Below are 121,896 nucleotides of genomic sequence, written 5' to 3' on the forward strand. Positions count from 1 at the left end.
CTGAAAAAATTCAAGAGTAATAGTTATACTAATATGTTATTACCACAGTAATATAAAAGTAGTGTTCTTACATTTTCAATAACAAATCGCATTTCTTCAGATTGTTTGTTCGGTTTTTCATTTTTTACAACTAGGATTTGCAATGAAAAAATCTGAAAAAATTCCCTAATATGCGCTACCGTGTTTGTAGTGTATCAGAATTTTCGGATGTTATTAAATAGAAGAAATGGGGCACGATCTGGCGTTTCTTTTGCCCCCCCCCCCCCCCCCCCCCCCCCACTGTCCCCCTGGTTAAGATAAAGAGTTGAAAATTAGTGTAAAGTATTTTCTTTTCATATGCTATCGAATGACGCATTCTGAATTTAATTTGGTTCAAGGGCCATTTTGCCTACCTTATCCGGCTATACCCTTTATCAGTGACAGTCAGAATATCAAGTTCGAAGAGAATTTACTCAATTACCATTGTAATTAATAATATTACGTGTTAATTAACTGGAACATGTTCGAACGAAACTTCAAAGGTACGTCGAGGAAAATTAGAAATTAAGTGGATATGTAATTTCTAGATAAACTTCATTTGCTGAAACTTAGTTTAATGGATGGTCCAGCAGACATAAATTAAGTTTTGATAACAGCACAATTTACGCACCTAAGCATCTGCCACATATTGGTAGTAAGTTAGTATTCATAGGACATGGCTGTACTGTGGTGCTGTATTATTCCGAACATAGGGGAATTTTCAGCGTTGCTTCGTCAAATTAATAGCTTTCTTTATCCTGAATAATTTTCTATTTGAGAATCCAGCTATTCTCTCTAGCACAAAGTCTATTACAAATTTTCAGCAATTTCTGGTCAGGAATTTGCAATCGAACAATTATGTAAAGATAAACAGCAGGCCGTATTCAGATTATCCAAAGTGGTCAACCATCAAATCTTCAAGTAAAATATTTGCAAAAGGTTCCACAACAAAGTGTCGCCGGTAAAAATATCGCGAACAAAAAATCGTCGCCAGAACATCGCCGGCGTAAAAAAAATTTAGTCGCGACATCAAGATAAAATGCCTACAAACAAGTATCTTTCTTCGTTTGACCTGGTACTTTTTCCATTATTTTGTCCTTTTAAACACAGTTCGTGAAAAGTAATTATAAATTCCGTGACAAACTGCAACGATTGACATTTAATTTAAGTTGTCGTGTAACATCAAGAAATAAATAACGTTTACTAATTAGAATTGCATATGGCAGACGACTGGCGAACGAATAAAATGAAACTGTCGGGATCGTTTAGGAAATTCTGGCCGCGTGAATTATAAAATGCAGAATATATCTTTATATACGTATCTATACAGGGTGTCCCAGAACTCGCGTAGCATCCGGAAATGGGGGGTTGTTGGGGTGATTCTCAACAACTTTTTCCTTTACCAAAATGTTGGTTGAAGCTTCGTTTTTGAATTATTAACGAAAAACACTGGCCAATGAGAGCACGCGTAGAGCGCGCGCTCAACCACGTGAGCGTTGGCTTCAACCCCGCTCGATCATGGTCGTGAACAAATGCATTGGCACAGCGTGGATATCGAAGGAAGCGTGTGACAAATATTACATCGTCTTACATTAAGATCAATGTGGAATTAGTCGCACGATTCCCTCGAGACCCACGCTGTATCAATGCGTTTGTTCACGACCAGGGCCAAGCGCGATTGAGAGCCAACGCTCTAGTGGTTGAGCGCGCGTTTTATACGCACTCTCATTGGCCAGTGTTTTTCGTTAATAATTCAAAGGCGAAGTTCCTACCAAAATTTTGGTAAAGGAAAAAATTCTTCAGAATCACGCCAGCAACCCCCCATTTCCGGGTGTTACAGGGGTTATGAGACACTCTGTATTTAAACTTTTTGTGTTATAATGATTGTGTTGCATCAAGACTCGGTACATATGTAAGTGAAGCGGTCAAACGCGTAGCGCAGCCCTCGCTAGTCCCCTAGGTGGGGAAAGACAGTGAGGAGGGAAAGAGCGAATTTTTACACGCTCTTAGTTTCCGACCTGATTGCGAAGAAAATTCTTCAGTAATCTTTCTTTATTCCGTCAAAATCTTTAGAAAATTTCTTTTCTGTTCTGTAATCGGGTTCTGTGATCGCCCTATATGTTATTCTATAGACACGGTAATGATTAATAGACTTTCTTCTGTTTAATCGTGAAATCAACGCAATGTGGCTGCCAGAAAGGCAGTATTGTGACGACTCTTATAACTAAATACCTATTAAATATTTATTCTAAAGTCAAAACGTCTCTTTTTTGCCCGAATCTTACACATATATGTAGATTCTAACTAATATTTCTTTCTTTAACTCTATTAATTTTTGCCAAAAATTCCACTTGACGACAAACGGCAGTTCAAAGAGTTGTGATTTTGCAATCTGTCTTTATTCCACTGATTCGACATTTAATTAAAGGTTAAAATGTGGGATAAATAGGACGAACCATATATGTATTTCAATTACTACGCCAATAAAACGAGACAGCAAGAGAACGAAAACTGATGGAATCAAACATGAAAGATCAACAGCGATCGAATCGTTTTCTCAATTTCCAAATAAAATAAACTTTTCAAATATTGATTGTTTGACTTCATATTTCAATTTCCGTTCTCCCAATAAATGCTAAAGCAATAACAACAAAATATTTGTTCAATTGTGCTAACTCAGATAAAGCTAGACCATCTAAACTTTCAACACGACTAAGAGCGACGTAAATTTGGCCTTTTACAAAATTCTTTTTGCCAAGATCAATTGCAGCATTTTTATTAACTATCTAAATTCGACCAATATATTTTCTTTGGATTATGGTTATTATCTAACCAATAGAAACGCAAAACCACCTTATGGTATCCTACAAATACAGCTCGATCCGCTAAAAAGTGTGAAATAAAATAATTTTTAACAAAAAATACAACTGACTTCAAGATACGCGAAAAATTATGAAATAGTTTCTATTTCATTTATACCAATACTCCACAGCTGTTAATAAAACCTATTCAATCGTGAAATAGTATACTATTATATTTAAATACATTTCAATCTTTTCGGAGGCGGCACAAAATTAAAAATACCCGAATAAACGATGCTGCAAATAACGCATTTGATTGCGGTATGGCGAACTGGGTAATTAATGAGTCGTAAGAAAAAATACGGAACGTTATAGATACGGTTGAAAACATTTACATAATTGTAACGGTTATACCAGAAATTGGCAGCACTTCTGATGTACATGTAGTTAATCCGCAATGGGTACGTTGACGATATGTTGAAAAAGTTTTTAATTTTACGCCGCCTCCGAAAAGGTTTAACCCTTTCGCTACGGACTGTGACTATAGTCACCCAACGCCTGACACTCGCCATGTACGGACAGTTACTATGTATAGTCATCCTTGAATTTGCACATTCAAAGAGTATGTATTTGTATTTCTATGGTTACCAAGCGCAAGCGTTTTGCATTTGTTTTACGCTACGAGATTTCAGATTGGCAATATGAACAGCAGTATTAATAAAGCGTTAATAATTTACCTCACGTCACTAGACGTTAAAAGATACGTTCTCTCGGCAGTCAAATTTAATAAGCGCAGAACGCGTTTCGTTTTTTGTCTAATTAAATTATCTTCTTCAGATGAGGAGAATGTTTGGTAATTATTGAGATTAGGTTACACCTCACCGATTTTGAGGAAATTTAAATATGTTGTAAAATTAGACATTTTGATCAACTTTTTCCTATACATATAACCGCCGCTGGGCCTTAGTTTTCGAGATGTTTTCGAAAAACTGTTGAAACTAACACATTGAATTCTGGCCATCCTTGTGTGTCCGTGACATCGTACGCATTAATTTGGGATCACCGCTTTTCTACTGTTTTTGCAGGCAGCAGCACGGCGACCGACATCAATGTACATATATTACGGGTGGGCTTAAAAATTAAATTTAACTAATTTTCATGATTTTGAATCTCAGCCTAATGGCGACCAGAATATCACTTTACCCTAACCTAACTTAATTCACTGATTAGGTAGAGTAGATTGGGTTAGGTTAGGCTATATTAAATTCCTAGCTGCCATCATAGCTGTGATACATTGAAATTATGAATGCAGAAGTACACAAGGTATATATTGGTCATTGGTCGCCGTGCTGTTGCCTGCAGAAACAGTAGAAAAGCGGCGATGTCACGGCTAATGCGTACGTTGTCACGGACGTTCACGGATGGCCAGAATTCAATGTGTTAGTTTCGACAGTTTTTCGAAAATATCTCGAAAACTAAGGCCGAGCGGCGGTTATATGTATAGGAAAAAGTTGTTCAAAATGTTGAGTTTTACAATATATTTAAATTTCATAAAAATCGGTGAGGTGTAACCTAATCTCAATAATTACGAATGTTTTATCAAGGAACTCTATTTCTTCCTCTTCAGTAGTACTTAGCAAACGTTTCCTTCTCTTCTGATCAAACACTTTCTGACCAAATAACGAATGGATAAAATAAAAAATTGATCACAAAATGAAATAAATGGACACTTACATATGCAATAAAGAAACAGCACGAATCAATGGACGATGCAATTAGACAAGAGCGTACGTACGGGAGCAATGGCAATAATATGAAGACAATTGACAGAACAATATTGAAACAATATTGATATTCGGTTACTATGTTACATAAAACGATAAGTTCCCTATTCAATCAATTGGTGAAACAATAAAGATGTCGTAGAAAGAAAAATGCGAAGGGCGTCTATAGACACCTTTCGTATATTTTGATAGACTCGTAAGGACGTCTATACACGCCTTTCGTAGTCAAAGGGTTAAGTGCGTCTTTGTTGGGATTGCCCCGTACCGAGGCAGCGCTTCTACAAGCCGATCAGCCGCGCCGCAGCGAAAGGGTTAAATGTATTTAGTATACTATTTGGCTGAACTTCCGAAAAGCTTCCACACCCGATTTTCTTGATCTTGATATGTTCTATGAGTAAAAATAAGAAATAAATGTTATATAAACGTAAGTCCGTAGATGCTTCATAAAATAGTTATAATAAAAAATCGTGTATCGTTCAGACGTTAATTTGCGGCATGAACTAATAGAAAGGATTAATAGTGCATTCTCTGAATTAAAGCAAATAAAGATGAAATTCGGGGAGTGATAAATTCAATTTTCCTAAGATGTCAAGCTTGCGTTCATAACGGTGAACAGCACTTTGAAATGGAAACATGAATTTCTCTTCAATCTAATAAAGTATCATAACAAAGCGTTTGCAGGCCTATGTTTATATAACATTTTTTTCTTATTTTTACTCATCGAACATGCTGGTGCAGTTCGATCGTTTAATCCTGGGACACCCTGTATATTATCAAGGACACCCTCCTAAGTAACATTCAATAGGTTTAAGTCGCCGATTGTTGTTTATTCAAAAGTTATTAACAAAGGAAGCTCGATATATGGGAAGGCATGCCGGGGAAGGCATGGTCTTTTGGTAAGAGTACTGTGACGAACCCCACGGCATTTACCCCTAGCACCGTCAGTGCGAACAGCTTAATTAAAAATTTCTAACATACGTCAGCGGCTGTGTGTGCGTCGACAAGCGCCCTTCGCTTATTTACTGTTTCTGTCAACAGCACCACATGGCCCGACTACAGTCCATATAACGGGTCAGCTTAAAATCAAAATTAACTACTATGTTTTGGCATGAGCAACAATTTTAGTTTATTTTGAAAGTAAACTATCATAGCATGCTCAGCGTCACTGGCTGACTTGACTGCCAGTATTGACTGCTCAATAATTCATTTAACTGTTTATTAACAATGTGTTGAACTTATACATATAATAATTGTATCTAATCGACCTAGCATGTCTATCTCGCTAGGTTTTAGAGCAGAGAGTGTCTTGTGCGGTGCGCCTGACGAGAGGTTATATTGAAACGGTAGCCTGTTGAGGGTGATTTTTACGCGAGCGCTAATTGGTGGTTTGTTTTTAGGTGACGACTGAGATTGACATGTACGTTTCGAGTCCACGCGGATGATCGGACGCACGTACCCGCCAGATCCTATTTCAATTTAAAAAAAAAAACTGTTATTCTATAATACATGTTTTTCTGACTTTTGACCCTTACGCCGTAACATACTAATTCCAATAATTTTGACATTGGACATGCGTGACCGGCTGTCTAAAGGCGGCCGGAATATTAATATAACCTAATCTAGCCATATAAGTAACGAAAAATATTATATTCGGATAAAGTCGTTAATGCAGCGGGGATTCCAACCTGACTATCTATAGGGTGTCCTATTCAAAACTTTGGAGCCGGAAATTTATTTAGTCTAACCTAACCTAACCTAACGATTTTTGTTATGTTGGTTGGTCGATTAGCTTAGTCATCATACAATAAAGAAAGGAAAAAGTTACAAAAATTAAAAAAAAAAAATGGATTTTACAGGGGACACTCTATAGAAATGGAAGCCGATATCGTGACACCATAGGCAGGCTTGTGCAGCTAACATGTAATAAACGGAGCCGGAGCGCTCCGGAGCTTGGCGGTGAGCTCAAAGCGAAGCGCGAACCGAATCGAGCGTCGGATAGTGTATCCCCCCCCACTCCGCCATTATCTCGAGGTTACGCAGTCAAAGCATGTATGTGTGACGTTCTTTGTCGAGCGCCACACATTCGTATTTCTATCGCCTCGACCACCGCAGCACGATTTCCCCTACAGCGGCTCCCTGCTACCTCGAAAGAGCTAACAATAAGAAGTAAAGTGAAGCGTGCTCCCAAACAGGGTCGACGTCAGACGCACTCTTTGAGCTGATTTTGTGCCCATGCCTGCCATAGGATGTCAACACTTGACGACGACGGTTGCTACAGCGAAGATAGCTGTGTTAGTTACGTCGTATAGGCAAAAGTCTATGTATTGTACCAAAAGCTTTTAATTAATATCTCGGAAACTAATAGGAAGCTGAAGATACCACTTTATATTTGGGGTGGTCTATCTGCTCCCAACCAGCCCTCCAAATTTCATGCCGATCCGCGACCGGGGACATTCGAAACTACAGCCGAAAAGTTTCCAATATATGATTTTTTCAATAAAATATCTACAATCTTGATTCTTTTTAAATAGCACTATATACTTCTGACTCCATATTTTTATAACTTGTAGCTGATTAAAAACTGACCAATTATCGTTTAAAATACTTTTTTATTAGATCTTCGGAAGTGCTTAAAAAATGGTGGTAAGTATTACATGGGACACCCTGCATAATGTATAGTTCCTTCTTCAGTTAAACTGTCCTATATCTACCATTTTTTTTCATTTTTCAGAATATTTGGAAATATTGGGATTTCAAAATGATTTGTACCATGTAAGCAAAATTGAAACGTCCTATGGGTATCAATCACCGACGGGAGACTACTAAAAACTGCTATCCTTATGGGAATTTGTGTCTTCGGAAAAATTCACCGTTTTCTTACGTCCACTAGAATATTTTGCAGCCGCAGGATAAAACAGAACCCGAATCAGTAAGTTTGCCGGTAAGATATTATCGGGGCCACTGCCGAGTGTCAATGCTGTACCGTATCGAATGATTATCATATGATATGAGATAATATATTATCTGGTCGGTGTTATTATTATCTCTTCGGTGATTTGAGTTAAGCTGGTTTTACAGACGTTTCGGAGATATTTCTTAAGACGTAAAATATTTGAAAAAAAAAAAAAAATAATATTAAGGGCAAATTATGCTGGAAATGTTTTTTATAAAATGGTTGATACAAATGTAAGCCTAATCCGTTCTGGGGTGAATGATTAACCTTTAACTGCTTGTGTGGTTTATAAACCACATACTAAAATTATAGCCAGAGGCGTGTGTAGATATAAAGAACATGTTAATTTTTGCTAATATCAAATAGTGGCTGTAGCTTATATACCACTAAAATGAAAATGAAATAAATATAATAAAAAAGTCTTTTAAAATAGAATATCACTTATGTAATATAATTTAAAATTCGAGCGATCCGCTGTGCCAAAAGTACCCGCAGTTAAAGAGTTAAAATGTCAAGTTAATACTCTTTATACGTAGGCAATCGTGCGCGACGACAGTCAGAATAAGAATACAGTACAGTAAAAGCTGGATATATGCAACAAAAGTTTGGCTGGATATATGCAACATCGCTATCCCCTCCACTTGGGGGGACCCCCTAAGCCGAACCGAGCCGCTCGGCGAGGAAACTGTGTAATATGATCTGACCGTAATATCGGTGTGACTAATACTAATTGAACGATAAAACTTTTTTATTTTTAACTATTTCTTAATGAAACTTTTACTAACGCATTTGTGAGATTTTTCTGATTAAAATGGTACCAAACACGATATGATTTGAATTATATTTATTTATTAAAATAATAATAAAACTGTACATATATATAAGGCAGGCCGTACACCAAAGATACATCAAACACGCAACATGCAACATGCAACACGTCGCATGTTGTGTACGAACGTAGAATAGGTATCGCGGCACGGTACAAACAATTTGTACGAACGTAGAATAGGTAACGCGGCACGGTACAAGCGATTTGTACGGACACAGAATCGATACCAAGACTGGATATATGCAACGTTTAAATGCCCAGAATCGACACCTCGGCCGGATATATGCAACGTTTAAATGCCCGGAATCGACACCTCGGCTGGATATATGCAACGTTTGAAACCCGAGCCGACACTGCAACCGGTTTTCATTTCCAATCCTCCTTTGCTTTTCGCCAACTTTTAACATCTATTTTAGCAAGTAATTATAATTGAAACTATATCGTGTTTGGTACCACTTTAATCACAAAAATCTCACCAATGCGCTGGTACAAGTTTCATTAAAAAAAAGTCAAAAATAAAAAAGTTTTTTGATTCAATTAGTATTAGTCACACTGATACGGTTCGGCTCTTTCCTTTGATCATTGGACCTTTCTCTTTCTGCCACTGTCTGTCCTTTTCTACGTTCACGCTTGGCTTCTCGTCGCGTGTAACCCGACATTCGACACCTCGACTGGATATATGCAACGCCTGGGTCCCAATGTTTGTTGCATATATCCAGCTTTTACTGTATAGACTCGTTATAAGCTAAAAAGATCTGTACGATATTTGCAAAGAAACCATCCCCACCACTGGGGGGTATACCCCTCGAGACGACACGAAGCTCGCTCGCCGAGTAGCGTAACATGATCTTGGATCAGATATCGGTGAGGCAACACTAATGCAACAACCTAACTTTGCTATTTTTCATTTTTTTTTTATAAAACTTTTTCCATGATAATTCTGACATTTTTCTAATTAAAATGATACCAAACACGATATAATTCGGACCATATTTACCGTGTATACTTGTTCGGTCCGATGCAAAACAATGTGCGAGGATTTCGAAAGACAGTTCCGTGCGTTTGGTTGTAACTAGTTTACACGGTAAATATGGTGTGAATTATATCGTGTTTGGTATCATTTTAATTACAAAAATGTCAGAAATATCATGGAAAAAGTTATATAGAAAAAAAATGATAAATAACAAATTTACGTTGTTGCATTAGTGTTGCCTCCCTGACATAGAACGGTTTGTTTTCGCTCCGTCCTCTTTTTCACTCGCTGTCCTTTTCTACGTTCGAAGCAGTCGGCAAATATCAAACAATGGTGGAACTACACGTTATAAGCAAAAGTCCGGTCCCGAGCGTTTTGCTTATAACGAGTCGTCTTCGACAGTATGCCCTTTTGTTTACGACACCCCCAAGTTAGGAGTCTTTCCCTTTAGAAGGGAAAACGCACTGACAAAAAACACATGGCCTGCCTCTACTTTTTGCCTACTTCGATTTTTTTGGAAAAGTTATCAGTAGAGACCGATTTTTATATTTGCTAAAGATCTTACATTTTAACACAAATAATATGACAGCAGATAGTAACAAATTATCTATGTAAAATACGTGAAATTTGCTATATCCCAGGAAATAATCACATTGATGAATTAAAGTAAGACATCGCGTATATGATATACAATAATTTTTGACAAAAAAAAACCGACATGGAAATGCGCTAAAAAGTATAAAATAATTTCTATTTCATTTATACCAGTATTCCACAGCTATTAATAAAATCTACTTAATCGTTAAATAGGATACTAAATACATTTCAACCTTTTCGGAGGAGGAGCAAAATTAAAAATATCCGAATATACGATTCTGCCAATAACGATTTGATTGCGGTATGACAAACTTGACAAATAATATGTCGTAAGAAACGGAACGTTATAGGTACGGTTGAAAACATTTATAACTGTAACGATTGTATTAGAAATTGACAGCACTTTTGATGTACACATAGTTAATTCGCATTGTTAACTTGAAATTATCAAATGGGTCATTCGGTAACCGGCGTGTCATCGGTTGTCAATCCCTGAACTGGGATCTTCCGAGTAGAAGAAAAGTTATTAATTTTGCGCCTCCTCCGAAAAGGTTGAAATGTATTTAGTATCTTATTTAACGATTAAGTAGATTTTATTAATAGCTGTGGAATACTGGTATTGTTAGAGTCGCATCTATATGTGTCCATATATACTTTAGGTATTATTATTATTTAACTTAATTGGTTGCAGAGTGCGCCGTAGTCGATCGTTCCTTTTTATTTCGTGGTACCCCTGGTTCTTTTAGTCTAGCCAGAGTCCATGCGTCACACGATAGAACGTTTATTTCTTTCTTAATTATTATATCACATTATATTATGTATTCTTCTATATTACTAATGTTAATCTAGTGTAGTGTTTGTGTACAATAATAAACTGTTAGGTATAAATGAAATAGAAATTATTTTATATTTTTTAGTACATTTCGAAGTCGGTTTTTTTTTGTTAAAAATTATTTTATGATGTACATATAGTTAATTCGCACTGCTAACTTCAAATTATCAAAAGGGTCATTTGGTAACCGGCGTGTCATTGATTGCCAATCCCTGAACTGGGATCTTCCGAGTAGAAGAAAAATTTTTTATTTTGCGCCTCCTCCGAACAGGTTGAAATGTAAGTATTTAGTATCCTATTTAACGATTAAGTAGATTTTATTAATAGCTATGGAATACTGGTATAAATGAAATAGAAATTATTTGACACTTTTTAGTGCATTTCGAAGTCGGATTTTTTTCTTGTTAAAAATTATTTTATTTCACACTTTTTAGTAGAACGAGCAGTATTCGTAGGATGCCGTAAGGTGGTTTACCGTTCTTATTGGATAATTACAACAACAATAGTTATTAACAATAATGAATTCCATAAATTTTTGCAAGTGGGATCATCGCAAAAATATCTCTTATTAGATATGAAAGGTGTTACGGGCAATGTGTTTAACCTGGGCATTTTGTAAAATGACCGGCCATTGTGTAGATTGTCCATTTTTTGGGACAATGTATATAATGGGCAGGTATTTCACAAATGGCTTGGACATTTTATATAATACCCACGGTTCGTTGGTATTAAACTTATTATTATTATTGTTATTAAAACCATACATAGATATGATAGGTTAGGATAGGCCACATAATTAAATTCGGCCGCCGTAAGGCGGCCGGCATCGCTTTCGTTATTATTTAAACAACACTATTGTCTCAGGAAAGTTTAAATACAATCCGATTTACGTCGTGTTTGGACTCATTTCAATCAGAAGGATCTCAATAATCCAATGATATAATTTTCATAAAAATAAGTTGAAAATTACTGATAGTGAAATTCTCGTTATTGCATGTTTTCTTTTTCCAGTCGCGGCATTCCTTTGAAGCGCCGTGCTTCGACCGTCGCTGCTAGACGTAGTATGTCTATCTCGCTTCCTCCTATCGTATTTATTCCACAAAAATTAATGAAATCCCAACAAAAACACCCTGTAAATAGGAGCCAAGTTCTTATGGCTGTAAAAACTTGTGAGATCAAACTAAATAAGGCCAAGTTCGTTAGCTTAGAAATAACGCTTGCAATACTGAAAAAAGCTTTTGTGAAAATTAGGTTAAAAGAACGCTATTTAATTTTTGAAGAGTTACATGGAGGGCTAAATTATTCAAACTTGGCCGTTATTTTTTAAACCAATGGCCATAAAAGGTGTTAGATAACGGCCAAGTTTGAATAATTTAGCCCTCCATGTAACTCTTCAAAAATTAAATAGCGTTCTTTTAACCTAATTTTCACAAAAGCTTTTTTCAGTATTGCAAGCGTTATTTCTAAGCGTTTTTACGGCCATAAGAACTTGGCTCCTATTTACAGGATGTTTTTGTTGGGATAACCTAACCTAACTTAATCTGGACATGTAAGTAACAGTATTTTATTTTTATTTTACTTATACTTGTAGGTATACCTAATTGAACATGTAAGTAACAGTATTCTATGTTTCTGTTACTTATACATGTAGGTTAGGTCAGGTTAGATCATATTAATATTCTGGCCGCCTTTGGGCAGCTAGCCACGCGGGTCGAATGTTATAATTTGATTTTTTAGCTCACCCGTTGTACGATTAGGAGCCGCACCACACGCTGTTGCTTACAAAAACGGTAGGCAAGAGAGCCGGCGCACAGTGGGACAAAACGGCTTTCGGCGATCAAAATTCGATTTTCGTGAATTCGAAAATTGAAAAACTAATTACATACATCGATAGAGAATAAACTGTAGCTTAACGTAGTGTAATCCGTTTTTTCATATTTGCTTCCGTTTTGCCGTGGTTCGCACTCAAAGTCAGTAGAAATTCGTCAAAACGAAACGCTGATAATATTACCCATAACTTCAATGTACGATTCTAATGAATTTTACTCAGAAAGATACAATTCAAATGAATGATAAAATTTACTAGGATAGTATAGATTCTATTCAGTGCATAAAATAAGTTAAAATGTTAACAACTTTTTAAATAATAGGATCTGTTTGAAACGAAGTACATTTAACTAAAATCTCAACTTTGAGCTTGATTTTTAAAAAATGCCACAACTTGCCACATGTTTAATTATTACTACTGGAAAGACCTTCCTCTATCAGAATCTGAAAACATCGGTTGCACTTTTTTGCAATTTTTCAAGAAAATGGCGATTGAACATTTGTGCAGGGTGTGAATACTACTGTAGTAAAGAGTGAACCTTCCTCTATCAGAATCAGAAAAAAACGGCTGCCCCAACCTGCCACTGCTCAAAAAAATGGCGATTGAAATAAATTACACCCACCTTGGCCGCGGCGCGCGAAGATGGAAAAACAGTACCAGATGCGATTATTAACCAGTTAACTGCATTCCACGTGTATATTCGTCATCCGAAAACTTTATTTCGTCCTCTCAATATGCCATAATAAATTTTCATAATTGTCGAAACTGTTTTCACGAATGATTTGGTATCGATCATAATAAATATAAATAAATATAAATAAATATATTATAATAACACATGTCTTGTCATTTTTTAATTATTAAATCCGTTGCTCTTATAGTTATTAATAGTTTTGAGGCAATTTTTTGTTAAATGACATAAAATATGTCTAACAAGTGAAGGATATTGAACGCGCTACAGTTTATACGTGAATATCTTGACACCCTGTAGATCAATATGATTTATATTAACACAACTTAAGTATCATAATGTAGGCAAAAACTTCCCAAAATTTCATTAAAATATTTTCAATAGAACCGAAGTTACAGAATGTTGATCGCCAAAAGCAGTTTTGTCCCACTATGCGGCGCACACATGGCCACGGGTGCATACATATAGGCAAAATTCGCTGTATTAGTAATAATATTCTTTCCCGAATATCTCGCAAACTAATCGAGTCCGACATATAGCTTAAAAAGTTGCTTAAAATGACAAATTTTAGAACATATTTAAAAATCATCAAAATCAGAGGGGGAGTAGCTCATCTACAAGTTCACCCGATCTTTTTTTGTTAATAACTTTTGAATAAACAATAATCGGCGACTTAAACCTATTGAATGTTACTCAGGATAGTGTCCTTGATAAGATATATCAAGGTCAAGAAAATCGGGTGTGGGAGCTTTTCGGAAGTTCAGCCAAATATGTAGTATACTGAATACATTTAACTCTTTCGTTACGGCGGATCGGCTCGTAGAAGCACTGCCTCGTTACGGGGCAATCCCAACGAACACACACTTTTTGACTGCCGAGAGAACGTATCTTTTAACGTTCAGTGATGTGAAGTAAATTATTAACGCTTTATTTATATTGCTGTTCATATTGCCAATCTGAAATCTTGTAGCGTAAAACACATGCAAAACGCTTGCGCTTGGTAATCATAGAAATAACAAATATACTCTGTGAATGTGAAAATTCACGGATGACTATAGTCACCGTCCGTATATGGCGAGCGTCAGGCGTTGGGTGACTACAGTCACTATCCGTAGCGAAAGGGTTAAACCTTTTCGGAGGCGGCGCAAAATTAAAAACTTTTTCAACATACCTGTCAACATACCCATTGCGGATTAACTACATGTACATCAGAAGTACTGCCAATTTCTGATATAACCGTTACAATTATGTAAATGTTTTCAGCCGTATCTATAACGTTTCATATTTTTTCTTACGACTTATTAACTACCAAGTTCGCCATACTGCAATCAAATCGTTATTGGCAGCATCGTTTATTCGGGTATTTGTAATTTTGTGCCGCCTCCGAAAAGGTTGAAACGTATTTAGTATACTATTTAAGTATAAATCAGTGGTAGGTTTTTATTGCACTATTTTGCGATCATTTTTTAGTTAAACACTAAAACTATGCCAAACTAGGAACGTTTCCTCGCCCACTGTGTTTCATTCGACGCAAAAATTTTCTTTTCCTAAAGCTCTTTTCAGTTGGAACTTTAATGCAGCTTATCATTTTTTCTTTGCAAACGAAGTGTTTCACGACAAAACATCGCCGGTAAAAACATAACAGACAAAACATCACCAGAACATCGCCATCGAAGTAATCAAACGTATTACACAATTGCCCTTTAATCACAATATAGTAGTAAAGGTGGCACTAGAGTTTCGTAACATTGTGAAAAAGCTAAACCTTCAGGTCCAAGTTATGCGCGATGCCTCGCAAAAACTCGTCTATTTGGCGGTTGTAATAACCGAACTTAACCTAACCTAACAATTTTATCGGAATTATTTTGATGTCGCGACTAAGTTTGTTTTTCGCCAGCGATGTTCTGGCGACGATATTTTGTTCGCGATGTTTTTACTGGTAATACTTTGTTGTGGAACCTTTTGCAAATATTTTACTTGAAGATTTGATGGTTGACCACTTTGGATAATCTGAATAGGGTCTGCTGTTTATCTTTACATAATTGTTCGAGTGTAAATTCCTGACCAGAAATTGCTGAAAATTCGTAAAAGACTTTGTGCTAGAGAGAATAGCTGGATTATCAAATAGAAAATTATTCAGGATAAAGAAAGCTATTAATTTGACGAAGCAACACTGAGAATTCGTCTATGTTCGGAATAATACGGGACCACAGTCAGCCATGTCCTATGAATACTAACTTACTGCCAATATGTGGCAGTTACTTAGGTGCGTAAATTGTGCTGTTATCAAAACTCAATTTATGCCTGCTGGACCATCCATTAAACTAAGTTTCAGCAAATGAAGTTTATCTAGAAATTACATATCCACTTAATTTCCAATTTTCCTCGACGTGCCTTTGAAGTTTCGTTCGAGCATGTTCCGGTTAATTAACACGTAATGTTATTAATTACGATGGTAAGTGAGTAAATTCTCTTCGAACTGGATATTTTGCCTGCCACTGATTTTATCGAAAGTCTCGGACGACAATCTTCACGATATTCACTTTTTTTTTCTTATATGTACATGTATACTTAGAAACTTGATGACAAACTCTTGCGGAAGTTCGTGTATCATTCAGAGACATGTTACCAATTAAACTTGGTTTTATTTCTAATCTGGCGATCATGGTTAATTTAGCCTCACATGTCCTAAAGTAGTTCAGCTTTTTTATCTCATTATGCTAAAAATGTAAGTGGTAATGTAAATATGTTCAGTCTTTTTTATAAACTAAAAACACCGTCAATGTGACGACTAATTTTAAAAGAGACTCAAACTTACTAATCGGTGTTTCTTTTTGTTCCACAGAATTATATTAGAACGATCAAGAATCAGAAAAGTAATTATGTTAGAATTAGTAGGTAGCCAGACTCGGATCGTTTACCAAATGAGACTTCCTTCTCGTAAGTCACGCTTGTGAGGATATTTTACCCTCTAATATCTCGTTAACTTATTTTCAAGCTGAATACCATTTAACACTTTGCAAACCTCAGTTATTAAGTTATCAGTTAACCTTCGGTCGGCGGACCATGGAGAGAGTCCTAATTTTATTTTCTAAAGACACTATTCCTTTTAAAAGCTAGTTCTATTATATGAAACTCTTTCGTTCAGAAAATTATACATTTACCTTTAAGTTTGCGTTCATATTACCTACAATAATTTGATTTCTTAATTAAAATACCTAAGAAGGAATCTACTTAATTAACCCATTTGCGTCACAGTTCTGAATACGCACTAGCGTAGATATTAATTTTAATAAAAGAATAAAAGGATTATATTTAATAAATATAATCCTAACGTTCTTTTGTTTTCTATGCGTATTATTCCGATTATGGATGTAAATGGGTGAAAGGACGCAAGGTATTAAAATTGATTCAATACCGACTGTTCTTGTTTTTTCCTTCTTTCTGAAGTATTCGTGCTTGAAATTCTTTAGACGTATCCTTATGAGGTCTCATTGTCAGAGTCTAAATTCCTTCTGCTCACTCGCAGAGTTGGCGAACGGAATTGATCCGACCTCGAGTTTCCAGTTACGTGGACACAGAAAATCAATAAAGCTTTATTTCGGGATAAGGGAATCCTCTATTAATGAATCACAACTTCAATATATCATATTTCGACGCTGGGGATGAATTATTCAATAATGATCACTTGATACTAAACATATGCTTCATTAAGCTTGAATGACTTTTATATTGAACTAATGCTTCAATAACAAGGGGAGTGCCAAGGTGTGGAAATTGCTTTTGCAACACCATGTGGAGGTTGTAGTGCGTAGCCAGTGTTAAAAAAGCCTTGTGGGTTTATTCAAAATGGACTTTCATTTTCGAGATATCGTGATTTAAAGTTTCGTACGTCCAAATATTTCATTTATGAAAACCCAATTAATCGTAAGACAGAGGATCGATGGATGAATTGATAAGGTACCGTAACCGTATATGTTACACAAATATGTATATACATTCGGCTCAATAGGGGCATGCCCCTTAAGCGACGACGATTCCCACTCGCCCAGGATGCGTGTACATCGACCCCCACGTGCGATCGATCCCTACCTAGGATCGTTTGAAGGAGGTCGATAGGAGATCGATGATCTAGCACTCTACGTTCGATAGCGCTAGCGTTAAGACGCGAAATATGAGGGTCCGTTGGGCGAGAAACGATACGCGAAGACGAGTCAAACCGACTTAGTACAATCGTCAAACTGCCGATCTACTTTCTTCGCGTATGCGCCTCAAACCGAGGAGTCGCGTGCACAAGCTGAGCCGCGGCACTGCTTCAATGTGATACCCGTTCGCGAATAACCAAGGTTTCGTCGTAGTAGTCAATTTAAAGAATTAATTACATCCAAATTCTCAGTTACATTTATTTATAGTCACGTCAACACCAGTGAAGTAGTTATTCCGTGAAGCAGTGCCGCGACTCAGTTTGTGACCCCTGGGTTTGTGACGCATATGATTCGTGCTTTGCGTTTTGTAATTTCAAAATAGTTTCTTTTCAAATATTCTAGTAACAATCCATTATTAAGGTAACGGTTATTATCCATTAGTGACGGAGATAACGTCACGATCACAATACAGTGCTTTGCCGAACCCAGGAGGGTTCGACCAGGAGGGAATGACTAGGAAGTCATTCTAAGGGATAGTGCTCAGTTAATCCGTAACATTTCTCGCCTAACGAAACAAGTCATCTAGTTGATTCTTTCAATTCCTGTTTTAAAATCTAGTTCAGGATTTGGGTGTGTGGGAGACGAACACGCCCCACACGAATTACTGATTCCGGAAACTTCTAAGAGACCACTAACGTGCCTCTGGACGTTTCCTGGACCTCACCGCTCAGACGAGCACCAGACGGTGCTTAGTGTGTATCAACGATATGGGACTCTATCCCGCAAGGGCAAGACCTCCTATCGTTTTGACAACGACTCTAGCAGACACGATAAATAACATCTAATAGGAGCTGGAAGGATCAAAAAGAACAACGAGCCAGGAGTGGCGTACCGCGTTTTGTAAATCTAAAATCATCGCGTTTGCAAGAAGTAGATAGCGAGCCAGGAGTGGCGTACCGCGTTTTGTAAATCTAAAATCATCGCGTTTGCAAGAAGTAGATAGCGAGCCAGGAGTGGCGTACCGCGTTTTGTAAAGCTAAAAATCATCGCGTTTATAAGAAGTAGATAGCGAGCCAGGAGTGGCGTACCGCGTTTTGTAAATTAAAAGATTATCGCGTTTATAATAAGTAAATCCATGAGCCAGCATATCGCGTTTATAACATCTTACGTACTACCCGAGTTGTATCATTAATAATCAGAATATACAAGTAGATTTTACCAGCCAACCATCTCCGTTTCTTGTCAGACAACCTCCAAATTCTCCGTAACCCAGTAACCAACCCGCGAAGTAGAATAAGCAAAAAGAAAACGTTGCAGTACTTGATTGCAAGGTGGTAGGTCCCGTGTTCGAATCCCCGACAAAAGGTGGTTCTTTTCGTTTAAAAAAGATTTTTATAATGCAAATAATTTTTGTTTTATCTCACATTAATTTTAAAACGAAGAAAAAATATTTGTACGCATCAAGAAATGTTTATAATATATTCTATTTGTTGCATATTGAGCTTAAAATATCGACGCCTGCAAGTGTCGGACTGATTTGGAAAAGCAATTAGAATAACGGTCATGTCTAACGGTATGGGTGGTCATGTACTACCAAATAAATAGAAAAACAGTAAAAATACATAAACTTAAGACGCAACAAATAGAATATATTATAAATATTTTTTGATGCGTTCAAATATTTTTTCTTCGTTTTAAAATTAATGTAAGATAAAACAAAAAAAAAATACATTATAAAAATCTTTATCAAACGAAAAAAAAATAATAATAATGAAAAAAACTACCTATATACCGGGATTCAAAACCGGGACCTCCCTGTAAGATCAGATTAAGGGGGTAGACACGGGTAATGCAGCGAGGTGACATTACCAGCAAAAATAGGCCTATTAAGGGCTTTACGGGAATCGGTTATTCGTCCGGGTGAAGGCTCATTCAAAAGAGGAAGGTCTAATGCAGGGGGCTCAACTGATGGTTTAACGAGATTGTGTTGATATCTAATAATATGAGTGTCCAAAGTAGAGGAAAATTCGAAGAAATACGCCCGCTGAATCTAAGTACATTTTAGGTCACTATAAGAGTTTTGTGACTGAAACGATTTCTTGAGCCCCCTGCATTGAATCTTCCTCTTTCGAATGAGCCCTCATTCAGCTCAAAATCTTCTCATATAAGGACGAATAACCGATTCCAGTGAAAGCATTCCCAAAGACGAATTCCGCCATTATCTGGATAAGACAGAGCAAGTCACGTGACAAATTTAGTTCAGCTAATAGTTATAAGGTGGCATCTAAGTAGAAAGACTACCGATTTGGAATCATAGCCAGAATCAAGCGTTAACTTGATTACGTCACTCGACTGTGCTGCGAAGGCAAGGGAAAAAGGCAACAACACCCGAACACTGAGTGAGACACACTACAGTCATGCTGTCCTTCTCTCATTCTGAATGTTGAGATTGCCCCTTTTCGCTGTTTTGACTGCCGCCCGCCTGGATTTTTCACAGCGCCCCATAACAAACCTCGCCCCATTCAAACTATATCGTGTTTGGTATCATTTTTTAACCGACTTCGAAAAGGAGGAGGTTACTCAATTCGATCAGTATGTATTTTTTTTTTTTTTTTTTTTCTCAAGAATCTCAAGATTGCCATACCGCAATCAAATCGTTATTGGCAGAAGTGTATATTCGGGTATTTTTAATTTTGCGCCGCCTCCGAAAAGGTTGAAATTTATTTAGTATCCTATTTAACGATTAAGTAGATTTAATACTGGTATAAATGAAATAGAAATTATTTTACACTTTTTAATGCATTTCGAAGTCGGATTTTTTTTTTGTTAAAAATTATTTTATATATATTAGTGTAAGACGCAAATCTGACACCGCGCTCGTCTAGCACCACCGCACAGTGGGACATAACGGCTTTCTGCGATCAAAAGTCGATTTTCGTGAATTCGAGAATTGAAAAACTATTTGCATACATCGATAGAAGATAAACTGTAGTTTATCGTAGTGTAATCCGTTTTTTCATATTTGCTTCCGTTTTGCCGTGGTCCGCACTCAAAGTCAGTAGAAATTCGTCACAACGAAACGCTGATGATATTACCCGTAACTTCAATGTACGATTCTAATGAATTTTACTAGGAAAGATAAAATTCAAATGAATTATAAAGTTGACTAGATTAGTATAGATTCTATACAGTGCATAAAGTGGGTTAAAATCGTAACAACTTTTTAAATAATAGGATCTGATTGAAACGAAGTACATTTAACTAGAATCTTGAATTTGTGTTTGATTTTTAAAAAATGCCGGCATTTGCCGAATGTTTAATTATTACTACAGGAAAGAGTGAACCTTCCTCTATCAGAATCTGAAAAATTTAGGTGCAAGTTTTTCCACTTTTTCAAGAAAATGACGACTGAAAAACAGTATCAGATACGATTATTAACCTTTAGACTGTCGGAAAATCTAAATATAGACGTTCTGGAGCAGCCCATTCAAACATTCATAAACATTCATAGAAAAAAATAAATAAAAAAAATAAGAAAAATAGAGCCACACCATCTCTCAACGTCCCCGCCGTTAGCGTTGGGTAATGCTGAAGGAGAGTCATATAGGCATGAGAATGGACTGTACTCAAAAACTAACTTCACCATCGTTTTCCGCAACCCCAAAACCCTATAAAAACAGACTTTTAGGCAAAATAGAGAATTTTTCATTTTTCCTACCCGTTAGCTACCGGAAAGTCTAAATATAAATATAGTCTCTACCTGTAATCGGAACTTCATACATGTTATATATAAGATACAAACACAAAATTTTAAAACTTACTAAGGCGAATAAAGCTCTTAAAATCCCGGCAGTCTAAAGGTTAACCAGTTAACTGCATTCCACGTGTACTCGGATATTCGTCATACAAAACTTTCGTCCTTGCAATATGTCATAATATATTTTCATAATTGTCGAAACTATTTTCACGAATGATTTGGTATAGATCATAATAAATATAAATAAATATATTATAATAACACATGTCTTGTCATTTTTTAATTATTAAATCCGTTTCTCTTATAGTTATTAACAGTTTTGAGTCAAATTTTTGTTAAATGACATAAAATATGTCTAACAAGTGAAGGATATTGAATGCGTTACACTTTATACGTAAATATTTTGACACCCTGTAGTTCAATATGATTTATATTGGTACAACTTAAGTACCATAATATAGGCAAAAACTTCCCAAAATTTCATTAAAATATTTCCAATAGAACCGAAGTTACAGATTTTTGATTGCCAAAAGCAGTTTTGTCCCACTGTGCGCCGGTGACCGTGAGCCGTCGGATAAATAAATACAGGACAGGTCGGCGACGAACGATTTCCGGGAACGAGTGATAAGGGCGAGATCGAGGAACAGCCGAAGATCAATTGCGGGCTGAAGGCATTCCTCGTCCAGTCGCTGTGTCGTAAAGTCGCAGGAACAATATATATATCACGGGTTTTCTTTATAATAAAGTACACTTTTATAGACGTTCCATCTGCTATCCTTATTTCATATTATTATATTAAAGTACCTTGTAATACACTCTACAGTAGGGATTTCACTTTTATATATTAGTAGAGATTATATTTATATATTACATAGTACGGAGTAGGGATTAATGCAATGTGTTAATTTTGATCTCTCTGGCTTTTTACGAACTTTTAACATGAATTTTAGCAAGTGATTATAATTCAAACTATATCGTGTTTGGTATCATTTTAATCAGAAAAATTTCACCAATGCGCTAATGAAAGTTTCGTTAAAAAAAAGTCAAAAATAAAAGAGTTTTATAATTGAATTAGTATTAGTCACACCGATATGTTTCGGCTCTTTCCTTTGATCATTGGATCTCTCTCGCTCCTCCACTGTCTGTCTCTTTCTACGTTCATGCATCGCTGACGGGACGGTTCAACAATTACAAGCCGTTTTGACGCGTCACGTGTAACCCGAAATTCGACATCTCGGCTGGATATATACAACGTTTGGGTCCCAATCTCTGTTGCATATATCCAGCTTTTATTGTTTCACCAAACCAATTCTTTAATGCATCTTTGTTAGTCAAAAACATAACGAATCGCCATATGACATAGCCTATGTCCATCTTGAAAGAATAAGCTGTCCAATGGTGCAAATTTCATTAAAATCTCTTTAGCCGTTTAAACGTGAAAGAGGAACAAACGATTAGCATTTTCACTTTTATATATTAGTAGGGAAGCAGGGAAGTAAGGAAGTAGGGAAGTAGGGAAATAGCGAAGTAGCGAAGTAGGGAAGTAGCGAAGTAGGGAAGTAGGGAAGTAGGGAAGTAGGGATAGGGACAGGTATTACAAAGCTGAACTCGTGTTTCAGCAGCCAATCAGTTGTTAGCTCTGTAGGGTAGTGGGAGTGAGCGATAGGTGGGTCTTGAAATTCAACCTGGATACGCTTGCGTAATGCTGATACAATCAGTCTCAAGTGAGAATTTATGGGTGATCGTACGAGAAAGAAGTATATGGTAAGGCAAGTACAATTGTACTAGTTTGAAAATTTCCGTTTCTTAATATTGAATGTCGCTTGTACTTGCTATAAACGAAAATATTCTTTTTTTAAAACATTTCTATGAGCAGAAAAGAACAATAACAAATATTAATAGTAGATTATAGAAACATTTGCAATAAATGTTCGATAAGAAGTCAAAAAGTGATCTTTGATTTTGTGGCAGTGAGTGTAATTCGATAGTAATTCAACTCTACTTTTTGTTTTACCCGTGCTTTGTTTACGGTGACGACAAGTGGCGCACAGGTCATTAGACCCTAGGTCAACTATGCTTCGACAGTGGTACTAGGCATAACGAGAAGATCGGTAGACGTTTTTTTGGTAGCTGCGAGTGTGTAGTGCTAACTCGTCTGTATACCACCGCGACAACGTCAAAGCACAACCGACGGGTGACATCACAGTCTATGTCGGCAATGCTCCGACGCGACTATGGCAGCAAACGTGGTCGATTTATGTTATCCGTTCAAACCCGTAGCTTCTTGTTTTAATCACAGTGTTTCTCAATGTTCACACAAAAGTTTACGGAAAAGTTCACACAAGTTTTTTTTTTGGTGAACTTGTAGAAGAGCTACTCCCTCTCCGATTTTGATGATTTTTAAATATGTTGTAGAATTCGATATTTTAAGCAATTTTTTTCCTCTAAACTATATGTCAGATTCGATTAGTTTGCGAGATATTCGCGAAAAACTATGAGTACTATACATTGAATTTCGCCTGCACGTACACGTCCGCGGCTGTGTGTGCACCAGCAAGCGACCCTCGCTTCTCTAGTGTTTCTGTCAACAGCATCACATGGCCCGGCTATGTACTGTTGGATGCCAAGGAAGAACACGTTTTGAGTAGAAAGAACGTTTATTCGTAGACACGACTAGGGAACAGACCGAGGTCAAAAAGCCCGTATACGGGGTTTTAGCCCTTATTTAAATCGTAATGGTTCAAGGGGAAGGAGTGCCGAGTGACGTCTCCGTGAATCCTGCGACGATGAGTAAGGCCGTGACTTAAGATTTGGAATCTAAAGTCAACTGACTTTTGCACAGCCTTACTATCGCTATGACTCGTATTAGAGTTTTTCATTTCGAAAATAGTATGATTCACGAAAACGCGTGTCATCCGACAGTACCATTCATATAACGGGTGAGCTTAAAATTAAATTTAACTAATTTCAATAATTAACCGACTTTGAAAAAGGAGGAGGTTAATCAATTCGATCAATATATGTATATTTTTTGGATGGATGGACGGACCAATCGGAACGAAACCTTTGCATCTTGTACAGTATGTCTTCCGATTGGCCCCGTTAAAAAAACATTTTGCATTTTTTCATTCCTAACGACTTTTTTTCCTTAATACAAATTCGTCGATTACTCCGAGATGGATGGACCAATCGGAACGAAACTTTTTGCATCTTGTAGGCTATGTGAACCTGGCACCCGACTTTTAAAAAATGGACTTTTTTTCGGAAAATGGTAGTATATCGTTTGTAGTTGATTGTAGTAACAGTGGTTTCGTTTGTAGTTGGATCAATTAATAAATAAACAAAATTGAAAAATTGACCCGCACCCGACATTGAGATATTTCAAATCGGTTTTTCCATTTGATAGAGAATCGTTTGTAGTTGATTGTAGTAAAAAAAGTTTCATTTGTAGTTGAATAGTTTAAAAGTTATGAGCAATTGTTTATCCGCGTAAGAGATAACTTCGTCAATTTTCAAGATTTTTGAAATCGGTCTTTCCCATGTGATTCAGAGTCGTTTGTAATTGATTGTAGTAAAAAAGTTTCGTTTGTAGTTGAATAGTTTAAAAGTTACAGCCGATTGTTTATACTCCGAAGAGGTAACTTTATCAATTTTCAATATTTTTAAAATCCGTCTTTTCCATGTGATAGGGAATCGGTTTTAGTTGTTTGTAGTAAAAAAAGTTTCGTTTGTAGTTGAATAGTTTAAAAGTTATATGTGATTGTTTATACCCATCAGTCAACTTCGTCAATTTTTAATATTTTTAAAATCCGTTTTTTCCATGGGATGGGGAATCGTTTGTAGTTGTTTGTAGTAAAAAAAGTTTCGTTTGTAGTTGAATAATTTAAAAGTTATAGGTTTATACCCATCAGTCAACTTCGTCAGTTTTTACTATTTTTAAAATCCGTTTTTTCCTTGTGATAGGGAATCGTTTGTAGTTGTTTGTAGTGATTTTCCTTTCGTTTGTAGTTGAATAGTTTAAAAGTTATATGTGATTGTTTATACCCATCAGTCAACTTCGTCAGTTTTTAATATTTTTAAAATCCGTTTTTTCCATGGGAAGAAGAAGCGTACACCACATAGGTGTGGGTACTGGAATAATAAATAAACTGAAATCAAATAATTTGTAGCAAAAATACAACCGAGTTCTAAATGCACTAAATAACATGAAATACTTCTATTTCCTAATGTAATAATTTCTATTTCATTTATACCAACATTCCAGAACTGTTAATAATAAAACCTATTTAATCGTTAAATAGTATACTACATATATTTCAATCTTTTCGGAGGCGGTGCAAAATTAAAAATAGTCGAATAAATGATGCTGCCAATAACGATTTGATCGCGGTATGGCGAACTTGGTAATTAATAATTATTTTATATTTTATACTTTTTAGTGCATTTTGTTAGTGTAGAAAGAGGTTTTATTAATAATTGTCACGTAATTGTGGAAACGAAATAGAAATTATTTTATACTTTTTAGTGCATCTAGAAGTTGGTTGTATTTTGTTGATAGAAATTATTTTATTTCACACTTTTTAGAGGGATGAGCGGAATTGGTAGGATATCGTAAGGTGGTTTATTGTTATTATTGGTTAATTGATAAAAGAGATCAATGTGAATAATATTTTTATTTTTTGTTTAAGTTTGATAACATGCAGGGTTAAAATAAAATTTGGATTATCTATGTACTGTACACGTCTGCTAAGTTGAGACTCCTAAGGAATTGGGTCTGATTGGTCGGAGCTAGATGGGCCAGACTTAGACAGTTGACCCACACGCATTTTCGCTATTCGCTCTCTAGGTTACAACTACTAGTAGAAACTACTACTACTACTACTAGACGAGGGTTCGAGGTGTGGATTAGGCGGAGCGTTTCACACCTCGAGTCTCAACTTAGTAGACGCTTACGATACAGTGGACTGCAAAAGTATTCGTCCACCTTTTAAAACAGAATACCTCGCTTAAAAGTGGAGCAAATGACTTCAAGTTTCTCGAGAAGCTATAAAAATTAATTCACTAAGATATGTGTTTTTGTCGTTTTAAAAAATTAAAATGTGCCGAAATCGGGAAAGAAATAGTAAAAGGCAACTTTTGAACTTTTTTATCTGAACCTGTAACGAAAATTTAAAATATGACATTTGTAAATTTAAATATGTTATGTGTATCCTGAAAATTCATTAAGTTCGGTCAACGCATTTAAAAGTTATAAGTAGATACATAATTGAAATCTGCGAAAATCGCGACTTTTCATCTAAGAACGGAACTAGTCACAATCTTAGCTGAAAAGTCGCGATTTTCGGAGATTTCAATTACTTATAACTTTTAAATACGTTGACCGATCTCGATGAATTTTTCAGGATACACATAACATATTTAAATTTACAAATGTCATATTTTAAATTTTCGTTACAGGTTGAAATAAAAAAATAAAAAAATTGCCTTTTACTATTTCTTTCCCCATTGCAGCAAATTTTAATTTTTTAAAACGACAAAGGCATATATCTTAGTGAATTAATTTTTATAGCTTCTCGAGAAACCTGAAGTCATTTGGTCCAGTTTTAAGCGATGTATTCTGTTTTAAAAGGTGGACGAATAGTTTTGCGGTTGTTACGTTCCGAACAGAAATTTTTACACGTTCTCCTCGTGTTCCCCCCCCCATCATTGAATTGTCCCCGTGTTAACGGGTGGATCAATTAACATTACCATCATCGAATTATCCCCAGTGCATGCGGGATACGGGCATCTATCCGCCCCCTCGATAATGTTCCCTCTCTTTTTGAGATTGCTGCTTTGAGGCAGCAATTGTCTAGGCGAAAGCCATGTTGCCCCCCCCCCCCCCCCCCCCCCCCCCATCATAGAAATATCCCCAGTGCATGCGGGATACGGCTGTCTATCCGCTCCCTTGCAAATGGTCTCCGTCATTTTGGGGTTGCTGCTTTGAGGCAGCAATTGTACGCGAAAGCCATGTTGTTCTCCCCCCCCCCCTCTTTCTCTGTCATCTTCCTGATGGGCCAGCTCCTATCGTCTTGATCCGTCGTACCCTCGACCTTGGTTGGAGATGCGAACGGAAACCATGAACATCGATAGCTTGTCTTGCATGCCGGACCTCCCCGGATTGAACGCATAAACGATCCTTGAAATTTCGAGATAGTCTATCTCCTCCAGACATAATTCCGATTGTTAGCGTAACAGATTCCTTCCTCGAAATCAGCGTGATCCCACGGTTCAAAATCACGTGTCGTTCTTGGTACTGAATATCGCCGGATGTAAACCCGAAACATCATTCGTGTGGTCCGATAATCTTGACCACTCTAGAACGTTCCTTATCGGTTCCGCGAGGATGATCAAAATTCCCTATACGTACATTATAATAATCCGAATTTTCTGCTAAATTCGCTAAGCACTATAATATTGTAATTCCGACACGCCGGTTAGTCCAAGTTGCGAATTTAAATTTCCATTTAACATTCGTTCAAATTCAGTAACCTGTAATAATTTTGAAAAGCATGTTTTCTTCCTATAACGCTAAGATTAAAGCAATTTTGTAAAATTTATTATATTTTAATGAATAACGAGGTCTTTGATATAACAGGAAGAGTAAAGGAATATACGTGAATTAGAAAGAGAAAGATTAAAACAGAGAGAGGAACGCACATATCCCTGCTGCACCACCGATAAGCAAATCCCGCCTCCTTACGCATCGACACCGCCGCCTAATTCGTTAGGCGCACAACAACGCAATGTAAACAATTTCGGACGAGGCCCACTCTGGTCTTCTCCGAGAGGTGCAGATTGCGACACTCTTCGACGTACAATCGCGAGCAGCGTGTCGGCTGGTCCGCGAAGTGGTTTAGAGACGAGTTTTGTTCTCAATTGTTCGGAAGTAGCAAATAGGGCAAAAGACTCAATCTTCGTGTATCGATTTTACTTTCGTTTGTTTTGATTATTTTATTCATTACTTTAACCTTGCAGTTCAATTTTATTTCTTTATAAGTACATATATTTCCGTAGTGTTAGTTAATAGACTGCGTAATAGTTCGCGCATTCAAAATTGTGTATCGGTGCAGCAGTTCAAGGTGTGTGTGTTCCACTCTCCTTCCTCCAGAAAACAGTCAACAGGAAAATAGCAGCAGCAGAATTTGGATCACTATACGGAATTTTACCACATAATCCGGTGAGTTGTTTCCATTACTCTTCCGGTCGTTACATGCATATATTGATAAGGAATTTCCAGTAGTCAAAATTGACGTAGTCAATTTTGATTGTAAGAGTCTTCTTCAACTGGAGATTCCTAATTCCAAATTGTACTTTATCACACGTATTCGTCTACATATTTCCGGCCAATAATTGTGTGTCTCAGGTTTAAATTGTACGCGAGCTAAACCTGCGTTTTCTTATATTTAATCACATTGTTATATTTCATAATATTTTATATTTTATTTTACACCTATCATTATTATATTTCGATACTTTATATCATTCATAATATTTCGACATTTTATATATATTTTATTATATTTCAATATTTTATATATTTTTCATATTATTTCATTATTTTATATATCTTTCATATTTCAATATTTTATATATATTTTATACCTTTCACTATTATATGTATCTCATTATATTTTAACACTTTTATTTTATAATATACCATTTGATTCTTTTTAATCAAATCTAATTTTCTTTGATAATACCTTTATTAGTCTCCTTCATAAATCCCATAATATTAGCGATCTAATGAAAGGGCCCGTATGGGACTAGCGTATCTCCGAACCCACAAATATTTAATAATTTTCTGGCTTTACGGCGTCACCCGCGCGTTACGTTATCGATAGTTGCATTGCTCGACCAGTACACTACCACATTTTTATACTCTTGCAATTATACATCAGCTGACACTTGACACAGTCGCGTCACAAGCACATGCGCGCGCGCCGCACGTAACACGGTCCACTGTATATATGAAAAGGTAACTTACATAACTAAATAAAATTAAAATACATACTAACTAAAATAGCAAGGCAGATTATCCATACTAACAATGATTGTTTTGAAAAGAATGATTTATTCATGCAAATGAGATATAATATTTGTTATGTTCGCCCCTGCCGCCTCTTCTTCCCCCCTTGGAAATATCCCACGGTACGGGTTCCGCCTGGTACCTGCAGCCGTTCCTCTTTCTGTAATGTAAAATTTCAACAGTTACATAGGTCATATAGTTTAGAATTAATTTTTTATTTATGACGCAAAGGGGTTAATTACACTGTCCAACAAATTTAAACCTTTTTTTGTGTTCCGATTCCCAGTAGGTGATTGTTGTAGTGTTTTGTACACTGATTATGAATGTGCAAACCATTTTGCTCCTGTACGTACAGTTTTTCAGAAATTTGATTTTGAAAAAAAAAACATATTTTTCAGATTGAAACAAATTTTCTGATGTAATTGTAAAAGATATTGAAATTCTATTTACACTAAAAGATTTTGTAGACTTTCCTGAGTACAATGATACCTATCTTTAATACATTCTAAGTATTAAAAATTTAATACAATTTTTCAAAACATGAAATTCTTTATTTTTCACCGCATCGGTCTAAAAGTGGTACTAATGGATTGCTGGTGTTCTCCCGATTAAAATGTTACCTCATATCACGTAAACCGGACTACTTTTAACGAAACTGGCTTTTAATTATGCATTTAGATTTTTCACGTAACTTGGTTAATTATTGTCCAACTTATGTCGCGTTTGGTATGATTTTGATCGCAAAAACATAAGGAATCGATTGACGTCGCTTCCGCAAAGATCTGATAAAAAATGCGGAAGTTGGTATTTGTACAAGAGAAAACCATTTCCTTTTTCGGACGGCATACGTGGTACAGGCACGGCCAGAAACACAGAAATTCGGACCCTCAGTTGCACGAAAAGTTGTACAAGTTTATTGCATAGTCTGAACGCGGCCTAACGGTAGTCTCAGGTACCGATACTACCTCTGAGACGTTGAGGAAATTCCAGGTGGTTGCAAAGTGACCGTGGCGGGCAATAAACTGAGTAAGCGTTTTGACTCTGACAAAACATATTGAGAATAAAGAACCCCAAAATGAAACATACTAATCCCGAGGCAATAGAAATAGACAATCAACACGAAAATATTTCTAGGAAAGTAGTAAACTGGTCGATGGCTCCATAAACTTATTGTTACCATGGTTCAGTTCAGAATATTTGTAAGCTGCGGAACTATTGACTGCAAAATACGTGTTTTATGATGTTAGGAAAAACCCGTGATTTCCATAAAACCGGACAGTTTCTTCCTATTGAAAATTAAAGTAATTTACAAGCGAACAATAATAATAGAAGAAATAAACAATAATAATAGAATAAACAACATAGAATTGACACCTCGGCTGCATATAAAGCAATATACAATATACAAAATATACAAAACTCCTTGTCGATGCGCCAGTAAAAAAGAGTTTTACAACATATTTCAATTTTCTTTATTTCTTCAAGAGTGGCATTTAAAACATCTTTTCGTATATTATATATCCATTTATGTATATCAATAACTTAGGGAACATTTTGAATATTTGTAATTACATGTCCTGTGTATTATTTAAAACCTATTAACTGGAACAGCAATAATTATATAACATTCATACACAGATGTGTACTAATATTAAAATAATCGTCAAAAGAAATAAGAGGGAGTGTAACACGCAATTAGTAAATTGGAGTATGTTTCGTTCATGTGATTCTACATGACTTCGGAAACGCATAGTGCGAGAATGAGAGGGCATGCTATATTCTATCCTTGTTCAAAAAATAACATCGCTGCTCGGCCGATCACTTTATGATTTGCCGCTACCTCGGATCTCTCACTCGCTTCTCGCGTTCTCTATCGTCCCGTTTCGAGAACAAAGTCAAGCCGAATATCATACCTGCTTCGAAATAAGCAACTGTTCGGTCCCGAGCCACTTGCTTATTTGGAGGCAATCCTGTATCCACCGTTTACTGTACTTTTTTCTTCCACTCTCAAGGCGCTCTTGGTTTCTTAAATTCACTCACACACGGTCACATTCGATCACAGATTCGTACACACATGCATTCTCATTGTGAAGAACTGTCATTCAGTCCAAACACTCTTTATTCACACCTCACTCGATCCGACTGTTATACGACCCAAACACTTTTCATTCACACCTCACTCGATCCGACTGCCTCGAGTGCCCAGTCACCCTTATCTCTCGGAGTCTGATAATTTGGCGTAGAAAGAAGAAACATAATCGCAAAACGTATACGACAAACAGAAGCAGTACATACTTCTCAATGCTGACGACTTGATTGTCGTGTACGTTTTGCGATTATGTTCCTTCCTTCCATGCCAAATTATCAGACTTAAATCTTAAAGTACATAATATTATACCTTACTTTAATGTTATACTTAGCAAAAATGTTTCTCTATCATGTGATATAATTAGATTTTCTGTTAGATTGTTAGTATTTGAAATATCCTAAAAAATATCTGCAGACGTCATGCGATTTAGGCATCTCTTCCGCTTCTGTCAGAGTTTACATTAGGGCTAGATTTATGGCAGGGACTGCTGGTTCTTCTCAGCCGGGTCATTTGTGCCATCCTGAGTGTCAGGCTTCGGATGGTACAGGTGATCCTGGAGAGTGGTGACGAAAGGCAGTTCTCCGCTAAATCAAAGTCTTGGGGGGTACAAGTGAGGTCTTATTGTTAGTCGCCATTCTTTAAGACTTACGATTAGTTATTTGAGGGCTGCATTCACTCACCCAGACGAATCTCGTGATCAGGAGTGATCAGCAGTCCTTATCAGCTTCCATTATTATTTAAACATATTTACATGTTTATAATGTAGTAACAATTTATATCTGTTAGATTATTTCTATGTGAGGCGACCACGCGTACATGCGCATTTTGCGTGTTGAGTCTTCTATTGTTTTCTTGACCGAGCGAAACGGAGCTTTTCTGATTTTCCCGCTCCACTCCGTGTTGGACCGCTTGTAACAAGGGGAGCGCGTTGCTCGGCTTGTGCTTCATTATATTCAAACGAAATAAACGCAGTGTGCAAAAGTCAATAATCAAGTGTGATCATTTATCGATTCATTTTTGCCCGAAATATTCCACCAACAATATCATTTTATTCGATAGATTCCACAGAATTATTGCGTGAAAAAAGAATCTGAATATCTGCTATTGTAAAAGTATAAATCATTTCCAAAGTTGAATATTTGCAATTTGTGTTTAAGATTGATTACCTCGAAAACTGTAAAATTTAGATAAAAATGGATGTTTTGCTTTTAGATTATATTATGTAGTTATTTATGTAGAATAATTTAATGTGCGCAATCATTGTATTTTATTTGTATTTATTGTTTGATTTAGACTAATATACGCCCCGTTGCGGGTAGACGATTTTCAGTGAGAGTGACTGTACATTGTTTCGCTGTTGCCTTGTATGGATGCACGAATATCATATAGGGGCCATTCCACGCAAAGTGATCACACTTTTTCCCGCATGGTCTTGGATTTTTGTTAAATTTTGTAGGCTTGTAGAACCCAATGTACGAACAAAAAATCGATGCTCAGTTCCTCGATATTGTTTAAACTTTCCAAGTTATAAGGACTGAAAGTTTAGGGTCACTTTTTTTCAAAAAATCATAACTCGGAAAGCATTATAGATATCCACATGCATGAACCGGCATTTTATAGGTAAAACTTCAAAGTTTAATAAAAAAATTACTATATGTGTCAACGCAATCTTCAAATTGTTGTAAATAATGTTTATAATTTTCAAACTTGAAAATAACCCCAAGGGGGAGCACAAATCGGTCTGAAATTTTTTCTGTAGAATCTTTAAAGAGTTTTCTAAATGCCCTGAAAATTTCATGATGGAACACGCAGAATTGCCGGAGTTATAAAATTTTATTGCTGCGTATGACCTGCCAGCAGACCATCGCGCAACGTCCGGTCCCCATGCGCCGCTATTCTACATTTTTTCAAATAGCCAGCCATCGGTTAATAACTACGGAATACAGTATAGACTCGTTATAAGCTAAAAAGATCTGTACGATATTTGCAAAGAAACCATCCCCACCACTGGGGGGTATACCCCTCGAGACGTCGCGAAGCTCGCTCGCCGAGTAGCGTAACATGATCTTGGATCAGATATCGGTGAGGCAACACTAATGCAACAACCTAACTTTGCTATTTTCCATTTTTTTTTTATAGAACTTTTTCCATGATATTTCTGACATTTTTCTAATTAAAATGATACCAAACACGATATAATTCGGACCATATTTACCATGTAAACTAGTTACAACCAAACGCACGGGACCGGACTTTTGCCTATAACGTGTAGTTCCACTATTGTTTGATGTTAGCCGACTGCTTCGAACGTAGAAAAGAACCTTGAGTGCAAAAGAGGACGGAGCGAAAACAAACCGTTCTATGTCGATGAGGCAAATTAACTTTGTTATTTTTCATTTTTTTTTTTATAAAACTTTTCATGATATTTCTGACATTTTTCTCATTAAAATGATACCAAACACGATATAATTCGGACCATACTTACCGTGTATATTTGTTCGGTCCGATGCAAAACACAATGTGCGAGGATTTCGAAAGACAGTTCCGTGCGTTTGGTTGTAACTAGTTTACACGGTAAATATGGTCCGAATTATATCGTGTTTGGTATCATTTTAATTACAAAAATGTCAGAAATATCATGGAAAAAGTTTTATAGAAAAAAAATGATAAATAACAAACTTACGTTGTTGCATTAGTGTTGCCTCACTGACATAGAACGGTTTGTTTTCGCTCCGTCCTCTTTTTCACTCGCTGTCCTTTTCTACGTTCGAAGCAGTCGGCAAATATCAAACAATGGTGGAACTACACGTTATAAGCAAAAGTCCGGTCCCGAGCGTTTTGCTTATAACGAGTCTATACTGTAGATCGACACGTTTTTGGTACTTTTGTCTACAAACCCTTAAAAGGCAATAAAAGTATGGCAAACCGATTTTGGCGGTTCACTTTTCCAGAACACCGTTCAGTTTTATTTGGAAAAGCAACGAGACAAGCGGTTTCAGTTAAGCGTTCAGTGTTGTGCATAACTATGCTGTGTACTTTTCAGTTTCTTGTTTTTCTTAGTTTAAAACTGTAATTGTGTACTGGTGGAAAGCAAAAATGCCGCGAAGATATTGTTCCAATCCATTTAGTTTACCTCGACATTCAAATGTAACTAAAAATCTTCGTTCAGTTACAATCGCGTTTCGTGAAAAATATCAGAATATAATATTAGGAGAAAATTTGTGCTGCATGTGTAGAATGCGAGTAATTCGAACATCTAGATTAAATCGTCCAAATCTTCCTATCGTAAACGTAAGTGAGCCGGGTTGTTTTCCAACAGTTCAAGAGCCAGTTGTTGGTCCAAGTAATGTAGAACAAGTAATAAGCAACAATTCGTCAAATTCGGGAACAAATGCAGATACAGGGTGATTCTCCCGCAACGCAACACAAAAGCCGGATCCAAAACTGCTTTGTGTGTGTTTATGGCTGAGACGAAGACAAGAAACGGAACAGCAGGGATTCCATTGTGCGGCACGGCTTTTGTGTTGCGTTGCGAAAGAATCACCCTGTAGTTATGTAGAAGAAATAGATCGGGAATATTCGTTATCGTCGTTAAACAGTGCCCTTAAATCTCTTGGTGAATCTCCTATCACATCAAAATCTTTAAAATCACCTCTCCAGATTAAGAAAAAAGTATGTATTAAAAACAATTATTTACTTCAATTTGTATTTGTAAGCGGATAGACCGAAAAGTAACGCTGACAAGTGCAGTGGCGCATGGGGACCGGACGTTGCGCGATGGTCTGCTGGCAGGTCATACGCAGCAATAAAATTTTATAACTCCGGCAATTCTGCGTGTTCCATCATGAAATTTTCAGGGCATTTAGAAAACTCTTTAAAGATTCTACAGAAAAAATTTCAGACCGATTCGTGCTCCCCCTTAGGGTTATTTTCAAATTTGAAAATTATAAACATTATTTACAACAATTTGAAGATTGCGTTGACACATATAGTAATTTTTTTATTAAACTTTGAAGTTTTACCTATAAAATACCGGTTCATGCATGTGGATATCTATAATACTTTCCGAGTTATGATTTTTTGAAAAAAAAGTGACCCTAAATTTTCAGTCCTTATAACTTGGAAAATTTAAACAATATCGAGGAACCGAGGATCGATTTTTTGTTCGTACATTGGGTTCTACAAGCCTACAAAATTTAACAAAAATCTAAGACCATGCGGGAAAAAGTGTGATCACTTTGCGTGGAATGGCCCATAGCTCCTACATTGTTTGAAGTTTGCCGGCTGCTTCGAACGTAAAAAAGGACAGCGACTGGAAAAGAGGACGGAGCGAAAACAAACCACTCTATTTACATATGTCTGTAAAACAATCCTAATTCAACGATGAAACTTGCACTCCGTTGTCCCCTCTAAGGGGACATCCTAATTCTAGCATATCACTGGGATGTCCTCTTTGAGAGGATATCAAAGATTATTAGTGATTACGGGGAGTGAACTTATTCTAGCGCAATATATGTATAATGTATTGACAAAATATCGACTCTAGGAAATCCCGAGCAGAAAGGGACCGAGACCTCCTCGGCCGCCCAGCAAGCGACCGTCGAGCCTGCAAAACGAAACCGTTTAATTGCTTTATGGTTCCTTCGTGCTCTGGGCCTTCGCGAACACATTAACGGACCGTACTCACTTCAGCATTTTTGCCCGAACGAACGTTTTCGGCGCACAAATGCACAGGTCAGTATGAGGCTTAACGTTTACAGAAATCATCACACAGCCAATAACACTGTGCAACAGCCAAATGATTTCATAACCGCCACTATGAAATTGTTATACATTTTGGCAAGCTAGATACGAATCTGAAATCCGTTTCTCAAAAACTACGACCTAGAGAGAAACGGATTTCAGATTCGTATCCAGCTTGCAAAAATCTATAACAATTTCATAGTGGCTGTTACGAAATGAAAAGAAAGTCAAAATTTGTTGTACAGTGTAACACATGTTATGTGAGCGGTCTGTAAAGTGTTAAACAGTTTTTTTTTATTTAAATATTATTTATTTTTGCTATGAAACTTTTATCAACAGATTTGTGATATTTTTTTGATTAAAATAACCCAAAACACGACGTTAATCGGATTAGTTTTGTTATTAATCTATTTCAATTGATCAAGTGAATGATTGGGCTCGAGAAAATTGGTGGTAGGGCAATGTCACACCATTTTTTCGGCCGGCGCGGCGCAGAGAAATGGAGGGATCCTTCGCACACAACGCCGATCTCTTTATCTTATACGAGCCTAGTCAGTAGATGTAACTCCTTCGACCAATAATACGTTGCGGCTGCAAGCCGTGTGAGGAAAGGTGGGGCACGACCAATGAGACGCACATTTGTTTCGACGGCCAAGTTACGAATAGCGAACAACAGTTAGTTGGAATTCATACTTTGCGACGCTATCTTTAACTTTTAAACTATTCAACTACAAACGAAACTTTTTTCACTACAATCAACTACAAACGACTCTGAATCACATGGAAAAGACGGATTTCAAAAATCTTGAAAATTGTCGAAGTTACCTGTTACGCGGATAAAGAATTGCTCATAACTTTTAAACTATTCAACTACAAACGAAACTTTTTTTACTACAATCAACTACAAACGATATACTACCATTTTCCGAAAAAAAAGTTAATTTTTTAAAAGTCGGGTGCCAGGTTCACATAGCCTACAAGATGCAAAAAGTTTCGTTCCGATTGGTCCATCCATCTCGGAGTAATCGACGAATTTGTATTAAGGAAAAAAAGTCGTTAGGAATGAAAAAATGCAAAATGTTTTTTTAACGGGGCCAATCGGAAGACATACTGTACAAGATGCAAAGGTTTCGTTCCGATTGGTCCGTCCATCCATCCAAAAAATATACATATATTGATCGAATTGATTAACCTCCTCCTTTTTCAAAGTCGGTTAATTATTGAAATTAGTTAAATTTAATTTTAAGCTCACCCGTTATATGAATGGTACTGTCGGATGACACGCGTTTTCGTGAATCATACTATTATAGCTGACGGACTCAACAGTAAATCTAACATCAAATTTTACTGACTTTTTAATCGTTCTAATCTTAGAGGACGATCGCGAAAGTGATCGTCATAAACGATTAGGACTGGTGGCAGCGCTTTTCTACCGCGTATTAATATTCCAAATAAATCATTTCTTTTCCTTCAATTTTGTACGTCGCGCGCCGTCTCTCGCTCGCGACGTAACAATAGGATACTAAATACATTTCAACCTTTTCAGAGGTAGGGGAAAGTAGGGCCAGCGTAGGGGAAAGGAGGGATCCGTTGCACACCCCGCCGTTTTCTTTATTTTTACACGAGCCAAGTCAGTAGATGTAGGTGTTTCGACCAATAATATATTACGACTGCAAGTCGTGTGAGCAAAGGCGGGGCACGACCAATCCTACCCAAATTTTTTGCGACGGCCAAGTTACGAACGGCGAACAGCAGTCAGTTTCAATTAATACCTTGCAACGCTGCTTTCTATTGAATTTTTTTTCTCAATATATTCTGTTGTAAGGTAAATTGTAACAATTATTATTATTTTTTGCTTTGCACTTGCAGCCTTTGTCTGGTGTAATTCCTGCAAATCTAATACAATCGGAGAAGATAACAACATGTTCTCATTGCCTGCATCATCTTAAAAAACACAAAGTTCCATCTCAGGCAATCTGGAATAAAATGGAACTAATGTCTGTACCTCAGGAGATAGCAGATTTATCGGAAATCGAGAAACAAATGTTGTGCAGAATAGTACCTTTTCTTAAAATCATGAAAATTCAAAATCGCTTCAGTCAGGATTGGTGCAAAGGTCAGGTAGTCCTATTTGCCCGCGATGTGTTCGAAGTAGCCGAGCAACTTCCACTTAGATTAAACCAAACCGGTCTAATGATTGTAGTGGAAAGCCTCGAAAATTTGGAGCGACAAAGACAATTTGAAATAGACGTTGGCAAACTTCGAGTAGCTTTACAATGGCTATTAGAAAATAATGCTTTATACAAAGATGTGCGACCATGTTTTTCTAATATTACCAATAACATTTTGGAAATAGCTGATGTCGTTGAAGAGCCTTGTATTGTAAGAAACGAAATGGAAGTTGCAGAAAGAAATACTGAATCAAACAGTAGATTTATGAATGTTGAACAGAATGTAGCTATTTTACGAGGCTCGTGCCATCAAGCTAGCGATCGCTTCAGTATCGAATCTCACGGTAAGCAATGTACTGGCATAACTGCAGTTGCTTGTGTTGCGTTTCATTTGCTCGACCCTAGTACGTGGTGTACTAGTGATGTCGATTATGTACTTTTAGTAGGAGATAAATATTACCGTGATTGCATTGAAGCGCGAAGTAATCCTGACCCCAGAAAAGTCAATGTAGACTATTTAGCCGTTACCAAATTATTGCCACACATATCATTTAATAACAGCAGAGTCAATATTAACATTGGCTATGAAATGACTGTAAATGGTCATATCGATATTGATAACGGCGATGAACGATTTCCAAATTTAAAGAACGCTTTGATTTACGTTTTACATCAGTAGCTGTATCATGCGGTAACCAGTCAGAGACTACCTACTATTGGTTGTTTGATTCCCATGCAAGAAATCCAAAAAGATATAAAGCATCGTCACGGGGCGTCTCATGCTGTATGAAATTTACTAATATTGATGATTTACACATCATCTTCTGTCGTAATTTATATGCTAAAGAAGGCAATAGCAATGTGCTAAATATCTATTCACTAACACCTCTAACAATAGCAGCCGAAAGGAATAGATCTCCTGAAATAGAAAGGATACAACCATCTGTTGCGACCGCTCGTAGAGAATCCGGCGCAACACAAATTATTTTCGCCACAAGCATGTTACGTTCGATTGACGAAGATGTTCCCAACATTGATAGTATCGTCTCTGTCAGTAATAATAATAATAACGCAGAAAATGACCCGATAAACCTGGCGAATATACATAGAAAAACAGTGCCTCCTTTGAACCTAGAAAGGGAGAGAAGGATGGAAGAACTGTGTTGGTTCTTCCTGTTTCCGGATGGTAAACATGGATTCGGAGAGCATCGAGACATCTCAATTACACCACTGGATTACTTCCAAGCGCGTATTCTGAGCAATGACAAACGATTCCAACAAACAGATTATTTTTTCTTCGCATTATCTGTTGTTGAATACTACCGCGCAAAAACTAGCGTTTCAGTATCATGTAGAATGCGCCAAGGGGAACATACTCCACAGGGATTAGTAATCCTAAAGAATAGGTTTTTTTGCAATAATGATAGTTATTAACAATAAGAAGTTACATACATTTTTGCAAATGGAATTATGGTGGAAAGATGTACGAGATGTGAAAAGTTTCATCGCAATCGGTATATTCCTTATAGAGTAGCGGTATAGAATCGGATTTTGCAAAAACAATAGTTATTATTATATGTATATGCATACTGAATTTCGGTCGACGCGATATGTGTATAGAAACAGTAAAGAATCGGCGACTACATACACCGGTACAGACATGTAGGCATACGTACAATTCAATGTAGTAGTAACAATAGTTTTGCACGAATATCTCGGAAACTAAAGCTTTTCGTTAATTATGCATAATGAAAAAGTTGTTCAGAATCATGCCCCCGACAACATATTAAAGGGTCATTGAAATCGTCCTATGTCGAGATTAAAAACTTCTCGTATTTTGCAATAACAATGAAAAATTTTTTTTTAATGGGACCAACCGGAAGACGTACCCTACAAAATGCAAAAGGTTTCGTTTCGATTGGTACATCCATCTCGGAGTAATCGGTGAACACAAAAAAAATAAAACATACATACTGATCGAAATGAGTAACCTCCTCCTTTTCGAAGTCGGTTAAAAATGTATAGCATTTTGAATGCAAACTTGAATTGAGGTCTAATCCTCTAGTCGAATATTCTATTCTAATACCTAACAATTCACATCATTTCACATCATTTTTTTTTTGAAAAAAAATAATAGGAATTTCATTGTGTAAGAGATTGTACTACACATATCTATTATATATTTACAAGAGACTGTACCGTATGCCGTAGCAACAAAAACAAGCGAGCGACGCGTCATTATATTATTTATTAGAGCGTTATCTATATTATTTATATGATCGCAAAGTATAATAAGAAACAAGCTGTAGAGGGGAATCACACACGTTATTAAAAATCTTCCTAGACCTAGTGAGCTGCGCGAGTTAAGGGCACAGACTCCTTGTGCCATGACCTGTATGCGTGCACTCACACAATCAACGGAAAGCATGCACGTATACGCCATGCGTGAGAGAGACACTCGATTTCGTAGATTTCGTTTTTCGTCTCGATAATTGCACAAATGAAATTTTCGCGGGTATAGCACCCACGGGTAGACTTCACCACAGGGTGGTCTGGTCCGTTTGAACGCTAATAAACACCATACGTTGAGAAAAATGATATTTTCGACACTGTAAGATTGAGACAGACGCTGTTGTAAGCAAACAACATGGCTGCCGAATGCTGCGTTCGGCTGCATTTTAGCAAATATTGAACGATTTAATGGTTTTTCCACCCATAGCACACCAGATCACCCTTCCTTGAACTAGCACAATGTCACTGAAATTCGATTTTTCACAATTTATCACTTCTGGAAGACGTAAAACGAAATTTACGATTTGCACGCATCAGACGTCAAATAGACGGAAGAATAGTTCACTGATTTTCCGTCAGAGGCATTGATGGTATATTTGACCACGTTATCATCGGGGTCGATAAAAACAGAAATCAGTCGATAAATGTAAATTCTAATTTGACACCACAAACAGCTACGCGAATATAGTCAGAAATATGGCATAGTTGCCGCAACGTATTAAGACTTCTGTCACGCTGTTGCCACATCTGTTACAATTGCAACAGGCTCGAGCCGATTTTGATTCCTGCCAGACATAGAAAAGAATAGGGCGCTCGAGAGAGAAAGAGGTTCGAGAATGAAACAATACATGTACTAATGTGTGCAACCATCAAACTTTTTTATTCATATTTATAATCATGTTTTTTTCATCAATTAAATTACAGACAGAATACTTGAAATGGTATGCCAGAAAAATGAATTATAAAACTTGCACCATATACAGTGAAAACTCGATAAATGTACATAATTATTGCCGGTCCACTCCGCAACTGTTATGGAATAGGAGAATCATTTTTCAAATTTGATTGCCTAGTCAGTAAACACTGATTAGAAAGAGTCAGTAGCTAAAGACGAAAGAGGGACTAAAACCGGGATTTATTGCCTTCATTTAAATGCCCCGTGTCAATGTGACCATACTAATGCCCAGAATAAAGTTTTTTATTTTGCACTTTTTGTTAATAAAAATTTCACTATCATGTGGAGAAGATTTTTCTGATTAAAATGAAGCTAAACACAATATAAATCGGTCAACATTTAATAGCATAATATTGGGTTAAATGTTGTGCTTGTGAGTCTTTCTCTCTTCGTTTATCCTTTTTGCGCTATCCTTTTCTATGTTCGGAAACATCAAAGAACGACGGATTCGTGGTGCTAGTAGGGGTAGAATGAATGAAATAATACACATAACGTAAGTACGCGGCCATAAGACTTATAGGAATGAAAACTACCTGACATAATAATTTCAAGAAGGGAATAAAAAATAAAGAAATTAATAATAAATTTTAATATAATTCTGTCACACTTAGACTGGGACACCCTGTATATGCAGGTACAATTATATTAAAATTCATTATTATATTTCAAATGAAAAAGATTTCAATAACACGTGGCTGGAGTGGATGTCACGGGAATCGAGATTCGGAGGAGGCCTCGAAGGAGTCTGTGCCCTTAAGTATGGTCTCTCGTGAACTGCAGTATAGTGCATGTACTTACATCAGGAGTGCTGCCAATTTCTGATACAATCGTTACAATTACAAATGTTTCCAGCCGGACCTATAACATTTTGCTTTTTCTCTTACGACTTATTAATTACCAAGTTTGCAATACCGCAATCAAATCGTTATTGGCAGCATCGTTTGTTCGGGTACTTTTAATTTTGCGCTGTCTCCGAAAAGGTTGAAATGTATTTAGTATCCTATTTAACGATTAAGTAGATTTTATTAATAGCTGTCGAATATTGGTATAAATAAATGAAATAGAAATTATTTTATACTTTTTAGCGCATTCGAACTCCCTTCGATACTCCTGCTCCACATTTTGTTGATTCAACAAGTTTTATTAATAATTGTTACGTAGTTGTATTGTTACGTCGCGAGCGAGATACGGCGCGCGACGTACAAAATAAAAAAAAATTAATAATTAATAAAATTGTGGTTAACAATACGCGGTTGAGGACGGTATTAGCGCTGCCACCAGTCCCAATCGCGCGTGACGATGTTGTGTCACTCACGATTAGAACAATAAAAGAGTTGTTAAATAAGTTAATAGATTAATTGAAAGATTAATCGGGTTCGTCAATGCTCTAGTCCCATACGGGCCCCTCGTGTGAATTTGTACGAAGATGGTAGACGTGAAAATGAAGGAAAAGGAAGTGTTTTGAAACGTAAATGAATTAAAACAGGTTAGGTGTAACAAGAATATAATTTCGGAAAAATAATCGTGACAATAAAAGTGGTTGGTTAACAGGAAGTACGAGCTGTTTGAAATACAAGAGAAAATAGATATATTATAAAGAAAAGTATAAATTATATGAAAATGAAGCTGTTGATTACTGGTTAATTAAAGTTTGATTAAATGATTCGATGATTCGAGCGACGATGTTCTGTGAAGAATTAAGCGCGAACAAGAAAGAAAGAACGGTCCCAGAGGGTAAATTACCAGAGCCACGGTTTCGTGGGGCCGTCTTCTTTACGTGTGAATCGGAATTTATTCAATAACGTTAACTTTCGATACCTCGAGTCTTTATACTGAACGGAACGATCTAGAGGGAAACTTTCCAGAATACACGGTTTCGTAGATCGCCCGTTTTGCCTCACCACGTCCAGATTCGTCGTATTGGATAAAAATGAAATGGACAACTTACCAAGATCGATGTAAAATAATATACGATAAGATATTTTGATTTTGTATCGTTAGTCGCTGGTGTCGTCTAGAAATCTGGAAGTCAAAGAAGAGGTGAGAAAACTGCCACTTGCACTACGCGTTCGCGATCGGCCTTTTATTTCGGTGTTACGGGACGAATACAAAACTATTGCAAAATCGACGCGACGCGGAAAAAGAAAGAAAAATAATTAATTTACGAACGATATAAAAACGAAAGAGAAAAGATAGAAATTGAAAAGTATGAAATGAATTTAACGTATTCGTATGAGTCCTTGTCACCAAACCGCGAACCGAAACACTCTCGACACTCTGCCTTGAAGAGGACTTGCCGAGCAATCTAATTACACGATTTTGCTAACAACTCTATCTCTACGCGAACACGGGCTCCCCATCACGCACCTTGCGATTTTTCGACGAAGAGTGATTTGCCTCAGTCAAGCGATCGTGTCTCAGGGTTCGACCCGCGATCATGGGCCCAAAGTGGGGACATCATTTGGCAAATCAGGGTGCGTGTCGGAGGGGAAATCCCGCGCGTATTGGGCTAGTTGGCCGCTCTTCCTAGTTCTCTCATCCCTTCTTGACTTTTCTTTCTACCTTCGTTTAAGGTTGTCCATTTCTTTCTACCCTTCTAACACTACGGCGGATTTCATGCGTCGCAATTTTAAGGTTTTCTGGAATATTCGAAATCTATTACGACTTAATTTATTTGAATTTGCTAATTAAAGAGGCTTTTACAATGACGTTTCCGATATCGAAAGAGGTCTTCGTTTTATTACAAATATTTGTTTTACTGTTTTGAATGACCATTAGTTGAATAATGTTAATTATTATTCATTCGTTAATTATTCTATTAATCTCTTTGTTTAGCGGTTTACGCAAGATGCAACCGGTGTTTTATAATCGTCGACAAATTGCGGATACATGCGTGTCGCATTTAGTTAATATTCGTTCCGCGCTTATTAGTTATTAACGTTCTTATTCGTATTTCGACGATTTACGTATATTCGAAACGTTCTACGTTTAACGTTTAACGACGATGTTTATTGTCTCGATCGACCTTTGTCTCGAACATTCGTGAACAATTTCGAACTACAGCGGTTATCACGCAAACCCTCGCATTCCAATATCATTCAAACAGTTTCATTTCGTTCAATTCCAATCGCTTTGTTCTTAATTACATTCATTCCTCGTGGAAGGGTCGGCTTACGCATGCTTTGCAGGTATGAGAGGTACCTCGCTATAAAATAGAAGAAAATTCTTCTTTGTATTGCACGGTTAAGTTGGGAAATTTCCAAGTGCGTCGCACTGCTCAACCGCGCGGTGAAAGATGTTTACGATACCTCTCCCTAAACGGTTTCGACTTTCGAAGTTTTTGTCGCGGCGTAGTTTCGACTAAGCAATCATCCCAAGGAAAGGTTGACTCGTATTATTTGAAAGAACTAAATATAGCCTCCTTTGTGTGCTTCGCCTGGGATTATCTCCAAGTGCTTCGCACTGGCGAGGTACACAAATTTGGTATATTGACGGTTAAACTATTGAAACTAATAAGAGAAAAGGAAAAAGGAGAATTATAATTTTAATCTCAAACTCCTTTCTGGTGTTCTCCGTGAGGAATCACTTCCAAGCGCACACGCACCCGACGGAAGATCACAAGATCGGAGGAGCGCGCACAGGTAACGAGGAAAAGTAAGATAAGAAAGGCCCTTCCTTGCGCCCCTCACGTGGAAAGTTTCCAGATGCAGCGCACCCGATGAGGAACGCAAGGTCGGGTTAATGAAAAATGAACCCGGACGTAACAGTATAAACGAAATATAAATTATTTTACACTTCTTAGCGCATTTCGAAGTCGGTTTTATTTTTTGTTAAAAATTATTTTATGTTCTTAGATGTTTTAGTTTGATTGCATTTGAAACTGAGATCATGTACAAAGATCTTACAGTTCTTTTCATTTTTGTGATATTGTCAGCATTTATCTCATGCCGATAGAGTTCTTCCTTTGTTTCTTCTGCTGTGATTTTATTGTGTAAACCATTGATTACATACACTCTTTTCTTCTCATCTTTCCTGGTATATGTGTGAAAGTTTGATCCTTTTTCTTTCCATGTCTTCTTGAGATTTTCAAAATCACTAATGTTCTGCAGAAATACACTCACTGAATCTCCCTAATATTTTATATGGAACTTGTTTTTGACAATATTTCTAATTAAAGCTACAAACTTCTGATAGTCACTTACGTTATCATGCATAACCAATGGGGAAAGCTTTTTAGTGAATTGGTTGTTCCTCTGTGTAACCGGAGTTTGCTGTGCGGCTGTATTATTTTCATCTTGATCGATTTCTATTAGATATTGCAGTACTGAATACCTGTTATTTGTGGCTGTTGTGGGTATGCTCATCTTTTTAATAGCTTGTATTCCATCCATTTGTTTAAACCACTTTCTCTTTAATGGATTTCCAACAACTGCGGTGAAATCATTTTTATCGTTTTAATAACGATCGAAGTCGTTCTTTTTTGTTAAAAATTATTTTATCTTGCGCTTTATTTTCTGACAGAGTAACATTCTCTCCAGGATTCGTTGAAAGTCTGTCTTCTGTACAATTTTTCTGGGTTTTTATACAAAAGTACAAAACTGAACTCGTGTTTCAGCAGCCAATCAGTTGTCAGCTCTATAGGGTGGTGATGGGAGCGAGCGATGCGTGGGTTTTGAAATTCAGCCTGAATTCGCTTGCGTAATATCGATACGGTCAGTCTCAAGGGGGAATTTATGGGTGATCGTGCGAGAAAGAAGTATATGGTAAGGCAAGTACAATTGTACTAGTTTGAAAATTTCCGCTTCTTAATATTGAATGTCGCTTGTACTTGCCATAAACGAAAATATTCTTTTTTTAAAACATTTCTATCAGCACAAAAGAACAATAACAAAAAATAATAGTAGATTATAGAATCATTTATAATAAATGTTCGACGATAAGTCAAAAACTGATCTTTGATTTCGTGGCAGTGAGTGTAATTCGACTCTACTTTTTGTTTTACCCGTGTTTTGTTTACGGTGTCAACGAGTGGCGTACAGATGATCAGACCCTATAGGTCGATTATGCTTCGACAGCGGCACTAGGCATAACGAGAAGATCGATAGATGGTTTTTTGTCAGCTGTGAGTGTGTAGTGGTAATTCGTCTGGGTACCACCGCGACAACGTCAAAGAAACCTACAGCCGACGCGACAGGTGGCACACGGCTCATCTCATACTATGTCGGCAATGCTTCGACGGTGGCAGCGAACGTGTTAACCGGTTCGCCTCGATCGTGTATTCGTCACGTTTCTCCTAGCTACAAGAGATCCTTTTTTTTTGACGTTCCGATTCCCACTAGGTGATTCTTATAGTGTTTTGTACGCTGATTACGAATCTACAAACCGTTTTGCTCATATACGTATAGTTTTAGAGGATTTTGAAGAAAAAATATATTTTTCAGGTTTAAACAAATTTTCTGACGTAACTATTAAAAATACTGAAATTCTGTTTACATACTTCTGTTGTATATGCACCGCAGCGTCGACAATATTTTGCGACGATTGAACGTTGCTGTGAAGTTCAATGTTTTGAACTATAAGTGGACTGTATGTAAAAATGAATGCACTTGATGTGATTACTGTATTTCTACTTTATTTGATGAACCTTTGGAGAGTGTGTGAGTTGTTTCAAGAAAATGTCTCCACGAGAATGTCTGGGTTAGGGAACTTGCTTCAGGTTTTTATATTCTGGGCAAGGAGTACAATTTTCGGATGAGCCATTCCTATTGGCCTGATTTTTGTGGAGGTGGAAAATATTCGTTGTCAGGGGTCTCTTAGTGACGCACGCGGTGGGTCCGCGTGTACTCAGTGACCGTAGCGGGCAATAAAACTAAGCAATACCTCGACATGAATAGAAAACTGCAAACAAAGACTCTACTGCTAAGGTTAAGGGTTCTGGCAACCAGATGTGACTAATAAACCAAATTACTAGATAGGATGTTACGATTCCTTGGGTCTTATTGCTGCTACAGGTAAAGATCTATTGATTTGAAAAAATATATAATGTTTGAAGGCAAACTTGAATTGAGGTCTAATCCTCTCGTCGAATATTCTATTCTACTACCTAACATCTGTAAAAGATTCAGTAATTATGCATAAAAAGGGCTGCTCCACCAATTTTGATTAAACTTAAATATGTTGTAGAAATTGATATTTTTAACAATTTTTTCCTATACATGTAACCGCCGCTCGACTTCAATTTTCGAGATATTTGCAAAAAACTATTGCTACTATCGCAATGCCTTCTGCGTATAGCTACACGTCCATGACATAGTATGCGCTTAATATACGACTGTCGCTTATCAATTGTTTCTATAAACTATAAACACATTGCGATCGTCCGATATAACGGGCGAACTTTTTAGTACGAAGAGTGTAGAAATCGTGTTAAGCCAATTCGAAAATGTAAACAATTTTTTGAACGCAACAACTGACAGGATTTTAAATTTACAGTCGAGGGCAAAAATAAGTGGACACTGTTCAAATTAGAATACCTCGGTTAAAATTGGACTAAATAACTTGAGGGTTTTTGAGAAGCTATAAAAATTAATTCGCTAAAATATGTATTTTTATCGTTTTAAAAAATTACAGTTTGTTGAAATCGTGAAAAAAAATAGTGAATGATAATTTTTCAACTTTTTTATGTAAGTCTATAAGGAAAATTTAAAATATGTCTTTCGTAGATTCAAATAAGTTATGTGTATGCTGAAAATTTCATTGAGATCGGTCAGCGCATTTATAAGTTATAAGTAATTAATATTTTCGAAAATCGCGACTTTTCATCTAACAATAAGAACGTGATTAGTTAAGTTCAGTGGTTCTGCGTCAGGACTAAATGCCGTGAAAAGCTTCGTCCCTCTCTTCACTTAAAATCTGTATTTAGCTGGTTCGAATCAAATACATACCTCTTTAATCTTCACCTCGAAAAATTCCCGAAAAACTCTAACGTTTTCTCCTTTTTTCCTACTCGTCGAATCTTAACCCTTTGTTCTCGATCAAATGTTTTCTTTCAAATTATTTGACATATTGCATTCGAAGTTTCAGAAAACTTATAAATTACAGTCGCTCAGGGTACAAATACATTTTACCTTTAGTAACTATTTATTGAACCAGCTTAAATTCTGTCAATAAACATTATCGAACGACTTGGATCGGCTTTCGATAAATTCTCGTTGCGCGGACCAAGGAGGCGTCCAGCAAAGAACCTTCCATTGAAATTGGAATTCGGTTCGTTTATGGAGATCTTCGACTTATATATTTACAATTGGACGTCGCGTCGCTTGTAAAGTGAAGCTTTTCACATTTCGAGAGATCGAGAAAAGAAATTTTCATAGCAGCCAGTATTGTATATCGATACCGACTGAGTAATTTGAAAAATGTTTTACTGCGCTCTGCATCAGAATGAATATCCTATTTAATATTGATCCTTTTTCAGTGGGAAGCCTGCGAAGAAGATCGCCGATCGTGGAGCAGACAAGAGCTGGACGCGAAGCATTTTCAAGGGTTTGAAGCTTTGCAAATTGCGGTTGCGAAACGTGCGAATGGCCAATAAATGGTTGTAACTGAAGTGTCGTCGTTAAAAAGCTAATCGCAGCCATGTCGAACACGACGAACGATTTTCTTGACTACAACATCAACGAGTCAACGTTCAGCCAATTCGATTGGACAGAATTGGCATTCGCACTTGGCTTCTCTCTCACCTTTTCCCTTGGATTAATTGGTGAGCGAACAAATCAGATCTTCCCTTTCTAAAAAATCGGTTTATTTTGTTCAACGTATTTTTAACACTGTATGCGAGCGCGATTTTCCACGTTTTTGAACGTGTAGCGGGCAACTTGCTTGCAATGTCACGTAACTGATTGTGAGATTACAGTTCCTCGCTTTCAACGTTTGTTCTTTTCCGGAACAAACGTGATCACTGCAATGTGTTAAATTGTTTAGAGTTTCTGTAAACTCTGTAAAAGTAAATAAAAGGACAAAATTCAAATTTGAAACGTTTTAGCTATATTACTTTTTGAATGTTCTGGTTCTATTTATTTTTTAAAATCTTTATGGGAACTTGAGCAGATGATTAAACAGAATTTCAATTTTCGATTTGAAAATTGCTTTAATAGAAAATTCTCGCTGATGTACAAATTATTCATCCGCACTTGAATATTTTGATCGGAAATAGAAACTGCTTAAACGCTTGTATGGGGTTACTGTGATAGATTATCTCTTATCGTCGTTACTGTCCGCATATCAGTTTGTATGGACAAATGATTATTTCAAAAGGCGACGGATGGTTAATTTTATCATCCACTTCTTCTATTATGTCATTATTATTCGTGTCAAATAACAATCACTGAATCGAATAAAACTCAATTTTATTTTTCGAGAGATTTTTAAAGAAATTTTCTTAAATAATCGGTTACAGAATTATCAAAATCAGGAATAATCAATGTCATGTAATTAAATGCTACACTTGGTCTCCTTGATATTATTATATTCATCTTCTTCTTGTTAGTAAGAGGTGCGCAGTAGGGTATCCTACGGTTCGATGTCTAATTTTTGTTTTAGGAAATGTCTTCATCATTATCTCTACACTGTGCACGAAATTGAGACCATTACCCGCTACACCGCCTAACGTCTTCCTGGGTGGTTTGGCAACGGCAGACCTTGTGCTTATAATTTTCTGCATTCTTATAAAGGTGAGTTTTATACAAAAATCAATACCCTAATTTTCCGGAAAGAAAGGGATTTCAAAATCTAAGTCACAACTGAACATTCACAAATCCCAGCACCTTTTATCCTGATTTACAAATCATTATTTACTAAAAACTCTCCATAAATACAACAATAATTCCATTTAATATACGAGTTTCTCATTCATGTACATATTATAACCTCAAAGCGTGTAACAATATGAAGCGTATAATAATGTAGAGATTTTTAGCGAATAGAGATATTTTAGAAAACAAGGGTAATTATTTAGATTACGGACGGCACCTCTGATTTCGACGATTTTTAAATACAGAAGATCTCGATTAGTACGAGTAATAAATCCCAGAAATTGTTCGCATTATTTGAATTCGTACTATTCGAATACTTGAAATATAGGAATTGGTTCATACAATTAGTTAAAGAAAATATACAATAAAAATTTTGAAATATACCTTTCATACGTATATTATTAAATTATAATATCATAAACATTATTATTTTTTAAAGTATTTTAACAGTGTTGATTGCAGTTTCTTCTGCTCTTTCGTATCTTCGTATATGTGAAGATAAACCCGCAGTATTTTATTTAGTAAGTCTCTGTTAACTTGCATGCTTCGATCCATGTCTGGATCGGCATCTGAAATTTTTTGTTTTACGACCTCCACAGCTTGAAATATATCTTCGAATTCTTTGAGAAGAATCGTTTCTAGAAAACAGAAAAAAGTTAAAAACCATTAAAACAAAAGACTAATTTTTCTCACAGTTTTACCGATTGGAAGAAGTCTCGTAAGCCTCGGATTAACTGAATTTCCTAATATCATTTTAAAATTCGCAGTAAATCAAATATCGCACTATGTAAACTAGCATTAATCGAGACTTACCTGTATGTTGTTAAAACAACATTTTGAACAACTTTTTCTTATACATCGCGTCGTGCCGCTCGGCCTTAGTTTTCGAGATATGTATTGAATTCTGCTTATCCATGTGCGTTCGTAACAACGTTCGCGTTAATATGGGATCGCCAATTTTTTATTTTTTCTGCAGGCAGCAACACGGCGACCGACAACCAATATATGTAGGTTATATAATATTAAATTCCCGGCTGCCGTCATAGCTAAGATACGTTGAAATCATCAATACACAAGTACACAAGGTATACATATATTGGTCATCGGTTGCCGTACTGTTGCCTGCAGAAACTAGAAAAGCGGTGATCGCATAGTAACGCATAAGTTGTAAGACGGACACACACGAATAAGCAGAATTCAATGTAATAGTTTCGACAGTTTTTGGAAAATATCTCGAAAACTAAGGCCGAGCGGCGGTTATATGTATAGAAAAAGGTTGTTCAAAATATTGATTTCTACAACATATTTAATAAAAATCATCGGAATCGGAGGTACGGTCCGTAATCTAAATAATTACCAAAACAAGAATATTTAATAATACAAAAAATAGAAATGAAACAAAATGAAAACAAAATAAACTCGCTCTTTAACCTCTCGTACGACTCTTCACGCTCTCTCCTCACAATGCTCTCACCACTCACAATATCTGCCGAATATCTCAATCCCCGCAACCGACCTGCTCACGCACACACTTACTCATACCGATAACATGGTATAATACCAACTTCCCAAGACCTGTAATTCCTCGAACGCACGAGGTAATGACTCTACAATAATCTGTACTACAGATTCTGTAGTACCATAATTGTTTTTGAATGATTTACTTATTTATGAAAATTCGATGGAATAATAATCATCGCTTTACCAGGTGATACAAGTTGTATCCTATACAAATTCAATGAAATTTTAATAAGCAAATCGTTGAATATACAAATGCAATACAAGACACGTTGTCATTGAACGATATCGCACGTGAAGTCAGTGTCAAGAAAGCGTCGCGATGTTCTGGCCTGAAGGAACATATAATAAAATCGAATTGTGCCAAGTTCTAAAATTACGTATCCGAGAATCGGTCCTCCAGTCGAGTAGACATGTAATACTTGCCACGTTCGTTGCTCCTTTACAGCTGTTTATTTTTTACAGCTATTGTAGGCCAATTACTTTTCATTCCTTACGATTTTGTCATTTTCTTTCCGATAGACTAAATTAAACTTGACACGATCCAACGTACATTTCGAGCTTTCTGCTTTTATTTTGACGCGTTATAGCCTCCCATGCGTTTTATTACACTCGTTATTTATTTCTCTTTGTTTCGATGCGACTGTTCTATGATGTATCTGAAAATTGTGACAATTAATTTTTAAACTAATATCGCTACCTTCGAACGAAAGAATTTCATATATTTCAAATTTAATTGAAACTTTTTAAATCAAACGTTGCGTCAATTAGTCACTTTGTCATTCGAGGATTCCTATGATTCTTTCTTCTTTCAATTTCATTCGCTGAACCGAATTGCAAACATTCCAAGTGAATTTACAGAGGATGGAGAAAATTATAGTGAAGAAATTAATTAAAACCACCCTTTTGTAGTTAGATGTATCCCCGTAATTATTTCATATCAAACTTTCTATATTACCGAGTTCCTCTTTCATTTTGTTCTATGGAAATGAACTTGTTCCTTTTGCGAAGAATCGAAGACATTTTTCGCGGAAGATTCTTTTCAAAGACGTACCCTGCTAAGTTTGCTAACCCGTTTTCCCTCGCGAGATAAAGGAATTCCTCGAAGAAGTTCATTCTTATTTAGAGGGAACAGAATTAGCAGGGGATCGAACAGTTGTTATGAAAATCAGCAGTCTTTTCACAAGATGATATTATTACTTTATAAGAGGCAACAGTTTAATATGGCAGTGACAAGGTGTTGATGTACTGACATTTCGTTGACACTGACATCGAGCTTGTTTTTGTGCTCGTTCCTCGCGGCACGTTTCAAGGGTACATGATTTTAATTTATTATCGGGTCAATTCGAGCCTTTCCGACTTAATGATACCATATCAGAATACGGATGACGGTATGAATGTTACAAATTTTTCTCTTTCCTTCCTATTTATAAGACGAGAGCGATGAAAAAGTTTTGTTCCCCGAAATGATGCATGCCTTCATCGAGGACGAACTTAACAATTTAAATTATAGTCATTGAAAGTGATCGAATATTGTTTAAATCACCAAATACGTAACATCAAAAGTTTTCAGATAGTAAAATACTGTTACAATTCTGTTACAATTCTGATCACCGGCAAAATAAATCAGCTCGATACTTCTTCCAGAAGTAAGAAATTGTGAAAAATCGAATTTCTATAATATTGTGCTAGTTCAAGGAAGGGTGGTCTGGTGTGTTATCGATAAAAATATCATTAAATCGTCCAATATTTACTAAAATGCAGCCGAACGCAGCATTCGGCAGCCATCTTGCTTGCTTACATCAGCGTCTGTCTCAACCTTACAGTTTCGAAAATACCATTTCTCTCAACGTATGGTGTTTATTAGCGTTCAAACGGATCAAACCATCTTGTGGTGAAGTCTACCCGTATATGCTGTATCCGCGAAAATTTCATTCTGTTGTTTGTGTGAGTGTACGCATACACGTCATGGCACAAGGAGTCTGTATCCTTCCTCGAGTTTCTTTCAGAGATGAATATTTGTCGTTGTACCAAAGAAACTATCCCCGTTGGATTACTTTCTGCAATCCACGCGTATTTCCTAAACTTATTTCTCGATAGATATTTCTGTTTGTAACATTCTCCTGAGGTTATACGATTTTCCTTACTGTTTTAATAGCTTATCAAGCTTATTATTAGTCTAAATTTATATATTTTATATTTTGAGTTTATTATATGGACGATTATTAACCCTTTAACAAAATTAGATTAAAGTTGGGATTCTCTTCATGGTCCGCCATCAGAGAGTTAATCAAAGAAGAGAAACGGAACATTGGCAAAGGGTATAGCAGGGTAAGATGGTCAGAAGTGCCCTCGAGCCGATTTTACTTCGCAATGTACCATTCGATAGCTTATCCCAAAAAACCATGGTACACCAAGTTTCAGCCCTGTACCTCAACCGGGAGGGTAGTTACAGGCTATTTAACAATATGCAAAAAATCTGCAAAAATTCCAAAATATTCTAGACATGTTTCTTTATGATAGTGAATTTTTTCTTCTACCCGAAATCTCAATTTTTCGACTTTTTTTTGCGTTTTTGATTTTTCACGCCTGGGATTTGCAACCGCAAAATCTGAAAAAATTCACAATCATAAAGAAACATGTCTAGAATATTTTAGAATTTTTGCAGATTTTTTGCCTACTGTTAAATAGGAGAAATATGGCAAAAACTACTTTTTCTTTCTTACCCTGTAACTACCCTCCCGGTCGAGGTACAGGGTTGAAACTTGGTGTACCATGGTTTTTTGGGATAAGCTATCGAATGGTGCATTGCGAAGTAAAATCGGCTCAAGGGCACTTTTGACCATCTTATCCTGCTATACCCTTTATGCTTTCTATAATATAATCTTAGAAAAGGGAAAAATTTGACTTCTGGTATGAATAATAAAAATGAGATAATAAAAAAATACCTGTTGGAAGAAATTTTAACAAAGTGTAGAAAAAAAGAAAAAAATGAATATACACGCGAAGATCCCCCGAAGCTTGATAGCTCCCTTATTATCTATCTATAGTGGTGATTTACAATCAGGTAATTGTTTCAAGCAAATTAACGCGATTGTTTTTCAGCAAACGTATTATCGTGGATGCAAGCCTATTTATAAACAATTGAAATGACAGACAATTTTATGATTTGAATGGAAACCGCTAAAATTACTTTTCCAATGAACGGACGTTCCCGTTGCTCGGATCAAAATAAGGAAATCAATGATAAACTTGGAAATTATAGATTCTCAAGCGATTAACCTGAATTTATACTTTAAATTATTTTCACTCTAATAAAGTTTCTCTTTGATTAAATTTTGAAACCCTGTTGATATTCTAAATACCTTAAAACTCTAAAAGTACGTAAACTGCAAAATTTACTTCAAATACATTAAATTCATAAATGATTTCATCATATTTTCTTCCATAAAATTGATTAGCTTTCCTCGTGTTGTCCTCGTGTAACGGTGACCTGAATTCATCGAAAGCAACAGGTACGAATGCCACTGATGCAAAGCAATTTACCACGTATGAAGATGTTGCGTATTATATAAATATTATAGTTAACTCAACAATGATTTATAAAAAATATAAAAAAGTATATCACATCGTTGGATTATTTAATATGTTAAATTCATGTTGTATTATAAATCATTTTATATTTCATCGATACCATTAAAATGACTAAGTTGTCTATATTTTTACCTGTATTGTCCTTAAATTGGATGACCCGTTTACACATAAAGGTACGACTGTATTAATAAATATTTTTCGATTTTTGACAAACTTTCCGTCGTGACAAAAGCTTCAATTTTATGTCAGTTTAAAGGGAATAACGTGTCGTTTAACATATGTTATGTATATAAAAACTGTACAAACTTCCATCTCTGCTTTTAGATACAGACTTGAATATACTATTTCCCATAGGCCCCCATGTTAAAGTAAGCTCGTTTTTAACAAACTTTCCGATCGAATTTGTGAATTATTTTTACTGATTTTGTTAGCTTATTAAATTTACTTTTAAACAGTTATAGGCATTTACAAACTTTCTCTAGGCCTACAAAATACACGGGTAAGCAGCATCTCCTTCAATAATCCATTACGAAATTTTATAACATCTATATTTAGTTATGATTGAATAATGTACAGAGATAAATTAAACATATAGTAAAATGAAAACTTAAATTTGAAAATTGATTATTCTTATTCTTAATAATTTTTATTAATAGTCAAAGTGTTAAATACTTTAATATTCTAAAGTTTTCTCGTGATATTTATGAAGATTCGCGCTATAGAATCTCGAGATTTAGAACTCTATCAAAATAGATTTTGATTACTTAGAAAATACTTTTATCTTTAGCTGTCTAGGCAGAGGGGGGCACTTGATCGGGCGCTAAAATTAAATCATCATTTGTTTGATTACGAGTGATGCTATTATTGCGTGTGAGTGTTACTGAACGGATGGCTGATCATACATTGATCTTTATTACTCGCGCAGGTCAGATCATACATTATAACGTCGCATTCCACTTTTATCGTGTTCAACTTTTATCGTATTCCACATTTATTGCGTTCAGTTGATAAATAATCTACTACAAAAGACAATTTACAATGAACTTTCCAATAAAAATCACGTGCAGTTTTCTCCATTCCTTTTCCTGTAATTCCGGAGTAGAAAGAGACAGTAGATAAAAGAAGATGGATTCGGAGTTGACATAAGAGTTAAAAATTAAATGCCTACAACATTTAACAACACTATTGCAGCAAGGGCATTTTTTTATTTATACATTATGTTTTTTAAATAAAAATGTTATTGATACATGAAATATTTCTGTGAAGCGAGCAGTCACAGAAAGTAAATTATTTGAAGATTATTCAGATTAATTAAAATTATTATAACAATATCGTGTTTGGTCTCATTTTAATTAGGAAAATCTCATCAATGTGTTAATGAAATTGTTATTGAAAAAAAAAATGAAAAATAAAAAAATTTCGTCGCTGCATTAGTGTTGTCTCACCGATACGAATGCGATGCAAATCTTCAAAGGAAAGCCGCGTCGTGTTATATCGCTCCCGTGCTTGCTCCGAGGGGGAACCCCTCCCAGTGGGGGGGATGGTCGTGCATGAACTGCGCCGATTACTTTATAGCGGGGGTCATAAAGTACCCGTACGAAGGTCCGGTACTGTATATGTACCTGGAAGTCAGACAGAGCTCTGCAGAGCCGAAAAATAATTTAATATTAATATTTTTCACTGATTAAAGCCATTCAGGTCTATTTTTATTAATATTTTTTCACATACTAAAGCCATTCAGGCCTTTTTTTATTAATATTTTTTCACTGCCTAAAGCCATTCAGGCCTTTTCACACACACACAGGCTCAGACGATTAAAAAAGTATGGAAAATGTGAAAACTGATGATAGATGGAAAAATGTATAAAGAAAAAAGATAAGATAACTCAAAAAATGCTCGGAGTTTGGTGCTGGCGGGGCTGCCAGCACATCCCCGAAGGCGCGTGGCCGGTAAAGTTCGTTGGACAAAAAGGGGACAGATTAGTCCCCAAAAGCGCCGGCCGTTTAGGGGCAAAACGAGATGGGATGGAGATGGAAGGTCCATCGGTGGCCCCTGTGGCACGGGGGGTTTAGAATACGGCCACGGTATCCCCTGCCTGTCGTAAGAGGCGACTAAAAGGGGTCACACATCGTGTTGCGCGCACGCTAGCTGAGAATTAAACCTTTCAAGTTCGTACCAGACCACGCAAGTGGCTCCACCAGGGCCCAACGAAAAAACTGCTGTAATACCGACGTCCCGAATCGGAGCGATCACGTGGCGTGTCTACCCCCTTAAGGGGGTAACACGATCTAGGAAGGCAACAGCACCTCAAGTATTTTTACAAACACATTCAAACGCTCATCTCGCCAGAGGCATTGCGACGATCCGCCTGAAGAACGAAAGCGAAACATTGGCGCGTGGTTAGAGTGAGATGTAGGGTGATCATGCTATTGTCCCGCTCCGGTAAATTCTGACTGACCAAACGCGTGGATTTTATATGTATAGCGCGCCGTAGCATCCCTCGCTGCTGAAAAATATTTGCCTATTCTGAAGAATCGAAGGAACGTGCTATCTGAGAATAATTTTTAGAAAAAGTTATTAACTTGTTTAAATAAATGTTTTTTAATTAATAAAAGTATACAGGATACGTCATGCAATTGGACGGGTTATATCTTGAATTTGGTAAGAGATAGGAAAAAGCTGTTTATGTAAAAGTTCAATGGTATGATAATGTTCATTTTTCTATGATTTCATTTTCTTCGTGAATGCAAGAATGCATTAAAAAAATGCAGATGCACTTTTTGTTTAAATAGAATTGCATTTCTTTCTTTACTGGTATCAACTCCTTGGAAAATTCTGGATAAAATAGTAGTATTAGAACTAATAAATGGAGGGGCCTCGGCTCCTTCTTTCCTTCTCTCCCCTCGCTACTATTCCCTCTCACTATTACCTATCATCTATATCTAACAGTACAATGTTTGAAAAACTAATATTTCGTGAGATATATCATATTTTTCATAAGTCATACCATTCAACTTTTACATCAATAGCTTTTTCCTATCTCTTACCAAAAGGATATAACGCGTCTCAATTGCGTGACGCTTGTATTTCCAGAAACCTATAGTAACTTTGTTTTACGAAACTAATAAAAAATACAAAGGAGTGTTAATCAATATGCTAAGTGAATGCAAATAATTTAAATAAATAAATATCTCATATACAATTTATGTATGTAAACATTTGCAGAATTATTGCAAAGAGGAGGTATATTCTTCTCTTTTTATACCTCCTCTTTGAGCGAGGTTTGCTATGGGACGCTGTGAAAAATCCAGGCTGGCAAATACTGCGCGTTCCACTAAAAAGTGTGAAATAAAATAATTTTTAACAAAAAATACAACCGACTTCTAAACGCACTAAAAAGGATAAAATAATTTCTACTTCATTTATACAAATACCCAACAGCTATTAATAAAACCTATTTATTTTATATAAAATTTGTTACGTTGCGACGCACGCGCGCGTGATGCGAGGCGCGGCGCAACGTAAAAAGCAAAGAAAAGTCTTGGGCGATAAGAAAGGTATCGCTGCCACCAGTCCTGATCGTTTATGACGCGTTAAACGTTCCTCTACGATCAGAACGATTAAAAGACGGAAAAGTTAGATTTTGATTATTTCCATTGGATTTGTCAGTGTTCTGGGTCCCATACGGGTCCCTCCTTGAAACTGTATGTTGGTATGCGTGGAGTTAACCTGTAAGAAAGGTATTATAATTGAAAGAAATGAAAATAAACGTTTAGTGTGCAAAAATCAGATATAATTCAAAGAACTATTGAAGCTAACAAAGAAAGTAAATTTTTAACTGAAAACTGAAGTATGAAATACTGATATGTATGATCTGATAATTAACTGAATTTGAATTTGAACAATTTTGATTTACAAGGGTAAAGATGCTTAATCTATTGTATAATAATGACTATTGTTTGATTAAAGTTTGATTAAAATATGAACGGCCTTTGATCTAAATTGAGACTAGTTAATATAATTTCGAACGCAATTATAATTTTGGTTTCAAACGACTATCTCGACAATTAGTAGATGGAAAAATAGCGGATTCTATCCGCGAGGGTACGACTTGTATGAAGAGACTCTTATAACCCGCAGGCTTAACAAGTCGTCCCTCGTTTATAGCTTGTAGACGAGGCAATCGTTTCTGAAAATCGCGACAATAGAAAATATGCCAAAATCTACAAATAATAAATCGGAAGTTCGTGCTTTTTAGGCCTTTGTCGCATATTACGCGTGATTTATAAAAAACTTATCAGCAGTCTTACATCCTATACACAACTTGTTAAAAGATAACGTACCCTTCAATTGGAATAAGCAATGCAAAAGCGCGTTCACGCAGGTTAAACGAGCTTTTTGTGAAAATAAAATTCTCGCGCATTATGATCCACAACTACCGTTGATTCTAGCCGTAGACGCATGCAATTACGGGGTTGGCGCGGTACTTTCGCATGCTTATCCCGATGAATCAGGACGAATCATCCAATGCGCTTCTCAGAAATTAAACAATACACAACAGAAATATGCGAATATAGACAAAGAAGCGTACGCTATCGTATTTGGCATTAAAAAATTTCACCAATATTTATTTGGTTCCAAATTTACCCTAATTACGGATAACCAAGCTTTGACGCGCATTTTGTCACCGGATAAGAATCTACCTACATTTTCAGCATTACGTATGCAACACTACGCATTATTTTTACGCGCCTACAATTACGAAATACGTTACAAAAACTCGAAGAAAAATGCCAATGCGGATGCCCTATCAAGGTTGCCACTAGAGGTCGAAAACAACCATACACACGATGTAGTGGATGTCTTCCACCTTGAATCGATAGAATTTTTACCTATTACGGCGAAAGAAATCGCGGAACGCACAAAAACAGATACAGAATTGCAAAAAATTTACAAGGATATTACAAAACAAAGCAACCGATTAAAAAATCAAAATATTAACGTAGAAGAATTCTCGATCTGTAACGACGTCATTTTACGTAACGATAAAGTAGCAGTACCCAAGGAACTCAGAAAAAGAATTCTACGGGAATTACACTGGGGACATTTCGGGATTGTCAAAATGAAGAATTTAACCCGCAAAATTGTATGGTGGCCCTCGATGAACAAAGATATCGAGAACCTGGTAAAAAATGGCACATCCTGTAATTTGCACAGGGATAACCCAGCAAAAGTCGACACGCATTTTTGGGAAGAAGCTAAAAATGTCTTCGATAGAGTACACATAGACTTTGCAGGGCCATTCCTGGGTAAAACATTTTTTATTTTAGTGGACGCATACTCGAAGTTCCCCGTTGTAAAAATAGTGAATACGATGTCATCGGAAAATACGATTTCAATTTGCAGAGAAATATTTAGCGAATATGGAATACCGAAGGTTATTATCACAGATAACGGGAAAACTTTTACATCGCGTGAATTCAAAGATTTCATGCGTGAAATAAATTGTACGATTAAATATACAGCACCATATCACCCTGCCGCCAACGGGCAGGCGGAAAACATGGTCAAAACAGTTAAAAATGGGTTAAGAAAACTAGGGGAAGAAAACACATCGGTACACGAAAACTTATGTAAACTGCTTCTACAATATAGAATAAGCGTACATTCACAGACAGAGAAAGTTCCTGCGGAACTATTTTTTGGCAGGAAAGTAAATTCGCATTTATTGTTAGACTTCATACACCCTAGGTACAAACAAACTGCGACTCATGTAGAACACGGGGAATGTAAGAAATCTTTTCGGAATGAGGAGAGAGTGAGTGTACGTAATTACGTAGGGAAGAACAATTGGCTCCTAGGGAAGGTAAAATCTAAAATAGGTGTCTTACATTACGAAGTCAAACTAGATAATGGAAACATCGTACGGAGACATGTAAATCAAATGTTAAAAATCGGAGGAAATACTCCTGCGAAAGACATGGACAGAATGCAATATTACCCTGCCCCGCCAACAATTGATATCCAAAAACCTACCTCAAATAACGATAACATCTACTCAGATACAAACACAGAGGTACAGGACGAACAAAGGGAAGAAAATTAAAAAACGCCTGCAGGCTTACGCATTCAACCGGCAATGAATCGTAAACCGCCAACGCGTTGGCAATATACCAAGTTCTAGCATTTTACAAGTTTTCTGTTCCTACAAGAGGGAGTGTGATATTGCCAATCTGTCGTACTGACGTAGTTGCGCGCACTTACAATAAGGCACGCGAGGCGCGAAAGTGTATAGGTCCCCGTCGAAGTCAGTTGCGACGGGACGATTACGGTCAGCGAACGTATCAGACTGTACTTAATAAGTTCTAATAAAAGGCGGTGGGATCAGCACGGGAGTTGAGTGTTTTGTCATTACCCTCACCGCGGAAAAATACACAACAATTTATTTATTTCCTGTGTTGCGGCGCAACCTTGTATCGGCTGTTTACCGTTAGCTTTTAAACTAGTTTAATTTTTGAAGGATTTCCTGCATTTCGGAAAGAAGTTAATGTAGGAGGCGCTGTGAGCCTTCTTGTTCTTCACTTACGTTTATATTGTCGCGGCATGTTCATGCACGTTTTCACATGTAATCGTATTAAGTTTATTTTACTCTTTCTTATTAAATGTTAATCATACAAACAGTCATGCATTCTACTTTTACCCATACCCGCTACAATGGTTATGGGCCCAGGTGCGCTGATTAAGAAAAAGTGTATTAATATCCAGTGTATAACCTAAAATGCGGCCACGTGGCATCGCAATGTAACACGCAACAAGTGTCGGTAAAAAATGTATAGAAAAGCAAGTCACTGCACGAATAAAAATGGATAAAGAAGATCAGAGTGAAAATCGAGTGACAAGGCTAAATAATAATAACTACCGTTCATGGAAGATTGAGATGAGATGGTACCTGAGGGGAAAAGGGCTGTTGGATCATGTGTTAACTCAGGTAGAATTAGGCTCAGGGGCTACAGAAGCGCAAAGAGTAGTGCACATGGTAAATAAAAATAAAGCAATCGCTGCAATAAGGTTAAATGTTGAAGCTGATCAACAGGTACACATTGAGGTATGGTCTATACTGAAACAGGTGCATCAGCCCAAATCGAGGGTGAGAATTATGCAGTTGAAGAAAGAGTTCTATCATCTGAAAATGAGAGATGACGGGAACAAGGGCCTTGCAAGGGCCAAGATAGCTGCGACAAACCTGCGAGAGGCTGGAGCAGAGGTAGGTGAAGAGGACTTGGCCTACACCTTATTATCAGGTCTCCCAGACAGTTACGACAACTTCAACATGACACTGGCAAACTTACCAGACGATAAGTTCACAGCCACAGAAGTCCAAAGAGTATTATTAGCAGAATATAATAGGAGGATATCAAGAGAAAATGTTGAAAGCGAAGCCCCTCCTAAAGAAGCTCTATATGTTAAGAAGCCAGAGGAAAAGAGTCACAAGCCTGCGTGGAATCATGCCAATGATAAGGCAAAATCAAACGTGTGCTTTAATTGTGGAAAAGGTCGCCATTTAGCAAGATTTTGCCGTGTAAAATCTGAAAGAGGAAGAAGAAGGTATGGATCCAAGCCAAAGAAGGACCATAGCGGTTCTAAAGACTATGATGCTTTCCTTCTATCATTAAACAATGTCGATATGAACGACTCATGGCTTCTTGATAGTGGATGTAGTCACCACGTATGCAGGAAAAGAGAGTGGTTCACAAAGTTTCGTGAATTGAATTCAGAAGTGGTGAACACAGCTACAGACCCAACCAAACAGAATGGTTCAATCTTGAAAGCAAAGGGGATAGGAAACATAACCCTTCAAACACTGGTAAATCGAAAGGAAAATTGGATTATATTACATGATGTATATTATGTTCCAGACATCCGGCGCAATCTACTGTCAGTTTCACAGATTGAAAAGAAAAATAAAGTACTATTATTTAAAAGGGGAAACGTTATAATAAAAAACAGCATTACTAAAAGAATAGTCTGTGTAGCTCAACGGAGAAAGGACTTATACGTCGTACAAGCCGAGATAAAAATGACGTCATAAGATTAGTCCTGGACCCTGGATACTGAATCCTCCGTGATTCAGCTCGTCTAACAACAAACCGATGACGATGGGCTTCGGACCCTTGAATCACGCCTCTGACGAAGAATGACCCCTGGACCCAGCACGAAAGGACTTTCTACCCCCGAACCAGCGACTCTGTATATAAGGATCATAACTCCCATTGTACAAGTTAGTTCAGTAAAAGATTTCCGAAGTGCAGCATCGACCAAGTGTTGTTTGTATATTTCCTGTCTACCGATCCTTTGAGCGTGACACTAGACATGGCACGATCTATGCTCACATCGGCCTGCCTGCTGCAAAAGCTTTGGGCTGAGGCCGTGACAACGGCAGCTTACATTAAAAACAGGATATGTCATACTGGAATCAATGACGAGGTGCCTTTAGGGGTATGGACCGGAAATATGCCAAGCGTGCTGCATTTAAAAGCGTATGGATGTTTAGCTTACACGCGGTTGCCAAGGCAAGGAAAAAGCAAGCTGGATACCAGGGCAATAGAATGTATCTTACAATAAGTGAACGTACCGAATCAAGGAATACACGTTTAAGGAATATGCGTGAACTAGCTAAAAACCGAAGAAAGAACTTCTCCTTCAGGAAAACTACTTTATATCGGCTATTAATATTTTTGCTGATGTACCGTATGCAGTGTGTTACAAGATTTTATATCCGCAGCAACGTTACGCTTTGCACACGCAGCCTTTGTCTGATCTAATTCCTGCAAATCTAATAGAATCGGAAAAGATAACAACTTGTTCTCGTTGCCTACATCATCTTAAAAGACACAAAGTTCCATCTCAGGCATTCTGGAATAAAATGGAATTAATGTCTGTACCTCAAGAGATAGCAGATTTATCGGAAATCGAAATCAGATGTTGTGCAGAATAGTACCGTTTCTTAAAAACATGAAAATTCAAAATCGCTTCAGTCAGGATTGATGCAAAGGTCAGGTAGTCCTATTTGCCCGCGATGTGTTCGAAGTAGCCGTGCAACTTCCAGTTAGATTAAACCAAACTGGTACAATGATTGTGGTGGAAAGCCTCGAAAATCTGGAGCGACAACAACATTTGAAATAGACGTTGGCAAACTTCCAGTAGCATTACAATGGCTATTAGAAAATAATGCTTTATACAAAGATGTGCGACCATGTTTTTCTAATATTACCAATAACATTTTGGAAATAGCTGATGTCGTTGAAGAGCCTTGTATTGTAAGAAACGAAATGGAAGTTGCAGAAAGAAATACTGAATCAAACAGTAGATTTATGAATGTTGAACAGAATGTAGCTATTTTACGAGGCTCGTGCCATCAAGCTCGCGATCGCTTCAGTATCGAATCTCGCGGTAAGCAATGTACTGGCATAGCTGCAGTTGCTTGTGTTGTGTTTAATTTGCTCGATCCTAGTACGTGATGTATACGAGTGATGTTGATTATGTAGTTTTAGTAGGAGATAAATATTACCGTGATTGCATTGAAGCGCGAAGTAATCCTGACCCCAGAAAAGTCAATGTAGACTATTTAGCCGTTACCAAATTATTGCCACACATATCATTTAATAACAGCAGAGTCAATATTAACATTGGCTATGAAATGGCTGTAAATGGTCATATCGATATTGATAACGGCGATGAACGATTTCCAAATTTAAAGAACGCTTTGATTTACGTTTTACATCAGTAGCTGTATCATGCGGTAACCAGTCAGAGACTACCTACTATTGGTTGTTTGATTCCCATGCAAGAAATCCAAAAAGATATAAAGCATCGTCACGGGGCGTCTCATGCTGTATGAAATTTACTAATATTGATGATTTACACATCATCTTCCGTCGTAATTTATATGCTAAAGAAGGCAATAGCAATGTGCTAAATATCTATTCACTAACACCTCTAACAATAGCAGCCGAAAGGAATAGATCTCCTGAAATAGAAAGGATACAACCATCTGTTGCGACCGCTCGTAGAGAATCCGGCGCAACACAAATTATTTTCGCCACAAGCATGTTACGTTCGATTGACGAAGATGTTCCCAACATTGATAGTATCGTCTCTGTCAGTAATAATAATAATGACGCAGAAAATTACCTGATAAACCTAGCGAATATACATAGAAAAACAGCGCCTCCTTTAAACCTAGAGAGGGAGAGAAGGATGAAAAAACTTTGTTCGTTCTTCTTGTTTCCGGATGGAAAAAATGGATTCGCTGACGTCACCGCGCAAATATGAAATTATCGGGCTACGCGCAGCCCCCACCATGCGGTGGTTTCACGGAGACACGCGTGTCGCTCAACCGTTAAACGCTAATTAGAATAAATTCAGATTTCGATCGATTACCAGTGCGAACAAACAGTCAAAGTAAATTCTTCCAACCGATTTTTTATTAAAAATATTCCGCGCATTTTCGTTCTGACAAAGTGCCATAGAACGGAGCACATTGTGACAAATAAAGTGACGACAATTACTTTATCACAAAATTCTCATTATTTCACACCGCCTCGAAATCCAGTCCTTCGGATAAGGACGCATCAGCGATCCGACCATCCAACCAACCCAATAACTTCCAAGCGCGTATTCTGAGCAATGACAAACGATTTCAACGAACAGATTATCTGTTCTTCGCATTATCTGTTGTTGAATACTACCGCGCAAAACCTAGCGTTTCAGTATCATGTAGAATGCACCAAGGGGAACATACTCCACAGGGATTAGTACATAATATGCACCTCACGATGAGAAACATAAGAGGATTGGCATCATACTGGAAACGTTGCTGTTCGGAATTAATCGCCATGGTCCGAAGTCTTGGACCGACCATGTGGTTTGCTACGTTCTCTTGCAATCATCTAAAGTGGCCATATATGTTAAGAGCTGTTAGCCTTAGCATGTGTGCAAGGGTTGACACGTGGCAGGGTCATTGCATTTGGGGCTTTGACCTGCTTTTCAAGGATTTCTCAGGATTCTTTAAGCTATCGATACCCCGAGCCATACGTCTGATATCGGACTTTAAAACCTAACTTTTGCAGATCGACTGAAGTTGATTCAGAGATACCCAGTAGTTATAGCAAGACATTTTACGTTACGTGTAAACTCGTTAATGCAGTATTTAAAAAACTCCTATTTCTTAGGTGGCGTTGTTATTTTTGGCATAGAATCGAATTTCAGAATAGGGGAAGTCCACATTTACACATGCTTCTTTGGTGTGCAAACGTGCCTGATTTCCTTACCAACGAAGGCCGCAACGTTATTGAGAAAGTTATATCTTGTTCATTGGAAACAGAAAATGATGATATGAGCGACATAGTTCAAAAAGTCCAAATTCATAAACATTCTAATACATGTTACAAAGATCGTAACAATCGTTGTTGTCGTTTTGGATTTCCCAGACCGATAAGTGAAGAAACGATGTGCTTAAGTCCAGATGACACACTTGCCAACTGTATCGTCGAAACTCAAACTTTTTGTCTGAGCTCCGTGATTCATGTAAAAGGAAAAAACATTATGATAAGTAAATGAATAAATAAAAAAAACCTCGATGAAATAGTATATTTATTGATAATTTGTTTGTATCAATGTGAGGTGTGTGTCTTATGTGTGTGTTTTGATTTTGGCTGATTATTCTTTACGTAATCAGATCGGATCGTAAATGATCGCATATTGTCAGTATGGCGACGTGGAGTCGTCGTAAGCAGTACCGTTTGACGGTAGCGTTTAGCATGTATTTACTAAGAATTAATTTGTTAAAAGACTGTACCGATTGACGGCAGAGAGTGCGTAATTGATGACGATATGGAATCGTCATCGGCTTGACCGATACACGGAAGCTAAGTGTATTAATGACGATATGTAGTCGTCATCAGCTGGACCGATGGACGGCCGCTTTTGTATTGTGTACTGGGAGCAGTAAATGCTGATTTTGCAGTTACGTACCTTTATGAATATGATAACTGCTTCTTCAAAACGATAAAAACTCACTAATTCAACGAACACTGAATAAATGCAAATGCTATACTGTGCCCTTTTGAGAATCAGAAAGAACTGTGTAGGCCCCTCGAACGGTACGCTCGACCGCTCTAGACCTAGCTACCCCTTCCCCACAGCGTGGGCGACGCATAGCGACGTCAAAAATTTCTTTGACGCGCACCCGTCTCAGGGCCTTACAACAGTCAAATCAACCGAGCGATATTTAAAAGGAATCGGGATCTGTTTCGACCCAACACCAACAATGAACGGTTCTGCGTACTTAAGAGAAACACAAATGAAATTATGGTGAATAATTACAACCCAACTCTTTTAAAGCTTTAGGAAGAAAACATGGATATTCAACCATGCGGAAATGTTACAACTGTCACATATTATATTGCTAAATACGCAAGTAAATGCGAGCCACAGGACACGGGAAATATTATTAAAGAAGTCGTTTTACGAGCGCCGGAGCGGTACCATCCGGGATCAACTATTTTCGGTATCTATGGCAATTCTATCTCAACGTGTAGTTTGTGCTATAGAATGTGCTTATCGGTTATTCCATCTGCCCCTTAAAATGAGCTCGAGAAAAGCTGTATTTATAAACAGCTGTCGGCCTGAACAGAGATATAGAATTCTCCGATTCGAAGAAAATGAAATATCATTTTTCAATAACATATTCGATCGTTACGTAAAGAGTCCAGACAATCTAGAGGATTTGAGCTTAGCTGAATTTGCTGTCCGATATCAAACAGTTTCCGTATAAGAAAAAACCAGCTGTACTTCGCCACCGATATTATACCCTGAACAGTGATAGAGAAGGATATTTCTATAATTTAATAGTGTGTCACATTCTATTTCGTGATGAAAGTACACTCATGTCCGAAAACGAATCTTCGGAACAATGTTTTCTTCGACGGCAACACGAGTTGAAACCTATGTTGGGTACCGCAACCGTCGAATTCAGTGACACAGAGCAAATTATTGAAGCAGCGCCCGCCCAGGCTGTTGCTTTAAATGTTGTACACGAAGAAAAAAATAATTTTTAACAAAAAATACAACCGACTTCGAAATGCACTAAAAAGTATGAAATAATTTCTACTTCATTTATACAAATACCTAACAGCTATTTCAACCTTTTCGGAGGCGGCGCAAAATTAAAAACCTTTCTTCTACTAGGAAGATTCTAGTTCAGACGTCGGCAACCTATCAAATCATTATTGGCAGCATCGTATATTCGGGTATTTTTAATTTTGCGCCGCCTCCGAAAAGGTTGAAATGTATTTAATATACTATTTAACGAGTAAATAGATTTTATTAATAGCTGTTGGGTATTTATATAAATGAAGTAGAAATTATTTCATGCTTTTTAGTGCATTTCGAAGTCGGTTGTATTTTTTATTAAAAATTATTTTATTTCACACTTTTTAGTGGAACGAGCAGTATTTGTAGGATGCCGTAAGGTGGTTTACCGTTCTTATTGGTTAATTGCAATAACGATAATTTTAATTATAACAAGTTCGATACAAGTTATAACAATAGTTATTAACAATAACAAATTGCATAAATTTTTGCAAGTGAGATATCGCGGAAATATCTCCTATTAGATGCGAAAGGTTTCATCGCAATCGGTACATGCTTTGCAGAGTACACATGTATACAGGGTGTCCCGTAACGTATTTTCACCCTCTGAGGTGGTGGTAGGTGGGGTTATTCTGAACAACTTTTTCCTTTGCGAAAAAGTGGTTTGAAGCTTCCTTTTTCAATTATTAAGCAAAAACATTGACCAATCCGAGCGCATATGGCGCGCGGACTCAGGGACGGCAGCATCGGCTACGAAAGCGGGGCTTGTAGGTCGCGAACGAACGGCTCGGCACCCCATTGGCATAGCACGATAAAAAAGTTGAACTGGTTAAACATTTTTAGTTGTTGTTTAAAATGAATAGGGAATCTAATCTCTTGTCGCCTGTCATAATGTAAAAAAGGAAATTCTAAACATTATAAACAACAAATAAAAATGTTTGAAATGGAATAATTAATAAAAATTTAAAAACAATTTAAATGAAACTTACCCATCCGTTCCTAAATTAACCTGCTATGCTGAAAACAGATAATTTTCACTGGGTCACTGTGTCGATCTTGAACATTCGAGGAGGGAACAAATTATGAAGAACAACTGATCTCCAGACGAGATCATTCAACCCATTCAACCACACAGTCACTATCACCTTTCACAGAATTTTCTTTCAGGTAAATAAACATTTTTATTCACTGTCACGTTACTATTGCACTGGACACAAATGAAAAACATGTAATATTCCGCACTACTTCGTAACGTTTTCACGACGTTATTGATCTTCCTTTCCAACTTCAAATGAGACTGTTAGGTTGAGCGTCTGCGAGGTTTTTTCGCTATTTATCCTTTTCTACGTTCGGCTATATTCAAAGGGTCGACACAAGCCTCTCTCGCTTACTCTCGGTTACTTTCGAGTGTAGAAAAAGACAAAGAGTGAAACAGACTTCGCAGACGCTGAAGCTAGTAGTCCTATTTGAAGTTGGAAAGGAAGGCCAGTAATGTCGTTAAAACGTTACGAAATAGTGCAGAATATTACATTTTTCATTTATGCGCAGTGCAATAGCAACATGACAGTGAATAAAAATGTTTATTTAGTTGAAAGAATCGGTCCCTCTCGCACGACGTAGTGAAATTCTGTGAAAAGTGATAGTGACCATGTGGTTGAGTGAGTTCAATCATCCCGTCTAGAGATCAGCTATTCTTCCTAACGTGTTCCCTTCTCGAATGTTCAGGATCGACACAATGACCCAGTGAAAAACCATTTTTATTGCAACTGGATTATTTACAGATAAATTGGTAAGTTTTATTTACATTCAATCCCTTTTTATTATTTGCAAATTTATTTTAATTTCCAAAACGTGTATTCGTTTTTCTTATTTTTTTTCAAAAGTGACTACCAAAAAGTGTTGGATCAATTCGATTTATTCATTCTACATGAACAACGATTCATTACATTCTTCGTTGTTCATGAGCAACCAATAATTCGATATTATTATTCTTTTCTTTTTTTTATTCATTATTCCATACAACTTTTACCCTATTACATATACCGACGTGGTGCTGATGCACTTGATCACGACCACGGCTTGAACGCAGAACATACCCAACACGCTCGTGGTTCGGCCCGCGCTAACGGCGCACAGTGGGACAAAACTGCTTTTGGCGATCAAAATTCTGTAACTTCGGTTCTATTGGAAATATTTTAATGAAATTTTGGGAAGTTTTTGCCTACATTATAATACTTAAGTCGTATTAATATAAATCATATTGAACTACAGGGTGTCAAGATATTCACGTATAAACTGTAACGCGTTCAATATCCTTCACTTGTTAGACATAGTTTATGTTATTTAACAAAAATTTAACTTAAAACTGTTAATAACTATAATGAAAACGGATATAATAATTAAAAAATGACAAGACATGTGTTATTATAATATATTTATTTATATTTATTATGATCTATACCAAATCATTCGTGAAAATAGTTTCGACAATTATGAAAATTTATTATGGCATATTGCAAGGCCGAAATAAAGTTTTAGATGACGAATATACACGTCGAATGCAGTTAACTGGATAATAATCGTATCTGGTACTGCTTTTCCATCATCGTGCGCTGCGGCCAAGATGGGTGTAATTTATTTCAATCGCCATTTTTTTGAGCAGTGGCAGGTTGGGGCAGCCGTTTTTTTCTGATTCTGATAGAGGAAGGTTCACTCTTTACTACAGTAGTATTCACACCCTGCACAAATGTGCACATTTTTTTAAAATCAAACGCAAAGTTGAGATTTTAGTTAAATGTATTTTGTTTCAATCAGATCCTATTATTTAAAAAGTTGTTAACATTTTAATTTATTTTATGCACTGAATAGAATCTATACTAATCTAGTAAACTTTTTAATTCATTTGAATTTTATCTTTCCTAGTAAAATTCATTAGAATCGTACATTGAAGTTACGGATAATATCATCAGCGTTTCGTTTTGACAAATTTCTACTGACTTTGAGTGCGAACCACGGCAAAACGAAAGCAAATATGAAAAAACGGATTACACCACGTTAAACTACAGTTTATTCTCTATCGATGTGTGTAAATAGTTTTTCAATTTTCGAATACACGAAAATCGACTTTTGATCGCCGAAAGCCGTTTTGTCCCACTGTGCGGCGCGCTCTGATTGGCCAGTGTCTTTCGTTAATAACTCGAAAACGAAGCCTTAACCAACATTTTGGCAAAGGAAAAAGTTGTTTAGAATGACCTCACCAATCATCCCTCTTCGGCTCCTACCCCAGTTCTGGGACACCCTGTATAAGCATACAGGGTGTTCGACAACAGGTGGGCAAAATTTTAAGGGGTGATTCTAGGGATCAAAATAAGACGAAAATCAAAAATAATGAAATAGCGTTTGCGGCTTTGTTTTCCAGTAATTAACGTTTAAAAATTCGAGTAAAAAGCGCCTGAAACCTACAATCCGCCCAGCACCGACGACTGAACGTCAGGTCAACAGGGGTCGGTACAGTCATAACCAAGAATCGAAGCCGAATGTTGCAGTACCGAGAAACAGAATAGCACGAGGTAAGTTTCTACTATTCAACAATTCTTGGTTATGACTGTACCTTCCCCTGCTGACCTAATGTTCAGACGTCGGTGCTGGACGGATTGCAGGTTTCAGGCGCTCTTTACTCGAATTTTTAAACGTTAATTACTGGAAAACAAAGCTGCAAACGCTATTTCATTATTCTTGATTTTCGTCTGATTTTGATTCCTGGAATCACCCCTTAAAATTTTGCCCAGCTATTGTCGAACACCCTGTATATATATATTAATCGAATTGAGCAACCACCTCCTTTTTCGAAGTCGGTTAAGAATATTCATCTTCTTTGCCTACCTTTCAAAGATGCTTGATTAAACACGTTCTTGCCTGGAACGTCGAAGTTCTTTTTTTTCTTCCGTTCGAAAGCTCCGAGGAACGTTTCCTGTATTTTCCGAGATTTTCTTCTTTCATTCCAACACTTGTCCCTTTGTTCTTATGATTTTTTGTTCTCCCTGCGATTGTTTTGTGGTTTTTCTGGAAACACTGTTTTGAACGACTTGAAAAATGAATGGGAGGATCATAACAGAGGTGAGGAAATGAAATCATGAATGATAGAATACTTATTATTGTGTTATTATTTGAAAATTTATCCAAGGGATATGACACGTGTCATTTTTTTTTTTCTTAGCAAAATAACGAGATGGTTAACGATTTGTCGCAGGTAGCCAAGCTGTTCTCTTACACGTGGACTTTGGGCGCGTTTCTATGCAAGTCGGTGAATTATATTCAGAGAGTATCGGTTATTTGCTCGGCTGTCATGTTAACCGCAATGTCGATCGAAAGGTAAATCTTACATTATTACTTCCTTTAAACCACCCATTATTTAACCTCATATCGTACCTATCTCCACTTCCAACTTAAATCATGTTAAAATAAAAAGAATTGCATCCAATATTTTTTATCATAAAGAAACTTTTTCTTTAATCAAAGTTTCACTTTCTTAGGTATCTTCAGGACAACAATGAATGTGAAATTTATTACAAAAGTCTTCCGATCGATTAAACCTATCGTTAAAACAATTATTCGTTTACGTGAAAACTTAGAGATTAACTGGAAGATGAAATTATGAAACATTTGTATTGCTCGATGTACATAAGAAAAGGAGAATAAAAACGTTTAACGTAACGTCGTTTCACATCCAAGGAGGACAGTTTCACTTAATTAGCGAACAAACGAATTGTCAGAAATTCTGGTTATTTATAGCTGTATTTTCCAACGATGGCACTGTCTGTCTGCATAGTTGGAAGGGTTCGTTCTATCACGAAACGTGGCTATTAGTTTCTAAATTATTTAAACACTATAGATCTTTTTTAACCTCCTGCTTCTTTCCCGGTAAGATTAATAAATCCGAAGGATTATAAGTTTCACGAGGATTAGGTGGCACTTTCAATAACATGCCCCTATTGTGTAGTACACTGTTCATAACTAATAATGATTTCAGGGTTTATCTAGTATAACTTTAATAATTATTTACAATCTCTAAATATTTCTCTCGTAAATCGTTTCCTTTCAATTTCACGCGAAGTGGTATTCGATGCTTGTGTCACGTGGAAAGTTCACAGGTTTTTAAATGAATGGCACTTTTAAAGGTTTAGCACTTTATTTTTATAATATGATCCCGACTGACTGCGCTTATGTCCGGTAAGGTCTTTTATAATGTCGTTGGTGGTGGAGAAGGGGCCGATGATTGACAAGGTGGGATGTCCGTGAGAACGCGTCTTATCGAATACTTAAGTAGGTGGTCGCAATATGATGTTTAGGTGTCCGGTCGTGAGGAGTTCAATTGTTCGAATATCGATCGTTTAGGCGGGTGGCCGTAACACGATGTTTGTCCGATCGTGGGAAGAATTCGATTAACGTACGTTTAGGCGGCTCGTCGTAACACTTGAATCGACCTAAAAGTTTACATTCGTTAGGGTAGTTTCGACAAAATTCGTTCCCTTATTTATTTTAGCACGTTTCGAAAGCACTTAGCACAGGGAAAGAGGAGCAGGAATTGTCTTTTCTGCTTCAGATAAGATTCCAAGGGTGTCGAGATTGCCAGGCGTTTTCTTTCAGTAGTGATACTAGGCCGGTTCTAATTCATTTGCGTCAGCATTTTGTTTGCTGATTCAGCAGAAATTTGACACCCTCAGCAGAAATATGATACCCTCACTACCTCACCTTGAACTGAAATTTGACACCTTCGGGGGTGGGGGGTGGGGGAGGGGGATATCATATTTCTGCTGAGTCAGCAAAAAAAATGCTGATGCAAGTGAATTAGAATCGGCCTAGTATCACTACTTCCTTCCTCTTCCACTTTCCTTCGCACCGAATTCATCGTAAGACTTATTTAACATATTCATAATACAAATATTTTACACCTTCTGTACGCGTTTTGTACATACTTCTCAAATCCAGCGAAATATCCCTCGGTCGATAACCTATGATCCCGTCGTAACCAGACGAGTCATAATGTAATCGGTGTTGCGCTTTCTAATCACCGATCCGAACGCCGCACTTATTATAACTACAGTAAAAGCTGGATATATACAACAAACATTGGGACCCAGACGTTGCATATATCCAGCCGAGGTGTCGAATCTGCGTCCGTACACATCGTTTGTATTCAGCCGCGATACCTATTGTACGTTCGTACACAACGTACGACGTGTTGCATGTTGCATGTTGTGTGTTTGATGCATCTTTGGTGTACGGCCTGCCTTATGTTTGGTATCATTTTAATCAGAAAAATCTGACAAATGCGTTAGTAAAAGTTTCATTAAAAAAAAGATAAAAATAAAAAAGTTTTATCGTTGAATTAGTATTAGTCACACCGATATAACGGTTCGGATCGTATTACACGGCTTCCTCGTCGAGCGTCTCGGTTGACTTAGGGTGTTACTTCGCGAGCGAGATACGGCGCGCGACGTACAAAATAAAAAAAGAAAAATTAACGAGATTGTTAGTATTATTAATTTTTGAGGTTAATGCGCGGTTGAGAAAGGTATTAGCGCTGCCACCAGTCCAAACCACTTATGAGGATCACTTGCGCGATCGTCCTCTATGATTAGGACAATTAAAAGGTCAGTAAAATTCAATGTTAGATTTACTGCTGGGTTCGTAAACGCTCTGGTCCCATACGGGCCCCTTGTGTGAATTTGTGCGAAGATGGTAGGCGTGATTGTGTAAGAAGGAAATGTGTTTGAATATAAATTAATTAGAAACTGATTAAGAGTAACAAAAGGTATAATTTCAGAAAAATAAGTATAACAATAAAAATGGTTTAGTTAACAGAAAATACAAGCTGTTTGAAATACATGAAAAGAGCAAATGAAATATATGTAAGCAAGGAAATATAAAAGTGAGATCTATTGAGTTGAAAATATGACGGAAAATTCGTAATGAAAGTTAACAAGTGAGCTATTTGATTTAATTGGATTTTAATTCGATATAATACGGTATGATTACGCGAAAAGAGAAAACGGACCCAGGGGGAAACTACCAAGACCACGGTCTCGTGGGCCGTATCTTTTAGTGTGATCGGAATTTTATAAGAAATATAAATATATTCGATACCTTAAAACGCGGTGTTGAACGGGACGATCCAGTAGGAAATTTCCAGGACACGCAGTCCCGTAGATCGCCCGTTTTGCCTCACGATCAACCAGATTTGTCGTATTGACTAGTTTTTTCGAGGGGAACGAGGGGAGCCGGGGTGGTGGTCGTACACAAAAAAAAGAACACCAAAAAAAAAATGCACGAGGTTGTCTATGGGTTGTCAGTTTATTAAAACCAAAGTCAAAATGGAGGAGACCGGCCGTTACACCTTGGCGAGGCGCTCGCGCGGTTCCGTATAGTACAAAGACGTCGTATTCGGCCAATCACTCCCGTATCACACTTACACCCGTTCAAGGTACAATGAAAAGACCGACGAGGTTGAGGTGCCCGCACACGGTGCTCGCGGTTCGTACAGAGGAACGAGGTAACCGGGAGACGCCCGACAACACGTGGCGTCGTCGGAGAAGCCGGTGAGAAAACCGCCCCACAGTGGGGCGACCATATACGAATGTTGGACATTGGTATAATGAAGTATGAAGTAAATATAATTCGTTAAATATTTTATACTAACTGTTCTTGACACATAAGCGTCTATATATAATGTGATACATCTGTATAAAAAATGTATTTAAAAAAAAAATTTTTTTAAATTTTCCGAATTTTTAAAAAATCCATTTTGCAATGAAAAATTCTGTAAAAATTCAGAAACATGTTGGTCGTGGAGCAGAATGTTCCTGATTTTTTTCAACATTTTTCATACCTTACAACCAAAGATATAAAGCTTAAACTGTTAAAGAATTAAATTAAATATCTGACGAAAAAGCAACAAAAAGCAAAAAACACTTGAATGGCTACGATCTACATACTTCCTAAAAACAAATGGTGCAAAGTTTTTTCTGGGCATTTTTAGGCGATTTTTGTAATTGAATAAAACATTTATATCTTTTATAATCAAATGCAATACATTTCTGTTGATTATTTATGTCACCTTTCTGTTTATTTTAGAATAACATATTCTTTTGGTAAAGTCACAAAATACAAGGATTAGAACGTAAATTACCAAAAAGAAAAATTGATTGATGTAACTAATTTTGGATGCCTCAGGGTTAATAGTGGTACAAAACGTAAAAATATTGTGGAACTTAATTGTGGAAGACTTAAAGATTCATAAAAATATACTTAAGTTCTTAAATTACAACATTAATATTTTGCCTCAATGTCCAACATTCGTATATGGTCGCCCCATAACGGCGCGCCGTTATTCGCACTACACGGGTTATTCCGAGGTATTCGTCGTTCTGAACACAGCGAGGAATCGAGGAGAACCAGCTATCGCTAAACTAGCACAAAATCTCTTGAAAACCACTACAAATCTTTGATACCCGTACGGAGAATGACGTTCACGAGTCGGTTGCAAGAAACAATATGGCTACGCGGTACGCGTCGCTCGCACGAGGAGTTTAGTTACCGGTTCGTAAAATTCATATTCGTCAATTGGATAATCGATCAGACTAAATAGAATTTGTTCTTGACTGCGCGGCCTTGCCAATCATAATTAAATGATACGCAATTTTGCAGCAATACTCGTTTAATTCGTTTGCATTCGGCGACGAGGGTGGGCTGATTCACAGTCGGTACAGAAATCTCCAGCTACTTTGTATTCATAGTCTCGTTTAATCGAAAAAGATCCGGATAATCGCTGCACTCGCTCCTTTTTCTTTTTTTTCTTTTTTTCGTTTAATTGGTGAGATATGAAAAAAATTACTTTGCTCTATTGCCTCCTCTTAATGTATCTCTATATTTTTTCTATTTTTTTCATCTTTGCCACCTGCATGCTCTATAATCTCGAAAATTTAATATTTCGCAACAGTTCACTCGACAATTATTTTTGGTAGGTTGTTCGTAAATTAATTAAGAAAGTTAAATTGGAATTAAAAATTCCATCTGTGTGTTTCAGGTATTTCGCGATAATTTATCCGATGAAAACGGAATACAGATTCACGATAAGCCAGGCCCGTAAGGTGGTGATTACAATTTGGGTGACATCGTTCTTTCTTGGTATTCCAATGATTTTCGTCCAGGTAAATGTATTAACATTTTTATTTCTATTTCATTTACTTTATTTAATATTTTCAAGCGATGAATTGATATAATTATTATAAATGTCAGTTCCTACTTCATGTAGAGAAATTGGTGGTCTACACAAATATGTACGAGATAGCGTTGCCCATCAACAGAAATCGACGTGTATTTGACTGATATTTTCTAGCGAGAAACCTCTGTATATCAAACCGTTAAGAAGCTATTTCCGTTCAGAATGGAGCAAGCAGGGAGTAGAAAATCGGGTGAAATTGTGTATCAAATGGATTTTGTAAAGGAAAAGAAGCTTTCTTCGCAATATCTTCCATGGGTTTTTAAACCCTCCCTTTGTTGCTCTTCTCTTATTACCTCTGGAAATGACTTGCATCGAGCTTCATTTACCCGTCAACTTGTAAATTAGTTCGTTCGAACGTAGAAACATCCGTGAGCAGGTTTTAAATGAGATCGCTTTCCCTTCCTGAAAGAAAGGATGAACAAAGGGAGGAAATTAATGATTGATGTAGAAAAATGAGTCTTGTGTCTCCTGCAGAAAGTAGCAGAAATAAGGCGATAAATATCGTTCTTGACATTTGTATTTAAATTACACATGCAATTTAAAGTCCCCAATCCAGGCCGATTAAAATTCGAAATTATGTGTTTGCAAAATTTACTAATTTTAATTAGAATAATAACATAAATTGAGCTTTAATCGATAAAAATTAGCTTGAAAATCCTGCAGTGTTAATTAGCGAAGAATCATCTAACACGAATATTTTTCTCTTTCTAGACACACAAAGTGTACTGGTGCGTCCGCGATTCAGATGCGGCTCTTTTGTGGCGTGGACACGAGGTTTACATGCTCGTCTTGATTCTGGCGTTACCTCTAACGGTCATGGTGTTTTGTTACTGGAAGATTCGGTTAGTTATGAAAGGCCGATATCACATGACAGCACGACACGTGTAAGCCTACTTTTTTAAATTGAACACTGTAAAAAAGAGTTCCCTGTTTATTCCATGCAAAAGCGAAAAAAATTATTAACATATTAGTGAAGAAAGCGATGGCAGTGGAATCAAATTTCTGATTATTTTTCAACACCGTTTTAAAGTTGCATGGACTTCGAATGGTTGTATAAACAAACAAGCAACAACCGAGAGCAAATTATAAATGAAACTTGTGCGATAGTGTATCAACTTTATTACAGACCTGCAAACTCGCAGTCCAGGTAATTTTTATCGCGTGTTTTGTACTTCGATTCGTATTTTACGAGATTTCCTTGTTTGATAAATGCAGATAAAAACTTGTGTGGATCGTTTACATTTGTTAGAATTTCCGTCTACACGCGGTAAAAACATCAAAATATTATTGTCAATATGGAAAACATCATTGTCAATATTATCAAACATATGCACCGGCGCGGTGCGGCGTTTCAAGGGGGTGGACACGGATAATAGTAGCGCGTTGACATGGTATCCATCCAATTCACCGAATGAAGTTCGTCGAAAGACAATTCACTGAATACAAATCACCGAATACTGATTCACCGAAAGATATGATTCATCGAATGCCAGTTCATCGAAAGGACAATTCATTAATTGGGACAATTCACCGAAAACAATTCCCCGAATTGACAGTTCATCGAAAATTGATAATACGTTTATGGTACTCCTTATTACATTATATAAATTGTATCTGGTCATGACTTAAATATAACCTCACCGAAATTGGGATAACCGAACTTAGCTCTTCCGGTGTATACTCCTAAGAGGTACAGGTATATACATGTAATGTCGAATTAAGTTTAGTCATTACAATTTCGGTTTACGAACCGTTTATCGAATGCCAATTCATCGAAAACCAGTTCACCGAAGATAATTCACCGAATGAACAATTTATCGAATGTACAATTCATCGAATGGACATTTCACCGTATACCGATTCACCAAATGCCACTTCACCGAACGCACGTTTCACCGAATGAGACAATTCATCGAATGTTTTTGATCTTATTTTATGTTTTTGAGTCTTCCCGATTTCTACAAATTGTGATCTTTTAAATAATAACGAAAGCGTTGCCGGCCGTCTTGCGGCGACCGGATTTAAATATGTGTCTGGATTAAAAAAAGTGTATTCATCTATACAGTAAGCCTGTTCATTACTATTATTTCGAGCACGGCATTTTAATCGAATTTCAACAATGCAAAACGGGCGATCTATTAAGCCTACGGGTTATAAGAGCCTCTTCATTTTAGATCGTCCCGTCATTTCATAATCAGGTACCGAATTATAATATATATATTTTTTAAATTTTCTATTGTCGCGATTTTCAGAAACGATTGCCTCGACTATGAGCTATAAACGAGGGACGACTTGTTAAGCCTGCGGGTTATAAGAGTCTCTTCATACAAGTCGTACCCTCGCGGATAGAATCCGCTATTTTTCCATCTACTAATTGTCCAGATAGTCGTTTGAAACCAAAATTATAATTGCGTTCGAAATTATATTAGCTAGTCTCAATTTAGATCAAAGGCCGTTCATATTTTAATCAAACTTTAATCAAACAATAGTCATTATTATACAATAGATTAAGCATCTTTACCCTTGTAAATCAAAATTGTTCAAATTCAAATTCAGTTAATTATCAGATCATACATATCAGTATTTCATATTCAGTTTTCAGTTAAAAATTTACTTTCTTTGTTAGCTTCAATAGTTCTTTGAATTATATCTGATTTTTGCACACTAAACGTTTATTTTCATTTCTTTCAATTATAATACCTATCTTACATTAAATCCACGCATACCAACATACAGTTTCAAGGAGGGACCCGTATGGGACCCAGAACACTGACAAACCCAACGGAAATAATCAAAATCTAACTTTTCCGTCTTTTAATCGTTCTGATCATAGAGGAACGTTTAACGCATCATAAACGATCAGGATTGGTGGCAGCGATACCTTTCTCATCGTCCAAGGCTTTTCTTTGCTCTTTACGTTGTGCCTCGCCTCGCATCACGCGCGCGCGCGTCGCAAGGTAACAAATTTTATATAAAATAAATAGGTTTTATTAATAGCTGTTGGGTGTTTGTATAAATGAAGTAGAAATTATTTTATGCTTTTTAGTGCGTTTAGAAGTCGGTTGTATTTTTTGTTAAAAATTATTTTATTTCACACTGTTTAGTGGAACGAGCAGTATTTGCCCGCCTGGATTTTTCACAGCGCCCCATAACAAACCTCGCTCAAAGAGGAGGTATAACAAGAGAAGAATATACCTCCTCTTTGCAATAATTCTGCAAATGTTTACATAGGGGAAAGTTGCCGAAATCATACCACTTAAGATATTATGCATAATATCAAGCTCTGGTATGTCTGTTTGAGAATTTAGCTGAGCAATTTTATAAAATATCATTTAAATAACCTGTGGACAACGTTAACTGCATTTTGAAAGCAGTTGTTATGTCTTACATGCATTAGTAAAAAAATGATACGAAGGTACGATTTTGGCAACCGGTATCCTAAATCGTACTAGTTGGTTTCCAACATCCTATCTCTGAGTTATAAATAATAAATTGATTTTATTTAACATTGAGGACAATAATAACATTTTGTGCTTTTGACACGCCTGCACAGGCCTCATGTACCCTTAAACATTGTATTATATTTTCAAGTTGAACTTCTTCATACAAACTGCAGAACCACTCCTCTTCGTTAAGCGATACAGAAATATTTGCAGATGCACTAGTTGAAGACGTGTGTTTTATTATAGCCTTATTCATGTTATTTGCACTTCACTGTCCGTACTTTCTATTTGGCATAACTATAATCTAAAAAAAATATCTAAAATATTGATCAATTGTTTAACTCGTACTGGTACGATTTGGTAAACTACGCCGCAGTACGATTCAGGCTACTCGCTGGCTCTTTTATAATTTTATTTTATTTAATTTATAAGTAAGTTTTAACATGATTTGAAAATTGGCGCATGCACATAAAAACGTAGGCTTATATTTGTGTAAAAATAAATATCATTAAATTATTTTTAAAAGAGACAGCGCAAGCGCAACATGATTAAAATTTTACATTAGGCTGATCTGCTTTTTCAAATTTGTTAGAACAGCTACTGTAATTGATTTTGATACACTATTTAAGGTTTTATAGGAATATATATGTCTTAGCTTATAAAAGATGTTGCTAGCTGGTACCGCCATTCAACATTAAGCAAAATTTGAATGTGCTACGATTTAGGAGAATAGTACGATATCGGCAACTTCCCCCTACATAAGTTGTATATGAGATATTTATTTATTTAAATTATTTGCATTCACTCAGAATATCGACAAACACTCCTTTGTATTTTTTATTAGTTTCGTAAAACAAAGTTACTATAGGTTTCTGGAAATACAAGCGTCACGCAATTGAGACGAGTTATATCCTTTTGGTACGAGATAGGAAAAAGCTATTGATGTAAAAGTTGAATGGTATGACTTATGAAAAATATGATATATCTCACGAAATATTAGTTTTTTAAACATTGTACTGTTAGATATAGGTGATAGGTAATAGTGAGAGGGAATAGTAGCGAGGGGAGAGAAGGAGAGAAGGAGCCGAGGCCCCTCCATTTATTAGTTCTAATACTACTATTTTATCCAGAATTTTCCAAGGAGTTGATACCAGTAAAGAAAGAAATGCAATTCTATTTAAACAAAAAGTGTATCTGCATTTTTTTAGTGCATCGTTGCATTCACGAAGAAAATGAAATCATAGAAAAATGAACATTATCATACCATTGAACTTTTACATAAACAGCTTTTTCCTATCTCTTACCAAATTCAAGATATAACCCGTCCCAATTGCATGACGTATCCTATATACTTTTATTAATTAAAAAACATTTATTTAAAGAAGTTAATAACTTTTTCTAAAAATTATTCTCAGATAGCACGTTCCTTCGGTTCTTCAGAGTAGGCAAATATTTTTCAGCAGCGAGGGGTTCTACGGTGCACTATATAAAATCCACGCGTTTGGTGAGTCAGAATTTATCGGAGCGGGACAATTCTATCATTTGAGGTGAAAGAACGATAGCATGATCACCGTACATCTCACACTAAACACGCGATAATGTTTCGCTTTCGTTCTTCAGGCGTATCGTGGTGTCAAAAGACTACACCAAGTGGTTATTGTTGAGACTTTATTAAAAATAACTACGTCGATAGTTCCGCACTTTACATAGTTCGCTTTTTGAATACCTTGGCTCCTCGCTTGGAGCCTGTATTTAAGGGGCTGAAAAGCGCCTTTGGAGGGGTACGGTTGTGTATCCAGAGTTAGCAATAGACACAGGAAAAGTTTTCTAAATGGAAAGGACTTATATTTTGGTTTAGAAGGAATTAATATCTTCTTGGGAAATCTCGGATGCTTTTTAGGAAAAGGGAATCTTTTCAAAGTTATGTGTCCTGTTCGGAAAGGATGTGATAGGAATCAGGAGATCGACAGGAAAGGGACGAATTTATGTATCCGGCGAGTATTGGTGGGCGAGGATACCAGGTATACGCAACAGTGGCGATGCCTCTGGCGAGATGAGCGTTTGAATGTGTTTGTAAAAATACTTGAGGCGTTGTTGCCTTCCTAGATCGTGTTGCGCGCACGCTAGCTGAGAATTAAACCATTCAAGTTCTTAACAAAACACGCAAGTGGCTCCACCAGGCCCAACGAAAAAACTGCCGTAATACCAACGTCCCGAATCGGAGAGGTCAGGTAGACACGGCATATGAGGCATATGAGTCACTTAAGAACTTGAATGGTTTAATTCTCAGCTAGCGTGCGCGCAACACGATCTAGGAAGGCAACAACGCCTCAAGTATTTTTACAAACACATTCAAACGCTCATCTCGACAGAGGCATCGCGACGATACGCCTGAAGAACGAAAGCGAAACATTGGCGCGTCTTTAGAGTGAGATGTACGGTGATCGTGCTATCCTTCTTTCAACCCAAATGATAGAATTGTCCCGCTCCGATAAATTCTGACTGACTGATCGCGTGGATTTTATATAACGCACCATAGCACCCCTCGCTGCTGAAAAATATATGCCTACTCTAAAGAACCGAAGGAACGTGCAATCTGAGAAATTTTTTAGAAAAAGTTATTAACTTCTTTAAATAAATGTTTTTTAATTAATAAAAATATACAGGATACGTCATGCAATTTCTGACGGGTTATATCTTGAATTTGGTAAGAGATAGGAAATAGCTGTTTATGTAAAAGTTCAATGGTATGATAATGTCTATTTTTCTGTGATTTCATTTTCTCCGTGAATGCAACGATGCACTCAAAAAATGCAAATATACTTTTTATTTAAATGGAATTGCATTTTTTTTTTTACTTGTGTCAACTCTTTGAAACATTCTGCATAAAAAAGTACTATGGTACTATTAGAACTAATAAATGGAGGGACCTCGCGTCTACATATACAGTAAAAGCTGAATATATGCAACAGAGATTGGGAACCAGACGTTGCATGTATCCAGCCGAGATGTCGAATCTCGAATTGGATGCGACGACCAACCAAGCATGAACGTAGAAAGGGACAGACAGTGGAGGAGAGAGAGAGAGGTCTATTGATCAAAGGAAAGAGCCAAAACGTATCGGCGTGACTAATACTAATTCAACTATAAAACTTTTTTATTTTTGACTTTTTTTTACTGAAACTTTTACTAGCGCATTGGTGAAATTTTTCTGATTAAAATGACACCAAACACGATATAGTTTGAATGGGGCGAGGTTATGGGACGCTGTGAAAAATCCAGGCGGGCCGCAGCCAAAACTTAGCGAAAAGGGACAATCTCAACATTCAGAATGAGAGAAGGATAGCATGACTGTAGTGCGTCTCACTCAGCGTTCAGGCGATGTTGCCTTTTTCGCTTGCCTTCGCAGCACAGTTCGAGTTGACGCTAACGCTTGATTCTAACTACGATTCCAAATCGGCAGCCTTTCTATTTAGACGCCACCTTATAATTACTAGCTGAACTAAATTTGTCACGTGACTTGCTCTGTAGTATCCAGATAATGGCGGAACTCGTCTTTGGGAATGTTTTTACGAGAATCGGTTATTCGTCCTTATATGAGAAGATCTTGAGCTGAATAAGGGCTTATTCGAAAGAAGAAGGTTCAATGCAGGGCGGTCAACTCACCGTTTGAGTCACAAAACTCTTTTAGTGGCCTAAAAGTGCTTCGATTCCGCAACTGCATTTTGTCGACTTTTTCTTCTACTTTGGACACTGATATTATTAAATATGGACACAATCTCGTTAAACCATGAGTTGACCGCCCTGCATTGGACCTTCCTCTTTCGAATGAGCCCTTACCCAGCTCCAAGTGTTCTCATATAAGGACAAATAACCGATTCCCGTAAACCCATTAATAGGCCCATATTTGCCGGTAATGTCACATCGCTGCATTACCCGTGTCTACCCCCTTAAGGTAATTCTTATATCCCTTTACATGATCCTCGAGATGTATTTAAAACTTATACGAGCGCTTGTACGACTGAAGTGCATTGTTGAAATAATTGCTCTCGGATGGTAATCGCCATGGTGGAGATTTCAGACAGCATTAAATTTCCAACAACATTCCATATAACGAAACTCTGAAAATTCTGTTCAAACCAAAGTTTGTAAAAGTTTCGAGCAGATGCAGGGAAATTCAGGTCATTTTCAATGGAAATTGAGAGTATCTGGAAGCGGAAAAGGATGTTCAACTTATTGAATATAGTCTGATAAAAGCATTTACTATTATATTGAAAAGTTTCTCTTTGTGTAAATGTAGCGAGGGTTAAATGGGTAAGTAATCTTATTGTTTCGATATTTTATAAGATACTTTTCGAGCATCATCGCGAAAGTTTGTCGAACCTTTTGATCGCAGCTTGCGCGCGATATCTTGTTATCGATCGTTTGGGCTCTGCCTCCTATCTTTCGGGAATTCATTGTCGTTTATCGTACTCGTTAAACACTTTGACGAACGAGATTACTGTAGTTGATGACGAAATTCCTTCGACGAGATCCAGTTTTTCTATACAAGCATGTTGCTCTAGTAGTTTGTAGGATCAGGACGTAAGATTTATCGTGGAAATTATTATTTTGGGACAGGAACGGAAACTTTAGTGACACGAAATAGGCGGTTCGATTTGTTACAGATTAAACTCGAACAATGCCGATACCGAATCAATATCCATGACAGAGATGCAGAATATGCGAAATGATCACTATTATCGAGAAGACGGACGAACGGAGGAAGAATTCCGAACCGTGAAACAGGTCTGTTAAATATTAATTTTGCAACTAAACGTCTACTTACTTCTAGCAGCTTACGTTAGAGTAAGCTGTGGTGATAATGATACAGGTTTAAGGAGGTTTTATCTTGATAAGCTATTCAAAGGTTTCACCCCTTCGCATTGGAGGACGAGATATGTCGCCACGTGATTTCGTTCATGATATGGTTTCGACGAGATATCTTGCAACGCAATGTCTTTCATGCAATGCAATGTAAGAAATATCTCGCGACACAAAGTCGTTCATGTGACACTGTGTATGGAATATCTCGCACACCTTTTTTTTATAATGCGAGATATCTCGTTCAACGATTTGTATCAAAGCAACCGGTGAGTAATATTCAGTTGTGAACGTTCAAAAACGGGAACGCGAACGCGAAGTATCTCGTCCAAAGCATATCGTGAACGATATCACGTGGCGAGATATCTCGTCGTCCGATGCGAAGGGGTTAAGGGAACTTTGTCTCATTAAGTTGCTCATAGGATTCAGGTAAATGATAGAACTTGATAACACTGTACAACAAATTTTGACTTCTTTTTTATTTCGTAACCGTCACTATGAAATTCTTATAGATTTTTGCGAGCTAAATACGAATCTGAAATCCGTTTCTCTCTAGGTCGTACAGTTTTTGAGAAAATTAATGTTAAGAAAATTGCAAATTTTCAACTTAGATGTTTTGTGCTTTTACCGTAGCAGCTATTCGGTTACTTTTGACATAAGAAAAATCTGTGAATTTTCCCGAATAAAACAATATAAATTGTTATTATATTGTAAACATTTAAATATGTTTAAATAATGATCAAAGTGAGAAAGATACCAAAAACGCACCAATTTTTGCTGATATTTTTCAATTTATTTCAAAAACTAAAGGACTAGGCGATAATCTAACCAAAGTACGCGATGGAGCAGACATTTCTGCTATAGAAAGCATCAAGCGAACTTACTGCCTACTGCCTAGGCGTAACGGAATAACTGAACGGCGCGGCGCGCAGTTATTATTACTGTACATATTGAATTTTGCATTTATAAACTATTTAATATTAGATTAACGAACTGAAGCCCCCTTTATTGAACTTCAACTTTTTTATTTATATTTAATTTGTAATTTTGTTTACTAAATCCTACTACTATATAAAAGGAAAGACCCTTTTTCGTTTGGAACTGCTAACCGCGAAAACTACTGAACCTATCGCTACCAACTTTTAACTACATCATCTTATGGTCCCCGGAAGGTTTAGCAATAATAAAATCTACCGATTTTTTATTAAAATGTTATTATACGATTAAAAAAGTGATTTATGATATGTGAATCCCCGTTGCGCATACGCTCTTACTGCCTGCAACCGCGCACGCGTTCTTGCACCGCTGGAGTGTAGTTTGAGAATCACCCGCTAGATGGCGAGCAGCATTCCACAAGAGAGTTGGCGAGTTCAGACTATAAGTTGAGCTCACCCACTCGCCACATCAATTATTACTTCAAATGCTCGAAGTTTTTATTTATGAGAGCGGGCGAAGCCGCGACGAGGATGCTAGTACTTTATATCTATCAAATGTTATTTATACAATTGTTTTAAAAATTCGATCATTGTATATATATAAGCAGAGGAAAATAAGTGGCATAATATACATATAACATAGTAATCACCCCAGGTTTATAACAAATCGAATGTTTAAAATCAATGCTTTAGATTTTAACATCGTGCATGCGATATAGTATTATGAAGTTCATGGTTGTATAGTTTTGTTATGTAATGAATTTTGTTATTACATGAATATCCATGAATGTAAAATGTTTAGAGCAATAATTTTGTTTTAGAAAATTCCTATTTTCCCAAAATTACGAAGATGTGTTTGGAATAGTTAATTATAATTAAGGGTTTATAGCAATTATTTCTTAAATTGTTTCAGTTTAAGTTAAATAACTTTAAAATGTGAAATGCATATGAAATACAATTTTTCAGACGCTTCTTCTAGAACTCTTCGATATATAAAAATCTAACGTTGTCGTTGAACATCTGAAACACATACCTTAAGAGACGTACATTCTCCCATTCTCGTTTAGCTCTTGACCATGTCATAAATTGTCCAAACACAAGGTAAAATACCCTTAAAAAGGACACCACAGCCAAATATTTCGCATTTCCTTGAGATTTCCTTCAGTCTATTTTGAGCAACCAAACGAAAAGTTATACTACCACACAGACGAGCGCGCCGCGGGTGCAACGAACAATGAATTTCAACGCGCATTCGCCATCAGTTCAATATTTTCGGTACTTGGGCTCGAACACGGCAAACCCGAAGAAAACCGTCCACACTGCGGCAAGGAACCCCTTTGTGTTCGCGCAAAAGACCGACAGAAATTGGTTCGTTGCGCGGCATTACAGTATTGCCTCGTGACATGTTCGCGCTACCGTCCAAACGAACAAATACTCGCCCAAATGTAATGTTCGTTCCATGCTGCGTTGCTGCCGCGTTGCAGCCGCGGCGCGCTCGTCTGTACCCAGCTGTATCCGACTTCGAAAAGGAGGAGGATTCGATGTATATATATTTTTTTAATGTATGTTCACCGATTACGCCGAGACGGCTGGACCAATCGGAACGAAACCTTTTGCATCTTGTAGAGTATGTCTCCTGATTGGTCCCGTAAAAAGAATATTTTGCATTTTTTCATTGTCAAGGATTATTATTGCAAAAAACAGGAAGTTTCTAATCTCAACATAGGATGATTTCAATGACCCTTTAATATGTTGTCGGGGGCATTATGCTGAAGAACTTTTTCATTATGTATAATTAACTGACAGTTTTAGTTTCCGAGATATTCGTGGAAAACTATTGTTACTACTACATTGAATTCTACGTATGCCTACGTGTATTCTACCGCTTACTCTGACGGTGTATACAGTCAGCTGTCTGTACTGTTTCTATCCACATATCGCGTCGACCGAAAACCAGTATACAGGTAAGTCTTGATTAATGCTAGTTCACATAGTGCGATATTCGATTTAGTGCGAATTTTAAAATGATACCAGGTCGCATTTAATGCGAACAAAAATTCAGTTAATACGAGACTTTTTTCGATCCAGACATGGATCGAAGCATGCATGTTAACAGAAACTTGGATAAAATACTGCGGGTTTATCATCATATACATATACGAAGATATGAAAAAGCAGAAGAAAGTGCAATCAACACTGTTATAATACTTTAAAAAACAATAAACATGTGTTGAAAATACAATAAAATATAACAATGCATGCTACTCTGCTTTATCATGCGAAAAAGGAGAGGGAGCTGTACGCGTATTAGAACGAGCACGCGTATATATAGTCTTCAGTATGTCGGAAAGTAGAGTACACGCACGTGGCACATAGTCTTGCAAATGCGAATAAAATCAGTTATAATCAAGAACAAAGAGTTATTATTCAAAACAACCAAAAACCATTCCGTGTGTCGGAGTATTTAATTCAACAGGTTATGGGCCCAGGTTACGGGAATAACAAATATAAAGTAAATATTTTTGCATTCGAACGTGAAGATTTTTGAAATACAAATAAAACACGTGCGCATCGTACAACATGAGTAATATAACAAAAATTGAAGTGTTAAACATAGAAAATTACGAAACGTGAAAAATGCAAATAGAAGCTGTGCTTATAAAAAACGATTTATGGCAATATGTAAGTGGTGAAAAAGTGAAACCGGAAAGTGTCGCAGAAAATGCGAACGCAGTTAGCGAATGGGTTAAAAATGATTTGAAAGCAAAATCTGATATAATATTATGCATAAGCCCGAGTGAATTAATACAATTAAAAGGCTGCGGAACTTCTAGAGAGGTATGGGTAAAATTAGAAAATATTTGTGCGTCTAAAGGTTCTGCAAAAAAGACAACTCTTTTCAAATAGCTGACTTTGCAAAGAATGTCTGAAGGAGAAGATGTCAGGACACATATAAATAGATTCTTTGATATTGTAGAAAAATTAAAGGATATGAACGTAGACATAAACGAAGATTTGTTAGCTGTAATGTTGTTGTACATTTTACCACTTTCATTTGAGAATTTTAGATGCGCGATCGAATCGAGAGACGCGTACCAAATGCAGAAAACCTAAAGGTAAAAATACTAGAAGAGCATGATGTTCGATCGCAAAAGACAGGAACATCGAGTGCTATGGGTGCTTCGACAAACAATAAAGACTTAGATAGGAGAGCTAAGAGAGACTTTAAAAATCAGAGAGAGTATTCAGCGTCAAGGGAGTATAATAAAACTAATTATACTAGGAACAATAGCAATTACAACACATTTTCAAATAATAATCATAATAAATTCTCAAAGCTAAAGTGTTACAGATGTCAAAGAAGAGGGCACGATGCTATGAAGTGCAGAACAAGGTATCTGTTGAAAACGTAGCAATGATCATTCTAGTAAAGTTCAAAATGAGCGCCGCTATATAAAATACTAGTTTAAGTTACTAGATTAAGTTTTGTTATGTTGTATCCAGGTTTATACTTACCTTTTTTTTCTTCTCTAACTACGCTACAGAAAACGTGTCCTAAGTTTGCAATAAAGGAAAGTTATCTTTAAAATATAAAACAATCCTTCATTTAACAACTCCTAACCTGATTAAAATAACAGTATCCTTTCTCGAGAAACGAAATTCAAACAGTCAGTAACATAGTCGAGGATAATGCATATTACGCTTGTGTCGCCGATGAAAATGATAATAAAAGTAAAAGATGCTATGATGATACAAAATGGATCCTAAACAGCGGCTGTACGGCACACCTACAACAATAAAACAGAATTTGAAAGTATAACCCAGGTAACTGAATCACTAAATCTGGCTAATAATGGTTCGACAGACGTAAAAGGAAAAGGTACAGTCGTGTTAAAAATAAATACAGATAATACAGAGAAGAACATTAAACTAGAAAACGCTTTCTCTTATGTCTGTATCAAGAATAATTGACAAGGGTAATCTTGTAATTTCTGATAAAGAGAAAGCCATTGTGAAAGACAAATATAATGGGAATGTGAAAATGATAGCTACAAATGAAAGTCTACAAATGAAATTGCACAGTATACTGAAGAGATAAAAAATAATTCATTAATATTATGCCATAATAGGATGGCACATTTAAATGAAAAGAGTTTAATAAAATTATTGAGAGAAACGAATAATATTAAATCCAAAACAAATAAAGAGCACATAAATTGTGAAATATGTGCTATGGACAAGCTGACTGTACAACCCTCTACCCACTCCAGTGAAAGATGCAGAAACATATTGGAGATAATTTACTCGGATGTATGTGGACCATTTAATGCACCGAATATGGGTGGAGCTAAATATTTCGTTACATTTATTGATAATTACTCGCGCTGATGTGTCATATATTTACTAAAACATAAGGACGAGGTTCTTGAAAAATTTAAAGAGTATACAAAGGCGACAGAAAATGTTACAGAGAAGAAAATAAAATACTTACAGACGGACAATGGTAAAGAATATTGTAACGAGCAATTCGATAACTACTTGAAATTAAATGGAATATCTAGAAGATTGAGCACGCCCTATACACCACAGCAAAACGGTTTAGCTGAGAGGAAAAACCGAACCTTGATCGACGCCGTGAGGTGTTTACTGATACAGTCAGGTATGCCATTGTCGTTCTGGAGAGAAGCTGTAATGGCAGCAAACTATATTAGAAATAGACGCCCAACAACAGGGTTTGATGGTAGAACGCCTTACCTGTTTTGCCATGGGCGAATGCCTAATCTTAATCATATAAGAACCTTTGGTTCAAAAGTTTATGTTTTAGATAAGAAACAAAAGCCGAAACTTTTGAAACTTAGTAAGGAAGGGCGACTGGTTGGCTATTCTGATGAAGCAAAAGCTTACAGAATTTGGATACCTGAATTACGAAAAGTTGTTATATTAAGAGACGTCAAATTTATTGATGACAACCCATATATTAAGAAAACACAAGAAATTACACAGTGTGAAGATGAAAATGAAAATAGTATATTTAAGAAATCGAGGTTGACCTAAGTAATTGTAACGACAAAGAAGATGAAAGAGGGGTCGAACAAGAGACAACAAATAGGAAGAAACACTTACCCGGAAGGCCGTCATTATCAAAAACAGGAAGACCGGGGAGACCAAGAAAAATATATTGATCTTCAACGTTATCAGAGAATGTAGGTGACACTATGCCTAATGTGAATGATCAGGAATTAGAGGACGATGTTTTTGAAGAAGCCGAAACTAATTACGCGGAAATAGATTATCGTAAAGTTTTAAACGGCGAAGATAGAAAAGATTGGAGTGATGTAATCTGTAAAGAGGTTAAACAGTTAATAAGAAACGACACATGGGAAATAGTTGAAAGACCAAAGGAAGCTAATATAATAGAGTCAAAATTAGTACTAACAAATAAAAGGGATGCTACTGGAAGGATTACAGGTAGAAAAGCCAGACTGGTGGCTAAGGGATATGCACAAATCTATGGATTCGACTATTTCCATACATTCGCCCCAGTGGTAAGACTAAAATCATTACGTGTCTTAATAGCTCTCGCAGTTCAGTTCGATCTTAAAACGTGATTAAAACGATCTTAAGCGCCTATCTAAACGGGGAACTAGATGAACAGGTGTATATGAAACTTCCAGATTTTTTAAAACAATTTTTAGTTTATATAATAGAAGATGAAAATGAAAATGTTAAAAATAAAGCTCTTAACATGCTAGATGATATAAAGGCAGACAGCAAGGTTTGTAAATTAAGAAAAGCTTTGTATGGACTAAAGCAAGCCGGGAGAGTATGGAACCAAAAAATAGATAACATTCTTAAGAGTCTAGATCTGAAGGTTTCACAAGCAGAACCTTGTATATATTATGATGTTACCGAAAGCTATAAAATGATCATTATTGTATACGTAGATGACTTACTTACAGCTTATAATAATTTATCAAGACTTAATGAGGTTAAACTTAGGTTAAAGACTGAATTTGAAATTAAAGACTTAGGTGAAGCCGTATATTATACAGGCATAGAAATACTTAAGGTAGGCAATAAGATATATCTTCTTCAAACAAAACATATTGCTGAAATTATAGAAAAATATAATTTGATAGAGACGAAAATATCTAAAACTCCCGCTGACCCAAGCTCGCTATATACTTTATCTAAACATGTAACAAATTTAAAATTACCGTATAGAGAACTAATTGGCAGTTTGATGTATCTATCTGTTGTCACTCGGCCTGATATTATGTATAATGTAGTATTCTTATCTCAATTCAATACGTGTTTTTCAAAAGAACACTGGAACGCAGCAAAGCGAGTTGTCAGATATTTGAAAAAAACTATAGATTTAGGCTTAATGTATGAAAAGGGTGATTTGACTCTGACTGACTTTGTGGATGTAGATTGGGGGTAAAATGTCCTCGACAGAAAATCATTTACTGGTTCCGTATTTAAAATCGGTAACTCAATTATTTTATGGAAAAGTCAGAAACAAAAAACTGTAGCTCAATCATCTGCCGAAGCAGAATACATAGCTATGTCAGAATCAGTCAAAGAAATATTATTTTTAAGAAACCTATTGTTAGAGTTAGATATAAACTTAGATATTATTTTATATAATGATAATCAGAGCGCAAAGCAACTTGCAAATAACAACGTTTTCCATGCTAGATCAAAACATATTGATTTACGTTATCATTTTATTAGAGATACAATAAATAATAAAATTTTTGATTTAAATTATCTGCCATCTGTAGAAATGATTGCAGATGTGATGACTAAACCACTTCATAAAGTAAAACTACTTTTGCATTAAAAGCATTGGCGTTAAAGAAATGTAAAATAAACTGATCCATTGTAAGCATGCATTGAGGGAGGAGTGTTGAAACTACAGTAAAATATAACAATGCACGCTACTCTGCTTCTAATCGGAGATATTTTCGCGATGATCCCAATTGCAAAAATTTGTAGAATTTGTTATTATTAATAACTACTGTTATAGCAAGAAACCTATTCGCTGGTGCTACTCTGCAAGGAATAAACCGATCGCGATGAAACCTTTTGTTATGGGCAATGTCGTTAACGTGGGCATTTTATAAAATGACCGGCCATTTGTGAAATAACTGCCCATTATACACATTGTCCAAAAAAATGTGCAATCTACACAATGCCCGGTCATTTTACAAAATGCCCACGTTAAACACATTGCCTGTAACAGCTTTCCCATCTAATAAGAGATATTTCTGCAATGATACCACTTGCAAAAATTTATGGAATTCGTTATTTCTAATAACTATTGTTATTATACAGTGTTATACAGTTGTTATATACAGTAAAACCTGGATAAATGCAACGAAAGAATGCTTGGATAAGTGCAACATCGCTATCCCCTCCACTTGGGGGGATCCCCCTAGGCGAACCGAGCCGCTCGATGAGGAAACCGTGTAATATGATCCGACCGTAATATCGGTGTGACTAATACTAATTGAACGATAAAACTTTTTTATTTTTAACTTTTTCTTAATGAAACTTTTACTAACACATTTGTGAGATTTTTCTGATTAAAATGGTACCAAACACGATATGATTTGAATTATATTTATTTATTAAAATAATAATAAAACTGTACATATGTATAAGGCAGGCCGTACACCAAAGATACATCAAACACGCAACATGCAACATGCACCACGTCGCATGTTGTGTACGAACGTAGAATAGGTATCGCGGCACGGTATAAACGATTTGTACGGACGCAGAATCGACACCAAGACTGGATATATGCAACGTTTAAATGCCCAGAATCGACACCTCGGCTGGATATATGCAACATTAAATGCCCAGAATCGACACCTCGGCTGGATATATGCAACGTTTAAATGCCCAGAATCGACACCTCGGCTGGATATATGCAACGTTTGAAACCCGAGCCGACACCGCAACCGGTTTTCGTTTCCAATCCTCCTTTGCTTTTCGCCTACTTTTAACATCAATTTTAGCAAGTAATTATAATTCAACTATATTCTGTTTGGTACCACCTTAATCACAAAAATCTCACCAATGAGCTAGTACAAGTTTCATTTAAAAAAAGTCAAATATAAAAAAGTTTTTTGATTCAATTAGTATTAGTCACACCGATACGTTTCGGCTCTTTCCTTTGATCATCGGTCCTCTCTCTTTCCATCACTGTCTGTCCTTTTCTACGTTCACGCTTGGCTGCTCGTCGCGTGTGACCCGAGATTAGACACCTCGACTGGATATATGCAACGTTTGGGTCCCAATGTTTGTTGCATATATCCAGCTTTTACTGTATAGGAAAAAGTTGTTAAAAATGTCTAATTTTATAACATATTTAAATTTCATCAAAATCGGTAAGGTATAACCTAATCTCAATAATTACCTTAATCAGTTACCTCCTTTAAAATATTTCACGTCTTAAAAAGTATCTCCGAAAGGTTTGTAAAACGAACTTAAGGGGGTAGACACGGGTAATAGTAGCGCGTTGACATTACCGGCAAAAATGGGCATAAAGATGGGTTTACGCGCTTCCGTTATTCGTCCTTGTATGAGAACATTTAGGGCTGGGTGAGGGCTTATTCGAAAGAGGAAGGTGCAATGCATACCGCTCAACTCATGTTTCAGTGGGATTATGTTGATGTTTAGTAATATAAGCGTCCAAAGTAGAGGTAAAAAATCGACAAAATGCATTCGCGGAATCGAAGCATTTTTACGCCACTAAAAGAGAGCTGTGATTGAAATTGTAAGTTGAGCGGTCTAGCCACAACCCTTACCTGTAAATTAAGATCTATTTTGTCTTCATTTGTTGCGAAATAAGGACGAATAACGGATGCCCGTAAAAGCATTCTCACAGACCAGTTCCGCCATTTTGTGGATAATACAGAGCAATTCATGTGACAAATTCAGTTCAGCTAGTAGTTATAAGGTGGCGTCTAACTAAGAAGGCTGTCGATTTGGAATCGTAACCAAAATCAGGCGTTAGCTTGGTTACGTCACTCGACTGTGTCAACGAAGGCAAGCGAAAAAGGCAACAACGCCCGAACGCTGAGTGAGACGCACTAGTCATGTTGCCCTTCTCTCATTCTGAATGTTGAGATCGTCCCTTTTCGCTAACAATAAGTTTTGACTGACGCCCGCCTGGATTTTTCACAGCGCCCCATAACAAACCTCGCTCAAAGAGGAGGTATAACAAGAGAAGAATATACCTCCTCTTTGCAATAATTCTGCAAATTTGCAATAATTCACTCAGAACATTGACTAACACTCCTTTGTATTTTTTATTAGTTTCGAAAAACAAAGTTACTATAGGTTTTTGGAAATACAAGCGTCACGCAATTGAGACGAAGTATATCTTTTTAGTAAGAGATAGGAAAAAGCTATTGATGTAAAAGTTGAATGGTATGACTTATGAAAAATATGAGATATCTCACGAAATATTAGTTTTTTAAACATTGTACTGTTAGATATAGGTGATAGGTAATAATGAGAGGGAATAGGAGCGAGGGGAGAGAAGGAGAGAAGGAGCCGAGGCCCCTCCATTTATTAGTTCTAATACTACTTCTTTATCTAGAATTTTCCAGGGAGTTGATACGAGTAAAGAAAGAAATGCAATTCTACTTAAATAAAAATGAAGTCATAGAAAAATAAACATTATCATACCATTGAACTTTTACATGGACAGCTTTTTCCTATCTCTTACCAAATTCAAGATATAACCCGTCCCCATTGCATGACGTATCCTGTATACTTTTATTAATTAAAAAACATTTATTTAAAGAAGTTAATAACTTTTTCTAAAAATTATTCTCAGATAGCACGTTCCTTCGGTTCTTCAGAGTAGGCATATATTTTTCAGTAGCGAGGGGTGCTACGGTGCGCTATATAAAATCCACGCGTTTGGTCAGTCAGAATTTACCGGAGCGGGACAATTCTATCATTTAGGTTGAAAGAAGGATAGCACGATCACCGTACATCTCACTCTAAACACGCGCCAATGTTTCGCTTTCGTTCGCCTCTGGCGAGATGAGCGTTTGCATATGTTTGTAAAAATATTTCAGGCGCTGTTGCCTTTCCTAGATCGTATTGCGCGTACGCTAGCTGAGAATTAAACCTTTCAAGTTCGTACCAGACCACGCAAGTGGCTCCACCAGGCCCAACGAAAAAACTGCTGTAATTCCGACGTCCCGAATCGGAGAGGTCACGTGCCGTGTCTACCCTCTTAACTCGAATCACCGAAGAAATAATAATAGCATCGACCAGATAAAATATCATCTCATGTCTCATGATACAGTTCAGCACCGACACTCGTCGTTGGTAAATTCACTGATCCAGGTTCTGTTTCTTACTGCGGCCGCAATATATTCTAGAGGGCGTAAGAAAACGTCGAATTTTTTCGCCGCCGCAACCTCCCATAAGGATGGCAGTCTTTAACAGTATCTCGTCGGTGCCCCAGTATGAAGAGAGGTTTCCACAGTTAGCATAACAGTTGTGCCTGTTTTGGCAGTTCTTCTGTTACCATACCTCACTGGCATAACTACCTTATCGATTACGGTAAGGTAAAAAGATGTACACATGTATAGTATGACTGCAGTGTTGCCACATTTGTTTCCATATGTATAGCAATTAGTATTCGCACTTCACACACAAGTATATATCTGCTTCCATCCGTGTGCGCTATCGCTTCGGTGCTTTCCTCCATCAATTCACGTATTCTGACTCGAATCCCAAGCAATCCAAATGCAGAAGTCACAACCAGAAGGTCGAGTTCGGATCCCACGGAGACAATTTTATTTTTAATTAGTGTGTAACCTCTTAAAAAATGAAAGCTTGATAATTATTAATTTGCGAAGTATTTAAACAAAAGGGAGGAGAATTTTTCTTTTTTAATATGTAAGTTTTATATTATATTCGTACGTCTTTAAGAAAAGATATAAGAACACATACATATATGTATACAGAAATATGGAATGTCACGATCAATGAACAATCCACAAGTTCGAATCCTTGTTTTCATTGCGTTCGCTACGTCTTTTCTTGCAATGTGTTCTTTATCACGGCCGTATTTCGTAGCAGCAGTATCGACAGATGAAGGATATAAAATATTTTTTACTATTGCTGCGCAGGACGTTGTTTGTCTCATGCGACACACTGCTCCAAAAATCGAAGCAGTTAGCATTTCCTCCTTCAAAGTTCTCCATAAATCTGAATCGTTTTGGTCTCTTGTGTTCCTTTCTATTATTGTACGATTTTTTGCGTTGTCAGCAAGCTTTTTCAAATGTTCCTTGCGAAGTTGAAGCAGTATGTCACTCGGAAGATCTGGTCTTTGCGAGTTTGGACCATAATATTTATCCGTTCCTTGCACTGGCTTAAATTTCCTTCTCTTGCCATAGGTCATTCGAAATTCTTTCGTTTTCGCAACTTTTTTCTGCCGCCGTTCCTCCAATCTGTTTACTAGTGGTGTACATTGCGTAACAGGTAATATTTGTTTGCGGCTGGTTGCGGCTATGGCACTCCTTGTGCTCACCAAATATATGGCTAGGAATACTTAAAATGTCCTTCTGAAGTTCTCTAGCTTTGATATGCTGACGCTCGCATCACCTTAAGGGCACAGACTCCTTGTGCCATGACCTGTATGCGTGCACTCACACAATCAACGGAAAACATGCACGTATACGCCATGTGTGAGAGAGACACTCGATTTCGTAGATTCCATTTTTCGTCTCGATAATTGCATAAATGAAATTTTCACGGGTACAGCACACACGGGTAGACTTCGCTACAGGTCGGTCTGGTCCGCTTGAACGCTAATAAACATCATACGTTGAGAAAAATGGAATTTTGGAAACTGTACGATTGAGACAGACGCTGTTGTAAGCAAACAACATGGCTGCCGAATGCTGCGTTCGGCTACATTTTAGCGAATATTGGACGATTTAATCGTTTTTTCACTGATAACAGAGCAGACCAACTTCCCTTGAAGTAGCACAATATCGCTGAAATTCGATTTTTCACAGTTTATCACTTCTGGAAGACGTAAAATGGAATCTACGATTTGCACGCATCAGACGTCAAGTAGACATAAGAATAGTTCAGTGATTCTCCGTCAGAGGCATTGATGGTATATTTGACCACGTTATCATCGGGGTCGATAAAAACACAGATCAGTCGATAAATGTAAATTCTAATTTGACACCACAAATGGCTAGGCGAATATAGCCACAAGTAAGGCATAGTTGCCGCGTTGCCGCAACGTATTAAAACTTATGTCACGCTGTTCGCACCTGTTACAATTCTAATCATCAGCACAATGAATCAGCTCGAGCCGATAAAGAGGTCTCAGAATGAAACAATACATAATGTGTGGCAAACCACAAAACTTTTTTATTCATATTTATAATCATGTTTTTTTATCAATGAAAAATATAGAGATATGCCAGAGAAATGAATTATAAAACTTGCACATTTCGCAATATTCGCATATTCTATATGCAAAAAGATATAGAAGGCGATATACATGTGCTGTTTGTGTTCCTATTTATGTATTTATTATTTACTGAAAAGATTTTGATTCCTGCCGGACATACAGAAGGACAGCGCGAACGAAAGAGAGGTAGCAAGAACGAAATAATACACATAACGTACGCGACCATAAAAGTTATAGGAATGAAAACTGCAGGACATTAATAATTTCAAGAAGATGAATCGGAGGGAGTGAGGATGCAACAGTTTTACACTAATTCTAAACGCGTTTATAAATAGAAAACAAAGAATCGCCGGCCGATGCTCGCCGGTGACAGCTGATCACGCGGACGGTGTAATGCGTACGAGTGCGAGTGAGAAAGCAAGATGACGATACCGATGGCTTTGCGAGACAGACTGTGTTTTGTCGCACGGAACGACATCAATTTTGTCATCTTGCTTTCTCACTCGCACTCGTACGAATTTCTGGTCGCGAATATTCTCGCCCGCGGGTCCGTCGCGATTATTCGCCGGAGATTCGCAACAAAGGGAATAAGAAATAAAGAGATATGTACTAATTTATCATATATTTTTTTTATTTGTAATTCTTCAATAATAATTGACAATAACATTGCGCCCTCCTGTGCCGCTGCCCCGTCCTCTGCCGCCGCCCCATCCTCTGCCGCCGCCCCGTCCCCTGCCGCCGCCGCCACGCCATCCCCTTCCTCCACGGCGGCCGCCCCATTTTCCTCGACGGCCACCGCCACCGCCATATACCATTTTCTTCAGTAATTTTTTAATCTGAAATATAATAATGAATTGTACTATAATTGTAACATTATTAAAAAAAAAAAAAAAAAAAAAAAAATAATCGTGTAAATTCATTTGCTACTATTGTAGAAATGATTTCTTTTCACGAAAATCGAATTTGGCCACATTTATTGCATAGAAAAATTAATGTTTTTACTTACTTTCGACGACGACAGCGGCTTCTCTTTCTCTTCTTGTCTGTTTTTTCCATCTTCTTGTCCGTTTTTTCCATCTTCTTTCTGCTTCTCCTCCTCTTTCTTTTCCTGTATATTTTCTATGTCTTCTTTGTTCTCGTCTGTGTTCACAACTTCCATCTGTAAAGAAAGTAATTTATATATAAATAACGTAATATTAATGATATAATATTTTACTGGCCGATTATACGCACCTCGTGGTCTGACATCTTGCTTTCTTTGATTGTCTTTTGTCGTTGATGCTGAAACCACTCGAATGGTGGTGGGGATCAGGACCGTGTTCACTGTCTTATAAAATAGACCTTTTCCTATTTTCTAATTTTTTATTTTACGGATTACATTTTTATTTTCATGTTATATTTTTGTTTTATAATTTAAATTCATAATATTATAAATGAATACAACTTCAAAAGTTTTTTTGGTCATTCTACCAGATACAAAAGGTTTCGTTCTGATTGGTCCATCCGTCTCGGCGTAATCGATGAACATCCATAAAAAAAAAAAATATACACATCGAATTGAGTATCCTCCTCCTTTTCGAAGTCGGATAAAAAGCATGCGATTTTCATAAACGATTAGATGCATTTTTCGAAATAATGTCTATTGTGTATCCTTTACCAGAAAATATAAATGAATAAATGTTATAGTAATTATTATTGTTGGAAATATTTAAATTAACGTACACATCTCCAATCGCCTCGGGTTGAGTAGGAGATAAAATATTAAACTTATTATTGTTATTAAAACCATATATAGATGTGATAGGTTAGTTTAGGTTATATATTTAAATCCGACCGCCTTACAACGGCTGGCAACGCTTTCTTGAAATGATAGTCTTGTTTAAATAATAACAAAAGCATTGCCGGCCGCCTTACAGCGTCCGGATTTAAATATATAACCTAACCTAACCTAATACATCAATAATATACACTTCTAATTGAGTTTTAATGGACATTTCCACCTTAATTTTTACAAATCTGTTTTGGTTAATAATTTTTTAATAAAAAACGAGCGACGGCTAAAACCTTCTGAAGATCACTCAGGAGGATGACCTTGACAACATATGTCAAGGTCAAGGTCATCGGAGGGTGGTCCGTATTACTAAATAATTACCAAACATATTTAAATGTTTTCAATGTAATAACAATTTATATCGTTTTATTCGGGAAAGTTCGCAGATTTTTCTCGTGTCAAAAGTAACTGAATAGCTGCTACAGTAAAAGCACAAAACATCTAAGTTGAAAATTTGCAATTTTTTTTAACATTAATTTTCTTAAAAACTGTACGACCAAGAGAGAAACGGATTTCAGATTTGTATTCAGCTCGCATAAATCTATAAGAATTTCATAGTGGCCCTTGTGGTTTTGGGGATAGAATACAGCCACAATATTCCCTGCTTTTCGTAAGAGGTGACTAAAAAGGATTACCAGTTACATTTCCAATAGGAAAAAAACGCTCTTCTCTTGATGCAAAAGTTCACAGTGATCTCCTCCGAAGAGTACCAAGTTTGGTCACGATCCGATGAGTCTTCCCGGACGCGTCGGATATATTATAGCCTTTATCTGATGTTTTCGGGAAAAAATCAAGAGAAGAGCGAAAATTAGGCAGAACTTTCAGAAACTATAATAATTCCGAAAATTAACGAGATAGTTACACTAATGAATGAAACCAAAGTTGACCAAGATAATAAATAAAAATATCCTTCAATTGCTTCTCGTTTCACTTGGACCGTGAATTTTTTCAAATTCACATATAACTTTTGCACGATAGGTAATGAAGATGTTGGTGGCTATGGGGGTGGTGTTCACTGTCTGCTGGGGGCCAGTTTTGATAGATAACACCCTCACCGCCTATAGTGTGTTGCCACAAGTGAAACAGGGAATGTACATACATTTCAACACAGCGTTCCAATTGATGGCCTTTTATAACAGGTACGTCGAGCAAATGTCCTTTTATTTTAACAATAACCAGTAAACTCTGATCTGACTGTGTTGAATAAACACTGAATTTCAGCTGCGTAAATCCAATCATTTACGCGTTTATATCAAACCAGTTTAGGAAGAGTTTCCTATCCGCATTTTGCGGTGGTTTGAAAGGAGGGCACAGGGCTCCGATGGAGAGGCACCCTAGCCTCAGCGAGAGATGTAGAGATGTGGAGATGTGGCCATCGCAGTCACCTAAAGACGGAATGCCGGTGCCCAGGACGTCTCCTTTGCAGTTACCACGGAACGTCCGGTGTGAGGACCGCCGACTGCCACTGCCATCCGGCGGGAAACCAACTCCGGACCGAACAAGGAGGCGCAACCCGGCCGAGGTCCGGCCAGACACCTGTCAACGTGAAGTGAACGAGAATGGCTGCATCCACCTGGAGTTCGCCGTCCACGGACAGAGGTACCACGCCCTCGTTGACACGGGGGCCACGCGATCACTTCTACGGAGCGACCTAGCCGAACTATGCCGGCGGGTCGGCGACCCATGGAGCCCCAGCCAGTGGGTCGTACGCGTCGCCAATGGAGCTGAGGCTGTCACCGACGGCGAGATCGAGGTACTAGCCACCATTGACGGCCAGCCGATCCGACACCGCTACGGGGTGCTGCCTACACTCAGCCAGACTATCCTGCTTGGAATGGACGTACTCGGGCAGATGGGAACCAGTATGCGGATAGGACAGCACCAGTGGGATTGTCAAACTGAGGCCTTCGAACCGGCCGGGCCGACCGAGTGAACGCCGGCGCAGCAGCAAGCTCTACAGCAGCTCCTAGAGGAGAAGCTTCCGGACGCCTGCGGTCGACCATCACCTGGGCCACTCACAGGCTTCGACTGAAGGAAGGCGCGGAACTGACTGAACACCGGTACATGCTGAGAAACCCAGCCATGCAGGCCATCATCGACCAGGAGGTCCACCATCTGGTCATGGTATTACCGAGCCCTCCCGTAGCCCTTGGAGCTCATGAATCGTCCTGGTGCGCAAGAAGAACGGAACGTACCAGTTCTGTGTGGACTACATGCAGGTCAACCGCCTGATGGAGAAGGACGCCTACCCGCTGCCACAGGTCCAGGCCACTCTCGATAAATTACGGAGGCCATCGTGTGGTGGATCCGCAAAATGCGGCCCTATCTATAGGGGTATCATTTTGCCGTGCTCACGGAACATCAGGCCCTCCGCTGGCTACAAACCATGGGCAGCTCCTCGGGGTGACTGGCATGATAGAACATAGAGCTGCAACACTACGACTTCACGGCCTGTTACCGCCGAGGAAAAACCAACCTGGTGGCCGATGCTCTATCAAGGCAGCCCGAGGACCCACTAAGGAAAAGTTTCCCGTTAAGGAAAACCCGGAGCTCCATCCGGAATTCCGCATCCAGGACGCGCGCCTCTACCGTCACCTACCGAGCGCCACAGAACTCCACTCCGATCTGGAGTGGAAGAAATGCGTCCCAAAGGCAAGGAGGAAAGATGTCTTGGACACTTGGGCATCCGGAAGACCAATGTACGGCTGGCCCAACGCTACTACTGGCCGAGGATGTTCCGGGACGCCACCCGCCATCTACGGAGCTACCAAAGCTGTCTGGCAGACACGGTGCTCTCGCAGGCGCCGGCAGGAACCATGCATTCCACACCGGCCAACGGCCCATGGGAGGTAGAAACGGCCGACCTTATGGGGCCCCTCCCCAGATCAAAGAAGGGCCACACTACGCTCCTGGTGATGCAGGACAAATTCACCAAATGGGCCGAGCTCCAACCGCTCCGCCAGGCCACCGCACCGACCGTCGCTCGGGCCTTCAGAGAAAAGGTGGCCATGAGATTCGGCCGTCCACGGCAGATCATTACCGACAACAGGAGCTTCTACGGCCTTCACCGCCAAATACGAAATGGACCACCGAAAGACGCCACCGTACACTCCGCAGTGCAACCCGATGGAGCGTACTCGGATATGTGTGTGTAATCGGATACTGAAGACCATAATCGTCCAGGCCACGAAGAACAACCACCGCGACTGGGACGATTGGCTGCCTGAGCTGGCATTCTCCTATAATACGGCCAGACACGAGGTCACAGAGCAAACCCCGGCATACCTCAACTACGGGCGAGAACTAACCGTACCAGGGAGCAACTACCTTCCCCTGACGACCGAAGAAGACCAGACGGAAGTCCTAGCACGGTTCACGCTGACCCGGCGGGCACTCGCCAAAGCCCACCAAGCCCAGAAAAAATAATACGACCTGCGAAGGCGACCGTGGGTACCGAAGATCGACGACTGAGTTATGAGGCGAGAGCACCTGCTGTCCTCCGCCGCAAAGAGCTTCAACGCGAAGCTAACCCCAAAGTTCGCCGGACCGCATAGGGTCGTTGAACGACTTAGACCCACCGTTGTGCATCTGCACGAGAAGAGGAGGAAGAGTCGCACTGCGCATGTGCAGGACTTGAAGCCCTGCCTCACCACCGCGACCACCGACGAGATCTCAGGTATAAAGGCAGAGCCGCGAGGCGCCGGAACTCATTCAATCCGCTACGATGCCGAGAGCAAACGATGTGAACTAACAAATCGAAGCAACACCACTCGGCCGCAGTGACGTACGACCACCCGAGGCCCGACCATGGGTCGTCAGAGTTGAAAGAGGGACGTGGCCCATCCACCTCGTGGGACCATCCCCACGAATACAACCACCGTCTCGCCAGCAACCGGTAGAGGCGATGGAGATAACCGTCATCGAACCACCGAAGACGACGTCAGCGGCCGCCGAGCAGCAACAACTGCCACCGCCGCACCGCTTGAGGGTAGCCCGGGCCGCACCAAACAGTTGAACCAAGACGACACCAGCCAGGACCAGGCCACAGCTCGGGCCAGCTACGATACCTCTGGCCAAGTGAACGGCCAGGCCTCCATCGCCGCCTGCGGCACGACCACCAGTACCACCAACATGGACGCCGTCACCATCAATCACCGGCCTCCGTAGCGCCCCGATCCGGCGCACAGGGCCAGGCCCACTATAACCAAGCCCACTACCACCAGACCCATCACGAGTCCCCATTTGGGGGGGCAAACGGCTAATTGTTTAAAGGATATTAACAATTAAAGTTAGTTATTCCTTACATTCTGAAGTATAACAAACTCACACATACAAACGGTTAGCCACTATAACCAAGCCCACTACCACCAGACCCATCACGAGTCCCCATTTGGGGGGGCAAACGGCTAATTGTTTAAAGGATATTAACAATTAAAGTTAGTTATTCCTTACATTCTGAAGTATAACAAACTCACACATACAAACGGTTAGCCACGCGAATGATTTAAAACAAAGATGAATGACTTTATTGCTGAGTTCGGTAATGCTCTAGTCCCATACGGGCCCCTCGTTGAAACTGTACGCAGTTGATAAGTATGGAATGGTGGAGTGTGAAAGTGTTTGGTGTTCAGATAAAATGAAACGGTTTGTATGCGTGAACTGATTGTATAATTCAATAGATAGAGATTAGCAGAATCAGTAAATCTTTAACAAAATACCAGTATAACAAAATAGTGTATAACAAAAAAATAGATTAACAGTTCAAGAAGTGTAGATATAGTTTCCTGACAAAATAGTGAAATAGAGCATCTATGCGCAATCATTAACGAAATCGATACTTGAATGTTACAAATTGGTTACTTCCACTTGGATCGACGATGAGGCATTATTATTTTGCTGTGATTATATTAATGTTATGGAAAATGGCAAAACCTAATCATTCCTCGAGGGAACAACTTGAATGGGAGACTTCCGAGACCAACGATCTGGTAAGCCGCCCCTCGATTGGTGATTGATCGCTAATAATAATGAAAATCGAAATACCATGAAATTGCGGGAACGATCTAAATGGGAAACTTCCGAGACTTCAGAGGTCTTGTGGATCGCCCGTTTTGCCTCTCGAAAATCACACTGTCGTGAATAAGAATAGAATAGACAATTTACCGTACAAGGTGTAATAATAACAATATTATATAATTGCTTTGTAGGAACATTGCTGTAGATTGCCTGGAATCTGGAAAACCAAGAAGAGATGAGTATGTTGCTGTTACGCCCCGGCGGAAATTTGAAATTTATCCGCCTTGCGTCCTTTATCAAGCCCTTTTGGGTTACGAGGATTTCTCATGTGAGGGGCGTGAGGTGGGTGTTTCACTTTTCCGCCAACCTTTTCCATTCCTCCTCGACCTTGTGCATTCTTGTCAAACCGTTTCGGGTTACGAGAATTTCTCATGCGAGGATGTATTTCTATTTTTGACTTCTTCTATAACTTTCTTCTCTTTATCTGCTCTACCCTGATCTCGTGTATCTTGTCAAGCCCTCCGGGGTTGCGAGGATTTCTCATGCGAGGTACACGAGGAAAGATCGTTTCTATTTCCTTCTTTACAACAGTATTCGTAACCCTTCTTGAAACTATCGTCGCTCAATCTTAGTAATAGAAACAGTATACGACAAACACCGCACAAAAACTCGAGTCCGCTCGAGAGAGATAGAGACGTTAGCATAACACCAGCGCAGTTAGCCAGTGCTTCGCATTTCGGGAATTCCCCTGTTAACTGCGTAGAAACGGTAAAAACCGTAATAACTTCTTTTGTAGAGCGCTCTTTCTCTCTCTTTTGCACAAAGCGTCAGTCGGTCCAACAAGGATCATTATTATATGGGCGAAATGACGATATGAAAGAGTGGACGAATGAAAATGTATTTAAACAACGAGAGTGAGGAATGAGAACCCTTACGAAAGCGAACGTCGCGAACGTACGACCGCCGTTCGAAATCAAGGGTCGCTTAAAGCAATAAACACCATTGTATCTAAAATTCCAAGAAACTGCCTGGCAAAGGACCTAACGGCAAATTTGAACAAAGGAACGTTCTCGAAGGAATGTTCGTTAGACTATAACTGTTGAAATTCATTAAAGCGAATGTCGAATCCACCTAGCGAAATATGCATAAATTGTTACGGCATTGTAGTCAGCGAAATCGCATCGTCTATCGTCAAATTATCATGATTTTTTAATAACCTTCGTTGCAAACAAATAGCAAATGTTCTGACTCGTGACAATTTCGTAATTTGCCCGAACGTTGCCCGAACGTTGCCCGAACGTTGTGTTAAATTCAAAATTAATTTCCTTTAACTATTTGGCTTTTCTGGTCTCCGAAAACGATGAGACCAGACGATAAAAAAACTTACCCGAAAACGATGGCTATATCTCGAAAACTATCTTGAGTCTATGTGCTAGGTTTCTTTAAAAATCGCGTACGAATTCTTGTAAGCAGTCACGTCTCGTTGCGTTACGAACGCCGCTATATTGCCTCTGATGGAGGCGTCAAGTTGGGGGACAACGCGCTGATTGGTTTTCCTGCGAAAAGTCAAAATTCCAATCGGCGCGTTCCCCTGAAGATCGGTCCCACCCTCTCTAGCGCCCTTAGCGCGTCTTCGTCTAGAGAGGGTGGGGCGATGTCGGTGCGTACACGAGAACTTCGAAAGTCTGGCTACGCCGGGGTTTTTCCATCCGGGTTGACCCTCGAAAGCTGGAGTACCGTTATGAAGTACCGAATTTTAATTTACCCTTCGGAAAGCCAGTTTATGACATGAGCGGAGCTATTGAGGACGAAAACGAAAACTAAAATCGGACTCTATTGTACAAAAAGGTAAACGGTTATTGCCCGGAAATGCTAAAATGCCTAAACTCAAAAATAGCTATTCGTCGTAGAACTGTCATAAACTCCCTTTAGAAATTCTCGCACATCTGTTCCTTCGAACGGTCGGAACAGCAAATAATTTTGATCCTTTGTAAAAGTTAAACTACATGGGTAGCGGCATAATTATTAAAGAACTCTATATTTCATTCCAGTTAATATTTACAATTCAATCAATAGTTATCATTTCAATATCATATAAAATTTCGAATAGAAAAATACTGCATAGTTTCTGGAAACCGATTGAGCAGTAATGGCGACGAAATAGAAAAGAGAAAGGAACACCAAGGAAAGGGATGAAAGATTTTCGTCTAGCTCGCGCGTCTTAGACAATCACCGGGCACGCGACGCTGCCGAAAACGCACCCCGATTCGTCAAACCGTCCCCTCCAAGGACGACGATCGCGCGACGGTCCCTTCGACTGTCAATCGCGCACGAAATTTGTCACTCTTGATCGATCAATCGTAAGTACGTGATCGGGAGCCCGTGTGTCCGAGAGACAGAGTTATTTGTGAAGTTCGCGATATTTTCTCTGCGATAAAGTCCTCCGCGTAGCGAGACAGAGTGCCGTACGAGTTAAAATAATCCGAATTCCGAATGAGGACTCATAGACGCGCACGTTAAACCTTCCTTCTACCTAAATTTCTATCTTTTTCTTTTCTTTTAAATCGTTTTGCTCGCGTAGATTCCGTATTAACTTCATTCCGCGTAATTATAAATTATTTAACCCTCGGAGTACGGTCCGTCGGGGGCCGGTAACGGGGTCTCTCGTGACTCACACCGATATTCCACTAATACATGCTTTATGATCCCCACCACGCTCGTTCGGAACTGCTCAGGTCTCGGAACCTGAGACTCGAGACTCTGCCCCCTTCCCCTAATTCTATAAGATACGTATTTTCAATCTATTTCTCTCTGTTGTCTACGTTTATATATCTGTTTATTTTTTACGCGAAAACCTATTTTTTTATATATATAAGGTAAAGAGGAATAATGAATTGTACAATAATAAATAATTAGTTATAAAGTTTATTCATTATCTATATCGTTGTATCTATTGCATATAATTTTACTGCTTGTAATTTTCCAGATGTTAGAAATTCCCATATACCACCCTGACATGCCATACCTAGTACAGGCGACAACACAACCTTTATGTTTACAATATGATGGACCCAACAGCGGTGGGTCCTGGTAATACCGCGCCATATCCGTCATAAAATTAGCCGTAGAACCCTTGAGTAGGTTTCAAGATAACCAAAGACTTTCCCGGACGAGAAAAGTCAAGTTCTTCTTTTCTTCTCAAAAAGCATTTCGTTATTACATACATACTGTCCTGATTTCTTGATGAAAAATAAATTGTAAAAAATACACGATTTCACTACCTCGTACATACGTATTACATACCTCTTCAAAGCGTAGAAACTAAATAGCTTATATTTCCTTTCGGAAGAACGCGAAGCTTCAGTCTACTAAGAAAAACGAAAGACAAAGAAAGCGCAACTGACGATCGCCCCCCACCGCGATGAAGCGAACGAAATATCATCGGCACTTCGCTACAACCACACGCAAACGTCCCCACTCTTCCCACTAGACGTATCTCCGGAGACCCCGTTACCGTACTGCGAGGGTTAATCTCGTAATTAGTTTGTGTCTGTCTCTCGTCGACGTCCTCGTCCGTTAATTCGATTTTCTCGACGCGACAAGTGCGTGATCGAAAATCTTATCGTTCTTTGGTGTTCCAGAAATCATCAGGTGAACACAGCGAATTTAACAAGCGAATAAAAACATTATCTTGTATTATAAAACAGCGAATCGGTAAGTCGACGGTTTCATCTGGCAAAACGGGCGATCTGATCAAGCCCTCCCGGGGTTACGAGAGTATCTCATGTCAGATCGTTCCATCCATCGAGGTATCAAAGTATTGTAATTTATCAAATGTTCATCATAGTGTAACTATTTCGTTTTTCAAAATCAATTGTTTCAAAAGGGGTACCTTAGTCCAGCCGTCAGGGGTTACGAGACTACCTCAGGCTGAGGTGCTACCCTCGCGGTTGAGAACCGCCAATTTTTCTCATTAAACCAAGTTTCGAGTAAAAGAGACGAAATAGTTTAACACGTACACACGACCAGTTAATTATTCGCACACGTTTCAATTTGTGATCTCAAAGTGTTCCGAATAATTTATTCTTGTTAATTAATGATAAGCATCTTTATCCTTGTTACTACTTGAGAACGTATTTTGCATAAACTGGTACTTTTCAAAATTAGTGAATTTTCTTAATCAATTCGAATTCGAACTCAATCTTGTTATTTTTGTATTTTTGATATTTACTTATTCATTCAATTTCTTTTCAAATTAAACCAGTTTCATTTACCTAAACAGTGTCATATTCATTTTCAAACGCATACCTTCACTTTAGCTTTAAAACCACGCTTACCAACCTATACAGTTTCAAGGAGGGACCCGCACGGGACCCAGAGCGCTGACGAACCCAACGGAAGACCAACTATCTAAAATCTTTGTAATCTAACATCACGTTACATTATATTCTGTCTTTCGTCTTTTAATTGTCGAGAACGTTATCCCACTGATATGTATACTATAGATTGGAGATGCTTGAAGCGATTTGAAGGTGGTTTTGGTGTGATGCGCCTCCATCGTTCGACCGGTGTACTTTACTTCCCCTCACCCCGCGACCGCCTGCGGTACCCGCGTCGAGAGATTGTGTCGTCTTTCGACAGTCTCTCGTCGGTGGCGGTACTCAAAATCTTACCGCTGATTGGCTATTTCCTTTAATACATCGATCGAACGGTGGCAGCTTTGGCGAGTAAAGTCTCCTTCAATTCGCTTCAACCGCTGTACAGCTGACTGATGGGAATCTCGTATCCGTAGTATATATATCAGTGCGTTAACCGCGCTCAAGACTGGTGGCAGCGAAATACCAACCATCGCGCCAGAATTCGGGAGAAAGAAATAGGAGATTGCTTTGCAACTATCTAATTGTAATCCACTTCTCTTATTTTATCTTTTACTTCCTTTTACGTTGCGCCGTCGCACGCGCAACGTAACATTGCCACACACGCACTTGTCGCGCACAGGGTTGACCGTTATCTACTGTATTATACAAATTAAAACGAACTAACGAAACGATAACGCGACCGAAGATTGTACGACGAATTAAAACACGAATTCGGTTTAAAAGCTATTACAAGTTACACGCTGTCGTGAGTAGTGCGATCAAGACAATAAATAACATAACTTTACTTACTGAACAAAAGAATATATTTTGATAATGATATAAACGTTATAAAGTCGAAGATCACAAGAATGCCGTCAGAACACAATACGCGTCAAACGGAAGTGAAAGAGGTGGGTGCCACACGCGTCGTAAACTACATATGTAATTGGCGCGAGGATACGCATCGCATGGCGTGAATTTCAACACGCCCCCTTATCCGCACGTCAATGAATCGCACATTTTAGTTTAGCATATTGAGTAAATTCACGCACTGTGCTTCTCGTAAGTAGTGATACCTTATAATTATATCTACGTGCTTACTTCTAGAATATTGTACGCTATCTTTACATAGACTTATGGCGCTCTGGTTGTCACAGAACATGGTCGATGTATCTGGTATAAATTTCTTAAGTTTAATGTGATACAATAGTTCTCTTAAATATACGATTTCTTTCGTGACTTCTAAAAGTGCTATGTATTCGGCTTCAATAGTTGACAACGCTACGCATTTTTACTTCCTTGTTCCCTAACTAATTGGACTAATCGCTAAGGTTACAACGTATCCGGTGCACGAATGCCTATCAACCACATCACTTGCCCAGTCAGAGGCTACGTACGCTTGCAATTTGGTATTTCCTTTGGTATATGTTATCGCACAATCTGTTGTTCCACGGAAATACCTCAATACACGTTTTGCCTTCCGCCAATGACTTTATCTGGATTATCACAAAATCGACTCAATGCACTCGCCGCAAATGTAATGTCTGGGCGTGTCACGCTAGCTAAATATATCCCAACAAAAACATCCTGTAAATAGGAGCCAAGTTCTTATGGCCGTAAAAAGTTGTGAAATCAAACTAAATACGGCCAAGTTCGTTAGCTTAGAAATAACGGGCCAACTTTGAAATAAATAGGAGCCAAGTTCTTATGGCCATAAAAAGTTGTGAGATCAAACTAAATACGGCCAAGTTCGTTAGCTTAGAAATAACGCTTGCAATACTGAGAAAAGCTTTTGTGAAAATTAGGTTAAAAGAACGCTATTTAATTTTTAAAGAGTTACATGGAGGGCTAAATTATTCAAACTTGGCCGTTACTTTTTAAACCAATGGCCACAAAAAGTGTAAGGTAACGGCCAGGTTTGAATAATTTAGCCCTCCATGTAACTCTTCAAAAATTAAATAGCGTTCTTTTAACCTAATTTTCATAAAAGCTTTTCTCAGTATTGCAAGCGTTATTTCTAAGCTAACGAACTTGGCCGTATTTAGTTTGATCTCACAACTTTTTATGGCCATAGGAACTTGGCTCCTATTTACAAGATGTTTTTGTTGGGATTTCATCAATTTTTGTTGGGATTTCATGAATTATCAAGTAGGTAAACACGATATAATTTCAACCATATTTACTCTACATAATTCATTATGATTTACATTATAATTTACTGTACGTGATTCATTATGTGTTTATTAGATAACGTAAATATGATCCGATTTACGTCGTGTAAATTACGTCGTGTTTTCAGATGTCATCAATTTGATTTTGTCACATCCGGAAAAATTTTACGAATTTGTCCGCCTCACGTTCCCTTATCCAGCCTACGGGTTGTAGGAGTCTCCTCATGTAAGGGGCGTGGGGAGGGCGAATTACTACTTCACCTTTCTTTAATTTCTCCTTGACTCGGTGCTTTCCCATCAAGCCTTCGGGTTGCAAGAGACTTCTTCATGTGGGAAATGCACAGGGAAAAGTTTGAGCTTATAATTATTCTACTTTTGTCTTTTCTATCCTTTCATTCTTCGCATACTTCTTAATTCTTTTCTTAGTTAAAACCTCTCCTTGAAGCTATCGTCGTGCTCACTTGCGTAGTAACAGAATTCGGGATAGAAAAACTCGGTTTCGACCGAGGAGAGGTATCGTAAACACCGTTCGTTGCGCAGTTAGCCAGTGCTTCGCATTATAGGGGTCTCCTCAGGTTAACTGCGCAAAAGCGTAAAGATCAATTTATGTTTCGATTTTTAACCGATACTCTCCTCTTTTTCACGCGTGGGCGCCAGTCGGTCCCAAACCCGATCGTACGTGCGAATTGAGTGTTGCAATGAAGGTATGAAATAGCATGATATTTAAATATTCGAATGAGTGCAAAGGGCAAGGATAGAGAACCCTCACCAGCGAACGTTAGCAACATGCGAGAACTGTTTAGAGACGAAGGGTCACACAGGGTAATAAAAGTCATTGTATCGAATTCCGAGAATTACCTGAAACTAAGACCCAACGGTACGATTTTGAACAGGAAGAACGTTCTCGAACAAAGTTCGCTGCGAATACAGGAATTAATATTCGAATATCGAACAATTGAATACTACTGAAATTATCAGTTAAACCATCGTATGCTATTAGGATTTTTAAGGGCACAGACTCCTTGTGCCATGACCTGTATGCGTGCACTCACACAATCAACGGAAAGCATGCACGTATACGCCATGTGTGAGAGAGACACTCGATTTCGTAGATTCCATTTTTCGTCTCGATAATTGCATAAATGAAATTTTCACGGGTACAGCACACACGGGTAGACTTCGCTACAGGTCGGTCTGGTCCGCTTGAACGCTAATAAACATCATACGTTGAGAAAAATGGAATTTTGGAAACTGTACGATTGAGACAGACGCTGTTGTAAGCAAACAACATGGCTGCCGAATGCTGCGTTCGGCTACATTTTAGCGAATATTGGACGATTTAATCGTTTTTTCACTGATAACAGAGCAGACCAACTTCCCTTGAAGTAGCACAATATCGCTGAAATTCGATTTTTCACAGTTTATCACTTCTGGAAGACGTAAAATGGAATCTACGATTTGCACGCATCAGACGTCAAGTAGACATAAGAATAGTTCAGTGATTCTCCGTCAGAGGCATTGATGGTATATTTGACCACGTTATCATCGGGGTCGATAAAAACACAGATCAGTCGATAAATGTAAATTCTAATTTGACACCACAAATGGCTAGGCGAATATAGCCACAAGTAAGGCATAGTTGCCGCGTTGCCGCAACGTATTAAAACTTATGTCACGCTGTTCGCACCTGTTACAATTCTAATCATCAGCACAATGAATCAGCTCGAGCCGATAAAGAGGTCTCAGAATGAAACAATACATAATGTGTGGCAAACCACAAAACTTTTTTATTCATATTTATAATCATGTTTTTTTATCAATGAAAAATATAGAGATATGCCAGAGAAATGAATTATAAAACTTGCACATTTCGCAATATTCGCATATTCTATATGCAAAAAGATATAGAAGGCGATATACATGTGCTGTTTGTGTTCCTATTTATGTATTTATTATTTACTGAAAAGATTTTGATTCCTGCCGGACATACAGAAGGACAGCGCGAACGAAAGAGAGGTAGCAAGAACGAAATAATACACATAACGTACGCGACCATAAAAGTTATAGGAATGAAAACTGCAGGACATTAATAATTTCAAGAAGGTGAATCGGAGGGAGTGAGGATGCAACAGTTTTACACTAATTCTAAACGCGTTTATAAATAGAAAACAAAGAATCGCCGGCCGATGCTCGCCGGTGACAGCTGATCACGCGGACGGTGTAATGCGTACGAGTGCGAGTGAGAAAGCAAGATGACGATACCGATGGCTTTGCGAGACAGACTGTGTTTTGTCGCACGGAACGACATCAATTTTGTCATCTTGCTTTCTCACTCGCACTCGTACGAATTTCTGGTCGCGAATATTCTCGCCCGCGGGTCCGTCGCGATTATTCGCCGGAGATTCGCAACAAAGGGAATAAGAAATGCGCTACCACCGCAATTGGTATTGTTGATCGATTTCTCTTCGAACAAAATGATTATGGACAAGCCAACTGTTAATTAAGAAACCTCGTGATCACCGGTTCCATTATTCATATGCAATAGTACAACGGATGTTATAATTACTTGCAAATTTATTGTTTAGTAGATCTGATTTAAACTGTTAATAGATATTCGCATCGTTGATTAGCTAAGATACGAAATTATCGAAAGCGTGGAACAATCCAGAAATTCTACGGCGTAGAAACACCGAAAAGCCGTTAGACAGAGAAAGAACACCAAGAAAGAGAGAGAGAAAATGATCTAGAGGATTTCGTCTGGCACGCTGTCGTCACACGCTATGATTTGCCGAAATGTCCCCACGCAGGACATCGTCCTCGCGACGGGCCCTTCCGGCTAGGATCGCGATCGATTCTGATCACTCTTCGTCGAACAATCGAGTAAGTCGTGACGGGAGCCCGTGCGTCTAGAGATAGAGTTGTCGTCGTACTTTGTGTAATTTAGCTGCGCGGCAAGTCCTAATCGTAGGCAGAGTGTCGCGAGGGTGAAATTCTAAATACGCGGCAAGAACTCAGAGACGCGCACGTAAAACCTTTTCACACTATTAAACTTCTATTTTTCCTCTTTCTTTTAATCCGTTTGCTCGCGTAATTTTCGTATTAAATTCACTCGCGTTCATCATATTATTTTCCGAAAATCGTAATCGTCTTGTGACTTGTCTAATTAATTTTGCAATAAACGACAAACGGGTGCGCGACAAGTGTTAGTGCGGCACCGATCTCTTAACTTTCTTGGTGTTCCAGATTCAACAGCGATTTTCCACGATTAAACAGCGAATAACACAGCAATTTTTATCTTGTATTACATTCTACAGTTTCACGGTAAGCCTGTTCTGTACTAATTTGTCGAGCACGGCATTAATATTCAATTTAGACACGGCAAAACGGGCGATCTATTAAGCCTACGGGTTATAAGAGTCTCTTCATTTTAGATCGTCTCGTTTCTACATTCAGGTACCGAACATATTATATTTCGCTATTTTAATATTCCGAACTTTTACAATCATCGCGAATTTGTGTGAGTGACGATTGTTTCGACTACGAATACGTTATTAGGGACGACCTGTAAAGCCCTTCCGGGGGTTGTAAGAGTCACTTCGTTCAGGTCGTTACCTTGCGGATAGAAACCGCCTAAAATTTGATTTTCCATTATATCCGGTCGAGGCAGTCGTCCTACGTTAAACATATATTTTTCACATTTCAAATACGGTTAATAATTATACTAGAAGCTCTCATTGTAAACCAAAGGTTGAACATCTTTACCCCTGTAAAACCAGTATTGTTATTAATTGAATTTATTTAACAGTGATTAACAGTATTCAAATAGAATCATACAATAGTTATTTCAAACTTAAACGATAGTTATTTCAAATTCAGTTTCTGTTAGCTTCACTAATCATTTTGAATTAAAATTACTTTCTTTTTGCACACTAAATTGCATTAACATTTCTTTCAAATTCCATTTTGTATCATTTCCTTTATCATTTTACATTTCAAATCCACGCACCCCAACACAAGGTTTCAAGGAGGGACCCGTATGGGACCCAGAGCACTGACGAACCCAACGGAAATAAACACTATCTAAATTTTCCGTCTTTTAATTTTTGTTCTGACCGTAGAGGACGCTTCCGCGTCATACGCGGTCAGAACTGGTGGCAGCGATACCTTTCTCATCGCCCAAAAATAAGATAAAATAAATCTTCTTCTTTTACGTTGCGCGCTCGCGCAATGCGCAACGTAACAATTTGTTAGAAAATTTGTTGCGCAGGAGCCGCTATTATCTCATGAAAACTTTGACCCCTGCACGGTCCTAAACCGTAAGAGATAGACGTGCGCAGTAAATTTTTACAAAGAAAGTTAATTAAGAAAATGCTGATAGACCATTCTAAATGATGACATTGTTACGTCCCGGCGGAGAATTTGAAATTTATCCGCCTTGCGTCCCTTATCAAACCCTTTTGAGTTACGAGAATTTCTCATGTAAGGGGCGTATAGGCGGGTGTTTCGGTTTTCCGCCAACCTTTTCATTCCTCCTCGACCTTGTACATTCTTGTCAAGCCTTTCGAGGTTACGAGAATTTCTCATGCAGGGATGTACAGGGAAGAGTTTGAGTTTAATTCTTTTCTATTTTTGACTTCCTTTATCGCTTTCTCTTCTTTACCTGCTCTACCCTGGAATCGTGTATCTTGTCAAGCTCTTTCGAGGGTTACGAGAATTTCTCATGCGAGGTACACGAGGAAAGGTCGTTTCTATTTTTCTACTTTTCAATAGTTTACGTGACCCTCCTTGAAACTATCGTCGCCAGCCATTGTAATAAGAAGCTAATACGCACAAAACTCGGGTTAGCTCGAGTGAGAGAGAGAGAGAGCCGTAGCAATAACACCAGCGCTGCGCAGTTAGCCAGTGCTTCGCATTTCGGGAATTTCCCTTGGTAACTGCGTAGAAACGGGAAAATCGTAATAACTCTTTTGTTACAAACCTCTTTCTCACTCTGTTGCACAAAGCGTCAGCCGGTCCAACAAGGATCATCGTTACCTGATTGTAATAATGGTATGAGAGAGTGGATGGATGAAACAGATTTAAACAATGAAAGTAAGAGTTGAGAACCCTTACGAAAGCGAACGTCGCGAACGTTCGACCGCCGTTCGAAAATCAAGGGTCGTTCGAAGCAATAAACACTATTGTATCGGAATTCTAAGAACTGCCTAGCGATAACGGCAAATTTTGAACAAAGGAACGTTCTCGAAGGAACGTTCGCCAGATCTAGAATTGTTTAAAATTTATAAAATGCGAAATGCCGAATATATCGAGGCGATAATTTGATGCGCGATAGATTGCATAATTCGCCACGGCATTACAACCACCGTAAGCGCATCATCCGCTGTTAAACATATAAAATCATACTGTTTTATTGCAAATCGAGGATGAATAATTTCGATCACGATATACGGATGACGGTTTCCTGTCAGACCCGATATTTCGATTTCATCTATATTTCAATTTTAATCTACATTTCAATATCCAATCTCAAATTGCATTCCAGCTAAACTAATAGTTATATCTCGAATAAATGCCGTTAACTAATTATATGTACGAAGAGAAATACTGCGTAGTTTCTGAAAACCGTTGAGACTATCATGGCGACGAATGAGAGAAGGAAGGAACACCAAAGAAAGGGGATGAAAGATCTTCGTCTAGCTCGCGCGTCTTAGCCAATCACCGGGCACGCGACACTTCCGAAAACGGGCTACGATTCGCCAAACCGTCCCCTCCAAGGACGATGTTCGCGCGACGGGCCCTTCAGCCTTCGATCGCGCACGAAATTTGTCACTCTTGATCGATCAATCGTAAGTACGTGATCGGGAGCCCGTGTGTCGGAGAGACAGAGTTATTCGGAAGTTCGCGATATTTTCTCTGCGGTAAAGTCCTCCGCGTAGCGAGGCAGAGTGCCGTGGTAGTTAAAATAATCGGAATTCTGAATAAGGACTCACAGACGCGCACGAAAAATCTTCCTTCTACCTAAATTTCTATCTCTTCTTTCTGATTTTAAATCGTTTGCTCGCGTAGTTCTCGTACTAACTTCATATCGCGTAATTATAGTCGTTGTAATTTATATTAATCGTAATTTGATATTCGTTTGTCTCTCGTCGACGTACTTGTCCGTAATAATCCGTTCTCGCCGCGACAAGTGCAGTGATCGACATCTTACCGTTTCTTTGGTGTTCCAGATCATCAAGCGAATACACAGAATCTTAGCAAGCGAATTATCTTGTATTTTATTGTACAGTATAACGGTAAGTCGTTTCAGTTACATTTTTCGATCACGACGTTTATTCAATTGGCAAAACGGGCGATCTGGTCCAGCCCTTCGGGGTTACGAGCGTTTCTCAGGTCAGATCGTTCCACCGCACCAGGTATCAACTGATTTCTGTATTAATTCTTTTGTTTGTTACAATCTCGCAATTCCAATTTCTTTTCCATCATCTAAGGGGCACCTTAGTCCAGCTCTTTCGAGAGTTACGAGAAGTTCTCAGGCTGGGGTGTACCGCAGGCGGAAACCGCCAATTTTATAGTTAAATTTGGAAAGCGAAATTGTTATAATCATTTTTACGCACCCGGTAATATACTCGTCGGTTTCGGTTGTGATATTAGAGCGCTTTATACAATCATATTTTGTTAATTAATTTTAAGCATCTTTACATTTGTTCACATTTTTGCAAAACTGGTATTTTCTATATTAACGGAATTTCTAAATTATTAAACTCTCAATTCTGGCAATTCACAGTTACCAATTATCTGAGTTTTTATTCACGATTAAACCAGTTTCATTTAGTTAAACAGTTTCTATTTATTTCGAACACACCTCACACGTTTCAGTTAAAACACGCCTACCAACATACCCAGATTCAAGGAGGGTCCCGTACGGGACTAAGCGTTGAACGAACCCAACGAAAGGCTAATAATCTTAATCTTTAACATCTTATCAATTTTTGTCTTTCGTCTTTTAATTTGTCGAGAGCGTTAACACGCTCGAGACTGGTGGCAGCGATACCAACCATCGCGCTAAAATAGGGAAGCAGGAATTAGGGGTTGAATTCCAACCAATAGTCATTGAAATTTAACTACCTATATCTCCAAATGTTATCTTATCAATTTACGTTGCGCCGTCGCACGCGCGCAACGTAACAACATAATTAGTTTTTGTTTTTTTTAAAACTATTTTTTCATCCCATTTTGAGCATAAAACCCGAAAATTGAATCTCCCATTTTCCCTTCAATTTTTTTTGATATATATATGTTATGCTGCTATGTTCCATCCTACGTACCTATTTCGTAATGCTTTTTTCAATACAACCCCTGTAAGGTGTAAAATTTCAAACTTTGATAATTATTCCTTTGAACGAACGTTATGGTGAACCTATTGTAACGTTGTAGCCATAGTTAATCGAAATGCAAGAAAAATCTGTTGGAAAGACAGGATTTATTTTAGGAGCGGTTACAAGGTGTAGGATACAGTTTTCCTTTTTATTTATTCGTACAAAACTTTTTACAAAGAGCGCCATGCTTATACTTTTCCCGTTCGATAGGCGTCCAGGTATTATCGCCGAACTCTCCATATCGAACGGGCGTCTCGAAAACTAACTCTACTAGGGCGTCCAGGAGATGCTCTGTACTCTCTCGACCGACATGCGTCCAGGTATTATCGCCGTACTTTCCGTGTCGATCGAGCGTCCAGGAACAGGTCTCCCGTACTCTCCCTTCTTCCGGTAGGCGTCCAGGAATTGTCGCCGAACTCTCCTACCGGGATCTCTCTCTCTCTTCTCCGGCAGGCGTCCAGGTATTATCACCGTACTCTCCTGCCGGAGTCCCTAACCTGCTGACCAAGAGCGGCCGATGGTCTTACCTCGTCCTTTCTCTCTGTTAACAGCAGGCGAAGTAGACCAAGGCCGTCGCGAGCCCTTATTTTATATCCGCTCGTTGCTATCCGCGGTCGCCGAAATCAACGATCTCGTCGTCAGGAATGAATTTGGCGTTTTCCGCGCTCGCGTTCCGCGTCTCCGCTCGCGACTCGCGTCCCTGTCTCCCGCGATACTCTATCGTCGGTTTTGTCGAAATCGTCTGGACGTTTCCAGACCGCGTCGCTTTCGCGAAGTTTCTTTTTTACCGTTGTTACAACGTTATTTATTTTTCTACTTGTACGAAGGAGAATGTGACGCGAGTAGTTTGAGCGTACGATTTCCCCTACGATTCTCAAGAAGTGGTTCGCGTTCGCGAAGGCAGAAGGAACGGTGAAGTCAGTAATGAGACGTAATTTTGCGGTGTAACAAAACAATAATTTATTCAAAAAAAAGTAGTGACTGGAGTGTGGCAAAAGAGCCTATCACAGAATAGTGGAAGCACCGCAAATATTATGGCAGTTTACGCGTTTAACAATCAACGGAACGCAATTCTCATCTACTAGATGTTCAATAGACGCGCTTATTACAAAAATATAATATACACCGGACTTGATTAGATTGATCGTCAATAATTCGTACCAAACACACCCAGATCGGATTTACACGAATCGGAAATGTAATACAAGAATGGTAACGCAAAAGAAAATATTTCAACCAGTCGAGCGACTTTAAAGCGACTCAAAAAACTCAGTCTTCTTTTATACCGAAAAATGACTGGTTGAATAACGCACTTTAAGAAAATATAAGAAAATATACGAAAATATAAGAGAATATACCAAAAAGGACCAGAACGCAATATCGTGACTGTTGCCTCGCAGACCCTTCAGGTCCCGGCAAACAACCATCAGGTAAAAATTACACCAGAAGTCATAAAACCGACGCCTGGTCGACTACCCTTGATTGGGGTCGCGTACTGTTAGGCGCTCAGCAATTACAAATTAAGGAATTTCCAAAAATTGTGGAAAA

At 37.9% G+C, this 121,896-nt stretch overlaps 3 protein-coding genes across 3 annotated transcripts; 1 reads left to right on the forward strand and 2 right to left on the reverse strand.

The window, feature by feature from the left end:
* Positions 1-42,225: 42,225 nt before the first annotated feature.
* On the reverse strand, positions 42,226-67,628 carry LOC143305431 (uncharacterized). Its single transcript, XM_076689038.1, has 3 exons — positions 67,482-67,628; positions 45,729-45,955; positions 42,226-45,629 (listed from the first exon to the last, which is right to left on the reverse strand). Exons 2-3 carry the CDS (start codon positions 45,915-45,917, stop codon positions 45,369-45,371), a joined length of 450 nt encoding a protein of 149 aa, XP_076545153.1. The 5' UTR covers positions 45,918-45,955; positions 67,482-67,628; the 3' UTR covers positions 42,226-45,368.
* Positions 48,223-103,360, forward strand: LOC143305458 (pyroglutamylated RF-amide peptide receptor-like). Its single transcript, XM_076689156.1, has 8 exons — positions 48,223-49,285; positions 50,125-50,255; positions 72,850-72,971; positions 77,686-77,809; positions 78,595-78,767; positions 85,994-86,114; positions 102,406-102,566; positions 102,649-103,360. Exons 1-8 carry the CDS (start codon positions 49,162-49,164, stop codon positions 103,358-103,360), a joined length of 1,668 nt encoding a protein of 555 aa, XP_076545271.1. The 5' UTR covers positions 48,223-49,161.
* On the reverse strand, positions 100,241-100,918 carry LOC143305438 (uncharacterized). The gene is made up of 3 exons (XM_076689105.1): positions 100,830-100,918; positions 100,603-100,755; positions 100,241-100,432 (listed from the first exon to the last, which is right to left on the reverse strand). The coding sequence occupies exons 1-3, from the start codon at positions 100,842-100,844 to the stop codon at positions 100,241-100,243; spliced, it is 360 nt and encodes a 119-aa protein (XP_076545220.1). The 5' UTR covers positions 100,845-100,918.
* Positions 103,361-121,896: the final 18,536 nt, after the last annotated feature.

This window comes from Osmia lignaria, chromosome 7 (genome assembly GCF_051020975.1).
Source record: "Osmia lignaria lignaria isolate PbOS001 chromosome 7, iyOsmLign1, whole genome shotgun sequence".
In the NCBI taxonomy this organism is placed as follows: domain Eukaryota; kingdom Metazoa; phylum Arthropoda; class Insecta; order Hymenoptera; family Megachilidae; genus Osmia; species Osmia lignaria.

Excerpts from the sequence above, each read along its gene's own strand:
- LOC143305431 (XM_076689038.1), bottom strand. The coding sequence starts at position 45,917 with ATGGATGGAATACAAGCTATTAAAAAGATGAGCATACCCACAACAGCC. Across the intron at positions 45,630-45,728 it reads CATTGGTTATGCATGATAAC|AACATTAGTGATTTTGAAAA; the intron begins GTAAGTGACTAT and ends GTATTTCTGCAG.
- LOC143305458 (XM_076689156.1), top strand. The coding sequence starts at position 49,162 with ATGTCGAACACGACGAACGATTTTCTTGACTACAACATCAACGAGTCA. Across the intron at positions 50,256-72,849 it reads TTTTCTGCATTCTTATAAAG|GTAGCCAAGCTGTTCTCTTA; the intron begins GTGAGTTTTATA and ends GATTTGTCGCAG. Across the intron at positions 77,810-78,594 it reads TTCCAATGATTTTCGTCCAG|ACACACAAAGTGTACTGGTG; the intron begins GTAAATGTATTA and ends TTCTCTTTCTAG.
- LOC143305438 (XM_076689105.1), bottom strand. Across the intron at positions 100,433-100,602 it reads AGCCGCTGTCGTCGTCGAAA|ATTAAAAAATTACTGAAGAA; the intron begins GTAAGTAAAAAC and ends ATTATATTTCAG.